The sequence below is a fragment of the Caretta caretta genome, chromosome 23 (assembly GCF_965140235.1).
Source record: "Caretta caretta isolate rCarCar2 chromosome 23, rCarCar1.hap1, whole genome shotgun sequence".
NCBI classification, from domain to species: Eukaryota; Metazoa; Chordata; order Testudines; family Cheloniidae; genus Caretta; species Caretta caretta.
In genome coordinates, this window is record NC_134228.1 from 13,171,032 (window position 1) to 13,291,027 (window position 119,996).

The window sequence follows — 119,996 nt, forward strand, 5'->3', positions numbered from 1 at the left end:
TGGGGTAAGATCTAAGTTATCATTTGACCTGGGTCTGGGGCTTGGTCCTTTGGGATCAGGGAAACCTTTTTTCTTTTACTGGGGTCTTGGTTTTCATAATCAGACATCCCCATAACGAGTGGCACTGGAGGTGATACTGGGAAAGAGGATCTGGGCTATGGGCCCAGCTTTGGAGCAGCCTCTGTGAGCCCTCGTCAATGCTCCAGACTCCCTGGGGGTCTCACTCTTCCTTCAGGGCAAGCCCCATGGCTCCCCCGCCTCCTTAGGCTGGACCCCTGGGCCAGCAGCCCCCTGGCTTCCCGTCACGAGCGCTGTTCGCCAAGTCCCACTGAAGCAGACCCTGAGGGAGCCTGGTTACAATCTTGGGGAGCAACGCGCCCCTCTGCCAGCCTCTGCAGGGCACCCCGCTGCGCGGGCACACAGGAGGGGCTAGGAGGCCACTGCACCCACCACAGGAAGTCCTGGGTTTGCCTGGAGAGAAAAATGTTACATTCGGGTCCAACCTGGCTCCCCAGAGCCCCAGCCAAGCGGTGCCCCCCTGTACCCCACTCTGTCCCTCTGCTCCCTCTTTGTTCAGGTTCCCCAGGCGAGCCCCTGCCTCCCACACCTCCTCAGTCCTTGGCTGTCGGCTGGCTTCCTGCGAGGGCTGGGCCATCCATGGTCGTTAGTTGGCCGCAGATAGCAAATGTCCCGGAGATGGGCTTTGCCCTGGGGCCTACCAAACCGGGAGCAAAGAGCCTTTGTTCGCGACCTAGTTAACCATTGTAAGGATGCTGCCCTTGGTGGGACACAACTGAGAGTACCAATTCAGGACACATTGCTTAGAGCAAGGGCAGTTACAGCCCAAGGCTCGGGTTCCTCTGCACACCAAGGCAAACCAAACCAGCCAAACAGAGAAGACTTCGGTTTTTCACGTCTGGAATGTCTTTTCTCCTGTGAAATCTCCAATACTGTTTACAGGCATTAACAGGTCAACATTAGCATTACAAGGCCTTTTAACATAAGGTGTCTTCTTAGGTATCACTTTCAACATGTTCACGGGATTTTCCAAAAGATTAGGCACATTGTACATTTTTACAGTTTTTGGTTATAGCAAACCATTAGTTATAAAAATCACCATTAGCAATAACAACAAATCCATTGTCCATTTACAATTGTTTTTGTCATGCCACACCTTTGGCTTAATACCATTGGGGTTTGGGCCTTTTAGGGTTAACCCGTGGCTCCCCTTTGCGAAATTAAGTTCTCTTTTTTTCTCCTTGTCCTGTAGGATCAAACCCGGATTTCTCTTGCTTAACAGAATTCACTGGCGGATTGGGCGTGCCTCTCTCTGCCATCAGCTATTCCCAAGTCTTTCTTCTTCCAGTCAGTCAGGTGATTTGCATCAACACAGACACTAGCTTTTAGATTCTCAGCTGCTACCAATTTGAATGCTGGACACTGTCTTAAAGAGTCTGAGCGTGAGCGTTTGCTTGCTCTCCCCTGCATCCTTAAGCATTCAGCCCTACAACTGTTCTACACTGAAACACCAGTAACCAATTTATTTGAGCATAAGCTTTCGTGAGCTACAGCTCACTTCATCGGATGCAATTCATCGGATCTGTAGGTGCCTCCTTTTCTTTTTGCGAATACAGACTAACACGGCTGTTACTCTGAAACCGACCAGTAACCACATCTGTTCTCCGACCCCGAAGCACAGACTGCTCACTCAAAGAATCAGAATGGAGACATTCCGTTCTCAGCAACCTCGTCTCCCCAACAGACTGGTTAAGCACCACCACTTGGATATAGGGCTGTTCAACTTCCCTAACAATTTTCGTTCCATCTCAGAGCTGTTGGGGACACTGGGGCATGGCCGCTAGGTAACTCGAGGGGATGGAAGACCACGAGTGTCGATGAAGCCCCCTCGCACTAGGCCCAGGTGTCCTTGGCCCCCCCTCCCGCCTGGAGGAACTCGCAGCAGCTCTGCGTACTAGGCCCAAGTGTCCTTGCCCCCCCCGCCTGGAGGCACTCGCAGCAGTTATGCTGAGGATCTGCAACAATATGCTGCGGAGTCAGACTGCCTGAAACTAAGCAAGGCCAAACAGGGGAGATATGGAAGAACAATGCTGAATAAAGCAGCTTTATGCATAGTTTAACAAATGATACAGAGAACCAGGGAACTAGCTGGGAACTGGATTGGCTGGCTATATGGATACTTGGGGCAGCTTGCTATTGGATAAGTATGCTGGGAAAAAGGATGTATAAAAGCCTGTGTAACTTCCTGCTCTGGGTACAGGATTTGAGATTCAAATCTCCCTGTACCTATTTGAAGCTTCAAATAAACTTTTCTGCTTCTCCACCCCGTTGTGATAATTGGGTGTAGCACACCGGGTAACGAACCACTCAAGCTGTTGTTCAGCCTCTCGGCACTGGGTGCCGGCAACAGAGCTATCCACACAGGATCTTTTCAAAGCAAAGTCAATGAATTCACTCTTAGCAGAAAAGTTCTGGCTATCAGGAACTGAAACTTCCTTGATTAAACCACTTCCACACCCTTCAGCTACAGCAAACTGCTTGCACAGATTACCATGAGGATTTCCTTCCCGAGGAGCTTCTCTAAGCAATAATTCACCCCTCACAGAAGTTCTGCCCTTACCGTCTTCACCTAGGGCTTGCTCTAAAGGAACACTTCCCTGAGCAACAACAGACTCTTTCTGGGTTTTACTTACATCCAGGATCATCTTTGGCTTATCAGGTGGATTCCTACACAATCCCCTTTCGGGCAAACTGCTAGATTTCATAGTCAAAGGGTCAGAAGCATTCTCCTTCCCTTTGCCACACACAAGCTTAGGAATCTTTTTCTTCTTGCTACAAGTTTCCAAACTATCAGTAGGTAACACAGTTAAATCACCTTTCTGCTCTCCTTGTGCCCTGGCTAGGAGATCGCCTTGATCGGACAGAGCAGATACATTAGCAACAGGCAAAATACAAGCACCAGAATTGTCTGGTCTCTGGGAAAGACACTAACTGGATGCAACTTAGTTACAGGGCCATTCTCCCGAGCAGACACAAACTTAGGACGCTTCCCTTCCTGGGCTTTAGCTGAATCCAGAACCAACTCTGAGACAACTGCAACCATCACGGGCTGAAAGGCACCTTCTGTCTGCTCCACAGACAAAAGAACTGTAGACACCTTCTCCTTTCCCAGACACCCAGTTTGGGATCTCCTTTCCCTTGTCCCCGCACACAGGGCTGTTCCCAGACAACTGCTTGGAGGCTGGGGTAGCTCCCTCCATAGGCAAGTCATTACCCCTTCAGAAACAAGCACATTCCCTTCACTGTCACGATTCTCCTCACAGGTAACAGGTAAGGTATCGGGACACTGATCTTCCACTCTCCTCGCCGTCCCACACTGCTGGCTAGACACAGCCATCAGCTCACAAGGCTGCCTAGGCTCATCCAAACTTTCCTTCCCAGGCACATTGCGCCTCCCCACAGATCAACTGCTGCTCTTCTCACTACCCTGAGCTACTTCCAGCAAATCACAGTTACCCTTTTCAGGTTCCCTTTTATAAGCTGTACTCGCCAACAATCCATCATCTATCAAAAATCTACCCTTTTCTTCTTAGGGCTTTAACCTGATCATCCATTTTAATCTGCTCCAGAGAAACATTTTTCTGACCAATGGGATCTTTTTGTGCTTTATTTAATTCCAAATTCACTTCTGAGACATTAGACAGACATTCAGAAACTTCATTTACAGCCAAACAGCTCTTTCCCGCAGACAAACCTTTGGAGAAACGCTCCCCAGGCAAATCACTGACCACAATAGACACAGGGTTTAAGATCATTCCCTTCCTGTGACTGGTTACCTGGACTGAACAAAGCTTTAATGTTTTCCCCAATCAAAAGATCCTTAGGCAATAACTTCCTTACACCAGCTACAACTTCATGTTTAGCACCATTCCATTCAAGGTGGATTCTGGCTAAAGGAAAAGGAGTACTTGTGGCACCTTAGAGACTAACCAATTTATTTGGCTAAAGGCACGCTTACAGTAAACTCTAGAGGACTACAAAAAAGAAAAGTTTCAGAGTAGCAGCCGTGTTAGTCTGTATTCGCAAAAAGAACAGGAGGACTTGTGGCACCTTAGAGACTAACCAATTTATTTGAGCATGAGCTTTTGTGAGCTACAGCTCACTTCACCACTCACACTCTGATCTGGTAAGTAATCTTCCTCTTTGACAAGACCTGCTTTAACAAGAGCGACGTTAGAAGCTATAATTTGCCCTAAACAGCTTTTACCCTGGACTTTTACACTCTCTGTGAATTTTCCATTACCACTCCCATACATAGCACTGGCCCAATTTATGGGGTCACCTTCTATGAACTCCCAGTAACAGCATTTACATAAAAGGGGGCAGGCAGTGCTGGGGTACATTTGGCTACTCCCAGACAACTGCTCAGAGTTATGCGACAGACCAACATTGTTATAACCTGGACTACCAAGAGAATACAGTTTCTGCTGTTCTTCCCTTGCTTTTTTGACTTGGCGTCAAAGTCTGGCCATCTCCTGTTGCATTTGGTGAGTCTTCTGTTGCATCTGGCGAACCCTCTCCTCAGCAGCCAGCAGCTCAATAGGCTCCCTACAAGCCCTTTCCTCTCTCTCAGCTTCTCTTTCCAATTCAGCCATTCTTTTGCTTTTCCAGCAATCAAATGTCTGCTAGTTTCTGTTCATGCTCAAGTTGCAGTTTATTTGCTGCCTTTTGCATTCTAATTGCTTCTGCAGCCCCTGTAGCATCAGGTAAGGACTGTGCTCCTGCCTCCTGGTCACGGGCCGTTAACAGATCTTTCAGTTCTTGATTTGTAGATTTCTTTTTAAAGCTTATCCCCTTTTCTGAACACAAATCTTCCAGGGCTTTTTTGCCAAGGCTCTCATATGCTCACCCGTTGTAACTGTTCTTTAACCAACCGAACTCTCACTACCAAAATTCAGATTTGGATAGCATGCTCTGGAACTGCTCCCCATGAAGCCAGGCAGGACTCTGGGGAAGTCTCCGCTCTGGGAGCAGCCTGTCTGCAGGACACACAGCTCTCCCGGCTCCACCTTCCTGGGTCTGACCTCGGAGCATTCAGCATCCTCTGCCCCTCCGTGTGTTTCCCCCAACGAGTCCGCCCAGGTGGGGTCCTGGGGAAGCCAGAGGGTCCTGCCCCCCAACTCCGCAATCAGACATGACTCTCAGCCAGCCAGTAACACAGAGGTTTATTAGATGACAGGAACATGGTCTAAACCAGAGCTTGCAGGTGCAGAGAACAGGACCCCTCAGCTGGGTCCATTTTGGGGGGCAGTGAGCCAGACAACCCCGTCTGCCCTTCACTCCATGTCCCCAGCCAGCCCCAAACTGAAACTCCCTCCAGCCCCTCCTCCTCTGGGCTTTGTCCCTTTCCTGGGCCAGGAGGTCACCTGATTCCTTTGTTCTCCAACCCTTTAGCTCTCACCTTGCAGGGGGGAAGGGCCCAGGCCATCAGTGGCCAGGAAACAGGGTGTCGGCCATTCTCTGTGTCCAGACCCCTGCACACACCTGCCCTCTAGGGCTCTGCAAGGATCATACACCCTTATCCCACCCCCTAGATACTTAAGAACTGCCTAGGGGAAACTGAGGCACCCCCACACTATTCAGAGGAAACATTAAGAACAGTCCTACTTCGTCACAGTGGGCCTCTCCGCCCATCCCGCCCTTGCCCCCAATCAGTCCCCATGTCCCCTCAAATCCCCGTTATGTGCCCTCTCGACTTCCCCAACCTCAGCCTGTGTCCCCTCTTGCCTCCACCCATCCCACCCCACCCTCGGCCTGTCCCCCCAAACTCCCATACCCTGCTGCTCTTTGCAGAGGGTCTCACAGGCCCAGAGGGCTCAGGGGGGTTGGAAACTCTCCCTCGCCAGCGTCACACAGGCCAGGGGGGCTCCTTTCAAACTGAGCCCCTGGTTCTACTTGGCTCCTGAGCAAACCCCCAGCAGCAGTCGTTCAAAGGCAAAGCTTTCGGGTTAAACCCACGGACAAGGAATCAATCCCGGCCTGTCTATTGAAACAGGGGCTGAGTGACCGTGGCCAACAGCCGGAGTCAGACCAGCTCCAAGTCCCTGCTCCTTCGGGAGTCACCGGAGCAGAGCCGCTTGTTTCCAGAACAGCCGGGCTTTGTGGGGAGGGACCGGTTCATTTCACTCTCCGGACGGACGGGCAGGGCGGCCGCTGACCTCCTTGTAGGGCCCGGAGCTCTCCCCTAGGCGCCCCGTGGCACAGGCTCCCCATCCCGCTGCCATTAGCCATTTCAGCCACCGCCAGACGGAGGCCCTGGAACAGCCCCTCCCCCAGCCCCACACCAAGCCGGGCCCATCCAGACCCCCGGGGGCCAGACGGATTCGGCTGCACTGCTCCTTCCGGCTCCGTCCTGATGACACAGCGTCACGTCAAGGTTACGGTGACCCCACAGCCCTTCCCCCACACTCGGGCAGCCGGGCTGGAGTGGGGGGCAGCTCTTGGTGGGGGGGGGGTCTCCTCACCTAGCGTCTGCCCCACCTTCAGCCATTTACATCAATCTGGGAAAGGGAAACAGCGCCAGATGGACCAATGGGGTTATCGTGAAGATACCAAAGAAAGGACCTCTCGGAGACTGTAATAACTGGCGTGGTATCACTCTTTGATCTGTGCCCAGCAAAGCAGTGTGTAAGACCATAGTCCAGCGTATGTCAGAGGCGGTTGATTGCGTTCTCAGAAAAGAGCAAGCTGGTTTTCGGAAAGGGCGTGGAGGCACAGACCAGATCTTCCCTCTACGAAACATAATAGACCTGCGCTTAGAATGGCAACGGCAACTCGACATGAGTTTCCCAGACGTTGAGAAGGCGTTTGATAGCATTCCCAGGGCCGCGGCGGGCGCATTCTGCGGGCCCATGGAATTCCTCTCTGTCTAATCAACGTCACCAAACACTTCTATTTCAACTTTACATGCCGTGCTGATGACAGTGAGCTCAGTTTTGAAGTCAAAACAGGAGTACGTTAGGGGTGTGCCATGTCTGCAATCCTCTTCAGCATTGCCATTGACTGGGTAATGCGGCGTACAACAGAAGACAGGCCAAGAGGCATTAAATGGACGCTCTTCTCATCCCTTGAGGACCTGGACTTCGCAGATGATCACAGACTCTATACCATATACAAGAAAAAACAACTCGACTCAACACATTTAGCCAACAAATTGGACTGAAAATCAACCGCAGTAAGACAGATCTCATGACCTTTAATACTGCCTCACTGTCACCGGTACGGAGAGAGGATTATGTTCTCACCAACGTAGAAACATTCACATACTTGGGCAGCATCATCAGCCAGGACATCCGGAACAAAATCAATAAAGCCTTCAGGAGCTTAAATACAGTCTGGAAATCATCCAAATACAACACCAAAACCAACCTCAAGATTTATCAGAGCTGCGTACTTTCAACCCTGCTTTATAATGCAGAATGCTGGGGAATGAGAAAGTCTGACATGTCCAAACTGTCTTCATTCCATACGACCTGCCTCAGAGAAATCCTCTGTATCTTTTGGCCCAGAACAATCTCCAACCAAGATCTGTTGACACAGTGCAGCCAAGAGGGTCTGAGCACCGTCATTGCCAGGAGGCGTTGGAGATGGATCGGCCATGCGCTTTGCATGGAAACTGATTCCATCACCAGAGTGGCAATAAGAGGGACACCTGAAGGCAATAGAGCGAGGCCTTCTGAAAACAACCTGGCGAAGAGCTGTGGAAGCCGAGCTGAAAACCCTGGGGCACAGCTGGGTAACCATTGAAAGACTTGCCCGAAACAGACAGGAGTGGAGGAGCTTCGTTCTTGACTGCCACGGGTGCAGTGCTGAGTTCTGGTCTCAGTCCTCCATGGTCAATACAAGGAGGTTGAACTGAGTTTTGAGGGGAAAGTTCTGGGGTCAGCTCCTCTTGTCCCCTCCCCCAACCTTAATACTAAAGTCTCCCCAGGCCCACAGATACTCACTTCCAGACACCCTGCTCTGCCTGGCGGCCAGCAGCCTGGAAAGGAGACGGCTCGTTTTGGGCCAGATCCCAGAGCAACTGGATCCTACACCCTGGTTTCAGACACACGCCCTGGTCTGATATCCTCCCCACCCCCAATGGACACACACCCTCGTCTCAGATCCCCCCCCAATGGACACACGCCCTGGCTGTCTCCGATACTCACCGAGGTGAGAGCAGATGCCATGACTGGGCAGTGGGGGGCCCCTCCGCACTGCCGCCAACACCCCGGTGCCCAGCTCCACCCAGCCCCGAATAAGGAACTGAGCTGGTGGCTCCAGCTACGGGAAGCCGACGATGTCTAGTCTCTTCCTGCTTCTCTCACACCTTGTCTCTAATCTGCAGGTGAAATCTAGAAGAGCCAAAGCAAGCCGAGGTCCCTGCAAAACCCAGGAAACCCTGGGACCATCAGGCTGGACAAGCATCAAGCAGCTCCCAGCTTGTCTGTGTCCCTTTGGGGTGGGAGGTGTCACGGACTTCCAGGTCATGCCCACTCTGGGACCCTTGTGGTCCGTGGGGGGTGCCCCTTTCAGTGCGACGGCCCTTCTCGGGGGTCCACTCTCTTTCGGGGGTTAGGCCCCTCCACCTCCTGGAGCCACACCTCTCGGAGCCTTAGCACACCTGTCTCTGCCGTGGGCCCCCTTGGGGAGTCCCCTCGCTCTGGACTCCTGGGGCCTCCACCCCCCGAAGGGGACGATGCCCCCCTGTTTTCTAGATCGGAGCAACTCTCAGCCAGCGTCAAACAGGAGGGTTTATTGAGCATTGAACACAGCCCAGGAACTCTCAGGACCCTCAGGCCTGGCCTCCCTCTGCACAGCACATCCCAGTCTCCCCTGCATTCAGGTGGGCTCTGCCTGCCCCCTCTCTCCAGCCCCGAGACCCCCGCAAGTATCACCGTCCCCAAGCCTCGCCTCTGTCCATTGTCTTCTCTCCAGGTAAACAGGACACAGGGTCACCTGGGCCTCTTCTCCTCTTGTCTCCCCTCTTGCCCCTCTGGCTGGAACTGGCTGGTCAGGTCTCCAGGGTCCTCTCTTCGCAGCCCATTGTCCTCCCACTGGCCAGACCCGGCTGCGACTGAGCTGGGCTTCTGGGTCACCAGGCCATTGGTGGGGGTCCCACGTTCCCTCGCTGGTCCTCTGGAACAACAAACTCCCTCTCCCATCACCTTGTTAAACCGGTAACCCCCCCGGGAAACTGAGTTCCACTCCCTCTGCATGCAAACCGTAGGAAAACCAAGGGAAAAAAAACCCATAGGAAACAAGGAAACCAGGAATCTCCCCCACTTCATCACAGGAAGACAGGTCACCCTTAATGTACCCTGCAGCCTGGGGGAAGGTGCACCCGGCTGGAAGCCAGGAGGCCACAGGATCTGATCTTTAATCTTCGACTGACCACTATTTCCATGCAGATTCCCCTGCCGCTGCTTTATTGCATTCTGGGTTCAAACATGGCTGGTGAACCATGAAGGTAAAATTAGAATGTGATCACAAAATTAAAGGATGGCATTGTAATGGATGTGCACAAGGGGGCAGAGTTAAGGCTGTTCGGGAAACCTTAACTGTGGTTCTGGAGTGTTTGACTCTGCAGCCTTCCTGCTCAGCCTGCGAACCTGCCAACGTCTGACAGGTGCCGCAGCTCCATGTGAGGAGCGGGGCGATGGGGAAGTCCTGGGTTTGCTGCTTCTTGCACCATAATTGAGCGGTGTTGACGGCTTTACACTGTAACACCTGGTTCTAAGGGTCTTTTCTTAGCATGTGAATTAAATAAACCACGTTCAAAAGAAAATCAGAAAAAGAGAAATTCCATTCCATGAACCCAGTGGGTCTGTGATGCGTTGCCCCCCACCCCCCGCTCTGAGGTGCCACGTGATGTACTGGGGTACCACTGAGCCTGCCTGTTCCACCAGCCTGGCTCCCATACACTGTCCTCCTGAACCAGGCCCTCAAGCCTTCTCCAGCACACACGCAGGTAGGGACACACCAGCTGCAGAAAGACACAGACACTGAAACCAGCTCGGCGTGGGAAGCCTTCAGCTCAGGAGTTGCCCAGCACTCAAGTGCGCACCCCCTCTGGAGTGTAAACCCAAACTTGTACTGTCTTGTGCTGCACAGAGAACTGTACAGCGTAAGTGCATGAAATTCGCTCCCTCCCGCAATGGGGAGGGAGATCTGCACAGCGTTTTGCCCCCCGCTCCGTTAACAATTCCACAAACTGGTTTTAGAGAAAAAAAAACACAAATTTAATAACTACAAAAGACAGATTGTAAGTGATCATAAGGGATCGCCAACAGATCAAAGCAGATCACCCAGCAAATAAAACCAAAGCGCAATATCAGCTAAGAAACTGGTTACAAGCCGGAATTTCTCACCCTAAATGTTGTTTTAAGCAGATTGCAGAGTTTCTTGAAGGCAAACTGCATTGCTTGCAGTTTAAAACTCCAGGTATTCCTTTCATGGGCCAGACAACTTTTCCAGCCTGGTTTCAGTCCTTCTCTGCTCCCCCCCCCCCCCATCTAAGAAAGAACATTTCTTAGATGTTCTCAGTAGTTATCTTGGGCGGGGATTCAGTGAAGAATGAACCCTGATGTCAAGGCTAATCCCCCACTGTGGCACTTCAAGTGCAGAAGTTGGGGGCCCGCAAGGATTCTAAAAATTAACATTGGCCACTCCAGGCTTGTATTAAACTCCCAAGGTCACAGCTTCTCTCTGACCTTGGCTGGGTAGATGCCGCCACCCCCCAAGTGCAGAACCCCTTTGAGAGCCCAGGAAGGGGCCCGTGGGAATTCCTCCCTGTGGGGCCCCCTCAAGCCCTTTCACCCCAACTCCGGGGAAGAGCTGAGAAAGAAAAACAAAGGAGATCAGCGGTTGCCACCAACTAATTAAACAACATGGGCAGAACCCTCTTAGGACACACAAATCCGATCCGGTTCTTAAAGAAGGTAAATTTTATGAATAAAAAAAGAAAGAAAATACATGTGGGAACTGAGGCTATTGCTAGGTTTTAAAAGAAGCAGCTACAAGGATCGAACCCCAAGAACAGCTCTCTGGAGGGGTCCAGCTTCAAGGTTACAAGCAAAACAAAAGCACCTGGTTAGCCCAGAGGAGTCCACAAGGCATGAAGAAATAAACAGGGATAAACCTGATCGCGTCGTCCTCGACATTCCCTGGTCTCCTCACATCTCTGGGGGTCCAGGCGAGTCGTTTCTCGGTATGATACAGGTGATTTTTCATGCCCGGTTTCAAGCCTCTTACAGCAGCACTCTGCCCTGTCCGCCTCTGCCCGGAGAACAACCCCAGACAGACAAAGGGGAAGTTTTCTCTCAATTTAAAGAGGTTCTGGCCTCCCAGTGGCTCTTTGGGCCAGGTGCCCCCTCACTTCCCTTCACCTGTGCAGAGCAGTGAGACTCGTTAACAGGTAGAGCAATTAGAGAACGGCTACTAAGAGGGATTTTATAGCTTCTGGCTGGCTGGGTGTCCAGAAAAGGGAGCTCCCTGCCGCCCGCTTCATTTATCACACCTGATTATCTCACTTCCCAGCCTCAACGCGGTTTAACATACGGCGGGAACCCTTTGTTTTCCAGTGTGGGTTCCCCCCCACCCCAGTGGAAAATTACGGGTTTTCCATCATGGAGTCCAGGACCAGGTGAATTAATCCCATGACCCTGCAGGGTCAAAGCAGCCATGAGTCAGAGGTTGTTTGGAGCATCCCAGGAAACTTCTCAGGAAGGCAGGAGATTAGCATCTTCAAAGACCTGTTGTTCTCCCGAATGGTCCATTGACTGGTCCCCAGCTAGCCAGCCAGACTGGTTGCATTCTGTCTGGTGCGTGTTCCCCAGCTGCATACACTTTGGCAGTACAGATGTATAGACAATATTCCTAACTTTAGATACAAAATGATCCATGCATACAAATGGGATAATCCTAGTCACTAAATCATCACCTCTCCCATGATACCTCACAAGACCCATCATTGCGTGAAACACATCTTAGTTATGCTATAAGCATATTATAACAATGTTTCTATGAAGAATATGGGGTGTAGAGTCATAGGGTCACCAGCCGGGAGGGACCCAGGGACCTTCTAATGCCCCCACAGGGACCCTGCCCCCAAGCTGGAGGAGACCCTGTTATGGATTATGTGGCCAGGCCCCTGGAGAGGGACGTGACACAGGTTTTGTTTATGTACCACTGGCTAGCGGCAGGAGAAAGCTGGGGACCAGGAAGGTTTGATTCTGTTCTAGGCTCTGGGCAGGGGAGTGGGGTCTAGTGGTTAGAGGAGGGGGCTGGGAGCCAGGACTCCTCTTGTAACTGCTAAGAACTGAGCCCCTTCTGTTTGCAAGCCTGGGCTTCATGGGGACCAGCGTGCCCTTGGCTGGAGCTGGTGACAAAACAAACGGCCCGTTCTCCCCTGCAACCCGCCGGGCTGGGTAGACACCCTCCCACTGGCCGGACCCGGCTATGACTCCCAAGCTGGGCCTCCCGGTCACCAGGTCACCAGTCGCTGGGGTCTCCAATCTCCAGGCCATTGGCCGGGGTCCCAAGTTCCTTCGCGGGTCCCCTGTACCAACCATCTCCTTCTCCCATCACCTCGTGAAACCAGGGAAACTGAGTCCCACCCCCGCTGCATGCAAACCATTGGCAAAACCGAGAAAATCCCCCATAGGAAACAAGGGAAAACAAGTTTCAGAGTAAAGGAGGACTTGTGGCACCTTAGAGACTAACCAATTTATTTGAGCATAAGCTTTCGTGAACTACAGCTCACTTCATCGGATGCATACCGTGGAAAATACAGAAGATGTTTGTTTTTATACACACAAATCATGAAAAAATGGGTGTTTATCACTACAAAAGGTTTTCTCTCCCCCCACCCTACTCTCCTGCTGGTAATAGCTTATGAAAAGTGATCACTCTCCTTACAATGTGTAAGATAATCAAGGTGGGCCATTTCCAGCACAAATCCAGACTTTAACAAGAACGTCTGAGGAGGGGGGCGTGGGGGTTAGGAAAACAAGGGGAAATAGGTTACCTTGCATAATGACTTAGCCACTCCCAGTCTCTATTCAAGCCTAAGTTAATTGTATCCAATTTGCAAATGAATTCCAATTCAGCAGTCTCTCGCTGGAGTCTGGATTTGAAGTTTTTTTGTTTTAAGATAGCGACCTTCATGTCTGTGATTATGTTACCAGAGAGATTGAAGTGTTCTCCGACTGGTTTATGAATGTTATAATTCTTGACATCTGATTTGTGTCCATTTATTCTTTTACGTAGAGACTGTCCAGTTTGACCAATGTACATGGCAGAGGGGCATTGCTGGCACATGATGGCATATATCACATTGGTGGATGTGCAGGTGAACGAGCCTCTGATAGTGTGGCTGATGTGATTAGGCCCTGTGATGGTGTCCCCTGAATAGATATGTGGGCACAGTTGGCAACAGGCTTTGTTGCAAGGATAAGTTCCTGGGTTAGTGGTTCTGTTGTGTGGTGTGTGGTTGCTGGTGAGTATTTGCTTCAGGTTGGGGGGCTGTCTGTAGGCAAGGACTGGCCTGTCTCCCAAGATTTGTGAGAGTGTTGGGTCGTCCTTCAGGATAGGTTGTAGATCCTTGATAATGCGTTGGAGGGGTTTTAGTTGGGGGCTGAAGGTGACCGCTAGTGGCGTTCTGTTATTTTCTTTGTTAGGCCTGTCCTGTAGTAGGTGACTTCTGGGAATTCTTCTGGCTCTATCAATCTGTTTCTTTACTTCCGCAGGTGGGTATTGTAGTTGTAGGAATGCTTGACAGAGATCTTGTAGGTGTTTGTCTCTGTCTGAGGGGTTGGAGCAAATGCGGTTGTATCGCAGAGCTTGGCTGTAGACGATGGATCGTGTGGTGTGGTCAGGGTGAAAGCTGGAGGCATGTAGGTAGGAATAGCGGTCAGTAGGTTTCCGGTATAGGGTGGTGTTTATGTGACCATCGTTTATTAGCACGGTAGTGTCCAGGAAGTGGATCTCTTGTGTGGACTGGACCAGGCTGAGGTTGATGGTGGGGTGGAAATTGGGGGGAGGAATAGCTCAGTGGTTTGAGCATTGGCCTGCTAAACCCAGGGTTGTGAGTTCAATCCTTGAGGGGGCCATTTAGGGATCTGGGGCAAAAATTGGGGATTGGTCCTGCTTCAAGCAGGGGGTTGGACTAGTTGACCTCCTGAGGTCCCTTCCAATCCTAACCTTCTATGATTCTATGAATTGTTGAAATCATGGTGGAATTCCTCAAGGGCTTCTTTTCCATGGGTCCAGATGATGAAGATGTCATCAATATAGCGCAAGTAGAGTAGGGGCGTTAGAACTCCCCCACTTTGTCACACCGCCCCCTCGCCTCCTGCAGCGCTCCCAGAGTGGCCATGCTGCCCCCTGGCTCAGACGGCCAATGACTCAGCCGGGGGGGGGGAATAATCCTGCCCCCCTGGGCTGCCTAGAGGGGCAAGGAGAAGGGGAGGGGTAAATGTGGCGTGGGGAGTCATTTTGGGGCAGGGACTGTGGGGCAGGGAGGGTGTGCGGTGGGAAACTGAGGACTTGGAGACAGAAAGGAAAATGGGGGACCCTGGGGCTAAGGGGGCTGGAGATGAGGGGAGGGGTGGGGGCCACTGAGAGGGGAGGTTGCTGGGGGTAGAAGTGGCAGCCCAGGGGGCACTTGGGTGCGCTGGCTCCCCCCTCCCTCCTCTGACCCCCCCAACAATCCTGCCCCCCAGCTATGACCTTCTGGGAGGAGCCTGTCTCCCCTCAAACTCCTGTCCCCCATCCAGCCCCTCTGCCCTTAATCCCGCTCCCGACATGCCCAATCTACTCCCCTCAAACTCCTGGCTCCCCCCAGCTGACTCCCCCCAAACACCTGCAATGGGGGCCCCCAGTGGGTCCTGTTGTGTTCATGGAGACACAATAAAGGGCCCGAGGGGCGAACACACCCCAGCCCCTGCCCCACACTGAACAGGGTTAAACACGGGTCGGGGGCGGGGTCCAGAGCCCGCAGCCTGCTCAGCCCCACAGCAAACCCCCCAGTGACCCCTGGGACCGGCTGTGACAGACCCAGCAGAGCAGGAACCAGGGAGCCGTGGCAGGCGCCGTGTGAAACGAGGGGTTTGTTCCAGCCCCGGCCCCGTTCTCTGGAGCGAGTCTCTAGCCGGAAAATCCCCCGGGTTTGGGCGTCTCCCCGCTGGCCCCGGAGACGCTAGCGACTGTCCTGGGGGGCAGAGGAGCCGGCGGAGCTGGGCTGGAGCTGGCATCGCCGCAGCTGCTGTGAAAGTCCGACCCCGTTTCCTCCCGGGTTGGGGGTTCAGCCGGGGGAGGGGCGATGGCGTCGGGGTCCCTCTCTCCGGCCGCTCTGCTTAGGACGTCTCCGCGGAGCAGGGTCCGGGGGGCCCGGGGGGCCCAGGAGACGGGGGGGTGGCAACTGGGAGGGCGAAGCGAGTCTCTTTCTTTAAGGCCCCAAAGGGAGGTGGGCGGCACAGCCCGTCCCCGCAATATTTTATCCACCAATGAGGCCTCGTTTCTGACACCCCAATTTTGGGTCACAGATTTCTGCTCCCCCATTTCTCCTGTGTCCCAGGCAGGCCCCAGCCTGGCCCGTGGGGTCCGTCCGGCAGCCGCTCGGGTTGGACGAATCCCGTCCTTGTGTCTCGCCGACTTTCCCCCCAACGTTCATTCGTCCAGGTTCTCGTGACGCTGCCTGAACTTCTCACTCACCTTCGGCTGAACCCACCACGGGGGGACATTGGGAGGCTCCGGTATCACAGCCCCCCCTGGGATGGGGAGATTTGGGGGGCAGGGGAGAGGGAAGCTCTGGGGGTTTGTACAATAGAAATTCAGGGCAGGGGAGGTCTAGGGAGAAAGGGGAGAGAAAAGGGGCTGGGGGACCCCACTGCAGAGAAAGGAGGGGGACGGACACCTGGGGGGCAGTACGTGCGGTTATTCTAGTGCCAGGGTCAGACGCAACGTCCCCCCTCCCCACTGACAGCCCCAGGCAGAGACCGGCCCGGCTGGGCCAGCGAGTGGGACCCCGACGCCCTCCAGGGGCTGCTCCGTGGGGAGCCCGATGCGTCCAGCCATCTAGCTGGTGCCGCAGGGGCTGGTGCTCGCAGGCCCAGAAGTCCGGGGTTCAATCCTGGGGGGCAGCAGTCGGGTGGGGAGCAGTCTCGGGGGGACTCTCGAGCCAGGGGGTTTGGGGGCAGGGGGGTTTGTGCCGGTGTCTAAGCCCCCCAAGGGGGAGCAGCTCGTCCCCCAGGGAGATTCTCTTCTCCGCACAGCCGGATCTGGGCTCCTGGGGGCACAGAGCGACAGCAGGTTAGAGGGGCCCCGTGCCACCCAGCCCCTGGGGGGAGCAAGGGGCACAGAACAGGAGGTCACCTCACCTAGGGCGCCCCCCTTGGGCGGCTGTAATAGGCCTCGGCCAGGATCAGCCCCAGGATGAGCAGGACCACGGCGCCCAGCCCCAGGCGGGTGATGTTGGCGTGGGTGAAATCCAGGCGCCCCGGGGGGGCTTCTGCGGGGGGAAGGGGAGAGTCACTCAGAGGCTCAGACGGGGAGATCAGCAGCTGGTGCTGCCCCAGGAGCAGAGCCCCCAACTCTCCTGTCTGGCAGGTCCAGCCCAGCCCCCCTCTGGGGGTCTCCCAGGGGCCATGGCTCTGGGGCCTCCCTGGGGCCGGACCCCACAGGGGAGGCCGTCCTGCTGCCCCGGGGGGCCTGAGCCTCAGCTTCTCCGGTGAAGGGTGCACCCCCCACCTGGCACCCCTGTAGTGCCCCTCTGTCCACCCCCACAGGTACCTCTGTCCAGGCCTGTCTGCTGTGCAGTGAGCCCATCCCCGGGGTATCTCGACTGCTGACACACACAGCCAGGCAGTGCATGTGGGGGGAGGCTGGGACATCGCCCGATGTCCCCCATGTCCCGGCAGTGCCCAGGGCCCAGCCAGAGGCAGCAGAACATTTATTGGGGGGCAGGCCAGGGATTCCCTGAGAACCCAGTGCGGGAAGGGCAAGGAGAGGGAATCCTGGGTAATGGTCACCCCTATTGCCAGGGGGATGTCATAGGGCCTAGGGAAGGGGGTTATAGCCCCAGCCCCCCTGCACTCAGCAGAGCCCAGCACCCCAGACTCTGCCCCGCCCCTGGGATCCCCCACAGCTTCCTGGCAGCTACCTGCAGGGCAGGAGGCTTTGGGGGAGCTGGGGGCCTGGCAATGGGGGAGGGGCAGTGGGGGCTGTCTCTCCATCCCCCCCATGTCAATTAGCACCTCCCTATGGTGTCTGGGCCCCACCCACCCAGATTCACTGCCCCAGCCCCAGCCCCCGGGCACCACAAGCCTGTTTCCAGGGCTGGTTCGATGGTGATTTCCCCCCAGCCCTGGGACCTGGCCCCACACTGCCTGGGTGGGTGGGAGTCGGCTCCACTCCTGGCTGGGTCGGGTCGGTTCCCCCTGCGGGACTAGAACCAGCATCCGTTGGGGTAGGGGGAGGGGATGAAACAGCAACTTAGGGATCACCCCACCCCCGACTCAGCCTCAGTCATCACCGTCAGTCCCGGCAGGGGGAGGGGGATTTTAGTGGCTGGAGAGTGGGGACCCCCCCTTCCCTCGCTGTATCAAACCGGCAGGCTCTAATTCCGACAGCCCAGACTTGCTCGGAGATCATCCGTGGGGGCTGGGAACCACACAGGATTCATCATTTCAGGTCCCATCAACCCGTCTTTCCCAAGGACCCATATTCCCACCAACCCATGGCCGTCGCCCTCTATATAGAAGAATTGAACCCATCAGTTCTGTCTGCAGGGACCATCCTCCTCCAAACAGCCCGACTGGCCCCGTGGGCATCGGAGCGGGGAGCCCTGTTCCCTGGGGGGTGAATTGCTCCATTTCTCCCACTCACCTTCTCCCTCTGGCTCCGTCATGGGGGGATCCGGCTGCTGGGGCCCAGCTGGGTCGGTTCCCTCTGTGGGATGAGAACAAGCATCTGCTGGGATGGGGGGGGATGGAACCGAGAACCCAGGCCCGGAGGAGGGGGGGGGGAAGCCGCGGAAACAGGGACACTGCTCCGCCCATGACCTGGCTTTTGTTACGGCTTTAATTGTCCGGGCGGATAGGGAGCAAATTCAGCACTGGGGCCAGTGCTGGCTGGGCAGCCCCAGGGCCCCCCACTCCTCTGTGCATCCCCAGAGCAGGGGCAGTCGACTCTGGGAAAGGCTCCCCCGCTTTGCAGCTCCCCCTGGGGGCAGGGATCCCCCCCTCCCTCAGCCCTGAACCTCCAGCAGCTGCTGCTCTCCCCTGGCTGGGAAACCCCCACAGTGGGTCCCAGGGCTCAGGGCAGAACCTGGCTCTGAGCCTCCCATCCACACAGAGACCCCCACAGAGGCTGGCTGGGTGTGGGGCTGGGAGCGGGGACACTGAGCTAGGCCCCTCACCTGCTACCACCAGCTCCACGGGGTCGCTGGGCTGCGACCAGACAGGTAGGTCTGATTTGGAGTAATAATAGCAGTGGTAATTCCCCCCATGTCTCCGGCTCACGTTGCGAATGGGAAACTCAGCCACGTTCCCGGCCGGCTCCATGTCCTGCAGCGCAGTTCGGTTTCCAACTTTGTGCAGAAGGAACCTCATGTTCTGGTGCGAACCCTGACACCGGACGGTCACGGCTCCCCCCAGGGCGACCCCCCCAGTGGGGCGCAGGGAGATGGAGGGTTTGGGGTATCTGAGCTCTGCAATGAGAAGGAGACAGGCCATGAGACAGACCCCGGTACAGTCACTGCGCCCCGTCCTTGCCACATGGTCCCAGAGATGGGACCCCTGGGAAAAAACCAAGCCAAAAGAATCTCTCTGAGATCCCAGAGATTCCTGGGAGCTATGCCCAAAACTGCCTAAAATCCAGAGCACCCCTCTGTACCCCAGTCTGGGAGCCAGGACTCTTGGGTTCTGTCCCCAGCCCCAGTGGGGTCTAGTGTTTCGATCGGGAGGGGGCTGGGAGTCAGAGGTGCTGAATGTGGCACAGACAAAGACAAAAGATGAAGAAGATTAATTATCCCCCATTCTTACAAGGGTAAATGGAGGCACAGGCAGGTTCAGTGACACCCCAAGGTCCCCTGGGGGCAGGGATTCCCCCTCCCTCATCCCCCTAGCTCCAGTGGCTGGGGAACCCCCCAGTGACTCTGTCCCGGCTCCCCGACCAGGCACCCTCTCTGCTGGGCTCAGGGTAGAGCCTGGCTCTGAGGGTCTCATTGGCCCAGAGACCCCCTGGGGGTCTGGCTGGGTGTGGGTCTGGGAGTGGGGATGCCAAGCCAGATCTCTCACCTGCTACAACAATCTGCACGTAATCACTGGGATCCGACCAGTTGGGTGGCCCCGATCTGGAGCGAGATCGGCAGCTGTAGACCCCTGAGTCTTCCCACCTGGCACTGGGGATGGTGAATTCACCCCCATCCCCAGCAACATCCAGCTTCCGGATTTGGACTCCATCTTTACACAGCAATAACCTCCTGGCCTTGCACCGACACTGACAGTGGATGGTGACGGCTTGCCCCAGGGCAATCACCCCTCTGGGGCTGACGGAGATGGAGGGTCTGGGCGCAGGGAGCTCTGCATTCACACACAAACAGGAGTGAGATGGGGAGACACAAACCCCGCCCTGTGTGTCTATAACCTGCCCTTAGCGCCCAGCCCCAGGGACAGCGCCGGGGTAACAGACACCTCACTGCATCGACAGTCTGTTTTTCCCAGGGCAATCCTGTGCATCTGTGGACATGCTAGGGTTGCCAGTTTTGGTTGGCTGTGTTCCTGGAGATTTCATCACATGACTTAATCTTGAATTAAAGGTTAATCTTTAATTCCGGCAAACTCCAGGCCAATCCTGGAGGGTTGGCAACCCTAGGATGTGCAGAATTCATCCGTCTCCGCATAATTTTGTTTTTTCCCCGCAGAAAATACAGTCTGCCCCAGACGTGCTGCAGTTCCGCCCTTTGCCCACCAGAGGCCGCTGTGTCGCCGGAGCTGCCAGCAGCATGAACACAACCCGCTGTTCTGGCGCCACAGCGGCCCCTGGTGGGCAGAGGCGGAACTGCAGCACTTCTGGGGCAGAATGTATTTTCTGTGGGGAAAAATATTCTCTGCCTGCCCGGGGCTGCAGACCCCCCAGGAGGAGAAGTTCATCACAGCACCTGCCCGCAGAGCCAGGTTAGGGCAGAGAGGGGCACCCAGGACTGCTGGGGGGGGTCACAGACTGGGGCTCAGGAGCTAGTGCGGTGACAGCGTTGAGTCTGGGGATGGGGGAGGGGGCTGCAGGGACACATGGGGACGGGGGTTGCGGGGACAGGGGCTGAGGTGCCTGACTGAATGGGAAAGGCTTGAGGCCAGCCAGGGTCCGCATGGGGGAGGCTTCCCAGCTCCCTAACAATCCCCACCCCCCTAAAAAAACCAAACCTTCTCCCACCCACACCCAACCCCTTCCAGCTTCACTCCTAGGCTCCTTCCCTCTCCCTCAGCTCCGCCATTACCCCTGACTCCCCCAAGCCTTTGCACGGCTTCTGGCAGGTGCAGGAAATACAGTTCTGTCGTGTGATTGAAATGAATAACTCAAAGTTCTGTGTTAATGTGGCTAGTGAGGACACTATTTGTCAAAAACAATTACCAGAATCCTTTTTTTTTTTTCGGTCTGTGTTGTTACAGACACACTCGCTGACAGCTCTTTTGAAATAACTGACCAAAATAATTGAAACTGGCAGGATTATATTGTGTTATTTTGACAAATCAAATATGCAGCATTTCAGTGGATTTTCAAATATTGTGTGCAGAATTTTTAATTTTTTGGTGCAGAATTCCGCCAGGAGTGTACAGTTGTCCAGGCTGGTGGGAAGTGAATTCAGTACTGGGGACGGTGCTGGCTGGACATCCCCTGGGCCCCGACTTGTCTGTGCATCCCCAGAGCGTGGCCAGCCGGGGGGAGCATCCCCTAGGAAAGGCCCCCTGCTCTGCAGCTTTCCCTGGGGGCAGGGATCCCCCCTCCCTCAGCCCCGAATCTCCAGTGGCTGCTGCTCTCCCCGGGCTGGGGAAACCCCCAGTGACTCTGTCCCCACTCCCCGGCCAGGCCTCTGCTGGGCCCAATGCAGAGACAGGCTCTGAGCATCTCACCAGGGCAAGACTCCCTGAGGGTCTGGCTGGGTGTGGGGCTGGGAGCGGGGATGCTGAGTCAGGCCCCTCACCTGCTACCACCAGCTCCACGGGGTCACTGGGCTCCGACCAGACGGATGGGTCTGATTTGGTGCAATATCGGCAGCTGTAGGTCCCTGCGTCTCTCCGGCTCACGTTGCGAATGGAAAACTCGGCCATGTCCCCAGCCGGCTCCACGCCCTGTAGCGTGTTCGGGTTTCCAACTTTGTACAGAAGGAACCTCACGTTCTGGTGCCAACCCCGACACTGGATGGTCACGGCTCCCCCCAGGGCAACCCCCACGCTGGGGCGCAGAGAGATGGCGGGTTTGGGGTAGTAGGTCTCTGCAGAGAGAAGGAGACAGGCCGTGAGACAGACCCCGGCACAGTCACTGCGCCCCGTCCTCCCTGCATGGTCCCAGAGACGGGGCTCCTGGGGGAAAACCCAGCCAGAGGAACCTCTCCAAGATCCCAGAGATTCCTGGGAGCTCCGACTGAAACTTCCCTAGGATCTAAACCCAGAGCACCCCTCTGTACCCGTCTATCTACTTAATGGGCCCCCCACCCCAGTGTCCCCCCTCCCCATCCCCGACCCTCCCATGGGCCCATCTAGCCAGTATCTCTCCTAGGATGACTACACAGCAGCCAACAGTAGCTGCTGCATCTCTGGGCATCTCTGGGCATCTCCCTCTGCTGGGCCCAGGGCTCAGGGCGAAGCCTGGCTCTGAACGTCCCATCATGGTGGACACTCACCGAGGGTCTGACTGGGTGTGGGGCTGGGAGCAGGGTCGCCGAGCCGGGCCCCTCACCTGCAACCATGATCCGCACGATGTCACTGGCATACGACCAGTTGGGCGGCTCCCACATGGCATGGGATCGGCAGCTGTAGGCCCCTGCATCTTCCCACCTGGCGCTGGGGATGGTGAATTCGTCCCCATCGGCAGACAGGTCCCAGATTTCGATTCCATCTTTATCCAGAAATAACCTCCTGCCCCAACACCAACACTGACAGTGGATGGTGACGACTGCCCCCGGGGCGATCACCCCGCTGGGGCAGACGGAGATGGAGGGTCTGGACCAAAGGAATGCTGCGTTCACACACAAAGAGGAGTGAGATGGGGAGACCCAAACCCCTCCCCGTGTGTCTGTAACCTGCCCTTCGCGCCAGCCCCAGGGACAGCCCCAGGGGTAACAGAGACCTCACTGCATCCACAGGGAACCTGTGGGCTGAGTTCTAATCTCAGCCCCCGCGGGTCAATCCGGAGTCACCCCTGAGTGCACTCGGGACAGTCCCCATGGGGTTAATAACCGGAGTGAGTTTTGGGATGAAGATTCAGGGCTCAGATCCTCTTTATCGCTCCCCCACTCCCTCCCCAACTCCCATACTTAACACTAAAGTTTCCCCAGCCCCACAGATACTCACGTCCCGATATCCCGATCTGCCCGGCCAGCCAGCAGCCTGGAGAGGAAGACAGGTCATTAGGGACCAGATCCCAGGGCACCTGGATCCTACACCCTGGTCTCAGATCCCCCTCCCGCATCATGGACACATGACCTGGTCTCAGGTCTCCCCCCTCATGGGAACACGCCCTGGTCTCAGACCCCCACCCCCATGGGCACACACCCTCGTCTCAGATCCCCCCCATGGACTCACACCCTGGTCTCAGATCCCTACCATGGGAACACGCCCTGGTCTCAGACACCTCCCGCAATGGGCACATGCTCTGGTCTCACATTCCCCCATATGGACATGCTCCTGGTCTCAGATCCCTGCCATGGGTGCAGGCCCTGGTCTCAGGCCCCCACCCCATGGGCACATGCCCTTGTCTCAGATCTCCTCCCCCCCGTGCCCTGGTCTCAGATCCTACTCCCCATGGACACATGCCCTGGTCTCAGATCCCACCCCCCTGGAGACACGCCCTGGTCTCAGATCCCCCTGCCCCAATGGGCATATGCCCTGGTCTCAGATTCCCGCCATGGACAAACGCCCTGGTCTCAGACCCCCCACCTCATGGGCGTATGCCCTGGTCTCAGATCCCTCCCCCCAACACCCTGGTCTCAGATCCCCCCCATGGACACACACCCTGGCTGTCTCCGATACTCACCAAGAAGGAGGACGGTGAGAGCAGATGCCATGACAGGGGCAGGGAGGGGCCCCTCAGCTCTGCCACCAACACCCCAGTGCCCAGCTCCACCGAGCCCCAAATGAAGAACTCTACAGGAAGCCGGGGATGGCTCATCTCTTCCTGCATCCCTCCCACGTTGTCTCTAATCTGCCAGCTAAATCTACTGGAGCCAAAATAAGCAGCGGTCCCTGCAACGCCCAGGAAATCCTGGGGCTCTCAGCCTGGTCAAGTGTCACGTAATTCACAGCTTGTCCTTGTCTCTGTGGGGAGTGGGGACAGGTGACACTCAATGTACCCTGCAGCCTTGGGGAAGGTGCACTGGGCTGGGATCCAGGAGACCACGGGGTCTGGTCTTCAATCTTCCACCACAGATCCCTCCCGTCCCCCATTATTACATTCTGGGTTCAAGCGGCTGGAGACCCATGTAGGTAAAATTAATACGTGGTCATGCAATTAAAGGCTGGCGTCATAATGCATGTGCTCAAGGGGGCAGAGCTAAGGGTGTTCACGAAACCGTAACTGGCATTTCCTGGTGCTGGAGGGTTTGACTCTGAAGCCTTCCCTCTCAGTCTGCCAACCTGCCCACGTGAGACACGAGCCATGGCACCATGTGAGGCTCGTGCATTGAGAGAGTCTCTTCCCTGCATGGCCGGATCCAGGCTCCTGGGGGTGCAGAGAGATGGCGGGTTAGAGGGCCTCGCGTCGCCCTGGGCCCAGCCCCTAGGGGGATCAAGGAGCACAGAAGGGGGGGTCACCTCCCCTAGGGCACCCCCCTCAGGCGGCTGTGATAGGCCTCGGCCAGGATCAGCCCCAGGATGAGCAGGACCACGGCACTCAGCACCAGACGGGTGTTGCTGGCGTGGGTGAAATCCGGGCGCCCCGGGGGGGCTGCTGCAGGGGGAGGGGGAGAGTCACTCGGCGGCTCGGACAGGGAGATCAGCAGCTGGCTCTGCCCTGGGAGCGGAGTCCCCAACCCCCCCATCCGGCAGGTCCAGCCCAGGCCCCTCTGGGGGTCTCCCAGGTGCCGTGGCTCTGAGGCCTCCCCGGGGCTGGACCCCTCAGGGGAGGCTGTGTCCTGCTGCCCCGGGGGGCTGAGCCTCAGTTTCACCAGTGAAGGGGGGACCCGGGTGGGTGAACTGCCCCCCTGAGCCACGCAGCAGCCCTATGGGACCCCCCATACACTCCCACAGGTATCTCTTCCCCGGCCTGTCTGCTGTGCAGTGAGCCCATCCCCGGGGTGTGTTGGCTCCTGCCAAGCCCAGCCAGGCAGTGCATGTGTGGGGAGGGTGGGACGTCACCCGCTGCCCCCCACATCCCATCAGTGCCCACACAAAGCACCGTCAACCTGTGGAACTCCTTGCCAGAGGATGTTGTGAAGGCCAAGACCATAACAGGGTTCAAAAGAAAACTTAATAAGTTCATGGAGGATAGGTCCATCAACGGCTATTAGCCAGGATGGACAGGGATGGTGTCCCTGGCCTCTGTTTGCCTGATGCTGGGAATGAGCGACAGGGGATGGCTCATTTGATGATAACCTGTTCTGTTCATTCCCTCTGGGACACCTGGCATTGGCCACTGTGGGGAGACAGGATACTGGGCTAACCGGACCTTTGGTCTGACCCAGTCTGGCCGTTCTTATGTTCTTCTGATCTGTCAGATCTCCTGTCTAACCCAGACCATAGCTCTGTCCTGAATGAATCCCCCTCTGAACTCCAGCAGATCTTCAGGAAAACAGCCAACCTTGATTTAACAAGTGCCAGGGATGGGGAATTGACCAGGCGCTTTGGTACCTGGATCCAGTGGTTAATTCGCCTCCCAGTTAGAAATTGACCCCTTATTTCCAGTCTGAATGGGTCTAGCTTCAACTTCCAGCTGTTGGATGCAGTTAGACTCTCAAGGCATTGCCTTGCTAGCTACAGCAGGGAAAATTCTTGCCCGTATCCTCTTAAACCGATTACTTCCCTTGCTGAGGAAATATTGCCAGAATCTCAGTGCGGTTTTAGACCATCCCACAGGACAAAGGACACGATCTTCATTGTCCGCCAAATCCAGGAAAAATCTCAGGAAGGGAAACCGCACCTGCCCATGGCTCTCATGGATTTGACAAAGGCCTTTGACTCTGTCAATCACGAAGCCCTGTGGAAGCTTCTGGCCAGATTTGGCTGCCCTCCAATATTTATTAAGGTCCTAAGGCTTCTCCATGAGCAGATGCCTGCCACGGCTCTCTGTAATGGCCTTTCGTCATCAAAACTGGGGTCAAGAAGGATGTGTTGTTGCCCCAACCCTGTTTTCCATCTACTTAGCAGTAGATGGTCCTCATTAAAGATCACCCACCCCCTCAATGGAGAAGACATTCAATACGGAATGGATGGGCGGCTCTTTAATTGAATTGACATTCAATACGGAATGGATGGGCGGCTCTTCCGCTCGAAGTCTAAAGTCTTCACGGCGTCCATGACTGATCTTCAGGACGCTGATGATTGTGTCATCCTAGCGCGTGCTGAGAATGACCTTCCGCCCACACTGGATTTTCTCGCACAAGCCTACGACTCTCCCTCACGACTGAGAAGACCAAAGTGCTCCAGCAAACCTGCTTCACGCCTGGCACGTGACCCACCCCAAATCGCCATCGAGGGTCAGACTCTGGAGACAGTCAAGCACTTTCGCTACCTCGGTCGCCCACTTTCTCAACACGCAAAAGATCAACTGTGAGATCCAGCCCCGGATCCAGCAGGCGAGCGCTTCCTTTGGGAAATTGCTCCGGCGTGTTTTCACGGACCGTGACCTGCAGCAGGACACCAAGATCCAGGTCTAGAAGGCACTTGTTCTTCTTACGCTCCTCTATGGAGGTGAAACCTGGATGACCTATTGACAGCACCTCCAGAGTTTGGAGGGGTACCAGCAACGATGCGTCTGGAAGATCCTTCGCATCGAGTGGCAAGATCGTCACACTAAAGCCAATGTCACCAGCACTGAAGCACCGATCCTCATGCACCAACTCCGCTGGGCTGGACATTGTGTGCAGATGTCAGACTCTTGCCTCTCAAAACAAGTCTGTCACGGAGTCCCCGGGCGATGCTCTGGAACTGCTCCCTACGAAGCCAGGCAGGACTCTGGGGAGTCTCCTCTCTGGGAGCAGCCTGTCTGCAGGACAAACAGCTCACCCGGCTTCCACCTTCCTGGGTCTGACCTTGGAGCATTCAGCATCCTCTGCCCCTCTGTGCGCTTCCCACTGCGAGTCCGCTCAGGCGGGGCTCCTGGGGAAGCCAGAGGGTCCTGCCCCACAACTTCACAGTCAGACGTGACTCTCAGCCAGCCAGTAAAACAGAAGGTTTATTAGACGACAGGAACATGGTCTAAAACAGAGCTTGCAGGTGCAGAGAACAGGACCCCTCAGCTGGGTCCATTTTGGGGGGCAGTGAGCCAGACAACCCCGTCTGCACTTCACTCCATGTCCCAGCCAACCCCAAACTGAAACTCCCTCCAGCCCCTCCTCCTCTGGGCTTTGTTCCTTTCCCCAGGCCAGGAGGTCACCTGAGTCCTTTGTTCTCCAACCCTTTAGCTCTCACCTTGCAGGGGGGAAGGGCCCAGGCCATCAGTTGCCAGGAAAGAGGGTGTCGGCCATTCTCTGCGTCCAGACCCCTGCACACACCTGCCCTCTAGGGCTCTGCAAGGATCATACACCCTTACCCCACCCCCTAGATACTTGAGAACTGCCTAGGGGAAACTGAGGCACCCCCACACTATTCAGAGGAAACATTAAGAACAGTCCCACTTCATCACAAAGTCTTCTACTCCCAGCTCACCCATGGTCAGAGATCCTGGGGTGGTCAGAGGAAACGCTACAAAGACACACTGAAAGCGTATCTCAAGAAAACGGATGTGGACATCCCAGGCTGGGAGAAGCAAGCCACCAACTGCCCCCAGTAGCACCGTATCCTCCATCAGGCAGTGGCCTGCTTTGCGGAGAAGTGCCTTGCCCTCGACGCTGAAAAGAGAGAGTGGAGGAAGGGAAAAGAAAGAACTTTCTTCCAGCTGGCCCGCCGAGAAATGTCTGTACCTACTGTGGGCGGATTGACGGCTCCAGGACCGGACTCCTGGGTGGTCTCAGGACCCATGTGTAAATCCATGGAGAGCTCATTCTCGCATTGCCGCTCAATCAATCAGGGACGTATTTATTTATTTTTCCTAAAGTTAGAATCATAGAATATCAGGGTTGGAAGGGACCCCTGAAGGTCATCTAGTCCAACAGATGACCAACAGTTAATCAAGTATTTTAGGAAAAAGTGTGAGAGTGGCCACTAGCGAGAGGTGGTGCACTCTGAGGCCACCCAAACATGTGTTGGGAGAGCCCCTGATTTAGAGCCTGGTTTCTGGAGGGGGGGGGGTGTGGAGATTCGGAGAAAAGCGAAGTGACCTTAAATTTCAGCTTGGCTTGATTTGCAGCAGAACTGATGGGAAACCTACCTCGGCTGAGGTGAAATCTGCCCCAGCTCAGTGTGAGCAGATGCACTTTTGTCATGGGAAGTGGGGTCTAGTGGTTACAGCAGGGGGGATGGGGACTAGGACTCCTGGGTTCTATCCCTGGCTATGGGAGGGGAGTGGGGTCTAGTGGTTAGAGCAGGGGAGCTGGGAGCCAGGACTCCTGGGTTTTATCACTGCACCCAGCCTGTCAGACCTTTTAATCCAACCCTCAAGCTCCTGCCTGGGAGTGGGGTCGGGGGCGTTGCCCCACTCTGTGTGTGCCGTGGCTCTGCATGGCTCCCAGAAGCAGCAGCGTGTCCCTCCTCCAGCTTCTACATGAAGGGGCAGCCAGGGGACTCCACCTGATGCCCCCACCCCAAATGCTGCCCCTGCAGCTCCCATTGGCTGAGAACCGTGGCCAATGGGAGCTGCAGGGCCGGCACCTGCAGACGTGGCAGCGTGCAGAGTCACCTGGTCGTGCCTCCACTCAGGAGCCGGAGAGGGGACATGCCACTGCTTCCAGGAGCTGCTTGAGGTAAGCTCTGCCCGGAGACTGCATCCCTGAACCTTCCCCTTCACCCCAAACCCCTGCCCCAGCCCTGGTCCCCCTCACACCCTCCAAACCCCTTGATTCCAGCCCAGAGCACCCTCCTGCATCCCAAACCCCTCATTCCCAACCCCACCCCACAGCCCACATCCCCAGCTGGAGCCCTCACCCCTCTGCACCCTAACCTCCTACCCTAGGCTGGAGCCCCCTCCCGCACACTGAATTCCTCATTTCTGGCCCCACCCCAGAGCCCGCACCCCCAGCTAGAGCCCTCATCCCATCCTGCACCCCAACCCCCAATTTTGTGAGCATTCATGGCCCGCCATACAATTGGCATACCCAGATGTGACCCTCAAGCCAAAAAGGTTGTCCACCCCGGTCTAGTGGGTTGGGGCGGGGGAGGGGGGAACAATGGTGCTGGGGTTCAGGGGGACAAATTAAAACCTGACCCAAGCAAGCACTTTCCCCCGCGACACGTGATGGGCTTGCGGAACTCATTGCTACAGGATGTCACATAAGGCCAAGGACTTAGCAAATCCCAGGCTTCCAAAACGCCCCTTTGCCAGGACACTTACGTGAAGGACGACAGGGATTAGGGCAGCTGGTTTGCTGGGACAGCTGCCGCTTTCAAGCTGGCCAGCCTGTTTCTTTGTGCTCCCCGCCCCCCCAGGGTCGGTCGGTTTGTCTCCACCAGTCGCAGGGACCATCTTTTTGTTCCATGTCTGTACAGCGCCTGGCGCAGGGCGGCCCAGACCCGGCCCATCTAGGAGCAGATGCAAGGCAAGTATCAGTAATGAACGATAATAAGGAGCATGAAGGGGGGGGGCATGAGTATCTGGGAGAGGGTGGAGCAGCGAAGGGTTAATTTAAGAGTTAATTTAAAGGGTTAAAGGTTAAATTAAGGGTTAATTTAAAGGGTCCCCGTTATGGGAGGAGAGAGAGTGAACAGCTGAGGAATTATATCAGGCCACCACTAGGGGGTGCTGTTCCCGTCCCATACCCCGCACCCTCCAATGGGCTGGGACACGAAGGGTTAATTTAAAGCGACTCCCTGCCTCCCTCCCCTCCTCCTATGGGCTGATTTAATGACCAGCTAGAAAAGCTCCCGGATGTCACCACCAGGGGGCGCCGTATCCCCCAGGGGCTGGGGCGCGAAAGGTGAATTTAAAGGGGGTCCCCCAGGGACAGGGTGGAGGGGAATATGTGGGCAGTTCCAGCATGTCACCACCAGGGGGCGCTGTATCCCCCCAGGGGCTGGGGAGCGAAGGGTTAATTTAAAGGGGTCCCCTAGGGACAGGGGTGGAGAGGGAGGGAAAGCTAGGAAGTTCCACGGCGTCACCACCAGGTGGCGCTGCCCCTCCCCCATGCCCCCCCCCCGCTCCCACTCTCCCCGCCTGCAAAATACCACCCCCCCCCACACACACCCCCACGCCAAATCTCCGCTCGCTCACTCGCTCTCCAGCTCTCTGCCCACCCCGATCCCCCCCCGAGCCCCATGGGCGGCGCCAGCCAGTGAGCCAGGGGACCCAGGCGTCCGGCGAGAGGGTCCCCCGCACGCGCGCCCACGGGGTGCCATGGGGTCCCCCCAGGAGTACCAGGCGTCGTGGTGGGTTTACCTGCTCCACCAGGTGCCCCGCACCAATTTCCAGTTCGAGGCGGTGGAGAGCAGCTTCGCCCCCCAGGACAGGGAGTACCAGCAGGTAAGGGGGCCACGGGGGACAGGAAGACGGAGGTGCGGGGAGGGGGGGAAGAGATGGACAGAAACAGGCAAAAAGGCGGGGAGAGATGGAGAGAAAGAAAAAGGGAGAGAGAAAGAGAGAGATGCATGAAGCAGTGTGTGTGTTGGAGGAAGGGATGGACAGAAGGAGGCAGGAGGGATGGAGGAGAGATGGATGGAGCAGTGTGTGTGTTGGAGGAAGGGGATGGACAGAAGGAGAGAGGAGGGATGGAGAAGAGATGGAGGGAGCAGTGTGTGTTGAAGGAAGGGGAATGGAGGGATGAAGAGGAGAGGTGGATGGAGCTGTGTGTGTGTTGGAGGAAGGGGATGGACAGAAGGAGGCAGGAGGGATGGAGGAGAGATGGATGGAGCAGTGTGTTTGTTGGAGGAAGGGGATGGACTGAAGGAGACAGGAGGGATGGAGGAGGGATGGAGCAGTGTGTGTGTGTTGGAGGAAGGGGATGGACAGAAGGAGTCAGGAGGGATGGAGGGATGAAGGGGAGAGATGGATGGAGCAGTGTGTGTGTTGGAGGAAGGGGATGGACAGAAGGAGACAGGACGGATGGAGGGATGAAGGGGAGAGATGGATGGAGCAGTGTGTGTGTTGGAGGAAGGGGATGGACAGAAGGAGGGATGGAGGGATGGAGGAGAGATGGATGGAGCAGTGTGTGTGTGTTGGAGGAAGGGGATGGATAGAAGGAGACAGGAGGGATGGAGGGATGAAGGGGAGAGATGGATGGAGCAGTGTGTGTGTTGGAGGAAGGGGATGGACAGAAGGAGACAGGAGGGATGGAGGGATGAAGGGGAGAGATGGATGGAGCAGTGTGTGTGTTGGAGGAAGGGGATGGACAGAAGGAGGCAGGAGGGATGGAGGAGAGATGGATGGAGCAGTGTGTGTGTTGGAGGAAGGGGATGGACAGAAGGAGAGAGGAGGGATGGAGAAGAGATGGATGGAGCAGTGTGTGTTGAAGGAAGGGGAATGGAGGGATGAAGAGGAGAGATGGATGGAGCTGTGTGTGTGTTGGAGGAAGGGGATGGATAGAAAGAGACAGGAGGGATGGAGGGATGGAGGAGAGATGGATGGAGCAGTTTGTGTTGAAGGAAGGGGGATGGATAGAAGGAGACAGGAGGGATGGAGGGGGAGAGGAGGGCAGGACACAGAAAGAGGAAAGAGATGGACCAAAGGAGGAAGAAAATGAGGGTGGGATGGGGACGGACAGACCGGAGCGATGGAGGGACCCGAAGGAGAGAAAGAGAGAGGAGGAGAGAGACCAGCAGCGTGAGGGAGGAAGAAGACTCGTGAGCCAGGCCTCCACGCAGGGACAGATCGGGGAGGGCGGGGGCAGAGGGAGTGCTGAGCCGGAAAGGGGGCACAGTGGAGGCAAGCAGGGGTGGAGGGGACATGTCTGTGTCCTGGGTCTGGCCTGGCAGTGGGGCCAGCGGGGGTGGTGGGGGAGGTAATTGTCCGGGGTGGGGGTTTAATCTCTTGTTATGCTGGGAGCCCCCTGTTATGTGTACTGGGAGAGACTGTAGGGGGCGGGGGTCATACTCTACTTCAGAGGTAACCGTCCAGGGCCCCTCCAATGGGGGCAGCTCCTCCCCCTACAGTGGAGTGTGGGCGGTGGGGGGAGGGGTCTGTCTGTCTGTCCCCAGAGCTATCTGTCTGTTCCCACTCACTCAGCTCTATCCATCCATCCATCCCATCCCTCTGTCTGTCTGGCCATCCATCCCCACACTCGTCTACCTCCATCCCCATCCCTCCATCCATCCCATCCCTCTGTCTGTCTGGCCATCCACCCCCACATTCCTCTACCTCCATCTCCATCCCTCCATCCATCCCACCCCTCTGTCTATCTGGCCATCCATCCCCACACTCCTCTACCTCCATCCCCATCCCTCCATCCATCCCACCCCTCTGTCTGTCTGGCCATCCACCCCCACATTCCTCTGCCTCCATCTCCATCCCATCCCTCTGTCTGTCTGGCCATCCACCCCCACATTCCTCTACCTCCATCTCCATCCCTCCATCCATCCCATCCCTCTGTCTGCCTGGCCATCCATCCCCACACTCCTCTACCTCCATCCCCATCCCTCCTTCCATCCCATCCCTCTGTCTGTCTGGCCATCCATCCCCACACTCCTCTACCTCCATCCCCATCCCTCCTTCCATCCCATCCCTCTGTCTGTCTGGCCATCCACCCCCACATTCCTCTACCTCCATCTCCATCCCTCCATCCATCCCACCCCTCTGTCTGTCTGGCCATCCACCCCCACATTCCTCTACCTTCATAAATGATCTGGAGGATGGTGTGGATTGCACTCTCAGCAAATTTGCGGATGATACTAAACTGGGAGGAGTGGTAGATACGCTGGAGGGGAGGGATAGGATACAGAAGGACCTAGACAAATTGGAGGATTGGGCCAAAAGAAATCTGATGAGGTTCAATAAGGATAAGTGCAGGGTCCTGCACTTAGGACGGAAGAACCCAATGCACAGCTACAGACTAGGGACCGAATGGCTAGGCAGCAGTTCTGCGGAAAAGGACCTAGGGGTGACAGTGGACGAGAAGCTGGATATGAGTCAGCAGTGTGCCCTTGTTGCCAAGAAGGCCAATGGCATTTTGGGATGTATAAGTAGGGGCATAGCGAGCAGATCGAGGGACGTGATCGTTCCCCTCTATTCGACATTGGTGAGGCCTCATCTGGAGTACTGTGTCCAGTTTTGGGCCCCACACTTCAAGAAGGATGTGGATAAATTGGAGACAGTCCAGCGAAGGGCAACAAAAATGATTAGGGGGCTGGAACACATGAGTTATGAGGAGAGGCTGAGGGAGCTGGGATTGTTTAGCCTGCAGAAGAGAAGAATGGGGGGGGATTTGATAGCTGCTTTCAACTCCCTGAAAGGGGGTTCCAAAGAGGATGGCTCTAGACTGTTCTCAGTGGTAGCAGATGACAGAACGAGGAGTAATGGTCTCAAGCTGCAGTGGGGGAGGTTTAGATTGGATATTAGGAAAAACTTTTTCACTAAGAGGGTGGTGAAACACTGGAATGCGTTACCTAGGGAGGTGGTAGAATCTCCTTCCTTAGAGGTTTTTAAGGTCAGGCTTGACAAAGCCCTGGCTGGGATGATTTAACTGGGAATTGGTCCTGCTTCGAGCAGGGGGTTGGACTAGATGACCTTCTGGGGTCCCTTCCAACCTGATATTCTATGATTCTATGATTCTACCTCCATCTCCATCCCATCCCCTCTGTCTATCTGGCCATCCATCCCCACACTCATCTACCTCGATCTCCATCCCTCCATCCATCCCATCCCTCTGTCTGTCTGGCCATCCACCCCCACACTCTTCTACCTCCATCTCCATCCCTCCTTCCATCCCACCCCTCTGTCTATCTGGCCATCCATCCCCACGCTCCTCTACCTCCATCCCCATCCCTCCATCCATCCCACCCCTCTGTCTGTCTGGCCATCCACCTCCACGTTCGTCTACCTCCATCTCCATCCCTCCATCCATCCCATCCCTCTGTCTGTCTGGCCATCCACCCCCACACTCCTCTACCTCCATCTCCATCCCTCCATCCATCCCATCCCTCTGTCTATCTGGCCATCCATCTCCACACACCTCTACCTCCATCCGCATCCCTCCATCCATGTGTCTTTTCATCCCTATTTCAAACTCAACCACTTAGACGGTGACGTTAGCTATATATAGAATTACATTAACATCTTACCCCCACCCCACCCCGAAAGCTTCTTGTGTATTTTTGAGCCGCCCCCTAGTTCCCCTGTCCATGAACCTGCCACTTCCTCTCAAGGGGGCTTGGGGGAGACCGAGGAACCATCTGCACCCCGGAGCAGAAGGTCTCTGTGTTCCTAGGTGGTGAATTTGCCCCATGTGCTGGGCAGCACATTGTTTTGGCTTTACATATTAAAGTGGGGATGGAGTCCCCCATCTGGACTGATTCCCAGACACCTAGATTTGCAGGTAACCCTGCGTGACCCAGGTCTGAGAGATTCCTGCAGGGAAGAGCCATGAAGATGTCCCAAGGCCTGGAGAAGATGAGCACGGGGTGTCCGGTGAAATTAAAGGGTGGTGACTTCACAAGTGATCCAAGGCAAGGTGTCGTTGGCCTGTGGAATTCCTGGCCACCGGGTGGGGTAGGGGCCAGTAACTTAGCAAGTTAAGGAGAGCTAGATGGGCACCAAGAATATCCAGAGCTGTCGTTAACGAGGATCCAAATTCTGGATGGGTGATTCAACCTCCGGCTTACACCGCGCTCGCCGCTACGAGATTAGGATGAAAATTGTTTGGTCGCAGGTTCTCTTGCCTTTGCAGCCGTGGCGTTCTTAGACCTTCCTCAGAATCATCCGGGCGAGGGGCCTGAGCCAAAGTGGCCTGAAAGCCCGTCTCGGGGCTGGTCCTTGGAGGGTTTTAAGAACAAGTGGAACAAACGCCAGCCGGAGCTGATCTAAGTTGCCTTGGAGATGGAGTCATGACCCCTTAAGGTCTCTTCCGGCCCCACAGTTCTAGGATAACACGCAGAGAAATTGACCGGACGAGCGCGTACGAAATAAACCGATGCGCGGTGGACGTCCTAGAAGGACATCCCCACGCCTCATCTGAGCACACGTCACATTCACCCCGGCTTTGAGCGCCGTTACCTGCAGTCGACTCACATTTTGCAGCCCCAAACAGACACAGTGGGAAATGCCCCTGTGAATGGGGGGGCTGCCCCACACTGTCTGAGAAAGGACCAGTTGCCCAGATAGTCCCACAGCTGAGGGGAATTAAGTGACCTGAGCGACCCATCATTGGGATGCTGCAGACCTTGGACACTGGTAAGAGGGTCTTCGAGCTGGATCCTGGAGTGAAGGGTGGGCCCAGACTCCCCTGCCGGCCACTGGGTAAGGGGCTTAGGCTGAGCTGTGGGATGGTTCATCCCATTTGACTTTGATACGCTGGGAGGGGGAAAGCGCGTCGTGAGCACGGAGGGCCAAGCCACGACGAGGGAGCACTCCAAGTCGCAGAGATAGAGAGGCTGCGGTGTGCACGACCAAGCGACGGAAGGGGGCATTGGACCTAGAAGGAACTAATTCCCAGAGCAGCCAAGAGGGGGCACCCTAACAGCGAGCGAGCCCCGTGACAGCCCTGACAAGGGCAGAGGATGAATTAGGGGAGTTGAGCCCAGGTGAGTCCAGAAGGTGATCCACCCCCCAAGGCTGTGGAGGAAGCCGGGGGATGATGCCCCCAAATCTGGTGATCGGTCAGACCCTGAGCATAGGAGCAAGATGTCACCAGCCAGGCTACTGGACCAAGCTGAACCAAAATATGGGCCCCTCTGATTGTGGTATAAACGTGTCCTCACACAGGGAGCCACCCCTACATAGCGACAGCACATCCAACCTGGTTCTGGAATAGCATCTCCATGCAGACTCGAGGCACTCACTTGATTGGGCCCAGCTAAAAGGGGTGACTTTTCCGCGGCCTGGAAATCCAGGAAGGGCACAGAGTGCAGTCCTCTGCTATAGCTCCATCTTCAAACCACTTAGGCTGATCCAGATGGTTAGAAACTTTCTTCTAATTTCCAGCCTCAGTTTATCCATGCCCATTTGTTCTTGAGCCAGGCACTGTTCTTCTCTCTTCCTGCTGTTTGCCCCCCTGAAAGCAATCGGATCCCCTCCCAGCCTCCATTGTAAGCTAAACATGCCAAACTCTTTGAGTTTCTTCTCGTAAAATCGACTGTCCAGTCTCCGGATCATCCCAGCAACTGATCCAGTTTGGGTTCCTTGTTCTTGCCAGAATTAGACATGGCATCCCAGAAAAGCTAAAGTGAGAACAATCCAGAGGAGAAATATCTACGGTGCAAACTTTTTACCAGTGCGGATAATGAACCATCGCAAGAGTCTCCTCTAGGGATGAGGTAGAGTCTCTAGTCCTTAGAGTCTGATCTACTGGATCTTTTCTTCCGTCACGTTAGTGCAAGCGAATTAACTCAACTGAGTCGAAACGCCTTCTCAGCGCTCCTTAAGACCCATCTTCAAAGACTTGTCTACACACAATCATGGTCCCACTATAACTCTTCTCGTCTAGCTAAGCCATCCTTTCCCTTGGAGGGGCTGCAGGAATACGGGTTGCTTATACTGCTATAGCTATTCCTGTCTGGGAAAGGGAATAAACTGTACGGGTATCAAGCAGCGTAGCCTAATGGAGAGTCCCAGACTGGGACTAAAGAGACCTTGTTCTGCTCGGGGACTTTGGTCAGGTCACTGCCTCAGTTAATGGGGATAATTACACTGACCTCCTTTGTCAGGTGCTTTGAGATCTACCAATGGGCTATTAAACCTCAGACTTCCGGCTTAAGCCAAGATCTTCGCTACAAGATTAGGATGGAAGCTACGTGGGTGCAGGTTCTTACACATCGGCGACCAGGAAGTTCTGAGACCTCCCTCTGGTAGGGAAAGACCGAGGTAGTTTGATTCCGACACTGACGGTGTACCCCAGATCTACAGCAAACGGCATTCCCATGGGTGCAACATTGCCCATAGACGTGGCCTCTCTGAAAGTCTGCGTTGGCTGCTTTGAGAGTCAGACCGTCGGAGGCACTGCCCTAACTCACTGCCTTTATATCGCGTTTAGGGCATCCGTGGACAGACTCAAACAGAAGTAACAAAGTGTGAATTCAAAAAATAAAAGTAGCTGATCCAAAAGATCAAGAGGCAACTTGACTAGGACGTAGGACGTAGGAGGACCTTCCCGGGGGGGGGGGTGCGGGGGGCGTATCAGCTGCTCTTTGACCTGGTGGTGGCAGGCAGAGGACGCAAGGGATGGAAACCAGACACCGTCAGACTGGGAAGAAGGCACCAGGTTTGAACAGCGAGGGGGGAGTAACTCAGCTGAGTCAAAGCGCCTCGTTGGGACAAGCCACCAAAGGGAGTGGCGGAGTCTATCTCTCGATGGCCGATCGACCTCCTCCCAAGCCCCCCAACTAGGGGTTTGGCCCCATTGCCGCCGATGGAGCGAGGGCCGATTGACACCCCTCCTCTCCTGCATCTATCCCTCCCTCTCCACACTCCCCTCCATCCATCCCTCCCTCCCCCCACACCCCTCCATCCCTCCTTCCCTCCCCCAAACTCCTCCATCCATCCATCCCCTCCCCTGCATCTATCCCTCCCTCCCCCCACACCCTCCATCCCTCCTTCCCTCCCCCCACACTCCTCCATCCATCCATCCCTCCCCCCACACCCCTCCATCCCTCCTTCCCTCCCCTGCATCTATCCCTCCCTCTCCACATTCCCCTCCATCCATCCCTCCCTCTCCCACACTCCTCCATCCCTCCCTCCCCCCACACCCCTCCATCCATCCATCCCCTCCCATGCATCTATCCCTCCCTCCCCCCACACCCTCCATCCCTCCTTCCCTCCCCCCACACCCCTCCATCCATCCATCCACTCCCGTGCATCTATCCCTCCCTCCCCCCACACCCCTCCATCCCTCCCTCCCCCCACACTCCTCCATGCCTCCTTCCCTCCCCCCACACTCCTCCATCCATCCATCCACTCACCTCCATCCATCCCTCCCTCCCCGCACTCCCCTCCATCCCTCCTTCCCTCCCCCCACACCCAGGGAGCCAGATTTCCTGGTGATTCCCTTGGCAGGCAGAACCAGGAGCCGAGCTCTGGATTCGCTGCTATGTAGGTCACCGGGGGCCCCCCGCGCGGCAGAGCCAGGCACGGGGCAGCCGCTCAGCCATCCGTCCCCCCCAGGCGCCCCTCCTGTCCCCACGCGGCCCTCCGTCCCCACACACAGCCCCTATCCCTCCCTCCATCCCCACACACAGCCCCCCATCCCCACACACAGCCCCCATCCCTCCTCCCGCACCTCTCCATCCCCACACACAGCCCCCCACCCCTCCCTGTCCCTCTCTCCCTCCCCACACACACCCATCCCCGTCACTCTATCCCTGCCCATCCATCCACCCCACGTGCCCCTCCGTCCCCACGCACCCCTCCCTCCATCCCCACACACAGCCCCCCATCCCTCCGCACACACAACCTCCCATCCCTCCCTCCCTCTATCCCTGCCCATCCATCCTGCCATGCTCCCCCTCCGTCCCCATCCCTCCATCCCTCCCCACCCCCCATCCCCATCCCTCTATCCCTGCCCATCTGTCCCCCCAACGTGCCCCTTCGTCCCCACACACCCCTCCCTCTGTCCCCATGCACCCCTCATCCCTCCCTCCATCCCCCCACACACCCCTCCATCCCTCCCCATCCCTCCGTCCCCATGCACCCCTTCATCCCCCCCACAGCCCCCCATCCCTCCCTCCATCCCCACACATAGCCCCATGGGCCTCTGCCTGCCCACCACCCCTGCCGCTGGCTGGAAACGGGCCACAGCCCCACGGGCCCCCACCTGCCCCCGCCACCTGCCGGGCCAAAGTAAACGGCACTGGGTTGTCTCTGCATCCCCATGCATGCTCCTCTGTCTGTCTGTCCATTCATCACGCCCCCCCCCCCCCGCCCCCGATACCCTCCGTGTCCGTCCCCACACGCCCGTCACTGGACGGACAGGTATAGGGGATGGATGGGTGGGTGGATGGAGGGTGCGTGGGGAGCGAGGGACAGACAGACAGACAGACAGACAGACGAGCTGTATTTCTCTGACTGGCAAGCCCTGGCCGCTCTCCAGCAGAAGCAGGCTGTGAAATGTCTCTCAGCTCCCCCCGCCCCCCGCCCACGGCGCCCCCCCGCCCCCTCCCCCGCATGCTGCCAGCTGCTGTGGGGTGGGGGCCTGGCCCACGCAGTTTCACTGGGGGCGGTTTCACCATCTAAGCCTGGAGCAAACTGAGAGCAGCTGTAATCTGCTGGGCCAGGCTTGTGTTTGCTTGGGGGGGTCGGGGCGGGAGATTGGGGCTGGCTGGGAGGATAGCCACAGGGCCGGGCGCCCTGGACATGCCCTCATCTGCCCCCTTTGGGCCCTGGGGGGCAGGGATCACCACAGGGCCGAGCACCTTCTCCTAGAAATATAGGCGAGAACCCAGGAGTCCTGGCTCCCAGCCCCCCCTGCTCTAACCACTGGACCCCGCACCCCTCCCAGAGCTGGGGAGAGAACCCAGGAGTCCTGGCTCCCAGCCCCCCGGCTCTAACCACTGGACCCCACACCCCTCCCAGAGCCGGGGAGAGAACCCAGGAGTCCTGGCTCCCAGCCCCCCGGCTCTAACCACTGGACCCCACACCCCTCCCAGAGCCGGGGAGAGAACCCAGGAGTCCTGGCTCCCAGGCCCCCCCACCCCCCACGCTCTAACCACTGTCTGTGGGTTGATCTGCGTCTGTCTGTCCGTCCCCCAGGCCCTGCTGCTCCTGGCCAGCGTGGCCGGGCTCTGCCTGGCGATCAGCCTGGGGCTGATCTGCGTCCACCTGATCCGGTTCTGCTGCTGCGACCCGGAGGACGAGGACGAGCCCAAGCCGCAGAGGGTTTGCTGCGTCACCTGGAGCTGCGTGGCCGCCATTGTCATCTGCTGGTGGGGACCCAGGGAAGAGGGGGGACACGGATGGGGCTGGGGGGTCAGAGCCCCCCTCCAACCTGTGTGAGAAGGTGGGGGGACTGGGCAATGTCGGCTGAGGCCCCAACAAACTCGCTTCAGGAATGGTTCCAGCATGGGATGGGAGCCAGCGCACCCTAGAGGGCTGCCCCCCTGAACCAGCCAGTCCCTGCCCTGGGGCCAGGTGGGAGCCGGCGCCCCCTAGAGGGGACAGGCCCCGGGCCCCATTCCCTGCCCCCCTGAACCAGCCAGTCTCTGCCCTGGGGCCAGGTGGGAGCCGGCGCCCCCTAGAGGGGACAGGCCCCGGGCCCCATTCCCTGCCCCCCTGAACCAGCCAGTCCCTGCCCTGGGGCCAGGTGGGAGCCGGCGCCCCCTAGAGGGGACAGGCCCCGGGCCCCATTCCCTGCCCCCCTGAACCAGCCAGTCCCTGCCCTGGGGCCAGGTGGGAGCCGGCGCCCCCTAGAGGGGACAGGCCCCGAGCCCCACTCCCCGCCCCCCATTCTCTAAGCCTTTGCTAAGGAGGCTGCTGGGGTTGGTATCTGTCCTCCCCGCCCCGCAGCCTCCCTGGGTCCATCAGACTCCCCATTGTCCTGGCTTTGTCTGGCACTGGCTGTCAGTGCCCCCCCTCCCCGCCTGACCCCCAGCTACCATAAAGAGCTGCTTGTTTCCTGGCGCTATAGGAAGCCGGGTCCCTTTTCTCCCCCTGGCCCCGGCCCCGGCCTGGGTCCCCCGGCTCCTTTGTCTCTTTGTTCTGCCATGGCCATGCCCCCGCATGGTCCCCCCGGCCCCCCCATTCTTGCCAATCCCCGCCCCTTCACTGCCACACAGGGAGAAAAACAAAACTTCCCAGCTCCGGGCGCCAAGGCAGAAGGCCAAGTTCATGGGACAAAAACACAGTCAGTCCCCCTCCCGCACCAGAGCTGGGGATGGAACCCAGGAGTCCTGGCTCCCAGCCCCCCCCCCCCCCCGCTCTAACCACTAGACCCCACTCCCCTCCCAGAGCCGGGGAGAGAACCCTGGAGTCCTGGCTCCCAGCCCCCCCCCCCCGCTCTGACCACTAGCCCCCACTCCCCTCTCACTGTGGGGAATTTCACCAGACTCTCCATTCTCCGGGCTGGGTTATTGAGTCTCTCCTCCCCCATCCCAGCCCCATACCCCCCTCCCTGGGGGTCGCTGGCAGCCCCCTGAGAAGGAGCCAGGCTGGGGGGAGAAGGGCCCCATTGAGAGCCCAGCCCCAGGCCATTCAGAGAGCGGACAATGGGCCCCTCTGTGTGCCAGGGGCTGGCTGGGGGGCGGGAGCCCAACTCCCCTGGGCTCAGACCCAGGCCGGCTCCTGAGCAGCCGGGCCGCAGACAGGGAGGGACCAAACCCCAGAGCACCCTGGTCCCATTGCTACGCCGAGGGGAGTGGGGTCTAGTGGTTAGAAGTAGCGGGGCTGGGAGCCAGGACGCCTGGGTTCTCTCCCTGCCCCTCTCCCACCCAGCTTGGCTCCGTGATGGGGAAAGAAACTGGCTCCGCCCCCCCGCCTCCCCCATGGCTCCTGCCCTGCAAGGAAGGGGCCTCATTAGCGTGACAATGGGGCTATGGAGGGGGCGGTTGCCATGGCAGCAGGATTTTGGGAGCCAGCCAGCCTCAGTCACAGACAAATGGAATTGGGGGGGGTATGGGGGGAGATGGGAGGCATGGGGGGAAGGTACAAGGGGGAGGGCGTTGGAAAGGTCCAGCAGGGGTTGGAGGGGGATGGGGACGGAGTGGTCGGGCGGGATGGGGGGTACGAGGGGGAGAGGATGGCAGGGTCTGGGGGTGAATGGGGGGGATGGAAGGGAATGGGGGGCATGAGGGGGTATGGGAAGTACGAGGGGGATAAGAGGGAGGGAGGTGGGGTTGGGAGGTACGAGGGGGATGGGTACAGAGGGGGTGGGGTTGGGAGGTATGGGGGGATGGAGGGGTCTGGGGGGATGGGAGGTACGAGGGAGATGAGGGGGAGGGAGGTGGAGTTGGGAGGTATGGGGGGGATGGGGACGGAGAGGGGTGGGGTTGGGAGGTATGGGGGGATGGGGGGATGGAGGGGTCTGGGGGGTGTATGGGGGTGGGGTTGGGAGGTATGGGGAGATGAAGGGGTCTGGGCTGTATGGGGTGGGGTTGGGAGGTATGGGGGGATGGGAACAAAGGGGGGTGGGGTTGGGAGGTATGGGGGGATGGAGGGGTCTGGGGGGATGGGAGGTACGAGGGAGATGAGGGGGAGGGAGGTGGAGTTGAGAGGTATGGGGGGGATGGGGACGGAGGGGGGTGGGGTTGGGAGGTATGGGGGGATGGAGGGGTCTGGGGGGTGTATGGGGGTGGGGTTGGGAGGTATGGGGAGATGGAGGGGTCTGGGCTGTATGGGGTGGGGTTGGGAGGTACGAGGGGGAGGGAGGGGGAGTTGGGAGTTATGGGGGGGATGGGAACAAAGGGGGGTGGGGTTGGGGGGGATGGAGGGGTCCGGGGGGTATGGGAGGTACGAGGGGGAGGGATGGGGAGTTGGGAGTTATGGGGGGGGTGGGGTTGGGAGGGGTCCAGGAGAGTCCGTGGGGGGCTGATCACTGGCTGCTGCCCCAGAAGTCGAGGGGTGTCTCCGGCAGGGCGCCCCGCTCATTATCTGCAGGGCTGTAATTACCCCACCCCCATTCTGATTGCTGGGGGGGGCGGATCTGGCTGTCAGGAGCCTGCTGCCTCCTGGGGGTGGGGGCCAGTGACAGCTGGATGGGCCTGTGGGTGTGATGTGGGGGCGGGATCCCAGGCTGGCAGGGCCCAGCTCCCCCCCTCCTGCTGCCCCCCTCCCCTCTGTGCTAAGAAGCTTATGGGTCTTCATCCGTCATCCCGGCCATTGCCCCCCCCGTCCCCCCCGCCTCCTCTCCCCAGCTGAACTCTGCCCCATGCCCGTCCCCCTGCCCCTAGGCCTGGGGGGTGCCCGGGGCGGGGGGCTGGAGCGCCAGTGGGTGGGGCTGAGCTGGGGGGGTGGGACTCGTCCCCCCACCGGTGCTGACCCCCCTTGTGCCCCCCCCCCCCAGTGCAGGGATCGGCCTGGGCTTCTACGGGAACAGCGAGACCAACGACGGGGTCGGGCAGGTCACGGCCGCGCTGCTGGACGCCAACCTGACGCTGCAGAGCGCCGACGCGCTGGTGAGCCCCCCCGTGCCCCCCAGGCCCTCCCTGTGCCCCCCACTGCCCTCCTACCTCCCCCTGTGCCCCCCACTGCCCTCCTACCTCCCCCTGTGCCCCCAGCCCCTAATGCCAACCTGATGCTGCAGAGCGCCGACGCGCTGGTGAGCCCCTCCCGTGCCCCCCAGGCTGCCTGTACGCCCCCTGTGCCCCCCATACGCCCCCCATGCCCCCCACTGCCCTCCTACCTCCCCCTGTGCCCCCCACTGCCCTCCTACCTCCCCCTGTGTCCCCAGCCCCTAATGCCAACCTGACGCTGCAGAGCGCCAACGTGCTGGTGAGCCCCCCCGTGCCCCCCCAGGCCCTCCCTGTGCCCCCACTGCCCTCCTACCTCTCCCTGTGTCCCCCACTGCCCTCCTACCTCCCCCTGCGCCCCCAGCCCCTAATGCCAACCTGACGCTGCAGAGCGCCGACGCGCTGGTGAGCCCCCCCTGTGCCCCCCCAGGTCCCCCGTACGCCCCCCATACCCCCCATACGCCCCCTGTGCCCCCCACTGCCCTCCTACCCCCTCCTGCGCCCCCAGCCCCTAATGCCAACCTGACGCTGCAGAGCACCGACGCGCTGGTGAGCCCCCCGTGCCCCCCCAGGTCCCCCCTGTGCCCCCCACTGCCCTCCTACCTCCCCCTGCGCCCCCAGCCCCTAATGCCAACCTGACGCTGCAGAGCGCCGACGCGCTGGTGAGCCCCCCCGTGCCCCCCAGGCTGCCTGAACGCCCCCTGTGCCCCCCATACGCCCCCCGTACCCCCCACTGCCCTCCTACCTCCCCCTGTGCCCCCCACTGCCCTCCTACCTCCCCCTGCGCCCCCAGCCCCTAATGCCAAACTGACGCTGCAGAGCGCCGACGTGCTGGTGAGCCCCCCCGTGCCCCCCCGTGCCCCCCACCGCCCTCCTACCTCCCGCTGCACCCCCCAGCACCAACCACCCGCTGCAAGGCGCGGACACACTGGTGAGGCTCCCGTGCCGTCTGCCCCCCGCCACTCCCCACAGCCCCCCAAAGCTCCCAGAGCCCCACTCCCCCCCGCCCCCGCTAGCTGCCCAGGGAGCGACTCCCCCACCCTGTGCTGCGCGGGGACCCTGCACACACGGGCAGGGGAAGTGTGTGAGGGGGCACATGGCAACACGCAGGCGTGTGTGGGGGGGTGACACCTCGCACACGCGTGTGGGGAGGCATGACGGTGGAACACGCGTGTGAGGGCAGGCGTTGATGGTGGCCCACGAGTGGGGGGCGGCGTGACCATAATGCACACGTGTGGGGGGAGGCAGGATGGGGGGGACGTGTGGCACATGCATGTGGGGGGAGGCATGACGGTGGCCCACGTGGGGGGGGAGGCTTGACCAGGACACACGCGTGTGGGGGGGGGAGGCATGACACAGCACACGCCTGTGGGGGGAGGCGTGACTGTGACAAGCCACGTGGAGGGGAGGCGTGACGGTGACACACGCATGTGCCGGGTGCCTGCCCCGGGCCCCTTCCCCCCCAGGTGCGCCGGACGCTGGGGCTGCTGTCGGGGGCCGTGGGGGGGGACCTGACGCGGCTGGAGGAGGAGCTGGTCCCCCGCACCGAGTTCGTGGCCGTCGTGCGCAACACGCGGCGCCAGGCCGAGGCCGTGGCCCAGATCCTGGCGGGTCTCCCCTTCTGGGGGCACCTGGGGGGCAGCCCCAGCCAGCTGGCCCACGGCCTGGCCTACCTGGAGGACTACAGGTAAGACCCGGGGGCAGGGGAGATGGGAGGGAACGGGGGGGGGGGGGGTCCTGAGAGCTGCCTCCCCCCTCCAGGTGGCTGGCGGGGGGCAGGGGACGGAGGGGGAGGGGGGTCTGGGCTCCCCCCTGCCCCCCAGGCGGCAGGCGGGGGACAGAGGGGGCGGGGGGGCTGGGCTCACCCCTGGGCCCCCCCCCCCAGGTGGCTGGCAGGGAGCGTGGGATGGAGGGGGCGGGGGGGCTGGGCTCACCCCTGGGCCCCCCCCAGGTGGCTGGCAGGGAGCGTGGGATGGAGGGGGCGGGGGGGCTGGGCTCACCCCTGGGCTCCCCCTCCCCCCCAGGTGGCTGGCGGGGGGCGGGGGAGGCAGGGGGGCTGGGCTCACCCCTGGGCCCCCCCTCGCCCCCCAGGTGGCTGGCCTATATCCTGCTGCTGCTGCTGGACCTGGCCATTGGCCTCTTCACTCTGCTGGGGCTGGCGAAGCAGATCAAGTGGCTGCTGGTCGTGTGAGTCGGGGGAGACCTGGGGGGGGGGGGGGGGGCAGCTGCAGTCACTGGGACCCGATCCCCCCCTCACAGCCCCCATCTTCTATTTACCAGCCCCCTCCCCCCACATCTCCCCTCCTGCCCTGCCCCCCATTGTCCCCCATCTTCCCTTCACCATCCCCACAGCCCCCTCCCCCAACCCCCCCATCCCTCCACAACCCCCATTGTCCCACCTCTCCCCCCATCATGCCTCACAGCCCCCCTGCCTGGTGATGAGAGGGGAATGGGGTGCAGTGGTTAGAGCGGGGGTGGGGGCTGGGAGCCAGGACGCCTGGGTTCTCTCCCTGGCTCTGGGAGGGGGCAGGGGTGAGAGGCTGTTTCTCCCTGCCCCACAGGCTGGGGGAGGGGCTGAGTTGGGCCTTTCCCAGCCCCTGACTCCAGTGTCTCCCCTCCCCCCTCCCCCCAGAATGACTGTGATGAGTTTCTTCGTTCTCATCCTGAGCTGGGGCTCCCTGGGGCTGGAGATGGCAGCAGCTGTGGTGAGTGAAGGGCTGGCGGGGGGCGGTTGTGGGTCTCAGCCCCGTTCTCGCCACACCAGGAGATCAGTGCCTCCTGGGGCTGCGGGTCAGGAGTGAGGGGCACCGGCAGTTACTCTGAATATTATCTCAGGAGGGGTATGCCATGAAAGGGTTAATCCTCCCCCGCACCCCATTAAAGATAACCAGGGCCAGGGCAATTAAATTATCTCACCTTAGAGAACCCAGGCTGCCCCCCCACCCCCGCCCCAGCCCTGCCGGTGCCCCTCACTCCCGACCCGCAGCCCCCTGCTAGCCCAGCCCTGGGCTCCCCCCAGCCCTGCCCGAGCCCCTCGCTCCCGACCCACAGCCCCCTGCTAGTCCCACCCTGGGCTCCCCCCAGCCCTGCCGGTGCCCCTCACTCCTGACCCACAGCCCCCTGCTAGCCTGGCCCTGGGCTCCCTCCAGCCCTGCCCGAGCCCCTCACTCCCGACCCACAGCCCCCAGCTAGCCCAGCCCTGTCCCTCCCAGCCCTGCTGGTGCCCCTCACTCCCCACCCGCAGCCCCCTCCTAGCCCGGCCCTGCCCCCCCCCCAGCCCTGCCGGCGCTCCTCACTCCCCACCCGCAGCCCACTGCTAGTCCCACCCTGGGCTCCCCCCAGCCCTGCCAGTGCCCCTCGCTCCCCACCCGCAGCCCCCTGCTAGTCCCACCCGCGGCTCCCCCCAGCCCTGCCGGTGCCCCTCACTCCCCACCCGCAGCCCCCTGCTAGCCCGGCCCTGGGCCCCTGGGCCCAGACCTGATTCTTAGCTGATTACTCCCCCCTCTCTCCCCCCCCCGCAGGGACTCAGCGATTTCTGCTCTGACCCAGACGGCTTCGTCCTGAACCTGACCCAGGCCAAGACAGACCTTAACCCAGGTAGGCACTAGAGGCAGGAGGCCGGGCTAGATGGGCCCATGAGGCTGATGGGGGCGGGGGAGGGGAGACCAGACTAGAGGGGCCCATTATTAACCCCTTCCTTCTCCCCACCCCCAGCAGAAATCCTCCAGTACTATCTCGCCTGCAGGCTGGACGTCCCGAACCCCTTCCAACAGGTGAGACCCCAACGACTCACCCGTGAACCGAGCTGGCTGGGGCTCAGACTGGGCCGGGTGGGGGAGGGGCACACCAGCACCACCAGTAGGGAGGCCTGGGCTCTGGATTCTGGGGGCTGAGTGTGTGGGGGGAGCCCCAGGGCCGGGGTGGCAGGGGGCTGCGGGTGGGGAGTGAGGGGCACCGGCAGGGCTGGGGGGAGCCCAGGGCCGGGCTAGCAGGGGGTTGTGAGTTGGGAGTGAGGGGCACCGGCAGGGCTGGGGGGAGCCCAGGGCCGGGCTAGCAGGGGGCTGTGGGTCGGGAGTGAGGGGCACTGGCGGGCCTGGGGGAGAGGCTTAGGGGGCCTCTACCTGAACCCACCACTAGAGGGCACCAGACATGGTCATGCAGCCGGTTTGTTGCTGACCAGCAGCTCCTTGGGCCGGAGCCGGGGCGGGGGGGAGGGAGCCGCACCCCCCCGCTCCCGTCTGCGCCCCCCAATCCCGCTGTCACCCCCCCCAGAGGCTGACCATGTCGCAGCGGGCGCTGTCCAGCATCCACTCCCAGCTGCACGGCCTGGAGAGAGAAGCTATCCCACAGTTCCCCGCGGCAGAGGTCAGTGCAGGCTAGGGAGTAAAGCCAAGGGGGTGGGGGGACGGGCGGGGAGCCCGGACGCCTGGGTTCCATCCCTCTCTCTCCCTCCCCCAGAGGAACCTGGTGTCTGTGCAGGGCACCCTGAACACCACGGAAAGCAACTTCCACCAGCTGGTCGCGCTGCTCAACTGCCGGGGACTTCACAAGGTATCGGCTCCTGTCCCCCCGGGGGTGTCCTGCTGCCGGGCCCCCCTCTGGCAGCATTCCCCCCCCCCCCGGCTATGGTAGCCCCCCCCCAGCCATGGGAGCTCCCCCAGGCTCCGCCCCCCTGAGCTGTGGTAGGCCCCAGGCTCCGCCCCTGGGGTTATGGTAGCTCCCCCCAGGCTCCGCCCCTGGGGTTATGGTAACTCCCCCCAGGCTCCGCCCCTGGGGTTATGGTAACTCCCAGGCTCCGCCCCCCAGCGGGCCAGTGACGCCGTCTCTCCGCCAGGACTACGTGGACGCGCTCAAGGGGCTCTGTTATGACGGCATGGAGGGGCTGCTCTTCCTGCTGCTCTTCTCCCTCCTCTCGGCCCTCGCCTTCACCACAGCCGTCTGCAGCCTGCCCCGCGCCTGGGAGAGGTTCCAGAGCAGGTGGGCAGGGCCAGGCGCAGGGGGCGGGGCTTCTGAGGGGGTGGAGCCGAGCGGGCAGCAGGGGGTGGGGCGCAGCTGGGTATAGGGGGCGGGACATCTAGGGTGGGAGGGCGGGTCTGCTTGTGGTGGGTGGGGCCACTCACAGTGGGGGTGGGGCATCTGGGGTGGGGATGGTTGGGACAGGTGGGTGGAGCTTCTCAGAGTGGAGGGAGTGGGCGGGGCATCTGGGATGGGCGGGACTGCTAGCAGTGGTGGGCGGGGCCTGTTGTGGCAGGGCAGCAGGTTGCCGGGGGGGGAGGCGGGGGGTGTGGTTCTGGCAGGGGCGGGGCATCTGGCCAGGGGGCGGGAGCAGTCACGGTGGTGGGCAGGTATCTGGGGGGGACGGGCAGGGGGACATGTCATGTGGGGGGGGGCATCGCCAAGCAGCCCCCCGCCAACCCCCCCTCTCCGGCCGGCAGGGACGCGGCATATGAGGACACAGAGGACGACGACCCCTTCACCCCTCAGGCACGTAGCCCCCCGCCCCGCTCCAGCCTGCGCCTCTCGGCCCCACCCATTTCCAACGCCCCCGTCTCACAGTACATGTGAGTAGCCCCCATCCCCTCCCCCCCCCACGGACCGCAGCCGGGGGCTGGGCTGGGGGCCAGCGGGCGCTGGGCGTCCGTCCCTCGCTCCCCAGCCCGTGTCTGTCTGTCCCACCTCACCGGCCGGCTGGCCCCGCTGTGGTTCTCCTTCCCCCTTGCACCCGTCTCTCCATTTGTTTGTCCACACCCCCGTCCGACCCCGTTACACCCCCGTCCCTCCATCCGTCCCTTTGACCATCCAGCCATCCACCCCCAGCTACCCCTCCCTCCGTTCCCTCTCTCCCTCATTCCCCTGTCGCTCTTCTCATCCATCCGTCCGTCCCTCCTCTCCCCCCCCGCCCCGGCTTCCCCTGCCCCTGCAACAGCTCCGCCTCGGCTGCGCCGGCATTCGCCAGACCCCAGCCTGCCTGGGACTTAGGGGTCAGGTGCCCCAGTGCTAAGCTGGGCCAGGTGCTGATGGGTGCCCCCTCCATATTACCCCCTGTCCTGCCTTGCTGGATGGGGGAAGGCAGTCCAGGGGACCCTCCCCAACCATCAGTGGGCTCTGCCCTCCCCTATGGGCCCCTCCAGCCAATCTCTGTCCCTTTCTGCAATTAAAGCTATCCCCCCCGAGCCACCACTGGGGGGCACATGGCAACCGCCTCCCCCTCCTCCGCCCCCACCCACCCTCCCACACACACTGTCCGGTTGTTTCTGGATTCACTCTGCCCAGAGCTCGAAGGGTTACTTATAACAATACCAGCTAGTGGGGGATGGGCCTCTAGACTGTTCAGACCAGATCAGACTCATGGGCCCATCTAGCCTGGTATCCCGGCTGCTGCCCTGGTTCAGATCCGTGGGCCCCTCTAGCCCAGTATCCCGGCTGCTGCCCTGTGACTGAACGATGGGCTCCTCTAGCCTGGTATCCCGGCTGCTGCCCTGCGACAGAGCCATGGGCCCATCTAGCCCGGTATCCCGGCTGCTGCCCTGGTTCAGAGCCATGGGCCCATCTAGCCCAGTATCCCGGCTGCTGCCCTGTGACTGAACGATGGGCTCCTCTAGCCTGGTATCCCGGCTGGCCTCTCTTAAATAGATTCCTGGCCCCAGTTAAACCAAGACATCCAGCTGTTTCTGTCTGCCCCCCTGCCCCACCCCCAATCACCAGTGGGCAGCCCTGGGTTTGACGACCGAGCCCATGGCACGGCCCTGCAGAGATTTGGGGGGGAGGAGGAAGCTGGGGGTAGAGTGATGTCACACACACCCCCAGTTCGGGGACCTGGCTCTCGGAGGGGGGGCAGGATTCTCCCCACCCCCACCCCCAGCCCTCCCGGCTAGCGCCTGTCTCGCTCTCCTCGGCAGGAATCAAAGCGGTTTGTTCAGTGGCAGTCCTCGATATGATAGCGTGCCCCTCCTGGACCGGCACTCCCCGCCCCCCTCGGTAAGTCTCTCCCCTCCCCAGCCTGTGCCCCCACTCCCGGGGCGGCGGGAGGGATCCCCCAGAGGACAACCTGGCACTGTGGGGCCGCTGTGCCCCCTTAACTCACTGGCCTGGGCTGTCTCACACAGTGTCACCCCAGTGACAAGCTGCGAACCCTCTGCAGGCGCTGTGATCACTCAGACAGCAGCATGGGCAGGTCCCCACACCCCAGCAACATGGCATGACAGCTCCCTGAACCTCTCAGAGAGGGACCCCAGCCAGTCGCCCCAGCCTGGCACCCCAGAAATACACCGTCTTCCACTGCTCGGGGACTCCCTCGGACAGTGCAAGCTGATTCATTAGTTTACCATTCCGGCAAAAGGGGAGTGGATCCACACTGGTTTGGGTAAAACATCAAACAGGTTTATTAACTCCAGCAAGACAGAGTGTCAGTGAGTCTTGGTAGCAGGCTCAGAGAACAGGGTCGCTTACCTAAGAAATAAAACTAGAAACGGCGTCTCAATTTAACCGTCTGAGCAAGATTTGAACCAAACAACCTCTCCCGCTAACAAGCAGCTCACTGCTCCTCACTACACAGGCCAGGTTCCCTTCCAGCCTGGGACCAGTCTCCCTAGCTCAAAGTCTTTGTCTTCTGGACAGTTTCCTGGGTGTGGAGATGGGGGAGGAGAGAGGCCAAGCGAGGATGTCACTGTCCCTTTTTTTATACTTTCTTCCAGCTGCTAGAAAGATTCTTGCCGGTGAGGCAGCCCCCATTGGTCGGGCAGTTCAAAAAAGAACTAGATAAGTTCCTGGAGGATCAGTCCATCAATGGCTATTGGCCAGGATGGGCAGGGATGGTGTCCCGAGCCTCCCCACCTCGGGGATTATCAGTAGCATACAGACAGCAAAACTTCCCACACAATGGGAGCACACACAAGCCAACAGGACATGCGTTCAAATGATGCCTCACAAGGCCTGCTTTGTACCAAACATCATAATCCCATCCCAGGGGTGAATGCTGGGGCTCCAGGAGGCTGCTTTGACAGACAGAAAGTCACATCGTCCCCTCCAGTCTATCCCCCACACCCCCATCTCTCTCTCATCTCTCACCCCCATCTCTCTCTCTCCCCCTCCCCCCCAGTACTCACCCAGCATGCAGGCATCTTACGTCGGCGCCAGCCAAGAGGAACCAGGCCCCCGATACTGAATGGACTTCCTGACCTAGAATCCGACCCACAGCCCCCACCCCTGACTAACACATGGACCGGCTGCCCTCCCCCCTCCCCCCAGGTGCTGCTGGGCCTGACAGAACCAAACAGGGGGGGAAGGAGACAGACCAGGGCTGCGCCCCCACCCCTCCACCCCCACCATGGCTACCTCCTGCTGACCTGTCCCTCGGTCTATCTGAGTTTGATGCCAGGGATCTGTGCCCCTGAGAAGGGGGAGGGGCTGAAGGAAGAGGGTTCCCCCATAAGAATCCCTGGGGGGAGAAAACAGGAGGAAACCGAAAGAATGAATGGAGGAGTGAAAGAATGAGCCTGAGAGGGCAGAACAGGTGAATGGAGGAAGGAGAGAGTGTGAGAGTGAAAGGGAAGGAAAGAAGAAGTGAAAGAGTAAAGTGAATGGATGGCGGGGAAGAATGAAGTGAAAGGGGAAAGAATGGAGAAATTAAAGAGATGAATGAATGAATGAATGAATGAATGAATGAATGAATGAATGAGCAAAAAGAGTTGAAAGAATAGGAGAAGGAATGCGTGGAGAAAAGAAGAGGGAAAGAAGGAAGGAAAAAAGTGAAAAAAAGCAAAAAAACGGTGAAAGAAGGAGGGGGGAAAGAATGAAAGGCCAGAAAGAAGGAGCAAAAGGAGGAACGAGAGAGTGAACGGATGAATGAGTGGGAGAAGAACAAATGAGAGAAAAAGAAAAGAACTCAAAGCTTGCCTGAACTGCACGAGAGCGTGAAAGAGACAGAGGGAAGGAATGAAGTGTGAAAAAACAGAGCGAAAGAACGGGGGAAAGATAGACGAAAGATGGGGTGGGGAAAAAAAGAGTAAAGGAATGAAGGAGTGAAAAAGAACAAACGAAAAGGAGCCCATCAAAAAATGGGGGAACGAGAGAGCAAGGGGGAAGACAGAGAGAGCAGTAGCCAGACAGACAGACAAGTGAGCCTGGCCAGCCCTGGGGCCGGGCCAGCCCCAATTAACGTCTAACCCCCCCGCTGTAGGGGGCCAGCCCCGGGCCCCCCAGGTTGTAGAACAGAGACCTGTAGGCAGAGGAGAGGTGACTGGCGTGAGCTGGGGGGGGACCCCACCTGCCGTCCCAATTAGAGCCTCAGCCACTAACAAGCCTTCGATCCAGAGGAACGAGAAATAAAAGGGAAATTTTATTTTAAAGGGAGCTGCGTGTGCGCTTTGATTTGCCTCTCCTCTAGGGGGCGCCAACCCTGATCTGGCCCCAGGGTGGGGACTGGCTGGCTCGGGGGGCAGGGAATGGGGCACGGGGCCTTTCCCCTCCATGGGGCGCTGGCTCCGATCTGGCCCCAGGTGAAATGAGTTCAGCCACTGTCCCCTGTCAGGCCAATCCATGTCATGACTGACACAAACGGGGCTCCAGAACCGAGGCCAAAGGGGCCCCAGAACCTGAATGCCCCTCTGCCCCCTAGTGGGGGCTGCCCTTGGGGTGGGAGCACGGGGAGGCTGGTCCCCACTGTTAACACTCCATAGCCCATGGCGGGAGGGGGAGGAGGGGGAAAGCTGGCATCTGGTTGGCCACTGTCAGATGCAGAAGCCCTAGCTTCCACCTCTTTCCCTCCCAGAGCTGGAGATAGAACCCAGGAGTCCTGGCTCCCAGCCTCCCCCACTCTCACCACTAGACCCTGCTCCCCTCTCAGAGCAGGGGATAGAACCCAGGAGTCCTGGCCACCCCTCCGTGCTCTCAGCACTAGACCCCTGTCACAGACTCCCAGGCCCCGTTCTCTCTCGGCTCTGTACGGCCCCTGAGAGAACCCCCTTCGGTGTGAGAGCCCCTTCCCCCGAGGGTCATCCTCATTCTCTGGGGTTAGGCCCTCGGGCCCCACCACCTCCTGGGGCTGCACCTCTGAGCCTCCAGCCCGCCTGGCTCTCTCCGTGAGCCCCATCGGGGAGGCCACTCGCTCTGGCCCCATAGCGCTGTCTACACCGAGGGTTAGGTGGGTGTAACTGCGTTGCTCCGGGGTGTGGATTTCCCCCCACCCTCCGAGTGATGAAGTTATACTGGTATCGGTCTGTAGCATAGACCTGGCCAGAGAAAAATGTTCCCGGCAGCTGTTTTTATTTCCTTCCAGAATTTCAAGCGGCTGGGACGAGCAGATTTGCAGGTCGCCTCTTCACGGGGCAATTAGCAACGTTTTTGTGTTGTGATGTCTGTGTTTCGCCAGCCTTGGTGATGGGCAGGGGCCGATCCCTGCAGCAGGCAGCACCTTGCATCCAGAGCAAACCTTTTATTACAGCCAGGAAGCAAAAACTTGGAGAAAGAAATTCAAAGTGAGATTAACGCTGGCAGCAACTTGCATCAAGTCTAAACACGGTGTTATAAGCCTAGCACCCCGCTGAGCCCTCCCGACACCCCGGGGAGTGGGACGTTTCCAGCAATGAATGTGGCAGTGCTCAGCTGAGGCCCAAAGCTTTGGGAAAGGCTGGCACCAGGTCAGCCACCATCACACGGAGGAGTCCTGGCTCCCACCTCCCTCTCAGAGCCAGGGAGAGAATCCAGGAGTCCTGGCTCCCAGCCCATACTGCCCTCACCACTAGAGCCCACTCCCCTCCTCCAGACCAAGGGAGAGAACCCAGGAGTCCTGGCTCCCAGCCCCCCCCCGCTCTAACCACTAGACCCCACTTCCCTCCCAGAGCCAGGGAGAGAACCCAGGAGTCCTGGCTCCCAGCCCCCTCCCCTCCCTGCTCTAACCACTAGACCCCACTTCCCTCCCAGAGCCAGGGAGAGAACCCAGGAGTCCCGGCTCCCAGCCCCCTCCCCTCCCTGCTCTAACCACTAGACCCCACTTCCCTCCCAGAGCCAGGGAGAGAACCCAGGAGTCCTGGCTCCCTGCTCTAACCACTAGACCCCACTCCCCCCCTCTGCCAGCGCTGAGGAGAGAACCCAGGCGACCCCTAGCTCGGAGCCCCTCCCCCATTTTCTTGCTTCCGCCTTTGAAGGGATATGTCCCTCCTACGCCACCATCCCTCCCCGGGCAATCACCCTCTTTGCTCTCATTGGCTGCTCCTGACGCGCCCCGCCTCTCCGCCCTGTTCGCCAATCTAACCCCAGCTCCTCCCTCCCGATTGGTCGGAAGGAGAGGAAAGGGGGCGGGGGAAGAGCCCTGCGTCGTGACGTCACCCCGCCGCCGCCGCTGAACTTCGGGCTCTCGCTCTCTTTCTCCATCCTCTCCGCGTGCGTCACGTTGCGTGCCGCGCGAGGCGCCCCGGAAGGACGCGAGCGGGCGGGGGAGAAAAAAAAAAAAAAAAAAAAAAAAAACAGGGGGCCGCCGCCGCCATCTTGAGAGCGCGGGACGGAGCCAGCGCGGCGCGCGAGACCCCCCCGGCGCCGCCCCTCCCCCGCAGCGCAGCGCGCGGCGCCCGGACGTCGGCGGCCGAGGCCGGGCCGGGAGCGGAGCCCGCGGCCTGAGGCGCGGCCCGAGGCCCAGGGGAGCCGGCGCGGGGCGGGCAGGGCCCTGGGTGCGGCCTCGGGGGCCCGGAGGTTTCGGGGGCCTAGCGGGGGGCTGTGGGGCGAGACGAGGCCCTTAAGGCCTTGGGGGCCGCTGTGAGGGGCCAGGCAGGGAGGGGGGGTCTCTGAGAGTCGGGGGGGCTGAAGTGGGGGGTGCCAGGAGCCAGGGGGTCCTGTGGGGGCCGGGGGGGTCTCTGAGAGTCGGGGGGGCTGAGGTGGGGGGTGCCAGGAGCCGGGGGCCTGGTGGGGCCAGGCAGGGAGGGGGGGTCTCTGAGAGTTGGGGGGGCTGAGGTGGGGGGTGCCAGGAGCTAGGGGGTCCTGTGGGGGCCAGGGAGGGGGGGTATCTGAGAGGTGGGGGTGCCAGGAGCCAGGGGGGCCTGGAGGAGCGGGGCAGGGAGGCTTGCAGGGGAATCAGGGGCTGGAGGCCTGGTCAGGCCCCGTCGCCAGGGGCTGAGGAACAAGCCGGGGGCGGGGGGGTCTGCACCCGTAAGAGGGCTGTGACTGAAGGGGGAGCTTTCTGACGCACGCCCTGCCGGCTTCCCGACCTGAAGGGGCCTCGGTTTCCTGCCCTGGACAGTGGGGCTGGGCAGCCTGAGTTCCTGCCCTCCCACACCAGCACCCAGCAGCCCGAGCCGGCCCCCCGCTGCCCATACGGAGCGAAGGGGGGCGCCCCTGGATTCCTGCCCAAGGAGGCACCCGGAAGGCACAGACTTGAGGCTGCGAGAGAGGGGCACCACCCCAGGGTGCTGCGTTCTGTCTTCGGAGCTGGGTCAGGGAGCGACAGCTATAATCCCAGATTCCCCCCCTCCTCCAGCAACTGCATGATGGCGACCAACATAGGCGACCAGCGATCCTCTGAATGGTGATCATTGCATGTTGGGTGCTTGGGTGGGAACAGTAGAGGTTGCTCGTTAATACACTGCTGCTTCGTGTGCATGGTGTTGACGTATTTGCGGGGAAGGGGATTAGAGGAAACAGTGAAGTGTCTCTAGCAGTGACTGTCTTCATTTGACAGAAGCCCAGATTTATGGGCCTAAAGCAAACTAAGCTCCCCTTATTCTCCCAGGCTGTCACATGCCCTAGTTAGTTAGCCGGGCTGGATCGTCTTGTCACCAAATAGCTACAAAGAAATCTTCTATTTCAGACCATGAGCTAGTGACTCAGAAGGGACAGGAATGGATCCTTGTTCTCTGTGTATTGTAGTGAGCCGGACACAGCGGCTGGCTGTGCTCCTTCCTCTGAAGTAACTGCGCACAGGATCGTCCTCGTCTTGTGTACTTATCATTTTAAAATGACTTGGAAGAGAATTTTGACTCTTTCAAGGCAAGAGTTACCACGGGCTATATGGGACCCTGACCCTGTTGAGGCTCTTTTTATACTGCAGCATAGAAAGGCCCATCTTTTCTCATGGCATTTGAAAATGGCGTGAAGAAATGCTGGAGGGAGGACTGGTGGGTTAAGCCACACAGATTTTGTACTGGTATAGCTGTTTCCATTAGGGGCACGATTGATATTGCTGAAATAGTTATGTCAGTATAAGCCTTAAAGTGGATGCAGCTACGCCAGTATAAAGGTATACCAGTATAGCTAATTTCCCTCATGTGGGCATGAGCTGTACCAGTATAAACACCTTGATAATTGTATCCACGCTGGGAAGATTAATGCATCGGCTTTAATTCTACTGGTATCAAAGTGGTCCAGCTTTTGTGTCTAAACAAGTCTTCTGCATCTTCATTATGTCAAGTGTGACTAGAGTAGATGGGTGAGCCCCTTTAAATGCTTCAGTAAGGTGAAACGTTTATTAGTACTGACAGTGTGGGGATAAAAATTCTGAGCACAAATCTGAAAGAGCCAATCAGAGTGACCAAGGAAGCCAGAAGCAAATTAATGGCCTCATCACTAAAGAGTGGCAGTAAAACCTTTTAAGTGGTCTGGGGATTTCACATAATTTTAGGGGGTGGTTTCTCTGTCAGAAACATTAAATGAAAGGCTTAGAAATACAGCACAAAACAGACCGCCTTAGTACGAGAACCTGTCAAATTAGTGTTAGTCAAATATGTTGTTTGGCTGACTTTGGTATTAAGCGTAACATTCGTGATTTGCATGGCTGGGTTTAGCACTGTGAAGTTCTGAGATCTAGTTCTGCAATGAATTCTCCGCAGGCAAAACCACTTGGCCCATGTGGGTCCTCTGTCAACTTTGTTGGGGGGGCCCCACGCTGTGCTCATTGCAGGATGGGACCCTCCTGGAGTGGAAATGACCCACACATTTTCAGTTCCTTTCTAAAGGCCTCAAAACTATGTGTGAACCGTTTTGCTGCATGCCAGGGTGTTGTGGGTTTTAAAGGTTGTCAGGGATAGGAGGAAAACTGAGGGTGTTTTTTTTTCTTGTTTTGTGATGTATAAAGAAATCTCTCCTTTACCATTAACTGTTTATTGGGGTTTACCTGTATTTGAGGGGGAGGTTTATGTGGTAGGCAAGGGAACCATAGCTTAGCAAACTTTTAAGGCCAGGAGGGACATTAAATCATCTAGTCTGACCTCCCATTTAACAGGCCATTGAATTTCCCCTAATTCCCCTTGTACTGATCCCAATAACTTTCATTTAACTAAGAAAGCATCTTTCAGAAAGGCATCCAGTCTTGAATTGATACCATTCAATTCAGCACAACCTGTGGGAGGTTGTTTTATTGGCCACTGACCCTTACAGTTACAAATTTGTGTTTCTAATTTGTTTGGCTTTAAATTCCAGCCACTGGGTCTTGTGCTGCATCATGATGTGGGTCAAAACCTTTTTTATGAAACCAAGAGAATGGTGCATTGGATAAAGATTCAAAGAGATCTTTTCTCCTGACCATCAGTTTTGAGTTAAATCAGTGTTGGAAAGAGAGTCTGACGATCTTCCCCTTCCCATTGGCTTAGAATCCTGCAAAGACTTAATTTTCCCCATGTCACCTTGGTACCGGTGATGTCATAATCCTGCTAGTTCTCCAGCTGGATGAATAGATATAAAGCACGATTTGATTCACCAAGTGGAAAGCCTCCATTTAAACCATCGATTTAAATCAACTTTTCCATTTGTACTTCAGTTATTTTCTAATGAAAGGTGTATTCTCATTGGTTGATATAACCATTAAAATGTAGCACCTTTACAGTAGAGGTATATCTTTTTGCTATCTTTGGATGTACAGTGTATCTATATACACTTATTTAAACAATAATATAGCTTTATATTTTCAGATTATTAATTGTAAATTTTAGTATGTTGGAAAAAGGTGAATGAGCTATTGCTTAGTTATTACTATTGTGCCATATATTTAAAGTTTGACGTCAAAAGTTATTTGTTTTTCCCCCCGGATTCTTTCTTTATCTAGAAAAGCAGCTTTTAACTCAAAGTTTTTTGGTAGACGCTCATGGATTCAGCAATTTTATTTTTTAATTATTTAGGCCTAACATATCTTGTATTAAATTCAGATTTCCTTTTAAACAGGTTTATTTTTAAAAAGTAAACCTTATTAAAATTTAAATAATCAAAAAATCTGATTTCATAAAAATAATCTTTGATTTTTATCCAGTCAACCATAGAGTCTTCCAGGAACGAACTGGGTAGACAAGACATGAATTTCTACCATAAAACCTCTTAAACACTTCATTATAAGTAAAAGGAGACACAAAATTGGTATGAAATCTGATCCATTTAGGGGCATTCTACTCAGCTTCCTAAAATATCCTCTCCCTGGCCAAGCAAGATGACTTTGCATAGTTTTCTTCACAGTTCATTTGGGAGTTTTCTAAGACCTGGGGCTTGCCAGATATTGGACAACTGAAAATAAGCCATGTAATTTTGAAGTAGGAAGCATGCTTCTTTTATATTTTTTAGAGATTCCTTTTTTATTAAAAAAAAAAAAACCTAAATTGACAGCTATTTAAAAGTCACTCAGAGGTTCGATGCATAGAAGTATTTCTGGCAGCAGGTGGATTAATGAGCAAAATGCAGGTGAGAAGGCCAGAGGTATAACACGCTGTAACGTTACCCTCTGACTTACCTGTGAAGACGAAAGCTTGTTTGTGTCGTCATAAAGTCACTCCTAGGCATCTAGTGTAATAGTCCCAGTGAGACTGGTGTGGCTATCTGGGCATGTGCGCCTCTTTCACAGTAGGCCAGGTTCTCCTATGGAGAAGGGGACTGGCAGTAAGGGACAGAGCTAGCCACTTCTAAGTTTGACTCTGGATCTCATGCGTGAAGGCTTCTCCCCTCTGGCAGTTTGGTGATCTGTGTGAAATGAAGTATCTCAGTCTAGTTCCTAGTGGCCATATTGTGTTTGGCTGGGGGGGTCATGGAGACATGACTCCCAGAGCAGGATGGACTTAGTGATTAGGGTTCCTTTCCCTCCTAGCCTCTCTGTGCCTCAGTTTCCCCTCTGTAGCATGGGGCTAATAGCCCTTCCCAGCCTCATAGGGCTGCTGTGGGGATTAATACATTAAGATTACAAGGCGCTTAGATACTACAGCGGGAAGGGGAGGGGAGGGTGGGGCAGATAAGCATCATAGTGTGTCCTCATTAGTTACCATGTGTGAAGAGGAGACCCTAGAGTGGAGGAGGAGGGCACAGCGGCAGAGATGAGGTGTGTGCAGTACGGTGACTGCCAAGAGAATCACTGTATTTATCCTCTGGGTGGCACTCCTGCCTCCCTTCTGCTCTTAGCTTAAACTGCAGCTTGCTTTACCCTCGACTGCCTGGGGCTGACCCTTACCTGTGCAGCCAGGGCAGAGGGATTCCCAGGCTTCAGGCGTAACTCTCATCTTTCTCTTGACACGTCCAGGGCTCCCCAGTACAATCTAGGGAACAGCACGGCCCGGGAAAACAGCATGGAGGGGCAGGCACACGAGAACCCTGAGTGGGAGAAAGCCAGGCAGGCACTGGCTAGTATCAGCAAAGCCAACGCTGCCTCTGGGACCAACAAGGGCTCCAACAACGGACTGGCTAACACGCAGGTAACAGGCCCCGCTGCTTTTTCATGGGGTTCTGGTCTCCTGGGAGCCAGCGTGCTGGGAGATCTTACCCTGCCCCAGCACCCAAGAGAAGGATCAAAGGTTTAATTTCCATGCCATTTCACTTGGTTCATTACGTGACTCGGGCTGACGGCGTGACCTAGTCAGTAGAGCGCAGGACTGGAACTTGGGAGACCTGGCTTTTCTGGGTGAACCTGGGGAAGTCACGTACCCTCCAGTCCCCTTCTTCTGCCCGTCTTGTCCATTTAGAGCGTCAGACTCTCTAGAGCAGGGACTGTCTCGTGTAGGGCCAGCCCCAAGTGCTGCAGAGGCCCCATCTGGTCCCACAAATCACCTCAGACCACTTGGGATGACTGCTTTTTATACCTTGCTGATTGGACACCTTCGCTCTTCTTTATCTACGTGGCTACCGCCCTCAGGAGCCACAGCCATGGATCAGGGCCCTGTCGTGTGAGCTGCTGTACAAACCCAGAACAACAAGCCCCCCAGTGATCTTCCAGTCTGTTGACAGTCCCAGTTGGATGGTGCCCACGCGCTGGTTTTAGACACCGTCGTCTGTCGACCATGTCGTGTGTGTGTGCGCTTACTGTGCATGCTGGGGACCCCCTGGGTTGCTATCCCCTGCTGCCGCAGCAGCAGCTCATATCCAGAGGTCTGGTACCCGGTGCAGTGCATCCTGGGATAGCCAGTGGAGGACTAACTGCAGCCCTGCACGTGGCTAATGGGGTCCAGTCTGCCCGCCCTCGTCACTGCCTTTCCTGATGGTCCCGTATGTTTCTCTGCAGTATGCGTCTCCGCAAGGCGACCCAAACGCCATGCAGCATCAGCAACAACAGTATTACCAGTGGTACCAGCCGTACAGCTTCGGATACCCCTACAATTACTGTTACCCAATGGTGAGCGATCTAGCCCCGGCCCTGTGTTTGTGACCTTTCAGGAGCCCTGGGTTCGAGCCCCAGCTCATCTCTTGCTAAGTGACTTAGCATCAGCTCATGAGAGGTGCTGGGTGGTGGGAGCTGACTTCAGGACATGTGGGGGGCATTTAATGTCTTGGGGGGGCGGGGGGGTTAGCCAGCATTTGTTCAACTCTTGCCAAGTGCTGTGTCCTGATGCGACTCTGTGGGGCTGGGCTCTTCTCTGCAGAACGTCTACCCAGGCTACAGCTTCCCCAACCAGTACGGGGTCACAGGGTCCTATTCCTCTTCATCAGCCCAGCAGCCGCAAGGTCCGGGCCAGCACCAAGGGAACATGAGCCAGGTAGGTCCTAATGTCCCAGCCCTCGCAGAGTGCTCAGGGGTCATGGTGCCTGACCTTCTGGACAGCGCTCGGTTCTTTCCTCCCGCCCGGGGCCAGGTGTCGCATCAGGATTGTGGCCTAGTGGTTAGAACAGGACTTTGAGCACCTGGGTTCTGTCCTTGGCTCAGATGCAGTGTTCTCTGGGGGTTGGAGCAGGAGGTACTGGGAGTGAGAAATCACTGGATTCTGTTTGAAGCTCTTGGCGGGAGTGTTGTCTAGTTAAAGTGGGGGGCTGGGAGCCAGGACTCCTGGGTTCCCTCCCCAGCTCTGGGAAGTGAGCAGGATAGAGCACAGGGACTGGGTGTATGGCAGCAGACAAGAAACTGAGTTAGAGACTTTTCCTCTTGAGCCAGGGGCTTGTAACCCTTGGCCGCTCCCCAATTCTTAAGACAACGGGCTGAAAATTGCTGTTGGCCCAGTTTCCCCCTCCTTGCCCCGTGAAGGCCGTGGGGCTACACTGGTGTATCTGGGAGTGGGGATGGGCCAGTTTGTCTACACCTCTCCCCGTAATCTGCTTCTCACCGGGCCTTGAAACCTGTGCAGGACAGTCGTGTGCCACCCTCCACTGAGAGCGTCTTTCTCTCCCTTCCAGCCCCCGGTCCCTGGCATGGAGGAAGGCATGGCCTACCCCAACCAACAGCAGCAGATGGCCACCTCCACCCCCCCGCAGCCGCCTCCGCAGCATGGCAGCCACCCCGGGGGCGCCATGGGCCAGCAGCAGGGTGGCTCGTCGGGGGGCCAGCACCTGCAGCAAAACTCTGGCGCCTCGTACAGCCAGCACGCCTACTCAGAGGGGCCCAAGCCCAAGAAGGGGCAGCCGCTGTGGAACCGCATGAAACGTGAGTCCTGGCCCTGGGTGCAAATGGCTGCTCCTGGGTACCGGGCCTGGGTGGGTGGGGGTATCAAAGGATTAGAGCAGGGGAGGCTGGGAGCCAGGACTCCTGGGTCATACCCCTGGGTCTGGTGGGTTAGAGCAGTGGGGAGGGGGCAGGAACAGAACCCAGAGCACTTTCCGGTGGCTAGGATGGGGAGCTAAGGCTTCTGGATTCTGTTCCCAGCTCTGGGCGATTCTTAGGCATTAAAGCAGGAAGGGGGATGGAATGGGGGAGACTGGTGATCGGGCTCTCCTGGGCTCTACTTCGCTCTCCTCGGCCGAGTGGCTGGATGAGCTGGAGTGGGTCTCTCAGCACAGCTCCTTGGAAGTGACTGTAACTCGCCAGCCCCAAGCCTTGCATCTTCTCTGTGGCATCTGCATATGCTCCTGACTCAGGTCAGCCGCTCATCCCCATTGGCAGCACAGAGCCAGCCCCGCTCTGGCAGCGGGAGCGGGACTGTATTTTGGCTCACGCAACATCCCAGCTGTTAATAATGTTCCTGTTGCTGACCCTTTACTGGTGGTGAGAGGTGAGAGTTGGGGCCCAGCGTAACTTTCAGAGCCCAGGTGAAGTTTGTGGCCCTGGTGATGAGGAAAAGCATCTCTTGACTTGTAAATGAGCCGGCGATTATAAATCAAGAGGTAGTAAACACAGAGCTGTTTACACAGCTCTTCAGAGCATAGCAGCAGTTTGTACTTGCTCCCCATCTGTCAAACGACAGTAATACCCCTTCCCACCTCATGGGGGCGTGCTCCGCAATGGAGACGTTCCTCTAAGGAGCATCAAGTGTATTAGGCTTCTGCCTTCTCTCTAGAGGCACTCATCTCCCCTCCTGTGAGAAGTCAGTATTGCTTGCCCTGTGTTTGCATGCAGTCGCTTCTAGGGTGGAGTGTGGGACTGGCTACACAGGGTCCCTCACCTAATGCAGAGATGAAGACACCTCTGGGATGGGATGTGGGGCTGTTTATACAGGGGTTTTACCATCAGCACAGCAAGACAACGTAGCAGTTCAGGACAGGAAGTGAAGAAGATTCTGTTTCCAAGTAAAATTAGAGAGATGGTGGATTGGCTTAAATCAAGTCCGACAGATGTTGGGGTCCCATGTATCTAGTTTTGGGGCTTGATCTCGAGTGAGTCCCTCAAACCCAAGGATTTAAAAATCTTGTAACTCACCTCCTGCTTCAAGCCATCCGGTAAACTTCTCTCTTGTCCCAGCAGAAGCCCCTGGAGCTGGTGGCCTGAAATTCAACATCCAGAAACGCCCCTTTGTGCTAACGAACCAGAACTTTGGGACCTCGGACCAGCACTGCAACTTCGGGCCACAGCAGAACTCAGAGAAACATCACAACCAAGGGTATGTGTCTCGCTCCCCTCCCAGTCCGTCAGTCATGCTCACAATGCCTAAGGGAAGTGGATGGTCTACAAAGGGGGAAGCGACGCAGGGTCGGGAGTGACAGCTGAGTTAGATTCCAGCATTGCCCCTGAACTCCCTGTGGGCAAAATTTTCTCATAAAATCAGCTGTCTGCTCCCTGATTGTCCTAGCAGCCCTTCTCTGCCCGTCTGGCTTGGATTCCTCTTCCTTGAATTATTTCCAGAGAGTTCTCTGGTCTGTGTTAAAGAGATCCAACTAGGTGATCACAACGGTGCCTCCTGGCTTTGGAACCTATGAGGGGAAAAACCCATGGGTGCCCGAAATGGGACACAGGACTCCAGTTGGGGGCTTCCCAGTTCCTTGTCCAACAGGTCAATACTTCCCATTGTGATGGGTTGGACCCCCCTTCCAGGGTGCCACCTGATGTACTGGGGTCCCACTGGGCCCACCCGTTCCACCAGCCTGGCCTCACCCTGGCCTCCTGCGCACACGCATGTGGGTAGGGACACTCCCAGGTGTAGAATCACACACAGTCTGCAATCAGCTCTGCATGGGAAGACTCGGCTCAGGGAATTGCCCAGCACTCTGGTGCACACACCCTGTGCAGTGTAAACCCGAAATTATATTGTCTTGTGCTGTATAGAGATCTATGAATTGCACAATCCGGGTTTTAGAATAAACAAAAAAGTTTATTAACTAAAAAAGGAAAATTGTAAAAAGAAAAGGAGTACTTGTGGCACCTTAGAGACTAACCAACTTATTTGAGCATGAGCTTTCGTGAAGCTTTCCAATGAAGTGAGCTTTCCGATGAAGTGAGCTATAGCTCACGAAAGCACATGCTCAAATAAATTGGTTAGTCTCTAAGGTGCCACAAGTACTCCTTTTCTTTTTGCGAATACAGACTAACACGGCTGTTACTCTGAAACCAGTAAATTGTAAGTGATTCTAATAGCTAGCAAACAGAACAAAGCAGATTTCCTCTGTAGCATTGGGGCATGGGTCACTTGCTGGAGGATTCTCTGCTCCTTGAAGTCTTTAAACCACGATTTGAGGACTTCAATAGCTCAGACATAGGTGAGAGGTTTTTTTGCAGGAGTGGTGGGTGAAATTCTGTGGCCTGTGTTGTGCAGGAGCTCAGACTAGATGATCATAATGGTCCCTTCAGACCTAAATATCTATGAATCTATAAGATTACTGAGCAAATAAACAAAACACGCAAACTAAGCTTAATACACGAAAGAATATTGGCTACAAATAATAATTTCTCACCCTAAATGTTGTTGTTTCAAGCAGTTTGCAGAGTTTCTTGCAGATAAACCGCATTGCTTGCAGCTTAAATCTCTAGGTATTCTTTTCACAGGCCAGACCTTTCTCGCCTGGGCTCAGCCCCTGCCGCCCCACCCCTCAGCTTAGTTCCTTTTTTTCTTCAGGTGTTTTCAGCAGTCTTCCTTCTTGGGCAGGGAGGCAATGGAGAAGAACCAAGATTAACTCACTTCCCAGCCTTAAATAGGATTTGCATATGGCAGGAATCCTTTGTTTCCCTGTTTGACCCCCATCCCCTCTTAATGGAAAAACACTAGAAGTCCAAGATGGAGCCTAGTACCAGGTGACATGATCACCTGGCTCTGTAATGTCAAAGCAGCATCCCAGGAAACTTCTCTGGAAGACAAGAGATTAGTATCTTCAAAGTCCTATTGTCCTTCCTAATGGCCCATCCAGGTTGTTTGCGTACTCTCTGGCGGGCATTCCCTGGGTTTACACACAGTTGTAATTGTTACATAGTCGGTATTCCTAACTTCAGATACAGAAGTGATCCATGCATACAAACAGGATAATCATATTCAGTAAATCATAGCCTTTCTCATGATACCTCACATGACCCATGTTGCATAGAACATACCTTAGTTATACTGTTTCCATATCATGACCATATCTCTATGAAGAATATGGGGCGTCATGTCACACCCACACCTTCTGGAAACATCTAGCATGATCTATCTTAGGGTTGCCCCATCTTAGGATCTATAAGTCCCATCAGCTAGGAGCTGGTCTATGTCCTGGACCGCAGGAGTTTATCTCCCATCCCAAACCCCGCTTCAGTGGCTCACCTTGGGTCTCTAACGTATGGCTTCTATTCTGGTCCTTCCCCGGCAGCTCGTCTGCCGGCAAACCAGAGGACTGGCCCCAGGACATGAAGGAGTACGTCCAGCGCTGCTTCACCGCCTGCGAGTCGGAGGAGGACAAGGATCGGACGGAGAAGCTGCTGAAAGAGGTGCTTCAAGCCAGGCTGCAAGACGGCACGGCCTACACCATCGACTGGAGCAGGGAGCCGCTGCCGGGGTGAGCCACGGTGCCAGCGGGGTGAGGGTCGGGGGGCGGAACAGTGCGGGGTTGGGAGCCAGGACTCCTGGGTTCTCCAGATACTGTCAGGAGTAGGCGCTGTTGGAAAACAGGGGTGATCTCGGCCCCCCAAGAGGCAGGGAGCTGAGGCTCCCTCAGCGAACACTAGCAACGCTCTGACCCCCAGCGGCCTCTCTTGTAACGTGTGCCCTCCCCTCCAGGCTGGGCAGGGACAGCACGGCCGAGAGCCCCAAGAAGAAGCGCTGGGAGATGTCTTCGCTTCACACTCCCCGGGGCCCCATGCCCTCCGTCCTGTCGCCGCAGCAGCAGCAGCAAAGGGGCAGCAGTGGGGGCAGCACGGTGGGCTCCCAGTCCCAGCGCGGGGGGGGCAGCGGGGCTGGCCGGGCCCGAGGGAACAGCTTCCCCACCAAATTTGGGAACCGCAACGTCTTCATGAAGGAGAACAGCTCGTCCTCCAGCGCTGGCTCCCGCTCCCGCTCGTCTTCTCGCTCGCCCAGCCGTCACTTCCGGCGCAGGTAGGGGACTGCGGGGCCACACGGGGGCCCAGCCAGTCCTCGGGGAGTCATCACCAACCTGGGATACCTGAGGGCTGAGCCCCTCAGACAGCCCTAGCTAGGCCCCGAAGGCGTGATGTGATTAGAGACAGGATGAGACCCCGGGGGCTTGTCCTACCTGGCGTCCTGGCCCCCTCGTCCTCCCCCTTCCCCCAATCAGGCCCCTGGGCCTGTCTAGCCTGGTATTCCCCATCCCGGCCTTTTCTTGGATCAGACCAAGAGGCCTAGCCAAGCTGGTATCCCTGACGCCATGCTGGCTCAGCCCCTCGGGCCCCTCCAAGACACTTAAAAGCTAAGTTAACCTGGTGGGTGGGGAGACAACACTGGAAATGGGACCCCAGTGTGACCGGCACGGCGACACCTGCCTGAGTCTGCGGAGAGCCTGAGCCGTTGCTCTGAGAGTGGGGGAGAAGTGCTTATGCATCCCAGTGCCTCTCCTGCTCAGGGGGAGCTCTCACCCCCCCACGCAGGAGACTCGGGGCGGGGGGGACAGCTGGGGAAGAGCCCTTGCTCCCTGCCTAATTTCAGGGGTGGTCTGGCTCTTGGGGCGGGGCGGGGGGGCACCAGGATTGCTGTGTTCTAACCCTGCCTCTTTCGGGCAGCGATTCCCATTCGGACTCCGACAGCTCCTTCTCCGGCACCGATTGCCGTCTGGCCAGCCGCAGGAGCGCGCCAAAAAACCGCGGCCGAGGGGGGCACGTGGACCGGGGCCGCATGAGGGTGCAGAGGGGTAAAAGGTAACCCCGCTGCGTACCGGTCTTGGGCATGCCAGCCAGGAAGTGGTTAGGTGGGGGACTCTTGGGGGTCGGGACCAGCCTGGCTTAGCTTCAGGTTGGTCTGTGGCTTCGGTGTGCAAAGAAGCAGAGTTTGAGCCCAGATGGGGAACCAGGATTCCTGGGGTCTCCTGGGCTCTCGGTGGGGAATGGAGGCTAGCGGGTTAGAGCGAGGGCAGAGTGGGAGTCAGGACTCCTGGGTTCTATCCCAGTTCCTCCCACAGATTTGCCATGTGACCCTGGGCAAATCTGCTGCCCCCTCCACTTGGCTGCTGAGCTGGGCCTCCCGGCCACGTCCCTTTCAGGCATGACCAGGGCCCCTCCAAGCGCAACCGCAGGCGGAACGCCATGGACTACGAGGACCCCGAGAAGGAGTTCAAGAAGCAGCGGCGGGCAGCCCGCTTCCAGCATGGCCACTCCAAGAAGCTGCGCCTGGAGCCCCTCATCCTGTCCATCAATAGCCTGGACCCTGCTGGCTCGGAGAGCCTGGACTGGAATGAGCTGAAGATTATGGGCACCTGTCAGGAGATCACCAAGCACTACCTGCGGCTCACGTGCGCCCCTGACCCCTCCACCGTCCGGCCTGTCTCGGTGAGTGCCGGGCAGCCTCCACTGGGGTTACTGTAGTGCCCCGGGGCAGGCCAGGGGCCCCAGATGGGATTGGAGAGGGGACCATAATGCTGGGAGCCGAGGGGGTGTCCCAGCTGAGATCACAGCTCCGAGGGTATCTGGTGATCCGGCAAGGCGAGGAGCCAATGCTCTGCCCCGTGAAAGCTGCTGGTGCCATTGTGCGCTAGTGGCTAGAGTCCAAGATGCCTTGGGGGGTGGGGGAGGGGAAGTCACTTCTCTGTTTCCTGCCTCAGTTTCCCCTCCCAGGCTTTGTCTATGCCATACTCCAGCATGGGGACTCTGTCTAGGCAGCACCCCACATATGGAAGCTGGGCCTCTGGTCTCAACTTGGGCCTGTACTGCGTGATTGGGACCCGCAAATTTTGCATGGCATGTTTGTGTGTGGGAAGGGGGAGGCCTGCTGTAATAGTGAGCCCTGATCTGGGGTTGGGAGGAGCATAGGGGATGGGTTTATGTCGGAGGGGGTGTGACTGTGTCTCAGGCCCTGGCAGGGTCGGTATGGGTTGGATCCTGGGGTTGGGGTCTGTGCAGGGTGAGGGTGGGCCCCGGATCTTGGTTGGGGTCTGGGCATGGGGGGCTGATCTTGGGTAGAGGTCTGGGCAGCCCCTGGCACTATGGTCATCACCCCCAAAGGCACACCCCTCCAAAGCAGCCATCAGCCTGCTCGTGGCCCGGGGGCCAGCCTGGCTTCGTGGCCTGCTGTCTCGTGAAGCGCTGGGGCTGGGCGCTTTGAGGCTCCGCTCCCCTGTGGCAGCCAGGGCTCTAACACCGTCCTGTCTAGCGAGGGCGCTGCTGTCCCCTGGGCGTTGCCGCTCTCGCGCGTCCCCTGCTCACCCAGGTGCTCTGCGTTCCCAGGTGCTGAAGAAATCCCTGTCCATGGTGAAGTCGCACTGGAAGGAGAAGCAGGATTATGCCTTCGCTTGCGAGCAGATGAAATCGCTCCGGCAGGACCTCACGGTGAGCTGCCGGCCCCTCTCCCGGGAGGGGTCCCCAGGGAGTGGAGCTGCAAATACGGGTCTTGGCAGAGCCCTTTCCTCTGGGGGCTCCTCTGCGCGGGGAAACCGGTCGCTTTGGACACAGAATAGTGACTCCAGTCTTGGGTGTCTACACAGGGTCACACTGGATCATTCTCCTGCTATAGCCGTGTTGATTAACTTCTCAATATAGACAAGCCCTAAATGGCTAGACATGGTGTGACTTGGGACTCCTGGGTTCTCTCCCCAGCTCTGGGAGGGGAGTGGGGTCTAGTGGTTAGAGCTGGGAGCTGGGACTCCTGGGTTCTCTCCCCAGCTCTGGGAGGGGAGGGGGGTCCAGTGGTTAGAGCAAAGGGGGCTGGGAGCCAGGACTCCTGGGTTCTCTATCCAACCGTACCATTCACTTGCTGTTTGACTTCAGTCAAAATTGGTGGCAGCTACAAGCAACTTCCTGTCTTGAGTCGGGGGAGGAATTCTCCCTTCCTAGACAGGAGGCTTTGTGCGTTGCTGTATCACTATATTCTGTGTACACAAACTCTTCCTCCCGGCCCTTGGATCCACCAGCGCTGACTCCTGGGCCGTGGGGTTAACTTCTCCTCGCTCTCTGGAGCTGCCCACCTCGCTGGCTTGCCCTGTTGGCACCCCTGGGGGGAGCAGCTAGTCAGAGCTCTTAAGGTGGCAGCCGCTCCGTCGGCCGGGTTACTGGGAGCCCCAGAGATTCCCTTGCGGAGGCTCCTGACCTCTGCCACTCTCAGTACAGGAGAAGCGGCTCCATGGGACGGTCTGGTGGCAGGCCGGTCATCACTGGGGGAGGGGGTTGTGTTCGAATCCAACCTGGGTAATGCAGGCTGTAGAGCGTCCCATGGGGATCCCTGCTTGTGTCTGGAGTAACCCCTCTCCCCTGCTCCATGCAGGTTCAGGGCATCCGCACGGAGTTCACGGTGGAGGTGTACGAAACCCATGCCCGGATAGCGCTGGAGAAGGTGAGGGGGGGGTGGGGTCTGGGTTGTCGCTTGCACGCTTGCTCTGTCGTTGGGGGTAGGTGTCAGGAGGCGGGGGCGGGATGTCTGTCCGCTGAGATAAAACCGGAGTGTTGGGGGCAACGTGGAATGGGCCAGGTGTAAGGGGGGCAAAAAAGGGCAAGTGGGCTTGAGCATCCAGTTGGACTCCTGGGTTCTATCCCTGACTTCGGGAGAGAAGTGGGGCCTAGTGGTTAGAGCAGTGGGGGGCTGGGAGCCAGGACTCCTGGGTTCTCTCCCCAGTCCGTTGTCAATGCGCCTTGGGTGAGTCGGGCTCTGGCCCAGTAACAGGAATTCCCGTCTCTCCCCAGGGAGATCATGAGGAATTCAACCAGTGCCAGACCCAGCTCAAGTCTCTCTATGCAGAGAACCTGCCGGGCAACGTGGGGGAGTTCACCGCCTACCGCATCCTCTATTACATCTTCACCAAGAACTCCGGAGGTGAGCGAGCTGGGCAGGCCCTGGCCGGGGACGGGATGGGGAGGCTCACGCAGTGTAAATATTCAGAGCCGCCACCTTGGCATAAGTCCTCCTTGGCTGCTGGCCCCACATTCCCTAACCATAGAGACCCTTCCCTAGAGTGGTGTCATCCCCCCACAGCTCAGCCCTTGGCCGCAGAGCAGGGCTGCCCAGCCTTTGGGTGGGGTCCCCCCCCCTTGGCCCCAGAGTGCCTGCCTGTGTAAGTGCCACTCTGTCCATCACCCTGCTCCAGTCTGCCACTCTATGGTGAGCCTTGGAGGACTCCCCAGGGATTCTGAGCCATAGAGCCCACAGGGACACCCAAAGAGCCAATGAAAATGGCCATCCGAGATGGAGAGCCTCCCAGCCAGTACCAGGAGACCGCACCTGCTCTGCAGTGCCCCCAGGGCTGGGAACGGGCCTGTGGCCAGCCGCAATAACCGCCTGCCTCCCCTCCCCTGCAGACATCACCACGGAGCTGGCCTACCTGACCAAGGAGCTGAAGGCGGACTCCTGCGTGGCCCATGCCCTGGCCCTGCGCGCCGCTTGGGCCCTGTCCAACTACCACCGCTTCTTCAGGCTTTACCGCCAGGCGCCCTGCATGTCCGGCTACCTCATCGACAAGTTCGCCGAGCGGGAGAGGAAGGCGGCGCTCAAAGCCATGATCAAAACGTATGTCGGGTCGGGAGAGCGCCCCGCCCGCTAACCCCACCCCCTGCCTGGCGGCTGGGCTGTGGTGCCCCCTCGCTGGCTGAGCACCGTCCTCCGGAGGCGCCTGGCGCCTCCCGTCCGAATTGGGGTAGACATGTGGGTGCATCCAGTCACCTCTCCTCCGGTCGTCTCCTGGCTCGCTGTACGGCTGTGTCCGATTGGCCAACTAGGGCCAGGGTTAGGAAGGATCCCACGCTGGTAGGGGGGGTGACCTAGGTCGGTGGGGAGAGGGGCAGTCGTCCATGATCTTAACCAGCTCCTCTGGTTCCGAGTAGCCGTCTCCCTCCGGTAGGTAAGTAGAACGCAGCCAGTAGTCAGGGACTCGTCTCTGCTCCGTGTCCAGATGCTGTGTAGCCCTTGGGTCGAAGCAGGGAGCTGGGACCGGCCTGGCTTGGGCTGAGGCAGGGGATTGTAGCCCGGCAGCGAATCTTCAGGGTGTGGGGGGCTTAATTCATGGGAGATCCAGGTTCGCACCTTGCCAAGCGGTGGCAGATCCAGGTGTCCTAGTGCCGTCGCCCCCAGACAGGACTGGTGGGGAGGGGTTCCCGTTACGTTGACAGTAGTAGCACCCAGGTCGGGATCAGGGTGGTGCCGTGGTGCTGGACGGGGGCACTTTTTTCTGGAGGTTGGATCTCCTGAAACCTTCTCCGTTCTGATTGGGAAAGCGCTGGGGTTTCCCTCGGGGAGCGAGGGAGGCTCAGCTGGGCTCAGCTGCCCTCCCTCTCCAGCTGAGATTCACCGGGGCCAGGCTGCTGCCTAAAGTGGTGGAGGCGGGGGGGCCAGGCTGTTGCGGGGGGGACAAGGGCAAAGCTAGAGAGGGAGGAGGGTTGGGAGTGGCCTAAGTGGCCACACAGGGAGATTCTAGCAATCAGATCGGCCCCATGGCAGCTGCCTTCCCTGCTCTTGAAAGAAGGGACCTCGCGCTGCCCCTTACAGGCGTGGGGTGCATTCCCCCCGAAGAGCATGGGTGCAGGGGGAGGGTGTGTCTGCTACCCACCGCTTGACCTGGGATGTGGATAGTTGCTGTCAGGGTGCAGGCTACTGAACTGACTGCAGGGATGGGTGGGAGCTAGTGGTTTGGGGCAGGCAGCTACCCGTGTGGGTTTGATCTTCGTTGCGGGGGTGCTGCCTGGGAGTCAGGTCGGGGAAGGGCTTGGGGGGATCAGAGCTGCGGAGGGAGGAGTGTGTGTGCAGGCTGTTCGGGAGTCAGGTCCGGGGGGAATGGCGGTGTGGGGTCCGATCTAATGGGGCAGGGTGTTGCGGGGGGGCAGATCTAGTGGGGTAGGTCGCTTGGGGTCAGGCCTGGGAGGCAGGGCATTGTGGGGGGCAGCTCTGAGGTGGAGGGGTGTACTGGCTAGATCCGTTAGGTGGCGGTTCAGTCTGTACTTGTCCTAACCTGCCTCCTGCTGCGTTTTCCCCCCGTTCCTTGGTGGGTTTTGTTTATTTGTTTCGTTTTGTTTCCTTCAGTTTCCGCCCGGTGCTCCCCGTCTCCTACGTTCAGTCCGAGCTGGCCTTCGAGGCTGCGGAGGAGTGCCAGCTCTTCCTAGCCGCTCTGTCCCTGGTGTACACAGGCACCGACGCAACCAAGATTGACTGCAGGCAGAGCTTAGCAGTCCTGGCCAACTTCTAACCTACCCCCCACTCCTCCAAAGCCCCCCTCTAATCGCAACCAAAGGGTAATGGCGGCTTGGTGTGTGCCACAGGCCAGCCACCGGGGCATTCCCCCTTGCCTCCACGCACCTCCGCAGACGGAAGAGGGTAAGACGGCCGGCCGCTGGACAGCTCCTCCATGGCGTGCCGGGCAGGGGCCCCGCGATGTTAACGCTTTTCTTTAGTCTCTTGCCAGCGGATCATTCTCCAGGGGCGCTGGGGTGGGGAGGGTCAGGGAACGCAGCCTGTCCTCCACAGCAAAATGCCCTCACCTAGTGTGAATGCCAGCCCGTGCCACCTCAGTCTTCGGCTCGGCGCGCACATGCCCGTGTTCGAAGAACCGCCCCTACCCCTGCCGATCTGTGCAAATTGTGTCGGGAGAAATCAACTACAAAACGCAACACACTTTCCTTTCCTCCCGCCCGGAGCAATCGGAAGTGAACTCCGGAAGGAAAGAAAAACCCAGAGCTTAGCTGGGCTGCCTAGTTAAACGACCCTAGCCACAGGAAGCAAACGTCTAGAGCCGGCCGGTCTGGAAGTCTTTTCCAGAACTGTCTAGATCCTCCTGGCACTTTAAAAGCCAAGGAAACCATTTCCTCTGTGCAATGCTAATCTCTTCTTGGAAATGTGATTTCTCTGTGTATATTTCTCCAGGATGTGCTGTACAGAACCCCACCCTTCTATGATGTAAATAAGGAGAGAAATCCATTGTATTTTGTAAAGTATCTTTTCTACTTTTTTTAATGATAAACTTTAGCAGGTCGGGTTGTGATTTTTCTTTTGTTGACATTGTTGGGGTTTTTTTGTTTTTTTTTTAAAGAGTAAATCCTTTGTTGGATGTTGTGTATATTTCCATCTTGATCTGAAACTAACGTTGTCTCAGTTTTCTCTCTCTCTCTCACCCCTGCTTTTGAGCTTTTTGGCCAGCCTTCGAAAGAAAGCCAAACCAAAAAAAGGCGCACCTGGGCAAAAAGAGAAAACAAAGAAAGAGCCGAAAGCACAGTGGAGGAGAATGAAAGCCGAAAGATCGAGCCCTGATCGCCTAACCCCCCGCCTCAGAGACTGTTGCTTAGAGACATTGTAAGAATCGGGGGGACCTGACGTAGAGAGAGAGTGGAATTGGGGTGATGCAGACCACACAGCTGCCGGGAATTGGTCGTCCCTCCGCTAATGGATTCAACCAGTTGCCAGCAAATCTTCCAGTCACGTCTAAGTTTCACCGTTTCTGTGTCCTGGAGTTTTTTTGTCTATGCTCAGTTTAGTTGATCTTTATTTATTATTTTCCCCCCCATTTCCTCAGTTTCTTTACAGGTAACTTGGTAATGATCCATTCCCTCCCCTTTCCCCATCCACAGTCTAATTGTCTTTTTTTCTTTTTTTTTTCCCTTTCTTTCTATAGTCTTTAGCATCTCATTCTCCTTCCAAGCCTTCCCCCTTCCTTTCTTTTTGTTGGACATATGTAACTTTCTGATGTGCACTTGACAGCATGAATAGCTGGATTTCAAATGCTCTTTTTTTTCTTTCCAGAAACTCTCTTCCTTTTTTGAGGAGTATTTTTCTCGAAATTGAAAATTAATAAAAACGACAAACGTAGGAAGAAATGCTTTGGGCCACTGTCCTCTTTTTATTTTTTTGAGACTGGATCAGGGGCTCCCATGTGGGAATTGGGATGCCGGCGTTTTCCCTAGTGCCTGTGACCTTGGGCAAATCGCTCCTGGCCAGATTTCCAAAGGGATTTTAGATGCTGAAAGATGCAGACAGGTGCCTAATGTGGCATAAAGTGGCCGGGCTTGCTTAACCTTCATAGTGCTAAGCTGGTTTGGAGAATCCCGCTGGACTCTCCGCATCTTTGGTCATCATTGAGTCTGAACTGTAGAAGACAAGCCCCTACCCCTGCTGTGAATGAATTCCTGCTTGAGCGAGAGCCATTAGTCTAGTCCTTTGCTAGCACCAGCAAAGGCCGCAGATCGGCCCGTTCCTATCCGTAGCAAGAGGCTGGAACGGGTTAGATGCCAATTTCATCGTCTGCACACGCTGACCAAAGACTGTTTCTAGCTACAGTGATTGGAATTTAGAGAGAGGCACAGAGAGAGCTGCTTGGGAACGGGTGTTTCCTTGGTACGGGTTCACCCGGGCTGTTCCTGATTTGGGTATAAAGGGGAGGAAGCAGCTGGGAAAATTGCCGTTGATTGTAGAGAAAATTGCTTGAAAAGACACGTCCGTGTTGTGGGGCAAAATGATCCAAGAGCATCAAATTCTTCCCACCAACATGTGCAAACCCACAGGGGTGAGGGGGACAGACCGGGGCTCAACCCCCTGTCTTCCAGCTGCAGCAGCTGGGTGGGAGCCTGGGTTGCGGGACCCTTTGCCATGGAGCGAGCCAGCTGGCAAAGGACCAGAGGCAGGAGCTCCCTGGGTCCACCCCAGGCAGGTTGTACAATGAGCCGGGCCCTGCATCTCAGCTAGGACCTCCCTCCTCAGAGGCTGCTGGCTGGGTGAATGACTTGGGGTTTAGGAAAGGGGGGAGATGCCAGGGAAGGGGATTATATGCATGGGGGCAAGGTGAATTGGGGAGCAGAGCTTGGGGCTAGAACCCAGGCATCCTGGCTCCCAGATGTCCCTGCTCCTTTCTGAGCTGCAGATAGAACCCAGGAGTCCTGGCTCCCTACACCCCCACTATAATCATTCAATCCCCTGCTCCTCCCAAAGCTGCAGATGGAACCCAGGAATCCTGGCTCACAACACCCCTGCTATAATCACTCAGTCCCACTCTCCTCCCAAAGCTGCACATGGAACCCAGGAGTCCGGCTCTCAGCCCTGCCTGCCCCCATAACTACTAGGCCCCATTCCCCTCCCTGCAGTGGGGACAGCCCAGGAGTCCAGCTCCCAGCTTTCATCTTGATGAGGGGACCTGAGAGAAGAGCTGCCCTCCCCTCAAGTTTTGATTTGGGGGGGTGGATAGAAAGGTCAGTAGGGCCCCAGCTCCTCTGGATTTGGGGAGGGGTGTAGGGCACCCCCTCAGTACAGATCCAGCTCCACAAGGGTGCTGTAAAACCCATCCGTCCGTCTGCCCCTGCCCACCTGGCACAGACACAGCGATTCCACTGCCTGGGTCCCCAGCTCCTCCCCGGGGGGCTCTGCGGGCAGGCTCAGCTTCAGCTCCCCACCCGCCGGGATCTTGGCCACGGTGAGATGGAAGCAATCGTGGGCTGGGAGCGGGAAGACAGTCAGCCCCTTGCAGACAAATCCCTGCTCCAGGGCGTGGGCCAGCCCTGCCAGCTCCGGGCCTGGCGCGGGGGCGGCGTACAGCACCCGGCCCTGGAAGGTGCCCAGGCCCCGGAAGCGCAGGAGCGGGGTAGGCGGCAGGAGGTGCCGGTGCTCAGCCTGCAGCTCCCGCAGGGCGGTGACGGCCGCCTGCATCTCGCCAGCACCGTCCAGCCGGAGGAGGCAGAGGGTGAGGTGGAGGGTGGGCAGTGGGGCACAGAACTCGGCCAAGCCGGGGTTGGCCTGGGTCAGGGCCTCCTGGAGCCGGGCCACCGAGCCCCGCAGCTCCGGGCTGGTGATGCGCACGGCCACAAAATGGGTGGGGCGTGGGGGCTGCGAGGCCACTGGGGGGCGGCTCAGGGCTCCTGGTTCAGCTTCGGCATCTTCATCCTCCTCTTCGCTCTCCGGAGCTACGGCTTCCTCTGGCACCCCGGCTCCACCGGCCGGCGAGCATCCCCCAGCTGAGCCACCATCCCCCATTCCCACGGCCTGTTGGCGCCCGGCCTCTTCCTCCATCACCTCCAGGATGGTCCGGCCACCCCCGGTGGAGCCGAAGACGTCGTCCAGCCGGCTGGCTTTGTCCCACACTACACGGCCGCGGTATTTGAAATACTGGATCCTGTGCTGGGGTATGGCCAGCACCTCCGGCCCAACCGAGGCCAGGTCCTCCCAGGAGAAGGCCGTGAAGGCGTCTTCCCGCACGCCAGAGAAGCGATCCAGGTGGCCCACGGTGAACGCGCCGGGCGGCAGCTGGCGGTCCCAGAGGATGCGGGAGACGACGTCCCCGGCTGTCTTCATGGGGGGCTTCTTGCTGGGGCATTTGGGGGGCGGCTGGGGGGCGGCAGGCGGGGCACCGGGGTGGGGGTTCCGGCAGCGGGCCCCGAAGCGGCAACTGCCCGCCAGGAAGAAGCGGCAGGTGGGGCTGAGCGTGGGGGCTGGATCTGTAACTCCTGGCCCATCGCACCCCGGTTCCGGGGCTCCCCCTGTGGGGTCGGCTGGGGGGGCAGCAGAATTTCCCGCAGCGGACGGGCCCTCCATTGCGTCAACAGAGTCCGGTCTGCAAGGCAAAGAGAGAGTTAGCACAGGGGCCAAGGCCTTTCCCCTTTCTGGGGGGCAGGCCCCGATCTGGAACGGGACAAGGGGCCTTTCCCCTCTAGGGGGCGCTGGCTTCTATCCGACCCCAGGGCAGGGGACTGGCTGGTTGAGGGTGGGCAGGGACTCCGGCCTGTCCCCACTGGGAGCAGGCTGCAGGGGCCGATCCTGCTGCATTGATCAGGAATTACCTGCCTCTGAGGAGCTGGGTGTCCCTGAGCCAGGCCTGCATGAGGATTTCCTGCTTTGGCCACGCCCCTCCCAGCTGGGCCACTTGCCCAGGGCTATAAAGGGAGCTGCAAGGGCTGATGGGAAAGGCGGTGAAATTTTTATGGCTCTAAACCCCAGGCCTCCAGCAGGGGGCAAAGAGCAACCATGGTGAATGTGTAATTCGCTGATTAGCCCCGCCCAGAGCCAGCAAAGAAACCCAGGAGTCCTGGCTCCCAGCCCCACCCCTGCTCTTACCATTAGCCCCCACTCCCCTCCCAGAACCAGGGAGAGAACCCAGGAGTCCTGGCTCTCCCCCGCAACACGCTTACCACTAGACCCCGCTTCGCTCCCCGAGCCTGTCCTGGCTCCCAGGCCGAGAGCCGAGGGCTCTGCTTGTCACAGTCCAGGCCCTGTTACCAGCCCCGTCCTTGCCAACTTCCTCGACGACAATAATGTTCCCCTGCATAACTTGACTGTGGATGGGACGGGGCATCATTTGGACACTGAGATAAGGCATAACCGTCCTTTAGCCTTGTGTCTGAGCCATAACCCCACCCAGCGCGCAGGAGCGAACCCAGGAGTCCTGGTGCTCCGCCCTTCCCCTCTCTAACCACCAGACCCCACTCCCCTCCCAGAGCCAGGGAGAGAACCCAGGAGTCCTGGCGCTCAGCCCCCTCCCTGCTCTCACCACCAGACCCCACTCCCCTCCCAGAGCCAGGGAGAGAACCCAGGAGTCCTGGCGCTCAGCCCCCTCCCTGCTCTCACCACCAGACCCCACTCCCCTCCCGGAGCCAGGGAGAGAACCCAGGAGGCCTGGCTCCCCCTCCCCCAGGGAAATGCCCTGTGCCTCATTCCCCATCCCCACCCGAGCCAGCCATGCTGATGTTGCATCAGGCTCCCAGCTGCTCTGTTTCATTTGGGCACTTAGCTCCCTGTTCCTGGCAGGGCAGACCAGGCCTCCTGGACAATGTCACCCCACCCACAGCCCCGGCCCCAGATCTGTTTACAGTGGAAATCGCCCGGTGCCAGAAAATTCACAGAGCATGACTGGGAGCCCGGGGCACCATTGGGGGATGCTAACCCAGCCGGGGGGGGGGGGGGGGGGGAGGGAAATAGGGGGGGAGGCTGGACAAGGTTTTGGGGCAGGGGGGCGTTAATGGTGAAGTCCTGGCTTCTGAATCCTGGTGGGCTGACAGGCCTGAGCCCCCTGCGGGAGGATTTACCCTTGGGCCCGGGGGGGTGGGGGGGGGCGACAGGGAAACAGGACCCTAATTCTCCGCTGGTCTGGGGCGGTGGGCAGCGGACAATGCCAGGGTAGCGCAGGGTAAGAGGGAGCGCATGTGGGGGGGGCATGGACAGAGGGGAGCTGGGGTGGGGCAGGGGGGAAGGATCAGGTAGAAGCAGGCCTGTGGGGTGTCTCAGGAGGAAAAGACAGACCCAAGCCAAGCGAGCTGGACAGACGTCTCTTGTCCGCCTGGCTCCGGCGAGGGTGGCGCACTGGGGATCCCTAGCTAGAAAGGTAGGGAAGCCAACGGTCTAAGGGCAGGGGGGTGAGATAGTGAAAGAGCTGGAGAGAGAACCCAGGAGTCCTGGCTCCCAGCCCCCCTGCTCTAACCCACCAGCCCCCACAGAGCTGGGGAGAGAACCCAGGAGTCCTGGCTCCCAGCCCCCCTGCTCTAACCCACCAGCCCCCACAGAGCTGGGGAGAGAACCCAGGAGTCCTGGCTCCCAGTCCCCCCTGTTCTAACCCACCAGCCCCCACTCCCCTCCCAGAGCCACGGATGGAACCCAGGAGTCCTGGCTCTCACCCGTGCGCCCCACAGCTCTGAGAATATTTTCTTCCCACTCCCTGTGTGGCCAGGACTGACCCCACTGTGTCCCCTCCTGGCTCCAGACAGCAGGTTACCCAGATTGTGGGGCTGGGGGGGAGGACTGGGGGGGGCGCTGTGGAATGGATTCCAGGGGCAAAGAGGCTCAAAAACAGGTCCAGCTCCGGACCGAAGGTCGCGCTTTAATGGTAAGAAACAAACATTTCTCTCTCCCCAGAAAGATTGGCTTGAGAGTGAACTCGAGGCAGGGCTGGGGGAGGGGAATGGACATTTATACACCGCGGGCGGGGGGGGGGGGCAATATACAGAGATATAAAAAAATATACGCAGAGATCCATCCTGCTATTTAACATGGGGGGCGGGCAGAGACACGGAGGGCCGGGGACAGGCGTTAAAAGCAGCGTGCCAGGCCTGGGGCTCGCAGCGGACACACCGAAGGACTGGGGTGAGGAGACCCAGGAATTAGCATAAGATCAGACCATGGCCTTGCCCCCCGTGGCAGTCTGGGGGTGGCTCCGGATGGAGCTCAGCTCAGCCTACAGCCTTGCCCCCCCGCCCCACTCAGTGGCTGGGAGGCGGCTCATCCCTAGGACCCAGGTAGCAGCTTTCATCAGAGAAACCCAAGCCCTCCCTCCCCACACCTCCTCCTTGGGGCAACACCATGAGCTCCACTTTAGAGGGGGAAACTGAGGCACGGACTGACCCATGGACTTGCCTGGTGACACACAGGGGATCAATGACAGAGCTGGGGATAGAACCCAGGAGTTCTGGCTCCCAGCCCCCACTGCCCTCACCCCTAGACCCCACTCCCCTCCTCCAGAGCCAGGGAGAGAACCCAGGAGTCCTGGCTCCCAGCCCCCTCTGCTCTAACCCATGAGACCCTAGGCCCTCCAACCCTGGTGAATATAATCCATTAATGTCTCAAGTAACTTTCCTTCCATGTGGTGGGGAGCCCCAGGCATGAAATAGGGGGTGAGGGAGGAGGGAACTCAGGTCATTTTCACAGTGTTACCCAAATCACTTTTCTCATGGCTGATCCATGCCCCCCATCCATCCCAGTGCCCCTGCTCTTGTCCAAGTCCACCTCTTGTGAGCCCGAAGTCCAGATGGGGTGTGAGATGGATACACATAAAACCAACATCAAAGTGTCTCTCCTTTCAGTTCAGAAGTTCCTTCTCCCATTGGGACAGGGGAATGAGGGAGAGGATGGGGGACGCTGACTGACTGGTGGGTTATTTGGTCAATTGCTGAGATGATTGGTGGATTGATTGGTTGGTCAATTGGTTAATTGATTGTTCCACTGGTTGGTTGAGTGGTTGATTGGTGGCAAGATTCTTGACTATTCCATTGATGGGTTGGCTATTCGATTGGTTGATCGTTGACCATTCCACGGACCAATCGTTTGGTTGATTGTTGACTGTTCCACTGGTCGGTTGACTGGTCGATTGGCAGATTGATTCGTGACTAGTCCGCTGATGGGTTGAAGGGTTGCTTGGTTGATTGTTGACTGTTCCATGGGTCAATTAGTTGGTACAAAACTTAGTTGGCAGGTCAATTGGTGGATTGATGGTTGATGGGTCCATTGGCCAATTGATGAGTTGGGCCGGGGGACGCGGGGGGCGGACTGTTGATAGCTCATTTTGTCAGCCAATGGGCCGATTGTTTTTTGGTGGTAGATTGATTGTTGATCAATTGACAGGTTGACTGACAAATGGATTGACAGGTGGGTTGGTGGATTGATTGAGGGGCTCATTAATAGATAGACGTATTGATGAGTTGACCAGTCAACGGATGGGTGGGTGGATTAGGATTCCAGAAATCCATACAGACAAGGAGGTGAAAATTAGGATCAAACACATTGGGCTTTCCATTGATGGTAGGATCACCATCCTCGGAGAACCGGTACTGCCATGGGGAGGGGGCCAGCTGGGGGGTAAGAATAAGTGAACAAAAGAAAAGAATGAAAGGAAGAAATGGTGGAAGAGGGGAAGGGAAAGAGAGCAGGAGCAAAAGAAAGAGAAGGGGGAAGAGCATGAAAGAAGGGTGAGGAAGAAGGAAAGAACAAGAAAACACATGCAAGGGAAGAGGGGGATTGCTGAAGCAGGGGGGGCGTGGATGAAGGGATGCGGGACCAGAAAGATGGATGGGTGGAGGGAATGGGGGGAATGGAAGGGAGCTGAGCCTCCTCTCCTATAGCCCAATCTCATCATCCAGCTCATCATCAAATGTGTATCCATGCCCGGAGCCTTCCTCCTCCTCCTTTTCTTCTTCCTCCTCTTCCTCCTCCCCTACCTGGGGAGCCGCCCCATGGCCCAGCCCCTGTCCCCCCACCGGCCTCTCTGCCCTTACGTCCTCGCTCCGGGGCTGCTCCCCGCACTTGTCCATGACCCCCAACACCTCGTCCAGAATGGACGGCCCCAGATCCAACTCGAAGGAGAAGAGGGACTCGGCATGTTGCAGTTCCCCCTCCCAGCCAGCGGGGTGCAAATCCGGGGCACCAGGGCCACCCCCCAAATCAGCCGGGCTGCCGGAGGACCCCGAGAGACGGCTGGGGGACTGAGCCGGTGCCAAGGCCTCGGTGGTGGGGGGCAGCCCGTTGGCCTTGGGGCCCCCGTGGTTGCTGAGAAAGGAGGTGTCCCCGAAGGCGTCCCCGCCCCGACCGACGTGCATGGTGTGCCGGAAATCCCCCAGCGGGGCGCTGATCATGTCCCGGCCGATGCGGGGCCTCTTCTTCGACTGGGAGATGGGGGACTGCTTCAGAATCGGCATCTGGGGGACACAGAGAAAGAGACATGGGGGTCAGGGAGACAGGATCCCGCACCTCTAGGGGGCACCAGCTCCAATCCAGGACTGGCTGTCTCAAAGGGGGTGAGAAATGGGGCACGGGGCCATTCCCCTCTAGGGGGCGCTGGCTCCCATCCGGCCCCAGGGCAGGGACTGGATGTCTCAGGGGGGCTGGGAATGGGTGACAATAAAAGGGTTTCTCTCCTGCACCCCCATATCTTAGGATAAATAGGGGTCTCCCACTAAGGGTGTTGATCCCAGGCAAAATATCCCCCAACCTATGACATGGGATTATTTCAGAGGGGGTGGAAGGCAGGACTCCTGGGTTCTCTCCCCGGCCCTGGGAGGGGAGTGGGACCTAGTGGGTTAGAGCAGAAGGAGGCTGGGAGCCAGGACTCCTGGGTTCTCTCCCCGGCCCTGGGAGGAATGGCAGGGAGGATGCGGCTCTAGCCCAGGCCAGTGGGGATTGAGAGGGCCGGGATCGAGGGCTGGACAGCTGGGACTGTGGGGGGAGGAGATATTTCCTGTCCGGGGGAAGTGAAGTCAGTTTCCTCTGGCTGTTCTCCCTCCAGCCAGCTGGGAACCCTGGCTTTGTTCCAGATCAGAGCTGGCAGGGGGAGCTCACATTGAGCCCAGGTCGAGCAGGCGATGGGGGGTTCCAACTGTGGGCAGGGACAGCTGGGGGGGGCAGGGGATTGGGGGGAGGCAGCTGGACAGGTTGCGGGTTGCTCTGATGTAGGGGGTGGCAGGAGAGGGCCAGGGATGGGGCAGATCAGATGGGGGGAGTGGCTGGACAAGGAGGGGTACAGGGTGGCACAGAGGGGGGGCACTGGATGGACAAAGCAGCCCCCTCTATCAGAACAACAGCTGGAATCCAGAGCAGCTGGGCTGGGGTTCCCCACCCCCATGAATGGACAGGGAGACCCCTCTATCTGTCTGGGACTGGGGGGGGGGTGTAATGGGGGGAAGGAAAGAGAGATGAAGGTGTGAGTGAGAGAGAGAGAAGAGAAGGAAAAGGGGGAAGGAGGCAGTGACTAGGGAAAAGAGGGGCTAGAAGGGGCCTTTCTGGATGGGGATACAGTGAGCGGGGGCGAGGGGCGAGGAGCAGGGAACCCCCACCCCACCTGGTTCCCATGAGCCACCACCCCCTACCCCACCCCCAAGCCGCTCCCCTGGGGAAAGGAGTGGGGTGGGGAACCTGTCTGACCAGATTCCTGCTCCGCCCCGCTGCCAGGGGACCCGGATCCAGGCTGAGCCCGGTGCCACAACAAACAAGGGGGCTGGGAGCCAGGACACCTGGGTTCTCTCCCTGGCTGTGGAAGGGGAGTGGGGTCTAGTGGGTTGGAGCAGGAGGGGGCTGGGAGCCAGGACTCCTGGGTTCTCTCCCTGGCTGTGGAAGGGGAGTGGGGTCTACTGGTTACAGCAGGGAGTGGGGTGTGTTGGGAGCCAGGACTCCTGGGTTCTCTCCCTGGCTGTGGGTGAGTCATGCTGGCAGTGGGATCCCAGCAGGCAGCAGCTGGGAGGGGATCTAATGGGTAGGGTCGATTCAGGCTTCTGGGGAACAATGATTCTGCTGGCGGGGGCAGGGCAGGTTTGGGTCCAGCCCCATCCCCAACAAGCGGGAACAAGAGGTACAACCAGTCCCTGGGAGCCGAGTCAGCAGGGCTGGGAGGCACGGGACAGAACCCAGGAGTCCTGGCTCCCAGCCCCCCTCCTCCACTCTAACCCCAGACCCCTCCAAGAGCAAGGGAGTGAACCCAGGAGTCCTGGCTCCCAGCTGCCCCCCCCAGCCCCCGCCCACCGCTCCCCTCCCAGAGCCACCTCTAGCTCAGAGATTCCCTTCAATGCCCCCCATTCCCCCCCCCCACGACAGTGCCTAGCAGCCCAGTCATGAGCCTGGCCCCCGCAGTACTGGGTATGGAACGTTACTAGGTGTATTACGGTAGCGCCTGGGAGCCCCAGCTCTCAACCGTGACCTCATTGTGCAAGGTGCCGTGTGTTGTTCATTAGGCGAATGATAGTCGCACCAGAGCCCCCCCCCGGCATGGCCCCACGGTGCCAGGCCCTGTACCTTTTATTGCTATTAGGGGTATCGTGGTAGCCCCAAGGCACTGCCCCCCTCTCGCCCCACCAGCTATGCGACAGGGGGCAGTGCCTTGGGGCTACCATAATTTCATTGCTATTAGGTGCATTACAGTAGCCCCTGGGTGCCCCAACTGTGCCCCAGACGCCGTACATTTCATTGCTATTAGGTGCATTACGGTAGCCCCCAAGCACCAGATGCTGTACATTTTATTGCGATTAGGTGTATTACGGTAGCCCCTGGGGCGCCAGGTGCTGTACATTTAACTGCTTTTAGGTGTATTACGGTAGCCTCCTGGGCGCCGGGCACTGCACAGACCCAGAACAAAGAGCCCATCCCTGCCCCAAGGAGGCGCTGGACGGACAGAAGAACAGGGGTGGGTGCACATGGCGAGGCCCCATCAGCCAGTGTGACGGGCAGGGCGCTCAGCGCCAGGACCCAGGAGAGACCTGACAGCTGCGGCTCCAGGGGTGTTTACGGGGAGCATCTCCCCAGGGTGTGGGGCAGCCGGGGAGCACCCAGGGGCAGCTTGCCCATTACCCAGCAGGCAACAGCAACAGGGACCCCAGGCCCCTCAGAGAGGGATGGGGAGAGGATCAGGTGGGCGGACACCATGGAGAAGGGGAAGCCAGCAGCGGGACGCAGAGAGGGGACGATGGGACCAAAGCAACAGGCTCGGGGAACGCTGCTGGAACGAGTCCCAGCTGGCGCGAGGCACAGCCCGGGCGAAGGAAGATGCAAGAATCGGGGTGCGAGAGGCGGAGAGTTTGTGTGCGGATGGATGAGAAGGGCCTTGGCCTAGAGATGTCCAGCCCGTGGGTCTAAGGCAGGGGTGGACAAACGACGGTTTAGATCTGGCCCGCCAGTCGTTTTAATCCAGCCCTCGAGCTCCTGCTGGGGAGTGGGGTTGGGGGCTGCTCCTAGCGGCTCCTGGAAGCTGCGGCACGTCCCTCCTCCGGCTCCTATGCTTAGGGGCAGCCAGGGGGCTCCACTCTGCCTGATGCCCCCACCCTAAGCGCCGCCCCTGCAGCTCCCATTCGCCGGAAACCACGGCCAATGGGAGCTGCAGGGGCAGAGCCTGCGGCCAGGGCAGCGTGCAGACCACCTGGCCACGCCTCCACGTAAGAGCCAAAGGGGGGACATGCCACAGCTTCCAGGAGCCACTTGAGATAAGCACCGCCTGGAGCCTGCATCCCTGAGCCACCCTCCCGTGCCCCAAACCCCTGCCCCAGCCCTGATCCCCCTCCTGCCCTCTGAAGCCCTCTGTCCCAGCCCGGAGCGCCCTGCTGCACCCAAAACCCCTCGTCCCCAGCCCCACCCCAGAGCCTGCACCCCCCAGCTGGAGCCCTCCCCTGCCCTCCGCCTCAGCGCAGAGCCCCCTCCCGCACCCTGAACTCTGCATTTCTGGCCCTACCCTGGAGCCCTCACCCCCTCCCACACCCCAACCCCAATGTCGTGAGCATTCATGGCCCACCATACAATTGCTATACCCAGATGTGGCCCTTGGGCCAAAAAGTTTGCCCACCCCGCTCTAATGGTTAGAGCGGGGGGGGGGGCAGGGAGCCAGGACTCCTGGGTTCTAGCCCCAGCTCTGGGAGGGGAAGTGGGTCTGGTGGGTTAGAAGGGGAGGCTGGGAACCAGGACTCCTGGGTTCTCTCTGCGATCATCTGCTCTGACCTCTTGTGTCACACATCGAAGGGCCCTGAGCGGATGCTTGTTCACTGTAGAGCCGAACCCTTGGGAAGTTGCCCCAACGGGTCATTTTCCTCCCCCTTAAAAAAAAAAAAAAAAAATCGGCCCCTCGTTTCCCATCGGGAATTGTTGAGCTTCAACTCCCAGCCGTTGGTTCTGCTTAGCCCTCTGGCCGCTAGCCGCCCGGGCCAGGCCTCAGGACGCGGGCCGAACAGCTCGGCGAGGTTTCGGCCCGCAGACTGAGAGAGAGGCCCGAGCGACACCCACGTTACGGGCCAGGCCAGACGGGTCATGGTTGCAGCCACAGAGAGGAGGAAGGGTGGTGGACTGGGGGAGGTGGGGGGAAGATTAGGAACTCAGCAGGAGCTGACGGCTGGACATCCACGAGGAGACGAGGCGGGGACGGACGGAGACAGCTCTGCGGGAGACCCGACACCGAAGGGGCTAATGGGATCCCGGGCTGTGTCCCCAGGGGCACCTCGAGTGCGAGCAGAGAGGGGATTTCACCTCTGGATCTGGCCCCGGGGCGACGCTGTCGGGACCCGTTGCGGGGCCCCCAATTCAAGGAGGACGTCGATCAATTGGAGACGGGTCAGAGAAGAGTCACGCAGACGATTGGAGGGTTACAAAACCTGCCTGGGCGTGAGAGACGCCAGAAGCTCCACCAGTTTAGCTGAGCAGAGAGAAGGTCCAGGGGGGACTTGATCCCGGGCTATCGGTACCGACGTGGGGGACGAATATTTACTAACGGGCTCCTTGGTGGAGCAGAGGGAGATCAGACCTGACCCCATGCCTGGAAGCTGAAGCGAGACAAACCCAGCCTGGGAACACGGCAGAAGTTTTTCCACGCTGAGGGGACTTAACTGTCGGGATAATTAACCAAGAGACGCGGTGGATTCTCCTCCAGCCTCTCAAAGACCTGACCTGGATCAGCCAGGACTGAATTCAGGGCAGCGCCATGGGCTGGGTTCTCCCGGCACTCTGCGAGCCGCTCGCAACGGGCCCTGTCTGGCCGTGGGATCTAGGAGAGTGCAGAAGAGGCCACTGGGCTGTGGATGAGCTGGCCTAGAGATGAGGGAGATGAGAGGCGACCGAGGACGGAGTCTTGGGGAACCTGCCCCCAAAAACTGGAGGGGGCCAGTGGGAGGATCCTCCAAAGGAAACACTGAAGGAGCAATTAGAGAGGAAGGAAGAGAACCAGGAGAGGCCAACTAGAATAGAACCCAGGTGTCCTAGCTCCCAGCCCGCCCCTGCCACTCTGACCACTAGACCCCACTCCCCTCCCACAGCCAGGGATGGAACCCAGGAGTCCTGGCTCCCAGCTCCCTGCCCCCGCTCCAACCACTAGACCCCACTCCCCTCCCAGAGCTGGGGATGGGACCCAGGAGTTCTGAATCACCCACCATCTGGCCCCTTAGCAATAAGATTATAGCTTCTCCCATGGGATTTTCATGTTTCCATCAGAGAAAGTCTATCGGATGGAGTGTGGTCTACTGACATGAAGGCAGGGGCTGGGAGCCAGGACTCCTGGGTTCTATCCCTGGCTCTGGGAGGGGAGTGGGGTCTAGTGGTCAGAGTGGCGGGGGTGGGGTGGGAGCCAGGACTCCTGGGTTTTACCCCAGTCTCCCAATGACTCTGTCCGGGACCAAGAGGTGTAAGGCCCCCTTCTCCTTGTTTTGGGCTGGTACCAGTAGCACCTTGTCTCAGGGTTGGAGCCCCTGCTAGCGAGGGCTGTTTGCTTAAAGCTCCCACCCCCACCCTGGCCTTAAAATCCAAACAATGGTCAGGTCTCCTGGCCTGCCTCTAATCTTATCCAACCCCCTGCAGATTGGAGGGATGAGCCCTCCCTGGGGTTGGGCAAGACATATAGGATTATAGCACATCCACAGAACCCACTCCCAGTCCAGGGCTGTGGAGAGAACCCTGGCTCCCAGTCCCTCCTGCTCTAACCCATTGGATCCCCCTCCCCGAGCCAGGGAGAGAACCCAGGCATCCTGGCTCCCAGTACCCCACCCCAGCTCTAACCTGCTAGACCCCACTCCCCTCCCAGATCCAGGGAAAGAACCCAGGAGTCCTGGCTCCCCGACCCCACTGCTCTAACCCACTAGACCCCACTCCCCTCCCAGAGCCAAGGAACCCAGGAGTTCTAGCTCCCAGCCGCCCTGCTCTAATCCACTATACCCCCTGCCCCAAAGCCAGGGATAGAACCCAGGTGTCCTGGCTCCCTGCCCCCCCTGCTCTAACCACTAGACCCCACTCCCCTCCCAGAACCAGGGAGAGAACCCAGGAGTCCTGGCTCCCAGTCTTCCCTCACGTGCTCTAACCACCAGCTTCCACTCCCCTCCCTGACACAGAACCCAGGAATCCTGCCTCCCGTTTGCCCCAACCCCACACGCCCAAATTTCCCGCACGGCGGCTCTTCCTTTACCTCGACCCACTGGCTCGGTGATCTCAAAGCATCCGCTATCCCCTCCGCCGTCATGGAGCCGGATCCCCTCTGAGGCCGCCGAAAAGAACCCGGAAAAAAAATTCCTTTACTCACCCTGTACGAATCCCAAGTCCGGAGATCAATGAGTCACGCACAGAGCAAGCCAGAGTCTCCGTCTTCCTGTTTTGTAATCCAGAAATGGAGCTCGCTTTCCCGAGGCCAATTCCACCGCCACCCAAGCCCGTGTGGGTCCGGGGTTTCGCTCTCTATCCGGTCATTTCTCCGCACCCCGATGCAAACGCGCCAAAACTCTCGGGGGTGGCCGGCGAGTGGCGGTCTTTCATTTGCTCCCCGGCGTCCTTCGCCCTTTTTTCTCGTCCACTCGGGGTTTCTCTCCTCCCTCTGGGGCGGTGGCGGCTGGATCTTTATTCACCTGGCTCCAAAAACGAGAGGCATAAATAAGCTGGGGGAGGAAAACCTACCCACGCCGCTCGTCCAAATGTACACACAGCGCCCGCCTCCGCTTCAGACCCCAGGCCGCGGGCTTTGCCGGGAAAGTCGAGATCCAGAAGTCAAAGCAAATAGTATCCCATGGGACGGGGGGGGGGGGGGGAGGGGGGGAGAGAAACCTGCACAGGCCAATTTATAAAGTTCATTGCATTCCTGAACTTCCAGGAGGTGCGAGTGCCGATCGGCTCAGGCCGGCTCTGTTTGCAGACAGGGCCGGCGAGCAGCTAGGGGGCTAGGCACAGAACTTGACGGTGGGGTCTATTGAAAAACGAAGCCGCGCCCAGCGGTGTGCGGAGGGGAAGGCAAGCGGTGGGATCTATTTTATAATACGGGGATGGCAGAGCGAGCGGTTCCTAGCGGGGCGGGATGGATGGATCAGGGGAGGGAGGGAGGGAGCAGTGTGTAGGGGGATAGACAGCTGCGGGGGGGGGGGTGTATGGAGAGATAGAGGGGTGTGGATGGGGATGGACGGGGGGGGTGGATGGATGGATAGGGGTTGTATGTGTGGGGATGGAGGAAATAGATTTAGATAATTTAAAAGTAATTATTCCCGACTGATCTGAAAACGACTTTAAGTTACGGCACTTATTTAAAAATATGTGGATAGATAGAGGGGGTTGATGAGGATAGATAGATGGATGAATGGATAGATAGAGGGGGTTGATGGGGATGGATAGATGGATGGATAGATAGATGGATAGATAGAGGGGGTGGACAGGAATGGATAGACAGAGGGGGGTTGATGGGGATGGATAGATAAATAGATAGATAATGTTTGACCCCGCTCCACAAGGACCAGGAAATGCAGAAACTGACAGAAGTCCCCAGGACGGGAATGGGGAAGGCACAGGGCAGTTGGCACAGGCCCAGGGGAGGGCTGGACGGAGCAGAGTCAGCCGCGGCAGCGGGCGCATGTGAAGTTCCTCGAGGGTTAACGCCGCCAGCGGCTGGCGAAGAAACACCGTCACCAGCTGCCCGCTCCAAGGGATAAAATAAAAGAGTCGGGATCAAATTAACTCGGAGACCCAGTTACAGCGTCAGTAACCAGTCAAGGGACAGAATCAAGGTTGCTCAGATAAAGCAAAGCAAATTGCTGCCTAGCTTAATTGTAAGCACATCATGCCCGCTGCATGACGGGCAGGGGCCTATGACGCCCCCAGCACAAGGAAGGCCCCCGCTTGTGGTCAGGGTCTGAGCAGCGGCCCGGTGCGACGGGAGTCTTGGTTTGGGTCGCTAAGCGGAACTGGGACACGAGGAATCATCCTAAAACCAGACCAAAGCCAGCCGAAAAAACAGTAAAATCACAAATCACTCGCACAGCCAAACAGCAAACGAGTCTGATGGCAAGTAAGTTATAAAGCAAACTAGGAAAGAAGTCAGAAGTTTCACGGCAAAGCCAACAATGGCAAGCTAGCACGTAAACAGGAAATTAGCAGGAAAGTTATATAGGAAAGCAGCCACTTAGCAAATAGCTCATGGAGCAAATAAATAAGTTATACAGCAAAGCAGCAAACAAACAACTCATTTGCCAGTTTGCGACAGAATCTGTTACTTCGTTGCTCTTTTGCTAATAATAATACGTTAATAATCATAACAAATAATTAACATGTTCCTTATTTCCTAGATCGCTCGATATTTGCTGAACGACGGTTTTGCTGTATAATCGACTAGCCGATTCGCTAGGTATGGGCTAGCTTGCGGTCTGATTTCTTGGCTCTAAGACTCATTGGCTAGATTGGTTTCAGAGGAGCCGCCGTGTTAGTCTGTATCCGCAAAAAGAACAGGGGACTTGTGGCACCTTAGAGCCCAACCAATTTATTTGAGCATCAGCTTTCCCCAAGCTCCAGCTCACTTCCTCGGACGCATTGGCTGGATTACAGCATAGCAAACACATCATACAGCAAGTTCGCAAATGAAGTATATAGCAAAAGAGCGACCATATTCTGTGGCCACGAAAAGCTATCGCAAATGAATAGCGAGAGAAGAAAGGAAAGGACCTGGCGAAGGAGGAAAGCAAATCCGAAAGCAGCCCATAAATGACAGGGCCAGACCACTAGAAAGCCGGCAGCTAATACCCGCATGACTGGGCTACTGTTATCAAATAATAAACCAGCTCCCGCCCACACCTGCGTGACAACAGCGGGCGCCTGCCTGGCATCTCACGGCGAGATGGGCAGGTTTCGAACATGCTTAGAACATGCCCGGGACCGTGTGACCCAGGGCAGGGTGGGGACCCAACAGGGGCCCCGCCTAGACCATGGCAGGGCCGGGGCAGCTGAGTCTGGGATGGGGCTCCTGCATCCCTTCCCCCACCCCACACATGTGTGCCCTCCATGGCAGGGCCGGGGCAGCTGAGTCTGGGATGGGGCTCCTGCATCCCTTCCCCCACCCCACACGTGTGCCCTCACCCCACACATGCGTGTGTGTGTCCCCAGTGCGCCCTCCCCCCCGCCCACCAAATCTTCCCCAATGTCTCCTCTCTCTTTCCACCCAAGTTTTCACCTCCTGCCCCAGTGAGCTGAAGAAATCTTTCCCCTTCCCCACAGCTGTGCCCCACCCCCCAGATCCCCCACTCCTGCCTCCCACCTCTCAGATCCCCCACTCCCGCCCCCGCAGCTAGGATGCCCCCAGCTGCCAATCCCCCCTACCCTCAGACCCCCAGCTGCTTCCCCAATCCTGCCCCCACCCGCAGATCCCTCTCTGCTGTCCCCCATTCACTAGATCCCCCCCAGCTGCCCCTCCTACCACCATCCCCAGATCTTCCCAGCTGCCCCCAACCCCATCCTTCCCCAGTTGCCTCCCTCCTTCCCCTCACTTCACAGATCCCTCCAACTGTCCCCACCCCAGATCCCCCATGCTCAGACCCCCAGCTCTCCCCACCCTCAGCCCCCCAGCAGCCCCCCACCCCAGATCCCCCACGCTCAGACCCCCAGCTCTCCCCACCCTCAGCCCCCCAGCCCAGATCCCCCACACTCAGACCCCCAGTTCTCCCCACCCTCAGCCCCCCAGCAGCCCCCCAGCCCAGATCCCCCAAGCTCAGACCCCCAGTTCTCCCCACCCTCAGCCCCCCAGCAGTCCCCCACCCCAGATTCCCCACGCTCAGACCCCCCAGCTCTCTCCACCCCAGATCCCTCACTCTCAGACCTCCAGCTCCCCCCAATCCTGAGCCCACACCGCAGCTGCCCTTACCGTCAGCCCCTTGGCAGCTCCCCCACCCCAACTGCCCCCCACCTCGAGCAGCAACGTGCATCCGCAGTGGGGCGCTGGCCCGGCAGGGCGGCCCCCTCCGCTCCGCTCCGCTGGGGTCCCGCAGCGCAAGGGGCGAGAAAGTCGGCGCCTGGCTCAGAAAAAAAACCTCTCTCCTGTCAAGGGTTAAAGGGGCGGGGCCTCTCCCAGGCCCCGCCCCCTTCTCCAACTCTTCTTAAAGAGACAGAGGCTCGAGGCTGGTTTTTTTTAAGTGAGAAGTTCGGGGGGAATTACCGCCCCCCTTTCCAGGGCAAAGGTTGTGTGAAGGAAGGAACGGGAAGGATGGGGAGGTGGGAGGAAATGGTGGGAATCCCACACCAGGGGGTGCCCCCCCGCGCCCCGCCCCAAGCTGGAATTTCCTGAAGGGGGGGGCAGGGGGGCGTCCCAGCCAGTAACAACTTCCAGACCCCGTGTGAGCCACGGGGGGGGGGGGAAAAGGGGGAGTGGGAGGAAGAAAGGGGGGGTGTATAGGGATAGATAGATAGATTAGATGGAGAGGGATAGATAGAGGGGGTGGAGGGGGCGGATGGGGATGGATAGCTAGAGCGGGGGGAGGGAAATAGCGAGAGGGGGTGGATGGGGATGGAGGGGGGAAGGGGGCCGATGGGGGATGGATAGATAGATTAGATGGAGGGGGATAGCTAGAGGGGGTGGAGGGGGCGAATGGGGGTAGATAGCTGGGGGGCGGATGGGGATGGAGGGCGGAAGGGGGGATACATAGATTAGATGGAGGAGGATAGCTAGAGGGGGTGGAGGGGGGTAGCTGGGGGGGTGAATGGGGATGGAGGGGGTGGCGGGGGCGGAGGGGGGTAGATAGCTAGAGGGGGTGGATGGGGATGGGGGGGCGGAGGGGGGTCGATAGCTGGGGGGGGAGGGAGATAGCTAGAGGGGGATGGAGGGGGGAAGGGGGCGGAGGGGGGATGGATAGATGGGGGAGGGAGATAGCTAGAGGGGGTGGCGGGGGCGGAGGGGGGTAGATAGCTAGAGGGGGTGGATGGGGGGCGGAGGGGGGTAAATAGCTGGGGGGGAGGGAGATAGCTAGAGGGGGGTGGATGGATAGATGGGGAGGGAGATAGCTGGAGGGGGAAGGGGGCGGATGGGGGATGGATAGATAGATTAGATGGAGGGGGATAGCTAGAGGAGGTGGCGGGGGCGGAGGGGGGTAGATAGCTGGGGGGGAGGGAGGTAGCTAGAGTGGGGCGGATGGGAATGGAGGGGGTGGCGGGGGCGGAGGGGGGTAGATAGCTGGGGGGGAGGGAGATAGCTGGGGGGGGCGGATAGGGATGGAGGCGGGGGCGGGGGGGGGGAAGACCGATCTCTCTAGCCGGTCCCCCACCACCCGGCCTCCCCCACCCCCGCCGCCCGCGGAAGGGGCCGGAGTCCTTGCGGCACCTTCCAGGCGAACATTCAGCGGTCGCGGCCCCGCTCCGGGGGCTCGGACCCCGGCTCTCCCCCCGGCCACAGGGCTCACGGTCCAGCCGCTCAGCGGGACCACAGCCCGAGCCCTGGCAGGGGAGTGGGGTCTAGTGGGGAGAGCGGCGGGGAGCCGGGACTCCTGGGTTCTCGCTGGGCGGGGTCTAGTGGGGAGAGCGGCGGGGAGCCGGGACTCCTGGGTTCTCGGCAGGGCGGGGAGCCGGGACTCCTGGGTTCTCGCTGGGCGGGGTCTAGTGGGGAGAGCGGCGGGGAGCCGGGACTCCTGGGTTCTCGGCAGGGCGGGGAGCCGGGACTCCTGGGTTCTCGCTGGGCGGGGTCTAGTGGGGAGAGCGGCGGGGAGCCGGGACTCCTGGGTTCTCGGCAGGGCGGGGAGCCGGGACTCCTGGGTTCTCGGCTGGGCGGGGTCTAGTGTTTGCGGGGGAGGGGAGCGGGGGGGACATTTCTCCTTTTCCCATCGCAGCGGCTCTGGATCCCGCGGCAGGAAATGCAGCGGGGCCGGGAGAGGGGGGAGGCGCCGGGTCCGCCCGGCTCCCTGCCGCCAGCATCTTACGGGGTGGGGGGGCTGGTAATTAACCCCTGCGAGCCAGGGAAGGACCAGAGACGGGCTGGGGGGGGGGTCTGGTGCCCAGCTCTGTCAGCGCAGATAACAGCCTTACTACTGCTGCTGCCAGCGCAACCAGCCTGTCCTGCTCCAGCACAGGGGGGGGGGGGGGGGACGCCCTTCCTCCAGCGGGGGTTCGGGTCTCACTGCCCCCATATAAGGAATCACCGAGATACACAGCCGCTCCCAGCCCCTCCCCCTCCTTAATACCCAGGTGTCAGCCAGACCCGCCCCCCCAGACAGTCACACCTTGGGGGGAGGGACCCAGACGGGGTGGGGTTATTGTTTAGTTAATTAAGATAAAGTGGGTGAGATACCCACCCCCCTCCTCACTACATTAGGCTTCCAGGGTTAGTGGTCAGGGTGGGGGCTGGGAGCCAGGACGCCTGGGTTCTCTCCCTGGCTCTGGGAGGGGAGTGGGGTCTAGTGGTTAGATCAGGGGGAGGCGCCAGGACGCCTGGGTTCTCTCCCCGGCTCTGGGAGGGGAGTGGGGTCTAGTGGTTAGAGCAGGGGGAGGCGCCAGGACGCCTGGGTTCTCTCCCCGGCTCTGGGCGGGGAGCAGCGTCCAGCAATACAGCGGACACCCAGCTGGGGAGGGGGCCGGAGCCTGCGATCTGGCCCCCTGTGGACTCGGCCGCATCCTGCCGATAAGCGAACAGCTGGAGTTCGTTTCCGGACCAGGGCGGCCCCCTCCCCCCCATTCTGTCCCTCCCCCTTCCCGCCCAGGGTACGTGGCCCTGGCGATGAATTGGGGAGGGGGCGGGGGCAGCATAGACCAGGTTGTGAAAGAGACGCCAGAGCACAGAAGCCGCCAAGCTCCGGGGGCTGCCCAGGATTGGGACCTCCCCCCCCAGCCCCATTCCTGGGGGGGGGGGAATTGAGACAGGGAGGGGAAGTGGAGGGGTGCGGGATGGCTGGAGGATTGATAGCTCCTCATCTTCTGTTCCATGCCCCCCCCCCGGAGACAAGGGAAACCAGCATTCCCTGTGAGCGAGGGGTCCCTGTATACCCAGCCCCTGCGCTCCACCCCAGAGCCAGCTGCATCTCAGTGCCGGGCCAGGGGTCCCCATATAACTAGCGCTCCTGGCGAGGGCCAGAGCTCTCTCCTGGCTAGCCCCTCACTCCCAGGCGAAGGGCAGCAGTGGTTTAGCCTGGTTCTTTGGCAGCAGCCTCAGTTGTTTGTTTACACACACACCCCCGCCCCCCCAAAAAGAGAAACAGATCAGTAGCTTTTTGCTTCTGGCACACGGTTCCCTAGCGCCAGAGCCCAGCCCCCGTTCTAACCACTGGACCCCCCCTCCCCTCCCCTCCCAGAGCTGGGGGGAGAACCCAGGAGTCCTGGCTCCCAGCCTCTGCCCACACCACCCCACGCCCTCATGCAGGCCACCAGCACCCCAAGTTGGCCCAATCGCCCAGGCCTGGCGCCAGCTCAGTAGGGCAGGCTGGAGATTGTACCAGACTTGGGGGATCAACTCCAGGGGCCTGAGGCTCCGGTGTGGGGGGCAGGGCCAGGGGGGCAGGAGAAGGGGCAAGGAAGGTACCTCTGTGCCCTTGGATTTCCCCTGCCCAGCTCAGCCACCTCCTGCCTCTGAATCATCAGCGAAGGCCCAGCCACAGCTGGAGAGACTCACTCCTGTTCCTCACCCTCTCCCCTGCCCCCCACAACCCTGCTGGTGCCCCTCACTCCCAACCCGCAGCCCCCTGCTAGCCCAGCCCTGGGCTCCCCCAGTTGTCCTGGTGCCCCTCACTCCCGACCCACAACCCCCTGCTAGCCCGGCCCTGGGCTCCCCCCAGCCCTGCCGGTGCCCCTCACTCCCGACCCGCAGCCCCCTGCTAGCTAGGCCCTGGGCTGCCCCCAGCCCTGCCAGTGTGACAGTGGAGGGAGATTGAATGAGAGAAGGAGAAGAACGAAGAAAACAGGAAGGAATCCTAGGGTCGGAAGAGACAGAAAAATAATGGAGGGAAAGAAGAAAAGAAAGAAACAGGGAGAGACTATTTCCCAGAATGCCCTGCAGCAGCTCTGTGGTTCAACCCCCCTCCCTCCCAGGCCAGGGCATCCCATCAGGAATGAGAGGAATCTGCTTTTTAAACATCCGGCCTAGGGCTGGTCCCTGCTCTAACCATTACACCCCCTTCCCCTCCCAGAGCCGGGGAGAGAACCCAGGAGTCCTGGCTCCCAGGTCCCCCTGCTCTAGCCACTAGAGACCACTCCCCTCCCAGAGCCGGGGAGAGGACCCAGGAGTCCTGGCTCCCAGCTCCCCCTGCTCTAGCCACTAGAGCCCACTCCCCTCCCAGAGCCGGGGAGAGGACCCAGGAGTCCTGGCTCCCAGCTCCCCCTGCTCTAGCCACTAGAGACCACTCCCCTCCCAGAGCCGGGGAGAGGACCCAGGAGTCCTGTTGATGTGTGTAACTACAACTGGGGCAGAGAATCAGCAGCCAGAAAATGAGCTGAAGACACAACACCTGCTGTCCAGTTTGAAGAACCCTCCAATACTGGCTGGGAGAGGCAGGGACTGGGGCGCCGGCTCCCATCCGGCCCCAGGGCAGGGATTGGCTGGCTCAGGGGGCAGGGAATGGGGCCCGGCGCCTTTCCCCTCCAGGGGGCGCCGACTCCCATCCAGCCCCAGGACAGGGATTGGCTGGCTCGGGGCATGGGACCTTTCCCCTCTAGGGGGCGCCGGCTCCCATCTGGCCCCAGGACAGAGACTGGCTGGGAGAGGCAGGGAATTGGGCCCGGGGCCTTTCCCCTCCAGGGGGCGCCAACTCCCATCCAGTCCCAGTACAGGGATTGGCTGGCTCAGGGCATGGGACCTTTCCCCTCTAGGGGGTGCCGGCTCCCATCCGGCCCCAGGACAGGGATTGGCTGGCTCGGGGGGGTGGAGAATGGGACCTTTCCCTCTAGGGGGCGCCAACTCCCATCTGGCCCCAGGGCAGGGACTGGCTGGCTCAGGGGGCAGGGAATGGGGCGCAGGCCTTTCCCCTCCAGGGGGCATCGGCTCCCATCCAGCCCCAGGGCAGAGACTGGCTGGGAGAGGCAGGGAATGGGGCCCGGGGACTTTCCCCTCCAGGGGGCGCCGGCTCCCATCCAGCCCCAGGGCGGGGACTGGCTGGCTCAGGGGGGCTGGGAATGGGGCTTTTCCCCTCTAGGGGGCGCCGGCTCCCCTCCAGCGCCAGGGCGGGGACTGGCTGGCTCAGGGGGGCAGGGAACGGGGCTGTTCCCCTCTCGGCACAGTGTCGGCCCCGCTCTCAGGCTGACGTGCCCCATAACTCAGACCACACACGAGCCTCCCCGTTGCACCATGTTTTATTCACACAAGAGAAATGCTACCCAGATTCATCACCCCGTATAAATATTGCACTTGTGAAAAGGCCCCGCAGGGTCAACATTTCCCATGATTCATTGCTTTCCCCCCCCAGCAAGGAGCCGAGCGGCCCCAAAGGGCACATAGAGGTGTGGAATTGGGCCTTCCAACCGCATCACGGTGCCCAGCGGGCTGCATCTGAACGTGTATGTCTCCCCTCCGTCAGCCTCTCTCTCGAAAACGGCTGAACCAATTCGCCCCGAACACCCCCCACCCAACCCCACCTGCTGCAGAGATGGAGCTTGGGAAATGTCAACCCTGGCAGCTATGGTTTGGCTGAATTATAAGCAGCCCCCCCAAAAAGGGGGCTGGGAATGGAAACTGTTAAGCAACCTTAGGGCTGGCGGCTCTGCAGCTAAGGCTGGGGAGTCATACCGTTTAGGTGGAAATGGGGGGAGGATTGTGGAGAATAGGGTACATACCAATTGAGAGAAAACAGGGGTGGTGGTAGTGAAGGTTGTACCATGGGGGGGGGAAATTGGGGGGAGACACTGGGAGGGACATACCACTTGGGTGTTGGAGATTATACCATGGGGGGGGGGGGGCTGTGCAGACTGCGGGGGCTGTACCACTTGGGTAGAAATGTGGGGGGGTTGGAGTATAGGAGTTGTACCACTTAGGGGGGACCGGAGGGGGGATTGTGGACAAGGAAGGTTATGACCATTTGGGAGGGGCAAGGGAGGGGGCTACATTTTAATGTTTGCCCCCTTTCTTAAATAAATAGTGGAAGTAAAAAAAACAACAACAAAGAGGTGCCCAGAGGTAGGAAACAGGAATGAGCAGCACAAATGGGCTGCGGGCCGTTCCGTTAAGAGGCATGGTAGCCCCAATGGAGCGGGTGGTAGCCAAGAAATCTATGGCCCTGCCAAGGTCCTTAGCGTGTCTAGTTTGGGGAGACACCCTCGCAGACAGTTGGGGAGGGTGTCTGTGAGCCTGGGGGGGGGGTCCGGTGGGCCAGGCCCCCCAAGCAGCACCCTCGCCAGTAGGGGGAGCTCTGCCAGCTCGGGGGGCACCGTGTCCTTGGCTTCCTCATGAGCGGGAGACTTCTGTTTCACCTTCCAATTTCCTCTTCCGTTTCTCCATCACAGCTTCCAGTTCAGAGGTTTTCCTAAAGTCCTGGAAGGGCAAAGACTGCATTAGTCACGGCCCTAAATACCCGCGGCCCCCTCCCCGAGCCGGGAGAGAACCCAGGAGTCCTGGCTCCCAGCTCCCCGCTGCTCTAACCACTAGACCCCAGTCCCCTCCCAGAGCTGGGCAGAGAACCCAGGAGTCCTGGCTCCCAGCTCCCCGCTGCTCTAACCACTAGACCCCAGTCCCCTCCCCAAGCCAGAAAGAGAACCCAGGAGTCCTGGCGGGGGGGCAGGTGGGAGGGGGCAGATCGTGGTACCTCCAGCATGGCCTTGTGTACGGTGACCTGGCTGTAGACTCTGGCTCCTTCCTCGGGGCTGACGGCCTGGAACTCGGCCTTGGACAGCGAGAAGAGCTGAGACCCATTTAGCACCCCCAGGGTGCTCACCGTCCTGCGGGGGCAGAGGGAGCAGTCAGGCCCATTGCACCACAGAGCCCCCTCCCACTGATACCCCCCCTTCCCAGCGCTGCGAGCTTCCCCCAGCAGTGCCCCCAGCCAGTGACCCTCCCAGTGCTGCGAGCTTCCTCCCCGGCAGTGCCCCCAGCCATGATGCTGGTGGACGCCGAGGCAACAGTAACTTTAAACAGCACCACACATCCGCCCCTCAGGTGCCACGTGATTGGTTAATGCCCCCCATCCTCTTTTCTGATTGGTTCAATTAGTTATTAGCATCTTTTTGCCGCTTCCCTGGTGGCCCAATTAAATTCGATCATGAAGGATTCCACGGGAAGGTACCACCCAATCGTGGCTCACCTGGGCTCCAGCCGACCAATCGCAGGTGGCGGTTGTGAGCCGCCACCAATCAGGGAGCAGCCAGAGGACAAGTGGGCTCCTCCAGCAGGGAAGAACCAGCCAATCAGAGCGGAGAGGAAAGTTGCTTCAAGCAATCGTGGGGGGGGGTGTTTGTGAGTTCCACGAGCCAATCAGAAGCCACGAGGCTCCAGACCAACCAATCAGAGGAGAGAGAAAGGATGTGTCTGACAGCCGCAATGTCACAGCCCTTCCCCCCAACCAATCAGAAGCCGGGAGCTGCCGAGCCAGCCAATCAGAGTGGAGATAGGCAAGCAGAGGCTGGCAGGATGCCCCCGTCAATCAGAAACCAGGAGGTGCCAAGCCAGCCAATGGGGAAGCAGAGACGTATCAAGCTAGCCAATCAGGGCGCGCCCATGTGCCCGCGCCCATCCCGGGGCCCGACGCCCACTCACAGGGGCTCGAATCCCTTGGCCTCCAGCCAGGCCTGGACCTGGCCGGGCTGGGAGTCGTGGTCCAGCGGCACGGCCGTGTCCGGAGCCCGCTGCACCCGGAAGGGCTTGGCGGGGCTGCCCCGGCCGGCCGCCAGGCGCTGCAGCAGCTCCTCGTTCAGCCGCTCTGCGGGACAGAGCCGCCCGTTACCCAGCATGCACCGGGAGAGGCCACCCACCCAGGGGGCGGGGCCTGGGGAGCCCCCCGGGATAACCCCCCTCCTCCCCACACAGAGGGGGCGGGGCTTGGGGACCCCCTCTGGGATAGCCCCCCCGGCCTCCCCACACACAGGGGGGCAGGCTCTCCCATAGGGCACACACCTCCTCCCCCCTCATGTAAAGGGCGGGGTCACCATGGGGAAGCTATGAGGGGCGAGGCATGAGATCTCCATGGGGATGCTCTCCCCTCCTCCCCACACACACACACACGGGGCAGGTCCTGGGGTCTCCATGGGGTACTGCCCCTCTCCCCTCACATATAGGGGGCTCCTTACCTCTCTCATTGGGGTCTAGGCCAAGCCCCTCGCAGCCGTTGCACTGGGTCCCGTTCAGGGCCGAGACCTTTTTCTTCGGAGCTGGCAGGCCTGGGGGGCCCTAGTCAGGATCGGAGGCAGGGGGAAGAAATATTAGTGCCCCACAGTCCCGCCCCCCTGAGCCAGCCAGTCCCCACCCTGGGGCCAGGTGGCAGCCAGCACCCCCTAGAGGGGATAGGCCCCGCGCCCCACTCCCCGCCCCCCTGAGCCAGCCAGTCCCCACCCTGGGGCCAGGTGGCAGCCAGCACCCCGTAAAGGGGACAGGCCCGGAGCCCCACTCCCCGCCCCCCTGAGCCAGCCAGTCCCCCCCCGGGGCTGGGTGGGAGCCGGCACCCCTAGAGGGGACAGGCCCCGTGCCCCATTCCCCGCCCCCCTGAGCCAGCCAGTCCCCGCCCTGGGGCTGGGTGAGAGCCGGCACCCCCTAGAGGGGATAGGCCCCGCGCCCCACTCCCCGCCCCCCTGAGCCAGCCAGTCCCCGCCCTGGGGCTGGGTGGGAGCCGGCGCCCCCGAGAGGTCGAATTCTCCACTCCTGTATTGCTGGGCTCACCGGGGCTCGGGCCTGGCCGGGGCTGTTGAGCAGGTTGCCCGGGTCGCGGTTCTGGGGGCCCGGGAGGGGGCTGAGGATGTTGAAGGGGACGTAGCCTTGCTGGCCGGAGCGGTTCTGAACCTTCCACCACTTCCTGGAGTTGTCCAGCACCTGGAGGGAGAGACGCTGAGCCACGGGCACAGTCCCGGCCAGGGCGGGGAGGTGTGCCCCAGCGCTGTGAGCTTCCCCCCAGCAGTGCCCCCAGCCGGGGACCCCTAATGTTGTGCACTTCCCCCAGCAGTGCCCCGGTGCTATGAGCTTCCCCCCAGCAGTGCCCCCAGCTGGGGATCCCTGATGCTGCAAACTTCCCCCCAGCAGTGGCCCAGTGCTGCAAGCTTCCCCCCAAACAGTGCCCTGGCACTGTGAGCTTTTCCCCAGCAGTGCCCCCAGCCAGGGATCCCTGATGCTGCGCACTTCTCCCAGCAGTGCCCCGGTGCTGTGAGCTTCCCCCCAGTGGTGCCCCCAGCCGGGGACCCCTGATGTTGTGCACTTCCCCCCCCCAGCAGTGCCTCGGTGCTGCAAGCTTCCCCACAGCAGTGGCCCTAGCTAGGGAACCCCACAGACAGACTCACCTCCAGAACCTCCCCCTGCGGGACAGACAGCTCGTTGCTGTTCCTGGCTACAAAGTCGTTCTTGCAGCTCACCAGCCTGCATTCTTCTGTATGTCTATGGCTGGGGGGAGAGGGGAAGAAAACTGGGTCAGGGGGAGTGGGGTCTAGTGGTTAGAGCAAGGGGGGCTGGGAGCCAGGACTCCTGGGTTCTCTCCTCAGCTCAGAGTGGGATTGTCCCTTATTCCCCTGCCCCCCCCCCCCCAGGGAACAGAACCCCCCCCCTCCCCCCGCCGTACACATGCTGCGAAATCAAAGCGGCTGCACCGCGCCGGGGCCCAAGGGATCGCATCCCGCAGTGCAGGGGGGGGACCGGGCAGGGGCACCCCCAGCAGCCAAGCCCATGCAGGGATCAGGGGGAAGGAGGGAGAAAGGTCTATGCCCCCCCCAAGTCTTCCGCCCCACTCCCTACCTTGGCTGGGCTGCTGGGGGGGGGGGGCGCTGGCAGGACGGGCTCTCTCTCCTCCGATGTCTTCCTGTTTCGTTCCCTCCTTCCTCTCTATCCCCATCAAGTGGCCCCCCGCTATGACATCTGGGGCAGCCCTCCCCAGCCTATGCCCCCCCGGTGTGCCCCCTTCCCAGTCACCAGCCCCTCACTGAGACCTAGGGTCCTATGTGCCCCCCCACTCCCCTGCCCCCCCAATATCTAACTCCCTCCCTGCCCCCCAACCAAACCCTAACCCCCTACCTATCTCACCCCCTCCACTGCCCCCTCCCTCACCCCATCCATCTAACCCCTCCAGCCTGAATCCCCTCCCTCCCCATAACCACCTTACACCCCCAAGCCAGCCCCATAACCCTCTCTGCCCCCCAGCCTCCCTCCCACCCCCTAACCTTTCCCCGCCCCCCTCACCACCGAACCCACCTGCCCCCCCACACACATAAAGACAAAGAGAAACAAAGAGAGAAAACAAAGAAAAGGCCTTTTTAGGTACCTCAGCTCAAATGCCCCCCCTCAGACCCCTCCAACCTCAGCTCCTTCCTCCCTATCCCCCTCCCACTCTGGGACATCCCCCCAACCTCCCTGCACCGAGCCCCTTCCCCCCACAGACTTCTCTGAGCCCCAGCACCCCACTCCCACCTGCCCCCCATGCAAGGGGGTAGGGACAGCTTTGAGGGACTGGGGCAGTGTGCGGGGGGGGGGGGCACGGGCTGGGGAGATACGTACCCTTTGGCTTCAATTGGAGGAGCCGATTGCTGCAGAAAGAAGGGGGGGATGGAGTGAGTGGGGGGGAGCGACCTCCCTGCTGTAACCCCCTGTACCCCACTGCACCCCCCAGCCCTCTGCCCCCACCTCCCACCCTCTGATCTCTCTTGCACCCATTTCCTAGTCACCCCCTCCCCCCACTGTGCCCCCCAATCCCCACCCTTCCCCCCGACCAGCACCCTCCCTCCACACCCCACATTCCTGCTCCCATCCCCCCAACCACCCCCCATTTATAAGCCCCTTCCCCTCCCCCCCACACACACCTGCCTCCTCCCCACCCCACACTCCCCTCTGCCCTCATCGGATGAGGGGTCGCCTCTCTCCCACGTCAGTCACCTGTGCCCGGCGCGCTTCATGCCGGTGCTGGGTCTCCACTGGATCCTCCCAGGGCTGCCCGTCGGGGCCCCGGGGCAGCGGTGCCCAGCCGCGTTGGAAGGTCGGGGTGTACGGGGCGGCGTAGTCCCCGGGGAACTCCACCCTGTGGGGAGAGACAGACCCACGGATGGCTGGAACCAGGGCGACCTCCGGGAATGGTGGGCAGAAATCAACGGGCAGAAATGGAGGGGGGTGGGGGGTTGAAAATCATGGAACCCGAGGCAACCATCATGGGTGGGGAAAAAAAAAAAAATCACAGAATCCAGGGCGAAAATCTCGGCTCTGTGGGCAACAATCACGGGTGGAAACCCTGGGCAAACGGTGGAATCATGGGGGGGCGGAAATCGCGGAATTGTGGGGGAGAAATCAAGGAATGACAGGCAACAATCATGGGTGAAAAATCGCTGAACCGTGGGTGAAAATGAAGGAACCTTGGGCAACAATCATGGGTGAAAATCACAGACTCGTGGGTGGCAAATCAGGGGCAAATCAGTGGAATCACGGCGGGAGGGGGGGGGGGAATCAAGGAACCTGGGGCAGAGCCCAGGCCTGGCAGAGTCGGGTTCAATCACAGGCAGAGACCATGGAGAACCAAAAGCAGCGCCCCAGCTCTGCCCCCCCCCCCCGCCCGCCCCACTAGCCCCAGGGTGAGCGAAGTACCGGGGCCGGGTCCAGTTGTCACCCAGCGAGCCCCACAGCTCGGCCTTCTGGGCCCCCAGGCAGCCCCGCAGCAGGGTGACGGCCTCCCGGGTCAGCATGGGGGAGCGGATCTCGCTGGCAAACTCTGGCCCCCCCGACGACTCCACCACCTCGGGGCGGGGGGAGGGAACAGGGAGAGGTGAGAGAGACCCCCGCATCCCAGGCCCCCCTTGACCAGGGTCAGCAAGAGACTCCCCACTGGGATACATAGCCATAGCTCTGCCCCTTCCAGCCTCCCGCTATCTCCCCTTCCATCCCCTGCAGACCCCCAGATCCCCACCCCCACCCCCCAGCCCTTCCAAGGAGACACCAACTGCCCCCCCTCCAGCCACACCCCTCCTGGAGCCGCCCCCCCACCTGGGATCCCTCCCTTACCCCCCCAGCTCCCCCTATGGTAGGATCCCTCCCCCAATCCTCCTACATCCAGATCCCCACAACTCCAGACCCTGTGGTCCCCTCCCCTCCTACCCCGCCCCAGCTCAGAGCCCCCAAACACCCAGCTGGGATCCCATCTTCTCCCCAACCCCTCCAGTCCCGCCCCTGGCCACATCAGATCCCCCCAGGCTCCCCTCAAGTCAGGGTCATTCCCCCCAATCCCAGCTCCCGCAGGCCCCTCCCTTCCCCCCGCCCAACCCCAGCACTGGCAATTCCAAGCCCCACAGCTGGGGCTATGGCAGCCCCCCCACACTTCTGCCCCCCAACCCCCCAGTCACCATTTTCAGGAGGCCAAACAGGAAGTGAACCAGCTCCTCCGAAGTGGGATTCAAGATGTTTGACTGGAGTCTTGCCTGGGGAGAGGGGGAGGGAGAGAGACCCCCCACTCTGGTCAGTGAACCCCACAAATTCCAGACAGGGAGGGGGAGGGAGAGTGACCGGACTCCTGGGTTCTTTCACTAGGGAGGGGGGTCCAGTGGTTAGAGCAGGGGGGTCTGGGAGCCAGGACTCCTGGGTTCTACGCCTGGTTCTGGGAGGGGAGTGGGCATTAGTCGATAGAATGGGGGGAAGGAACGCTAGGAGCCAGGACTCCTGGGTCCCATCCCCGGCTCGGGGGAGGGGGGGGCACAAATGGGGACCCCCGTTGCGGGGGGGAGATACAGGGCCGCGTTTCCCCCTCCCCAGCAGTCACTCACCAGGAGGCTGAAGGAATATTTCATCTTGGCCAGGGTGTCCTCGAACTCTTCCATGGTGGGTGGCCTGGCCCGCAGGGTCAGCAGCCCCTCTGCACGGGGAGGAAAGGGTTAACCCGGCGCTGGGGGGAGGGGGAAAGGGGTGTCCGAGGGGGGCTGCGGAGGAAGGTGGGAGGAAGCTCAGCCCTAGGGCGTCCCCTGCAACGGGCAATTCCAAGTAGGGGGGTGTATTGGTGGGGCAGACAGGGGAGATCTCGGGGGACAGAGGGGTCTCTCTCTCACCCCCAGCTCCTGGCAGCGCCCCTTGGCATGGACGGTTCCCAGTGGCGGGTGTATGGGGGGCAGGAGGGGGTGGGGGGAAACAGGAGGTCTCGGGGGGGGTGGCAGACGGGGGGGGGGTCTCGGGGTCTCTCACCCCCCGGCTGGCGGCGACGCCCCCGACTGGACTGTTTCAGCTGCTCCAGGACCCGCGAGGCCTCTGCCGATTTCTGCAGTTTGGCCATGAAAGCTTCGATGTCGTCGAAGACCCGGTTCAACAGCTCCTGGGGGGGGGACGGGGGGCTGAGGGTGAGCGGAGGGGGCCCCTCTGCGCAGCCCCCAGAACCCCCACCCCCAAGTCCCTGCCAGCTCAGGGGGCAGGGCTGCAGCAGATCGTCCCCTCCGCCCCCCCACCAGGAGATGGGGTGAACATGAAACCTCAGCCCCACCTCATCCCTCACCCCCGCAATCTCCTCTCCCCCTACTGCCCCCCAGCCCCCCGACACCCCATCCCTTGTACCCTAAACCCCCAAGCCCCCAAATCCCGCCCCCCAGCCCAACTCACCACATCACACTCAATCCGCAGTGCGCCTGGGTCCGGGGGGTCAGCTGGGGGCAGAAAGGACAGGGGGTCAGGACTCCTGGGTTCTCCCCAGGCTCGGGGAGGGGAGTGGGGGCTAGTGGTTAGAGCAGGGGGGAAGGGAGCCTGGACTCCTGGGTTCTCCCCCAGCTCAGGGGGGTGGGGAGGAGAGTGGGGTCTAGTGGTTAGGTGGGGGCTGGGAGCCAGGACTCCTGGGTTCTCTCCCTGGCTCTGCCCCCGCCCCCCCAACACACACACCTGCATCTCTCTGACTCTGCGCCTCCATCTCGTTCGGGGTGATCACCACCTTCCTGGGGGGCGTTGGGGGCCGGGAGCCTGTCCCCTCCGGGACCGGTGGTGCCCCGTTCTGCATCTTCTCCTGGTTCTCTCTGCGAAGGATATGGGGTGCGGATTGATGGGCGGGGATGGGAGACACCCAAAAATATACCTGAGCCCCCACCTCTCAGAAAGACATCCCCTGGCTCCCCAGTCTGCCCCATCACCCCCAGCCTAGAGGGGGTCCCCCTACACCCCTCTAGTCCCATCTCTCCTGGAGGCTGCCCCTGTCACCCCCCCTTCCTCTTTCTCCCCTCCCCCCAACTTCCAGCAGCCCATGTGGGGGTCCCCCTTTCACCCCCTCTGGACCCCCCCATAACCCCACGCCTATTTGCTCCTCTTCATGTCTCTGAGTGGCCTCCCCATAACCTCACCGCTCTGGTCCACCCCATGACCCCCACCCACTGTGGAGTCCCTCCTTTATTTTAGCCACCCCAGAACTCCTCCAATGACTCCCCACATCGGGCTTCCACTTCACCCCAAGGTCCCCTGTACATCCTGCATCCAGGCCAGAGCATCTGCACCCCACATCCCGCCCCAATATGGCCCCCCCCACACTTTCTGGGGTTCCCCCCAATGCACCCGCCCAGCCAAAGTCCCCCAAACTCCAGGGTCCTGCCCCACCTGAGCGTCTCTTTCCTCTGAGCGTTGCTCCCCGATTTGAAATCCAGCAGAGCACTGTTAATGTCGTCCCGGATCGGCTCCGCCTGCGGGGTGGGGGGAACCGTACAGGTCAGATACCGGGGTAGATGGGCCCATGAGTTTGTCCTGAGGGGGGTGGGATACCAGGGTAGACAGGTCTACGGGTCTGATCCAGGGGGCAGGGAGGGGGGCGGGATACCAGGGTAGATGGGCCCGTGGGTCTGATCCAAGGGGTGGGGGAGGCAGGATAGCGGGAACCCCCTTGTGTGGGTCCGTGCCAGCTAGATCAGAACACCCCGCTTTTGCAACCTGCTACCCAGCATGCCTCGGGGTGGCTGGCTCCCTTGGCATGGGGGCTGGAGGAGACACATCAGCATTTTCCCCTCTGGGGAAAAAAGCCCCACCTTCCCCCAGAGCCAGACCCCCACTTCCCCACTAGAGGGAGGGGCCAACAGCTGTCAATCCTCCATGGGGAGGCAGGACTTCCTGGAATGCATCCAAGGCCCTTTGAAGCTGATTGGCTAATGCAGCAGAGAAATCCCTCCCATTGGAAGACGGGACTTCCTGCATTGGACACTACAGTCCTAAGAAGTTGATTGGCTGCTGCCACATGGGAGTCCCGTCCCCCTCCCAAAAGGCGGGACTTGCTGCGATGTCCTGGCTCAAGAAGTTGATTGGCTGACGCTGCCTGGAAGTTCCTCACACTGGCTGGAAGGCGGGACTTTTCGCAGTGGAGATTGTGGCTCTGGAAGCTGATTGGCTGATGCCGCATGGCAGTCCCTCCCATCAGAAGGCGGGACTTCCTGCCATGTGGGAGCCACATCCTGATTGGCCCATGAGGGCTTGTCCCTAGGGGCAGTGGTGGAGCCAGGGGGCATGATGCAAAAAAGGGGTGGAGCTATCACTGCCCAGGGCTGTTCAAAGGCAACCCAGGAGTCCGGGTGAATGCCAGGGCAGCAAAAAGGGGGGTGGGGCTAGTGATGTCACCATATAGGCGGGACCAGTGGATCCCAGTGCCCTATAAAGGCAGCGGGCGCATGGTGGGAGCATCCCCAGAGGAGGAACCCAGGAGTCCAGCTGCAAAGGGGTGGGGCCAATGCGTTCAAGTGAAAAGGGCGGGGCTAGTTATGTCAACCAAAGAGGGAGGACCCAGTGGCACTTAAAGAGGCAGGATCCCCTGGGCAGACCAGGAACCCAGGCGTTCGGGCGAGGGTCCCTCCCTCCCCCCCGCAGTCCCCGAGGGCGGCTCCTCACCCCGATGTGGGTGCACTGGAAGAAGTGGGCGTCGGGCTGGGTCTGCTGGGGCTCCTGGCACACAAGGAGCAGCAGGGAGCGGGCGCGGGCGCTGGGCAGCACGGCCTCGCAGCGCAGGACCCCCGCCAGCCCGTAGTTCTCCAGCTCCTCCTGTGGGGGGCGACAGAGTCACGGCCGGCCCGACACCCCCAGAAACACCCCCAGACCCAGCGCCCCCAGACCCAGCCCCCCCGCCAGCCCGTAGCTCTCCAGCTCCTCCTGCGGGGGGCGACAGAGTCACGGCCGGCCCGGCGCCCCCGGACCCAGCACCCCCAGACCCAGCCCCCCCGCCAGCCCGTAGTTCTCCAGCTCCTCCTGTGGGGGGCAACAGAGTCATGGCCGGCCCGACACCCCCAGAAACACCCCCGGACCCAGCGCCCCCAGACCCAGCCCCCCCGCCAGCCCGTAGCTCTCCAGCTCCTCCTGCGGGGGGCGACAGAGTCACGGCCGGCCCGACACCCCCGGACCCAGCACCCCCAGACCCAGCCCCCCCGCCAGCCCGTAGTTCTCCAGCTCCTCCTGCGGGGGGCGACAGAGTCACGGCCGGCCCGGCGCCCCCAGAAACACCCCCGGACCCAGCGCCCCCAGACCCAGCCCCCCCGCCAGCCCGTAGCTCTCCAGCTCCTCCTGCGGGGGGCGACAGAGTCACGGCCGGCCCGGCACCCCCAGAAACACCCCCGGACCCAGCACCCCCAGACCCAGCCTCCCCGCCAGCCCGTAGTTCTCCAGCTCCTCCTGCGGGGGGCGACAGAGTCACGGTTGGCCCGGCACCCCCAGAAACACCCCCAGACCCAGCGCCCCCAGACCCAGCCCCCCCGCCAGCCCGTAGCTCTCCAGCTCCTCCTGCGGGGGTCGACAGAGTCACGGCCGGCCCGGCGCCCCCAGACCTGCCCCCGGACCCAGCTCCCCCTGGCCCAGCCCCCCCAGCCCTTCCCCCAGCCCCAGCCCCCCCCCCACACTCACATACCTTGGAGTGGACGTCGAGCAGCCTGATGGCCGACCCAGTGACCTGCAGCAGCATCTCCTGGGCCCAGACCTGGTCCTGGGCCTCCATGGCGGCCACTCTGCGCACGGCGTCCTCCAGCTCCGCCGCCTCCCCCACCGGGAACGTCACCAGGTGCTGGGGGGGGCAGGGGGTGAGCCCAGAGCCGCCCCCATGCAGCCCCCGGGCCCAACGCCCCCTAGGCAGTCCCCCCCGATCCCCACAGCCCACAGCCCCCCCCAGGCTCCCAACACCCTTCTCCCCAGGCTCAACGCCCCCTAGGCAGCCTCCCCGATCCCCACAGCCCCCCCAGGCTCCCAACACCCCTCTCTCCAGACCCCCCCACCAATCCCTACAGCCCACAGACCCCCCAGGCTCCCAATACCCCTCTCCCCAGCCCCCCTGGCCCAAAGCCCCCTAGGCAGCCCCTCCCCCCGATCCCCACAGAACCCCCAGGCTCCCAACACCCCTCTCCCCAGCCCCCCGGGCCCAACGCCCCCTAGGCAGTTCCCCCTCCACACCTCCCAGACTCCCAACACACTCCCATGCAGCCCCAGCTGCACCCAGCCCCGAAGCCCCTTTCCTCCAAACAAACCTTAACACCCCCCCCCCAGGACTGCCCCCTGCGGCCCTTAACACCCCCCTTTGGGGCCCTGCCCCATCCCCCACCACCACCAGACAGCCAGTTCCCACCCTGGGGCCAGATCGGGGCTGGGGCCCCCTAGGTACCCTCTCCCTAGTGGGGCCCGTGTGACCCCCAACCCTTGCTCCCCCCCAAACTGCACCCCCAGAGCCCCAGGCTCACATTGACGGTGTATTGGGAGACGTCAGCCATAATGAAGTTGGAATATTTCTTCCTTTGCTCTGTGAAAAGAGATGGGGAAATTATAAAGGGGGCCTGGGGCCCGGGGCCTGTCCCCTCTAGGGCGGGGACTGGCTGGCTCAGGGGGGGCGGCGAATGGGGCATGGGGCTTTTCCCCTCTAGGGGGCGCCGGCTCCCATCCTGCCCCAGGGCGGGGACTGGCTGGCTCAGGGGGGCAGGGAATGGGGTGCAGGGCCTGTCCCCTCTAAGGGGCGCGGGCTCCCATCCTGCCCCAGGGCAGGGTCTGGCTGGCTCAGGGGGGGCAGGGAATGGGGCGCAGGGCCTGTCCCCTCTAGGGGGTGCCGGCTCCCATCCTGCCCCAGGGCAGGGACTGGCTGGCTCAGGGGGGCAGGGAATGGGGCGCAGGGCCTTTCCCCTCTAAGGGGCGCGGGCTCCCATCCTGCCCCAGGGCGGGGTCTGGCTGGCTCAGGGGGGGCAGGGAATGGGGCGCGGGGCCTGTCCCCTCTAGGGGGCGCCGGCTCCCATCGGGCCCCAGAGCAGGGAGTGACTTTCCCAGCATGCCCTGGGGAAACCAGTTTGGTGGCTGCAGCTGGGGATTAGCAGGACACCCCCTCCCCCCCCTTTGGCTCCAACCTGGGCCTCCCTCTCGGTTTCTCTTTTGGTTTCCCTCCTTGGGCGGGGTCGGGGGGGGCAGGTCCTGGTGCTCAGACCAGAGGAGAAGGCGGGGGCGGGGGGGCGGGGGGGCGGGGGGGTTGAAGCCCTTTATTTCCTTTTGGACTTTTGCCAAGTCGGCCTCCGGACTGCGCCACCCCGAGTCCCGGCGGAAACGCAGCGACTGCAGCCAGCGGGGTCGGCATGAGACCCGACAGTAACACTGCGGCCCAGCAGAGACCCTACAATAACAGCGCCCCGTGGACGCCCCCCCCGCCCAGCCCAGAGACCCTACAATAACACCGCCCCGTGGACGCCCCCCCCGCCCAGCACAGAGACCCTACAATAACAACGCCCCGTGGACGCCCCCCCCGCCCAGCACAGAGACCCTACAATAACAGCGCCCCGTGGACGCCCCCCCCGCCCAGCACAGAGACCCTACAATAACACCGCCCCGTGGACGCCCCCCCCGCCCAGCACAGAGACCCTACAATAACACCGCCCCGTGGACGCCCCCCCCCGCCCAGCCCAGAGACCCTACAATAACAACGCCCCGTGGACGCCCCCCCCGCCCAGCCCAGAGACCCTACAATAACACCGCCCCGTGGACGCCCCCCCCCGCCCAGCCCAGAGACCCTACAATAACAGCGCCCCGTGGACGCCCCCCCGCCCAGCCCAGAGACCCTACAATAACAGCGCCCCGTGGACGCCCCCCCCGCCCAGCACAGAGACCCTACAATAACACCGCCCCGTGGACGCCCCCCCCCGCCCAGCCCAGAGACCCTACAATAACAGCGCCCCGTGGACGCCCCCCCCGCCCAGCACAGAGACCCTACAATAACAACGCCCCGTGGACGCCCCCCCCGCCCAGCACAGAGACCCTACAATAACAACGCCCCGTGGATGCCCCCCCCGCCCAGCACAGAGACCCTACAATAACAACGCCCCGTGGACGCCCCCCCCGCCCAGCACAGAGACCCTACAATAACAACGCCCCGTGGATGCCCCCCCCGCCCAGCACAGAGACCCTACAATAACAACGCCCCGTGGACGCCCCCCCCCCACCCAGCCCAGAGACCCTACAATAACACTCCCCGTGGACGCCCCCCCCGCCCAGCCCAGAGACCCTACAATAACACCGCCCCGTGGACGCCCCCCCCGCCCAGCACAGAGACCCTACAATAACACTGCCCCGTGGACGCCCCCCCCGCCCAGCACAGAGACCCTACAATAACACTGCCCCGTGGACGCCCCCCCCGCCCAGCACAGAGACCCTACAATAACACTCCCCGTGGACGCCCCCCCCCGCCCAGCCCAGAGACCCTACAATAACACCGCCCCGTGGACGCCCCCCCCGCCCAGCCCAGAGACCCTACAATAACACTGCCCCGTGGACGCCCCCCCCGCCCAGCACAGAGACCCTACAATAACAACGCCCCATGGACGCCCCCCACACCCAGCCCAGAGACCCTACAATAACACCGCCCCGTGGACGCCCCCCCCGCCCAGCCCAGAGACCCTACAATAACAACGCCCCGTGGACGCCCCCCCGCCCAGCACAGAGACCCTACAATAACAACGCCCCGTGGACGCCCCCGCCCCGCCCAGCACAGAGACCCTACAATAACAACGCCCCGTGGACGCCCCCCCGCCCAGCACAGAGACCCTACAATAACAACGCCCCGTGGACGCCCCCGCCCCGCCCAGCACAGAGACCCTACAATAACAACGCCCCGTGGGCCCCCCCCCGCCCAGCCCAGAGACCCTACAATAACACCGCCCCGTGGACGCCCCCCCGCCCAGCACAGAGACCCTACAATAACAACGCCCCGTGGACGCCCCCGCCCCGCCCAGCACAGAGACCCTACAATAACAACGCCCCGTGGACGCCCCCCCCCCGCCCAGCACAGAGACCCTACAATAACACCGCCCCATGGACGCCCCCCGCCCAGCCCAGAGACCCTACAATAACAGCGCCCCGTGGACGCCCCCCCCGCCCAGCACAGAGACCCTACAATAACACTCCCCATGGACGCCCCCCCCCGCCCAGCCCAGAGACCCTACAATAACACTGCCCCGTGGACGCCCCCCCCGCCCAGCACAGAGACCCTACAATAACAACGCCCCGTGGACGCCCCCCACACCCAGCCCAGAGACCCTACAATAACACCGCCCCGTGGACGCCCCCCCCGCCCAGCCCAGAGACCCTACAATAACAACGCCCCGTGGACGCCCCCCCGCCCAGCACAGAGACCCTACAATAACAACGCCCCGTGGGCCCCCCCCCCCGCCCAGCACAGAGACCCTACAATAACACCGCCCCGTGGACGCCCCCCCCGCCCAGCACAGAGACCCTACAATAACAACGCCCCGTGGACGCCCCCCCCGCCCAGCACAGAGACCCTACAATAACACCGCCCCGTGGACGCCCCCCCCGCCCAGCACAGAGACCCTACAATAACAACGCCCCGTGGGCCCCCCCCCGCCCAGCACAGAGACCCTACAATAACAGCGCCCCGTGGACGCCCCCCCCGCCCAGCCCAGAGACCCTACAATAACAACGCCCCGTGGACGCCCCCCCCCCGCCCAGCACAGAGACCCTACAATAACAACGCCCCGTGGACGCCCCCGCCCCGCCCAGCACAGAGACCCTACAATAACAGCGCCCCGTGGGCCCCCCCCCGCCCAGCACAGAGACCCTACAATAACACCGCCCCGTGGACGCCCCCGCCCCGCCCAGCACAGAGACCCTACAATAACAACGCCCCGTGGACGCCCCCCCCCCGCCCAGCACAGAGACCCTACAATAACAACGCCCCGTGGACGCCCCCGCCCCGCCCAGCACAGAGACCCTACAATAACAACGCCCCGTGGACGCCCCCCCCCCGCCCAGCACAGAGACCCTACAATAACACCGCCCCATGGACGCCCCCCGCCCAGCCCAGAGACCCTACGACAACACAGCAGCACCCCAAAGACCTGCGAGAGACCCTACAATAATACCGCAGCCCAGCTGCTCTCGCCCCATCCCCCAGTCCTCCTCTTGCCCCCCCAGTCTGTGCGCGCCCCCCACCGGAGACTCACCATAGATCTCCCTGGCACTGGGCTTGGAGACCTCGCTGCGGGAAGGGGGAAGGAGAAAGAGAAAATTAAACAACAGGAGAACAGAGCCAGATTGCTGGGGTCCCGCTCCCGCCCAAAAGTCAGGGAGAGAACCCAGGAGTCCTGGCTCCCAATCCCCCTCTGCTCCAACCACTAGCACCCCCCCCCCTTCCACAGCCAGGGGGAGAACCCAGGAGTCCTGGCTCCCAATCCCCCCTGCTCTAACCACTAGTCCCCCCTCCCCTTCCACAGCCAGGGGGAGAACCCAGGAGTCCTGGCTCCCCACCACGTACTCACCTGCCTGAGGAGCTCATGGTGTTGACAGAATCCACAATTCACACTTCACCTTCTAAGTTCAAAGACAGGGAGAGAATCATTCACAGAGTCTGGGGGTGGCACCCTCCCCCCTGCAGAGCCGGGGAGAGAACCCAGGAGTCCTGGCTCCCAGCCTCCCTCTGCTCTAACCCCTGGCCCCCACTCCCTTCCCAGAGCTGGGAGAGAACCCAGGAGTCCTGGCTCCCAGCCTCCCTCTGTTCTAACCCCTGGCCCCCACTCCCTTCCCAGAGCTGGGAGAGAACCCAGGAGTCCTGGCTCCCAGCCTCCCTCTGCTCTAACCCCTGGCCCCCACTCCCTTCCCAGAGCTGGGAGAGAACCCAGGCGTCCGGAACGGGCCAGCCTCTCCCTCGCGTCACGCCTCCCGTGTTTCGCCCCACGCGGAACTGGTCCGTTTATCAAGGGTGTGGGAACAGACTATTTCCCTCCACCCGCAACCCGCATCCATGGGGGGGAGCCCCACGCCCCAAGGGGGGTGTGACTGTCCCCTCAGCCCACATGCCCCCCCATCCCTGGGGGGCTGGGCTCACCCCCTCCAGTCTATCCCCCCACCACACTTACCCGATCTCTCGCCGGCTATTCAGACGTTGCCCGGCCAGGGGTGGGAGAAAGAGGCATCTCAAGTGTGTTGGGGGGAGATGCTGACAACGGGGGGGGACACCCCTCAGTCCCACCAGATCCGGCTCTTCGGTGTCCAGGGAACCGTCCGTTCCCCTCTGTCACCTGGGCACAGGTGTGTGGCGCGATCCCCAGCAGCCGCGCCCGCAGCATACCTGGGCAGGTAACCATGGGTCCCGCCCCCCCGGCCTTCCACCCCCTTGTCCCCGCGCCAGCTGCTCAACCAGCTGTGAAGACGCAAAAGAATTCCCCCTCAGCCCTGGGCGGGGGCGGGTGGGGGCTGGGAGCCAGGACTCCTGGGTTCTCTCCCTGGCTCTGGAAGGGGAGTGGGGTCTAGTGGTTAGAGGAGGGGGGCTGGGAGCCAGGACTCCTGGGTTCTCTCCCTGGCTCTGGGCAGGGAGTGGGGTCTAGTGGTTAGAGGAGGGGGGCTGGGAGCCAGGACTCCTGGGTTCTCTCCCTTGCTCTGGGCGGGGAGTGGGGTCCAGTGGTTAGAGCAGGGGGGCTAGGAGCCAGGACTCCTGGGTTCTCTCCCTGGCTCTGGGCGGGGAGTGGGGTCTAGTGGTTAGAGGAGGGGGGCTGGGAGCCAGGACTCCTGGGTTCTCTCCCTTGCTCTGGGCGGGGAGTGGTGTCCAGTGGTTAGAGCAGGGGGGCTAGGAGCCAGGACTCCTGGGTTCTCTCCCTGGCTCTGGGCGGGGAGTGGGGTCTAGTGGTTAGAGCAGGGGGGCTGGGAGCCAGGACTCCTGGGTTCTCTCCCTGGCTCTGGGCGGGGAGTGGGGTCCAGTGGTTAGAGCAGGGGGGCTAGGAGCCAGGACTCCTGGGTTCTCTCCCTGGCTCTGGGCGGGGAGTGGGGTCTAGTGGTTAGAGCAGGGGGGGTTGGAGCCAGGACTCCTGGGTTCTCTCCCTGGCTCTGGGCGGGGAGTGGGGTCTAGTGGTTAGAGCAGGGGGGCTGGGAGCCAGGACTCCTGGGTTCTCTCCCTGGCTCTGGGCAGGGAGTGGGGTCTAGTGGTTAGAGGAGGGGGGCTGGGAGCCAGGACTCCTGGGTTCTCTCCCTGGCTCTGGGCGGGGAGTGGGGTCTAGTGGTTAGAGGAGGGGGGGCTGGGAGCCAGGACTCCTGGGTTCTCTCCCTTGCTCTGGGCGGGGAGTGGGGTCCAGTGGTTAGAGCAGGGGGGCTAGGAGCCAGGACTCCTGGGTTCTCTCCCTGGCTCTGGGCGGGGAGTGGGGTCTAGTGGTTAGAGCAGGGGGGCTGGGAGCCAGGACTCCTGGGTTCTCTCCCTGGCTCTGGGCGGGGAATGGAGTCTAGTGGTCAGAGCAGGGGGTTCGTGGCTCCGGCACAGAGTAAGAGCTGCAGCGATGGGGCTAGACCAGCCTCTGGTGTATCTCCCTGGCCGAGCCGGAACCGAGAGCTGGGTGCGTCCTGCACAGGGGCACGGAGCAGGAAATACCGGCCCAGCAGGTCAATTGCCACGGCCGGCGGTGCAGCTGCCTCTGGGGTGGGGCAGAGGGGCTGTTTATACAGGGACCCCTGGCCTAGTAGTGACTGCCACAGGAGTGAGTCCCCACCCTGCTCCCAGCAGCCCACCACCCCCTGCCGACCCCCCGCCCCACTCCCCACAGCCCAGCGCCCCCCACTGACCCCCTGCCCCACTCCCTGCAGCCCAGTGCCCCCTGCTGACCCCTTGCCCCGCTCCCCGCAGCCGGGGTCAGAGTGACCAGGCAGCTCCCGGCTGGGACTGGTTGAACCAGGATCGAATTCCCAGGAGCCGGACCCGGGGAGAACAATGGAGGGAAACGGGAGCCCAGCCCAGCCTGGGGGGAAACCGACCTGGCCCAGAGCGACCCACTGGTCACAGAGACAGACTCTGGGGAGGGGGGGGGGGGTGAGCCAGGACGCCTGGGTTCTTGCCTGGCACTGGGAGGGGAGTGGGGTCTAGTGGTTGGGGCGGGGGTCCAGGACTCCTAGGTTCTCTCCTCAGTTCCCTGCCTGGCCCAGTGCGCCTCCCTATCCCATCTTTGCTTTGGTGGGCCCAGGGAGGGAGGCCCAGTTCTGCTCCGCTCCCCATCCCCGGGCCTGAGCCTGGCCTGTATTAACCTTTTCACTTCCCCACCCCCCCGCCCCGGTTTGCTGCAGATGGCCCCCCCAGGTGGCCATTAACCCCATAGCCAGGACTCCTGGGTTCTCTCCCAGCTCTGATATCGGAGCAGGGTGGAGTCTAGTGGTTTTGGAGCAGAGGGTGGGGCTGGGAGCCAGGACGCCTGGGTTCTCTGGCTGGCTCTGGGAGGGGAGTGGGGTCTAGCGGGCAAGAGCAGTGGGGGCTGGGTGTCAGGACGCCTGGGTTCTACACTGTTGTCTTGCAGAGGGACTGCTTCAGCTCAGTCTGTGACACCTAAGAGCCGGGTGGGGGAAGGAGCCAGAACGGGCTCGGTGGCAAAGGTGGCCGCAGGGCGGGTCTGGCTGGCTCGGGAGTTTACATCCAGGTGTGGCAGGTTCAAGGCTACGTCAGCTGGAGCTGACCTGGGTGAGGAGCCAGGGTGTGTTTGTTCTGGGGGCCTGGGCACAGTTTTAGCAACACCTTTGGACAGGGAGCCTACTCACTGTGGTGGCAGGGAGCCAGGACTCCTGGTTTGTCTCCCAGCGCTGGCAGGGGAATGGGGTCTAGTGGTTAGAGCAGGAAGGGGCTGGGAGCCAGGACTCCTGGGTTCTCTCCCTGGCTCTGGAAGGGGAGTGGGGTCTAGTGGTTAGAGCAGGAGGCAGCTGGGAGCCAGGACTCCTGGGTTCTCTCCCTGGCTCTGGAAGGGGAGTGGGGTCTAGTGGTTAGAGCAGGAGGCAGCTGGGAGCCAGGACACCTGGGTTCTCTCCCTGGCTCTGGAAGGGGAGTGGGTCTCGTGGTTAGAGCAGGGGAGCTGGGAGCCAGGACTCCGGGGTTCTCTCCCGGCTCTAGGAGGGGAACAGATGGGAGCCAGGGCTCCTGGGTGTGACGGTGGCCAACCAGGTGCCAGCTTTTCCCAAGGCTTTAGGCCTCAGTTGAGCACTGACCCATTCACTGCTCGAAACCCGGCTGTTTCCCCTGGGCCTTGGCCCGGTTAAGGTGGGTCCTGGACTTATCCCAGCGCGTTTAGACTCTACAAAATGCCCGTCTCCCCTGCTGGCCCGGGGCTACCTCTGTGTCCGCTCCCGCCCTGGGTTCTGAAACCGGCCTGCCGGGGAGCGAACGTCACCTGCCCACCCGTGAATTCACACGACCCAGCGGCTGCACGCCGGTACCCCCGCCACACCCAGGCCCAGGCTACGTGCAAGCGGGCTCGGCCCCCGGGCTGCAATTTGGGAAGAAAGCCGTAAAAGCCGAGGGCCCGAAACCGGCCGATCCTTCGCTCGCTGCTCTTCGGACTCTCGCGGGAGCCAGACGCCGAGACCCCGCCGCATCCCCCTGACGGACGCTCAGCGCTGCCCCCTTGCTGCGAGACTGTCCCCTTTGGGAACCACGGACGTAGGCAGTGGGGTGGACACGTCGCCGGCTTGAAGCAGCCAATAACTCCTTTCCTTGTCCTCCTCGTTACATCCGCAGGGAGTTTGCGAGCGGCCGGGCTGCCCGCGCTGGCTTCGTGTCAAACCACCCCGGGCTCAGGGCCTGATCTCTTGGGACAGGGAGCAACCTGAATATTTTATGCTGGTTGGGGCAAGTGACTGTGGATCACTTAGTCCAGCTTGCCCAGGTGGCCAGCCAGGCCGGAGTATCCCTGGGGATGGCTGGGTCCTTCGTAGTTAATTCGCCCTTGGTATTGGGTGGGGGAAGTCGAAGCCTAAGAGACACCCCTGGGTTTGCGGGTCTCTGCCCCACTTCTTGGCCCTGGCCGGCCTGAGCCTCTTGGTGCCCGGCCTCCCTCGCTTCAGACTCAAGTCTGGAACCACTCGATGTTCATTCCTTTCAGCGCCGGTTTCTCCACAGCCCGGCAGGCCAAGGGGGGACATTTCCTTAGCGGAGCATGTAAACTCGCCGGGGCTGGGGCAGGCTCCGTGTCCTGTGTTTGGTCAGTGCCCAGCACGATCCGGGAGCAAGACCAGGACAGTTGTATCACACCGAACAACATCCAGCTGGCGGGGAGCTACTGCCCTACTCCACTTACAATAATCAGGGGTATGGAAGGGCGTCCGTATGAGGAGAGATTGGTAAGACGGGGACTTTTCAGCTTGGAAAAGAGATGCCTCAGGGGGGATACGACAGAGGTCTATCATAATGTGCGTGTAGAAAGTAAATCAGGGTGTGTTTTTTACTCCTCATAACACAAGAACTAGGGGTCACCCAATGAAATTAACAGGCAGCAGGTTTAAAACAAACAAAAGGAAGTTTCTTCACACAACGCACAGTCAACCTGTGGAACTCCTCGCTGGAAGACATTGCAAAGGCCAAGACTATAACAGGGTTCAAAAAAGCACTAGATAAGTTCATGGAGGATGGGTCCATCGATGGCTATTAGCCAGGCTGGGCAGGGATGGTGTCCGGAGCCTCTGTTTGCCAGAAGCTGGGAATGGATGACGGGATGGATCATGTGATGATTCCCTGTCCTGTTTGTTCCTGTGGGGCACCTGGCATTGGCCACTGTCGGCAGACAGGATACCAGGCTGGATGGACCTTTGGTCTGACCCACTCTGGCCGTTCCCATGTGCACCTATGAAGTGCTGGGTGCAGAGGAAAGCCGCGAAATTCCAGGGCTGCAGAGGGCACCTGCAGGAGGCAAAGGGTTTAGTTGACCCAAGAGGCGATTTTATACCATGTGTAAACACTTGGGGGGGGGGGTGGGGAGGAATATCCCGGCTCCAAGGGCTCTTCCACCTCGCCGTGAAAAGCAGGGCCCGGCCCTGGCCCAATTCCAAGTCAGGCACCGGTTTTGCGTAGGGCCTGGCTGCCCCGCTGGGGGACTCAGAGCCAGACCAGGGGCCTGCCCTGGGGGGAGAGACATTTGTCAGACTTGCCTGCTGCTGCGAGAAGTTGCTGTGATGCGTTTATGAGCCTGCCCCGTGCCTCAGTTTCCCTCTCGGCTTTGCACGGTGGTTAATGCAGCGGTGGAAAGGCAGCCAGCCGGCACACAAGTGGGGCGTGTGCGTGACGCCTGGGAGCAACAAAGAATGAGGTGGCACCCCTACAACCTGACCAAGTGGAGCCGCCGGGGGGAGGAAAGGGGTAAAGGCCCAGCCCCTGGGGAGCCATGAGAAATTTCAGGGGGCCATATGGGGCCGTAACAGTCCTAGAAACGTCAGGCCAGGAGGGAGCACGATGGGGGGGATGCGCCAAGGCAGGGCCCCGTAAACCCGTATCCTCCCGACAGGCGGGTCCAACCGGTTCTTAAAACCCTCCAGCGCCGGGGATGCCAGGCCGGCTGGGCCAGAACGTCGGTCCGAATATCGCCCTGGCGGCAAACTCCTGCTTCCTCCTTCTCCGCCCTCGGCTGGACGCGGGGAACAACTGTCCTTCTTCTGCCAACCCGAGAGCCCCGCCGGCCGTTCCCACCTCCACCCCTCAGCCTGCTCCAGCTCCGGGCCCGACTCTTTCAACCGGTCGGCCGAGCGCGGCTCGGGGGCGCGTCGGTTTTTCCGGGGAGACACCAGCAGCCGTCACTTGCACCAGCGAAAGAATACTGCCAAGGGGTCGGGGACATTTCCCGAGAGGCGGAGATCTGGCTTTGAATCGTTACAGAGCTTTCAGCCTCTCCCCCCTCCCCCCGCCATTCACACACACCCCCGGACTCCTGGGTTCTCTCCCCAGACCTGGCCGGAGAGTGGGGTTTAGTGGTTAGAGCAGGGCCTGGGAGCCAGGACCCCAGGGTTCTTTCCCCAGATCTGGGAGAGGAGTGGGGTCTAGTGATTAGAGCAGGGGGGCTGGGAGCCAGGACTCCTGGGTTCTCTCCCTGGCTTGGGGGAGTGGGGACTGGTAGATTAAGATGGGGTGGGGACCAGAATGGCCTCTGGCATGTGGCTACGTCCGTCTCTTAGCCCAGCAGTGCCTGCCGCTCCAGTGCCCACGGGCACTCCTCCATGCCCCTGCGGGTCCTTGGGGGGCGCGCTCGGAGCAGCCCCACGCCAATCCCCGCTGTGTCCCCCATAACTTCGAAGCGGTGGGCGCTGTGGAACAGACTCATTTCAAAGGCCCCAGTGTCAGACCCCCAAACTGGGGTAAAGAAGCAG

General features: G+C 60.0%; 6 protein-coding genes across 18 annotated transcripts; 2 read left to right on the forward strand and 4 right to left on the reverse strand.

The window, feature by feature from the left end:
* Positions 1-12,767: 12,767 nt before the first annotated feature.
* Positions 12,768-29,105, reverse strand: LOC142069869 (leukocyte immunoglobulin-like receptor subfamily A member 2). Of its 6 annotated transcripts, XM_075122495.1 has the most exons (10): positions 28,921-29,105; positions 23,314-27,522; positions 22,632-22,667; positions 22,018-22,296; positions 21,263-21,553; positions 19,359-19,643; positions 18,479-18,769; positions 17,947-18,009; positions 16,440-16,570; positions 14,838-16,348 (listed from the first exon to the last, which is right to left on the reverse strand). In XM_075122495.1, exons 2-9 carry the CDS (start codon positions 23,342-23,344, stop codon positions 16,440-16,442), a joined length of 1,407 nt encoding a protein of 468 aa, XP_074978596.1. In that variant the 5' UTR covers positions 23,345-27,522; positions 28,921-29,105; the 3' UTR covers positions 14,838-16,348. The 6 variants fall into 6 exon arrangements, with proteins under 6 accessions (XP_074978595.1, XP_074978596.1, XP_074978598.1 ...); XM_075122497.1 differs by lacking the exon at positions 23,314-27,522 and having other exon boundaries at positions 28,921-28,963; XM_075122498.1 differs by lacking the exon at positions 23,314-27,522 and having other exon boundaries at positions 22,018-22,280; positions 28,921-28,931.
* Positions 29,106-29,765: 660 nt separating this feature from the next.
* On the forward strand, positions 29,766-52,168 carry TTYH1 (tweety family member 1). 4 transcript variants are annotated; one of them, XM_048832476.2, is made up of 14 exons: positions 29,766-30,045; positions 39,412-39,584; positions 42,656-42,767; positions 44,288-44,508; positions 44,913-45,008; positions 45,454-45,526; positions 46,343-46,418; positions 46,536-46,594; positions 47,094-47,186; positions 47,280-47,372; positions 47,656-47,798; positions 48,257-48,382; positions 49,721-49,799; positions 50,920-52,168. In XM_048832476.2, the coding sequence occupies exons 1-14, from the start codon at positions 29,920-29,922 to the stop codon at positions 50,983-50,985; spliced, it is 1,536 nt and encodes a 511-aa protein (XP_048688433.1). In that variant the 5' UTR covers positions 29,766-29,919; the 3' UTR covers positions 50,986-52,168. The 4 variants fall into 4 exon arrangements, with proteins under 4 accessions (XP_048688433.1, XP_048688434.1, XP_048688435.1 ...); XM_048832477.2 differs by having other exon boundaries at positions 29,767-30,045; positions 46,539-46,594; XM_048832478.2 differs by having other exon boundaries at positions 29,768-30,045; positions 48,257-48,305.
* Positions 52,169-54,888: 2,720 nt separating this feature from the next.
* LENG8 (leukocyte receptor cluster member 8) lies at positions 54,889-73,764 on the forward strand. The gene is made up of 15 exons (XM_048832463.2): positions 54,889-55,335; positions 59,296-59,467; positions 60,271-60,381; positions 60,629-60,742; positions 61,374-61,620; positions 62,875-63,010; positions 65,184-65,369; positions 65,591-65,905; positions 66,547-66,681; positions 67,023-67,308; positions 68,203-68,304; positions 69,236-69,304; positions 69,652-69,781; positions 70,264-70,471; positions 71,978-73,764. Exons 1-15 carry the CDS (start codon positions 55,295-55,297, stop codon positions 72,138-72,140), a joined length of 2,415 nt encoding a protein of 804 aa, XP_048688420.2. The 5' UTR covers positions 54,889-55,294; the 3' UTR covers positions 72,141-73,764.
* Positions 73,762-76,947, reverse strand: LENG9 (leukocyte receptor cluster member 9). The gene is made up of 2 exons (XM_048832486.2): positions 76,708-76,947; positions 73,762-76,481 (listed from the first exon to the last, which is right to left on the reverse strand). Exons 1-2 carry the CDS (start codon positions 76,746-76,748, stop codon positions 75,179-75,181), a joined length of 1,344 nt encoding a protein of 447 aa, XP_048688443.2. The 5' UTR covers positions 76,749-76,947; the 3' UTR covers positions 73,762-75,178.
* Positions 76,948-78,700: 1,753 nt separating this feature from the next.
* Positions 78,701-92,781, reverse strand: CDC42EP5 (CDC42 effector protein 5). 4 transcript variants are annotated; one of them, XM_075122467.1, is made up of 3 exons: positions 92,691-92,781; positions 87,657-87,975; positions 78,701-81,324 (listed from the first exon to the last, which is right to left on the reverse strand). In XM_075122467.1, the coding sequence occupies exon 3, from the start codon at positions 81,322-81,324 to the stop codon at positions 80,746-80,748; it is 579 nt and encodes a 192-aa protein (XP_074978568.1). In that variant the 5' UTR covers positions 87,657-87,975; positions 92,691-92,781; the 3' UTR covers positions 78,701-80,745. The 4 variants fall into 4 exon arrangements, with proteins under 4 accessions (XP_074978568.1, XP_074978566.1, XP_074978567.1 ...); XM_075122465.1 differs by lacking the exon at positions 92,691-92,781 and adding an exon at positions 91,284-91,401; XM_075122466.1 differs by lacking the exon at positions 92,691-92,781 and adding an exon at positions 91,242-91,401.
* Positions 92,782-96,619: 3,838 nt separating this feature from the next.
* Positions 96,620-113,947, reverse strand: EPS8L1 (EPS8 signaling adaptor L1). 2 transcript variants are annotated; one of them, XM_048832466.2, is made up of 21 exons: positions 113,762-113,947; positions 113,165-113,213; positions 112,850-112,884; positions 109,097-109,155; positions 108,277-108,429; positions 107,271-107,420; positions 105,999-106,081; positions 105,297-105,427; positions 105,024-105,067; positions 104,616-104,742; positions 104,204-104,292; positions 103,787-103,861; positions 103,035-103,183; positions 102,336-102,477; positions 101,961-101,989; positions 100,757-100,856; positions 100,146-100,295; positions 99,560-99,659; positions 99,030-99,192; positions 98,083-98,215; positions 96,620-97,811 (listed from the first exon to the last, which is right to left on the reverse strand). In XM_048832466.2, the coding sequence occupies exons 2-21, from the start codon at positions 113,179-113,181 to the stop codon at positions 97,725-97,727; spliced, it is 2,016 nt and encodes a 671-aa protein (XP_048688423.2). In that variant the 5' UTR covers positions 113,182-113,213; positions 113,762-113,947; the 3' UTR covers positions 96,620-97,724. The 2 variants fall into 2 exon arrangements, with proteins under 2 accessions (XP_048688423.2, XP_048688424.2); XM_048832467.2 differs by lacking the exons at positions 96,620-97,811; positions 99,030-99,192 and having other exon boundaries at positions 98,094-98,215.
* Between the last annotated feature and the right edge of the window lie 6,049 nt (positions 113,948-119,996).

Bases quoted from the DNA above. Each gene is read 5' to 3' on its own strand.
- LENG8 (XM_048832463.2), top strand. From the start codon at position 55,295: ATGATGGCGACCAACATAGGCGACCAGCGATCCTCTGAATG. The intron at 60,743-61,373 runs GTAGGTCCTAAT...TCTCCCTTCCAG, and splicing joins ACCAAGGGAACATGAGCCAG to CCCCCGGTCCCTGGCATGGA. The intron at 61,621-62,874 runs GTGAGTCCTGGC...TTGTCCCAGCAG, and splicing joins GCTGTGGAACCGCATGAAAC to AAGCCCCTGGAGCTGGTGGC.
- LOC142069869 (XM_075122494.1), bottom strand. From the start codon at position 22,752: ATGATGCGGGAGGGGGATCTGAGACCAGGGTGTAGGATCCAGGTGCCC. The intron at 18,010-18,478 runs GTGAGGGGCCTA...CTCATCCCACAG, and splicing joins CGTGGAGCTGGTGGTAGCAG to AGGGAACCGACCCAGCTGGG. The intron at 16,571-17,946 runs GTGAGTGGGAGA...TTCCCCCCGCAG, and splicing joins GACGGAGCCAGAGGGAGAAG to AAGCCCCCCCGGGGCGCCTG.
- TTYH1 (XM_048832476.2), top strand. From the start codon at position 29,920: ATGGGGTCCCCCCAGGAGTACCAGGCGTCGTGGTGGGTTTACCTGCTC. The intron at 46,595-47,093 runs GTGAGACCCCAA...CACCCCCCCCAG, and splicing joins TCCCGAACCCCTTCCAACAG to AGGCTGACCATGTCGCAGCG. The intron at 47,799-48,256 runs GTGGGCAGGGCC...TCCGGCCGGCAG, and splicing joins TGGGAGAGGTTCCAGAGCAG to GGACGCGGCATATGAGGACA.
- EPS8L1 (XM_048832466.2), bottom strand. The intron at 105,068-105,296 runs GTGTGTGTGTTG...TTCTGCCCCCAG, and splicing joins GCAGAGTCAGAGAGATGCAG to CTGACCCCCCGGACCCAGGC. The intron at 102,478-103,034 runs GTACTTCGCTCA...CTCTCCCCACAG, and splicing joins GACAACTGGACCCGGCCCCG to GGTGGAGTTCCCCGGGGACT.
- CDC42EP5 (XM_048832517.2), bottom strand. From the start codon at position 87,596: ATGACGGCGGAGGGGATAGCGGATGCTTTGAGATCACCGAGCCAGTGG. The intron at 81,325-87,542 runs GTAAAGGAAGAG...TGTGTCCCCCAG, and splicing joins CACCGAGCCAGTGGGTCGAG to ATGCCGATTCTGAAGCAGTC.
- LENG9 (XM_048832486.2), bottom strand. From the start codon at position 76,748: ATGCAGGCCTGGCTCAGGGACACCCAGCTCCTCAGAGGCAG. The intron at 76,482-76,707 runs GTAATTCCTGAT...TTTGCCTTGCAG, and splicing joins ACCCAGCTCCTCAGAGGCAG to ACCGGACTCTGTTGACGCAA.